We start from the raw sequence: 138929 nt of genomic DNA, 5'->3' as shown, positions 1-138929 counted from the left end.
TGTTGCTCAGGCTAGTCTTGAACTCCTGGCCTCAAGCAGTCTTCCTGCCTTGACCTCTCAAAGCAGTGGGATTATAGGTGTGAGCCACTGCTCCTGGCTGAGCACTGTTTCTTTAGGACAGAGGCTGTGTTCATTGTTGCATCTTCAGCTTTTGGAACATGGTCAAGGACAGAGAAGTTGCACAATTTGTATTTATTGAATGAATGAATGATACCTTTGGGAGAGCAGACAGTGGGTTGGAGAAATATCTTGAAAGAATTGGAAATTTTAGGTAGACCTTGAAGAAAAGGTGAAATTCAATTAGGACACAAGCAGTGATTAAAAGCATTGAGTTGGGAACAAAGTGGTAGGATGTGGGAGTTAGTGTGTAGTAAAAACAACTAAAATATAGAAAGAGATTATATATTTGATGGAAATAGGATTGACTAAAGTGAATCCAGATTGTATCTGTAAGACGTCCATGGTTGATCTTTATTTGTTTTGTTTTTGAGACAGGGTCTCACTCTGTCACCTAGGCTGGAGTACAGTGGCATGATCTCAGCTCACTACATCCTCCGCCTCCCAGTTTCAATTGATTCTCCTGCCTCAGCCTCCCATGCAGGGATTAAAGGCCTGCACCACCACACCTGGCTAATTTTTGTATTTTTAGTAGAGACGGGGTGTCACCATGTTGGCCAGGCTGGTCTTGAACTCCTGACCTCAAGTGATCCACCCACCTCGGCCTTCCAGAGTGCTGGGATTACAGGCCTGAGCCACTTTATTTTTGAGAAGGGGTCTTGTTCTGTCGCCTAGGCTGGAGTGCAGTGGTGCAATCATGGCTCGCTGCAGCCTTGACCTCCCACCTCAGTCTCCTGAGTAGCTGGGACTACAGGTGTGCACCACCACACCCGGCTAATTTTTGTATTTTTTGTAGAGATGGTGTTTAGCCATCTTACCCAAGCTGGTCTCAAACTCCTGGCCTCAAGTTATCCACCCATCTAGGCCTCCTACAGTGCTGGGATTACAGGGATGAGACACCATGCCCAGACTAATGGTTGAACTTCAGGAGAGCCATACATCTTCTCCTGATAATGCATGCAAAACTTCATGTGTGCATTTTTTTCTGAGTTGAAGTTTTGTAGTATTCATCCAATTCTCAAAGGTGTTTATAAACCAATAAAGGTTAAGAATCATTTATGTTGTGCATTTGAAAGACTAATAGAAAGGCTTAAGCTTAATGCTGTAGCAAATTAGTCTTCAAAAATTTTCTACTACAGCACTCATTAGGAACAGAAGAGAGGGAATGAGACCCTAAGATTTAGAGATGAAGTCTGAAACTTAGGACTTTGTATTTATCCTAACATCCTATGTAAATGTAACTATTATGGGACTGGTATTAATGCTTCCTTATAAAAAGATATTCCCCCTCATCAGTGATCAGGGAACCATATTTGGGACCAGTCTGTTCAACTGGCAAAAATTAAAGAGGCCATCATATTGGAAAGGAAGAGGTAAAATGATTTGTTTACAGACAATATGATGTTTTATATACAAAACCCTAGAGATTCCACCCAAAAAACCCTGTTAGAACTAAACAAAGTTGCAGGATGCAAAATCACACAAAATTTAGTTGCATTTCAATGTAAAATTTAAAAAGGAAATTTAAAAATTCCATTTACAATAACATCAAAACTAAAATACTTATGAATAAATTTAACCAAAGAGGCAAAAAACTTGTATACTGAAAACTACAAATGTTGCTGGAAGAAATTAAAGATACACAAATAAGTAGAATGATGCACTGTGTTCATAGATTGAAACACTTAATCTTAAAATGTTAATACTACTCAAAGTGATCTACAGATTCATTATGTAATCCCTGTCAAACTCCCAGTGATGTTTTTTCAGAAATAGAAAAATTCATCCTAAAATTTATATGAAAACTCAAAGTACCCCAAATAGCCAAAACAATTTTGCAAGAGAACAGAGCTGAAGGTCTCACACTTCTTGATTTCAAAATTTAACTATAAAGCTACAGTAATCAAAACACTGTAGTTGGGCGGGTGTGGTGGCTTACACCTGTAATCCCAGCACTTTGGGAGGCTGAGGTGGGCAGATCATGAGGTCAGGAGATCGAGACCATCCTGACTAATGTGGTGAAACCCCATCTCTACTGAAAATACAAAAAAAAAAAAAAAATAGCTGGGCGTGGTGGCGGGCAACTGTAGTCCCAGCTATTCGGGAGGCTGAGGCAGGAGAATGGCGTGAACCTGGGAGGCAGAGCTTGCAGTGAGCTGAGATGACACCACTGCACTCCAGCCTGGGCAACAGAGCGAGACTCCATCTCAAAAAAAACCAAAACAAAACAAACAAAAAAAACCACTGTAGTCCTGGTGTAAAGACAGACATATAAAATAAAGAACCCAGAAATAAACCCTCACATATATGATCAATTGATTTTTGACAAGGCTGTCAAGACCAGTCAATCAATGGAGAAAGGATATCCAGTTTTCCCCATTTTTACATGTGGAAATCCAGTTTTCCCAACACCATTTATTGAAAAGATAATCTAAATGATAAATCTAAATATCTAAAAAATAAATAATCTAAAAGCTATATGATCTAAAAATATCCAGTTTTTTTGGCCGCGTGCAGTGGCTCACACCTGTAATCCTAACACTTTGGGAGGCTGAGATGGGTAGATCACTTGAGGTCAGGAGTTCAAGACCAGCCTGGCCAACATGGTGAAACCCTATCTCTACTACAAATGCAAAAATTAGCTGGGTGTGGTAGCGGGCACCAGTAATCCCAGCTACTCAAGAGGCAGAGGCTCTAGAATCGCTTGAATCCAGGAGGTGGAGGTTGCAGTGAGCCAAGATCGTGCCACTGCCTCCAATCTGGGTGACAGAGCAAGACTGATTCAAAAAAAGATACCCAGTTTCCCAACACCATTTATCTTTTCAATAAATGGTGAATTTTGCACGTGGATAATCCAGTTTTCCCAAGATTTATCTTTAAGATAGCCACAGGCAAAATTAACTCAAAATGGATCAAAGACTTAAATGGAAGTGCTAAAACTCTTAGATGAAAACGGGAAAACCTTCATGACATTGGATTTGACAATGATTTATTGAATATAACACCAAAAGCAAAGGCAACAAAAATAAATTGGACTTTATCAAAGTTAAAAATTTTTATTCATCAAAGGATACAACACAGCGAAAAGGCAACTCATGGAATGGGAGAAATATTTGCAAAGCATTTATCTGGTAAGGGATTAAAATCCATTATAAAAACATTTTAAAATCCTTCAACTTACTAAAAAAAAAAAAATTCAAAAATGGGCAAAGGATTTAAACAAAGGTTTCTCCAAAGAAGATAAACAACTGGCCGATAAGCCCATGAAAAGATGGTCAACTTAACTAATTAGGGAGTTGCAAATCAAACCACTTCACACTCATTAGGATGGCAATTATAAAAACAAAACAGGGCCGGCTCAGGGGCTCACACTTGTAATCCCAGCACTTTGGGAGACCGAGGTGGGTGGATCACGAGGTCAGGAGTTCAAGACCAACCTGACTAATGTGGTGAAACCCTGTCTCTACTAAAAATACAGAAATTATCTGGGTGTGGTGGCATGTGCCTATAATCCTAGCTTCTCAGGAGGCTGAGGCAGGAGAATGGCTTGAACCCCGGAGGCTGAGGTTGCAGTTAGCCAAGATCATGCCGCCGCACTCCAGCCTGGGCAACAGACTGAGACTCTGTCTCAGAAAAACAACAACAACAACAACAACAAAAACAAGTATTAGTGAGGAAGTAAAGAAAGTCAACCCCTTGTGCATTGCTGGGGTAAATGTAAAAATGATACAGTCAGGATGGAAAATCAGTATGATTGTTCCTCAAAAAATTAAACATAAGGTCAGGCACAGTGGTTCACGCTTATAATCCCAGCATGTAGGGAGGTTGAGGCAGGTGGAGCGCGTGAGCCCAGAAGTTTTTGATCACCCTGGGCAACATGGCAAAACCCTGTCTCTATCAAAAATACAAAAATTAGCCAGGTGTAATAATATATGCCTGTAGTCCCAGCTACTCAGGAGGCTGAGGTGGGAGGATCACCTGTGCCCAGGAGGTTGAGGCTGCAGTGAGCCATGAGGATGTCACTGCACTAAATAATTGCTATAGGATCCAGCAATTCCACTTCCAGGTATCTACCCTAAAGAACGGAAAGCAGGGACTTCAACAGATATTTGTATATCTATGTTCATGGCAGCATTATTCACAGTAGCCAAAAGGTATCCCAAGTGTCCACCAATGGATGAATGGATAAAAGAATATTCTTGAAACCTTAAAAACCTGAGCTAGTTTTTCAAGTTAACTTTGGAATGCCCTTGGCCGAGAGAAGGGTTCCATTCTGGTGGCTGTGGGGTGGGGGGCAGGGGGTGGTGGTGCTTATAATTTTATTTTTGGTTTACACAGGTATCTAAAGTAGTCATATACATTGGGACAAAAAATGGGGTATCATTCTGCCTTGAGAAATTCTGACATGTGTTATAACATGGATGAACTTTGAAGATACGCTAAGTGAGATAAGCTAGCCACAAAAGAACAAATAGTGTATGATTTCTGTAACATCAGGTGTAAACTAAAAGTATCCAAGACAGATCTCAATCCATTTAGGAAGTTTATTTTGCCCGGGTTAAGGATGTGCCTGTGATACAGCCTCAAGTGGTCCCAAGGTGGTGGGGGTACAACTTGCTTTTATACATTTTAGAGAGTCATGAGACATCAATCAATACATGTAAGATGTACATTGGTTTGGTCTGGAAAGGCAGGACAACTTGAAACTGGGGCTTCCAGGTTATAGGTAGATTTAAAAATTTTCTGATCAGCAATTGGTTGAAAGAGTTATCAATAGAAAGGAGTGCCTCAGTTACAGTAAGAGGTTGTGGAGACAAAGGTTTTATCATGCAGATGAAGTCTCCAAGTGGCAGGCTTCAGAGAGAATAGACTGTAAATGTTTCGTATCAGAGTTTAAGAGTCTGTTCTATCAGTAACTCCAAAAGAGAGCAGGGTATAATTAGGCATATCCAGCTCCCCACTCCCATAATGACCTGAGCTAGTTTTTCAAGTTAACTTTGGAATGCCCTTGGCTGAGAGAAGGGTTCCATTCTGATGGCTGTGGGGGGCGGGGGGCAGGGGGCAGTGGTGCTTATAATTTTATTTTTGGTTTACACAGGTATCCAGAGTAGTCATATACATTGGGACAAAAAATAGAATGGTGGTTTCCTAGGCTGGAGGAGGGGAGAATGGAGAGTTATTTTTAGATACAGATTGATTGATTTTTTTTTTTTTTTGAGATGGCATCTCAGTGTCACCTAGGCTGGAGTGCAGTGGTGCAATCTTGGCTCACTGCAACCTCCACTTACTGGGTTCTCCCACCTCAGCTTCCCAAGTAGCTGGGACACCCAGCTAGTTTTTGTATTTTTAGTAGAGACAGGGTTTCACCATGTTGACCAGGCTGGTCATGAACTGCAGACCTCCTGTGATCTGCCCGCCTCGGCCTTCCAAACTGCTGGGATTACAGGCGTGAGCCACTGCGCCCGGCCTAGATACAGAATTTCAGTTGAGGAAGATAAGTTCTGGAAATGGATGGTGGTAATGATTGTATAGCAGTGTGCAGGTACAGAATGTCTCTGAACTATATACTTAAAAATGTTTAAAATGGTAAACCTGATATATATATATATATATGTGTGTGTGTATATATATATGTTAAAGAAATATTTAAAGTTGGCCCATATCTGGAGGATACAGATTATCACAATATCTTAATCATTGCTGGTAGGAGTGTAAATTGGTACAGCCCTTTTGGAACAATTTGGCATTATCCTGTAAAGATAAACATTTGCATGCCCTTTGACCTGCCATTTTGTTCCTAGGCATATACATAAAAGAACCTTTTTTTTTTTTGAGACAGAGTTTGCTCTGTTGTCTAGGCTTGAATAAAGTGGTGCAGTCACAGCTCATTGCCTCCTTGATCTTCTGGCCTCCAGCTATCCTCCCACTTTACCCTGCTAGTAGCTGGGACTACAGGTGCATGCCACCATGCCCAGCGAATATTTTTTGGGGGGGACGGGGGTAGAGGCAAGGTTTCACTATTGTATTAGTTCGTTTTTACGCTGCTGATAAAGACATACCCAAAACTAGAAACGAAAACAGGTTTAATTGGACTTGCAGTTCCACATGGCTGGGGAGACCTCAGAAACGCAGCAGGAGGCTGCGTTCTTTTTTTTTTTTTTTTTTTTTTTGAGACGGAGTCTCGCTTTGTTACCAGGCTGGAGTGCAGTGGCCTGATCTCGGCTCACTGCAACCTCGGCCTCCCGGGTTCAAGCAATTCTTCTGCCTCAGCCTTCTGAGGAGCTGGGACTACAGGCGCACGCCACCACGCCCAGCTAATTTTTGTATTTTTAGTAGAGACGAGGTTTCACCATGATGGCCAGGCTAGTCTCGATCTCCTTACCTTGTGGTCTGCCCACCTCAGCCTCCCAAAGTGCTGTGATTACAGGCGTGAGCCATCGCACCTGGCCAAAGGCACTTCTTACATGGCAGCGGCAAGAGAAAAATGAGGAAGAAGTAAAAGTGGAAACTCCTGATAAAACTATCAGATCTCGTGAGACTTATTCACTATCACGAGAATAGCACAGAAAAGACTGGCCCCCATGATTCAATTACTTCCCCTTAGGTCCCTCCCACAACACGGAGGAAATCTGGGAGATACAATTCAAGTTGAGATTTGAGTGGGGACACAGCCAAACCATATTAACTATCTTGCCCAAGCTGGTCTTGAACTCCTGGGCTGAAGTGATCCTCCTGCCTTAGCCTCCCAAAGTGCTGAGATTACAGGAATGAGCCACTGCGCCCAGTTCAAAAAAACTTTTTGACAAGTATCAGGTCACGCATACAAGAGTGTTCATGTGAGCACTCTTTATAATACCAAAACCTGAAAACAACCCAAATGCCCACTAACAGGCAAGGGAATAGACAAATTAATTAGAAGCTCCTGGAGGACGGGGACCACCTCTACAAAAAATAAAAAATCTGTACCTTCCCCATCTCACACAGTGTCCCAGGACCCTGCGGGGCAGTGGAGGTGCACCTATAAATAAATAAGTCTATATTTATATCCACTCCAAGTGAATGTACCATAATTATATGCCATAATGTGGATTAATCCTAGCAATATAGTATTAAGTGAAAAGCATATGTCCTTAAAGATTGCCTATAAAGTCAATAACATCTAAACACTCCTGTCCCACAAAAAAATCCACTGTTTTTGAATATATTCACATGTAACATTAAAAGGGAAAACCAGAGAATGATGATTTCAGTCGTGTTACCTTGGAATAAGGAAGAAGCTGGGTGATACAACTGAAGATCAAAGAGGTGAACATGAATGGAAATTCATTTCCTAGTTTTCATGTTGGTGGTAATGTCATGGGTATTTGTTGTATTACTTTAAATGAATGAATGAATGAATGAATGAATGAATGAGGGTCTTGAATGCAACAACAATGAGAATGTGTCATGAACCAAAAATAATGATATATCTAATTCTATGCATCTGAGCTCAAAATTTTTTTCCTTTTTACTTTCTATATCTGTTTGATATAAATAAAGGGAAAGATGGTCGGGGAGGAGAGATGTTTTAAATTACTCATCATCAAATAAAATGGATACTCTGGAAAAATGTGTCACATTTCTCCTGTGGTTTCTAGTACCCTCTGACCAACTGCCACTTTTGCCTGGGCATTTAAGCATCCCAATTTTAGGAGACTGGTGATAGTGGAAAGTCAGTGAAACATCTTAAGCTTGCATAAGAATTTTGCAAAACAAGCAGTGTTTCTTTTTTTAAAAAAAGAAAAAAATTAGTTTGGAAGCCTTATATCAGATAGATTCATTTGGGAGATCACATTCAGGGAAACCAACTATTAGGCTGTCACCATAACACAATTTTCAATGAGGAATCCCTTGACCAAGTAAGTAGTATCAGCAGAAATTAAGAAGAAAGAGCAAGTCCAAGAGCATTGGTGGTTCATAGAATTAAAGATATCGTGGTTCTTAGAATTAAACAAGATGTGCCAGTTATAAACAAACAAAATAATTAAAAGATGAAGTGAATAAGAGAATACATCAACAAGTCTAAGGTTTCTATCAGGGGCATTTCAAGATCTTATATGACCTTATACAATTCTCTTTAGAAAAAGAATACATAATTAGGAGTCAAAATTAGGTACAAAAGTAAATATTTATTTAGAAGGGGCTAATGCAAATGAGCAGCCCACTCATTTGTTTAATTTTAACAAATGTCTGAAGTTTAATGTTATTAACTTCATGGTAAATTTGTCTCTGGATTTTAACCTGATATTGTGACAAGCCTACCATAGAGTGGTTGGGAAGACCTCCTTCATTGGGAAAGGAAAATATAAAAACTTCAGTTTGACTAAACTTTTATGATCTTAGAGTCAGAAAGAGGTCTTAAAAAATGCATAAATACCTAAATAAATCCACATTCCTTTTCTCATGCATGAGTTAAGGCAGTCTTAATAGAAGCCTAAAATCTAAGGTGACCTTGCACATTACAAATACACACAGTCGTGCTTACTGGATATTCCCATGATACATTGTTGGCCAATAATCCACTTTTGCTCACTGTTTAAACTCTTACCTTTCACCTTAGTGATTTACTCTGCTGCCAAAAAGACACTGATTTTATTCACACAGAAACACAAATACCATAAGCAATACTGTTGAATGTTCAGAGCTTCAGGTCCCTGACTCTAGGCCTTTTCAGGAGCTCCATCTCAAATTGACTTACACATCTATCACAGGGCCTGTTCTATAATGGATACTCAAAAATATTTGCGAAAGAGATGAAATGCATGCTCTGTATACGAAAGCACAGGAGACCAGGCACAGTGGCTCCTGCCTGCAATCCCAGCTGTTTCGGAGGCTGAGGCAGGTGGATTACTTGAGGCCAGGAGTTTGAAACCAGCCTGGGCAACAAGATGAAACCTCGTCTCTACTAAAAATACAAAAATTAGCAGGGCATGGGGGTGGGTGACTGTAATCCCAGCTACTTGGGAAGCTGAGGAACAAGAATCGCTTGAACCTGGGAGGCGGAGGTTGCAGCGAACCAAGATCACGCCACTGCACTCCAGCCTGAGCAAGAGAGTGAGACTGTCTTGTAAGAAAGAAGGAAGGGAGGAAGGGAGGGAGGGAGGGAGGGAGGGAGGGAGGAAGGAAGGAAGGAAGGAAGGAAGGAAGGAAGGAAGGAAGGAAGGAAGGAAGGAAGGAAGGAAGGAAGGAAAAAGAATTTTTCACTTTATCCTAGTGTGGTACAGATAACGTATGCTTTCCCAGTTAGAGGGAAATGACTCTAAAAGGCTAGCCAGACTTCTTTCATTCACTTCAATATGATTCTCTCATTTTTCTGTGGTCTGTTCTCAGTGTTCTCTCTTGAACCCCATGGGAATCATTTTTTTCATGTGTTCTGAACATGGAGAAAGGTCAATTGACTAATTCAGATAAAACCTCCTGAAGTGACAATACCATAACGATCTTACCTCAATGTGAGGCCTGATCTTCAACTTTGAAAGTTTAGAAAATTCATTATATGGGTTCATATGATAGTGATCAGCCTCCAAATTTAATTGAAAGAAAGTGACTTTATCAATGGCATTTAGACTAATGCTTACCACATAGTAGGTGCTCAGTAACTGTTGGTTAAATGAATGACTAAAAGAAGAGACAATTACATGGAAGTTGGTTGGAGATAACAGATACTTTAGTATATACATAGAGGACTTTTGAAAAGCTAGAAAAATAGGTCAAACTTTGAATTGCAGATAAACACAAATCCAAACTTTATTCAGAAGACAGTAGGAATGGGGCCTTTGAAGATTTTAGAGCCAAAAGAAGTGACATGATCAAAGTGGCGCCTTAGGAAAATTAATTTGGCAGTACAATTCAGGATGGATGGCAGGTTAGCAGACTATTATTGAAGTATAGGCATATAGAAAACAAGAGCCAGAACTGGGGTGTTATTGGAAAAAAAAAAAGACAAATACAAGAAACTAGAAAAGTAATTCACGGGACTAATTTGACATGGTTTGGAGGATAGGAAAAGAAGAGAAACGATGAAAATTATTCGTATTTCTAGAGTAGCAGATGGAAGAATGGATCTGTAACAACAACAAAAAAACATGTAAGCTCAGCTTGGTCTTGTATGCTCTTTGTCAATGTTTTTATTTATCCCCTTCATTAAATCCCTGTCCAATTCCCTTTTCAGAATCTTTCCTACCTCTCTCCATCATTTACCACATTGGAGGTCATCTCATTTTTATTCAATAACCACACTTCTTTCTTCTCAGAAATGTAATTTATGGTAAATTCTCTCTCTTACCCTTGTGTTTTCATTTTGGAGAGTTTCTAGTGTTTTCACTAATAGTGTGTTACTTTTATCCAGTGTATTTTTCAGCTAAGAAATTGTAGTTTTCATTTCTAGGAGTTCAGTTTGGGTCTTTTTAATATCTTTCCTGTCTCTACTTAACCATATTTAGTCTTTCCTCTAGCTTTTTCACAATATGGAATGCAGTTATAATACTGTTTTATATTGTTTTTAACTACAATCCTTTATCCAAAAATCTCAACTAACTCCAAGTTGGATATATATCAGAAAAAATCCATATAAAGGCACATTATAATCAGATTGCTGACCACTACTAATGAAGAGAAAATTGAACAACAGTTAGAAGAAGTAAAGATTAGCCGATCATGGTGGCTCATACTGTAATCCCAGCACTTTGGGAGGCTGAGGCAGGAGAATGGCTTGAGCCCAGGAGTTCAAAACCAGCCTGGCAACATAGTGAGACCCTGTCTCTACAAAAAATTTAAAATTTTAATAATTAGCCAGGTGTGGTAGTCTTGGCTATTCAGGAGGCTGTGGCAGGAGGATCGCTTGAGCCCAAGATTTTGAGGCTGCAGTGAGCTATGATCACATCACTGCACTCCAGCCTAGGTGACAGCAAGATACAGACTCTTAAAAAATTAAAATTATAAATAAATAAATACATGTATATGCATTTGATTCAGAGCTTCAAAATATATGAAGGAAAAACTTACAGATCTGAAGGAAAAATAGATAAATCCACATTTATACCTAGATTATAAGTAGACAGAAAATCCATAAGGACATAAAAGACTTGAAAAATGTTATTAGCAAAATGGATTTTAGATCTAAATGTAAAAAAAGAAATCATATAAGCCCTAGGAAAAAAACAGGATGAATTCCTTTAGAACTGGGAGAAGGGAAAATCTTTTCTTAATTATTATTCAAAATCAGAAGAAATCATAATAAAGGCTGACAATTTTTAAAACATAAGGATTAAAGTAAAAAACATTTGCATGGGTATAGAAAGCACCATAAGCATGGCAAAATACAAATGAAAAACAAGATAATTGCAGCTTGTACCACAGACAAAAGGCTGATTTGCCTTAAAAACTGAGATGATTACACTAAAAGTATGATAGGACAATGGATAAAATTCACAAATAGTTCACAAAAAAAGATAGCAAATGTTCCTTAAATATATGAAAAGATAATTGAGCTCACTCGTAGTAAGAGAAAGTCCATTGAAAGCAACACTAAGACATTCCTTAGCTATCATTTTATCTCAACTATCAAACTGTCAGAAATCCAAAAATGTGACAGCACATTCTGTTAGCATGGCTGTGAATTATCAGCCACTCTCATACATTACCAATGGCAATGCAAAATTATACAACCCCATGCAAGAGAATTAGCATTATCTAATTAAATTATATATGCCAATCAACTTTCAGGAAACTACCTTGAGGAGACATTTCCATATATAAAAATATATTTCAAAGATGTTTCATGGTAACATAATTTGTGATAGCAATGGATTAGAAACAACCTAAATGTCCATCAGTATGGGATTATTGAATAAGCTCTAGTATTCACTAGTTAACTCAGAGCTTGAATTTAGCATCACTAAACCTGACATAATGTGCCTTCTGGTAAGATGTATTATGAAATACATAGCATTACCTATAAAGAATTCTTGTCAAGCTCATTTTCATCTGAATTTAATCAAGATTTTAGGCTTAACTCCTAGTTTTCAGGAAATATAGAGGATACAGGGATTAGATAGTGACACCAGGAAGAAGTAATTAGACAAATCCAGAATGTGGTGCTTTCCACAAGAAAATAGGTCTACTCGCATCAAAAAAAAACCAATGTTACGAAGAAAAAAAAGTGAGGATATGTTCTAGATTTTACAAGCCTGAAAAGACAAAAAAGTGCTATGAGAGAAACTTCATTAGTTCTTGTTTATATTAAGCATGTATAAGAAATATATTGGGGAAATTGAAATACAGACTGAAAGATGATTTTAGGGAATTTGTATTGTTGTTATATAGGGGTATGTCCTTATCCTTACAACAGGCATATTATAGCATTTAGGGTGAAGTTTGATGCCTGCAGTTTATTTTAAAATGACTCCAAAAAAGTGAGAAAAAGCAGATATTGCAAAAAATGCTAGTAATTATTGGATCTAGGTGATATAGGCTTGTTCATTGTATTGTTCTCTTAACTTTTCTGTTTGAACATTTTTATTAAAATATTGAAAGTTTTCACTATGATTAATCTAAGTGGAGGTTTTTTCTTCTCTATCTTGTAGGCACTTTGTGAAGCCTTTCAATCCGAGGACTTTCACCTTTCTTTACTTCTAGGATATTCTTGTCATTTCTCCAGATATTCCCTCCCCTCCATTTTTTTTTTCTGTCTTGGATTCATGTTGCATATATTGGTTTCAACATTACCATTTCCTGACTCCATATGGTTTTTCTTTTATATTTTACCTTAAAAAACTTTTTTAAAAGGTTCTTCTTAGCGTTTCCGACCTTATTTCCCAGCTCACAAGTTTGTTCTTTGGATTTACTCATTTTTCACATTACTCCTTTCATTGAGTGCTTTTCTTTCAGTTATTATATGTTTGAGTCCCAACATAATTTTCTTGTTCTTTTTTCCTTTTCCCAATATCCTCTCTTAACTCTTTAAGGATATTTAATGTTTGCTTTAAATTCTTGTTCTGTTTGGTCTGTTAATTCTCTGTTAGAATGTTTCATTTTGTTTTTCCTGTACAATGCCTGTACTCCTCAGATGTTTCGACTGGAGCATCTCCTATTATCTGCCCATCACCCCCACTTCACCTCCTATCGGGGAACTCTGCCCCTCATGGAAGCTTGCTTCTCTGCTCTGCTGTCTCCTAAGAGCTGCCTTCTTACATTCGCTTGAGGTGAGGGGAGGTGGGGAAGGATCCAGAGGAAACAATTGGAGCCAACTAGTCTGCCTGCACCTGTAATTACCTCCTCCAGGTTCTTTTCTTCTTCTTTTTTTTTTAGATGGAGTTTTGCTCTTGTTGCCCACGGTGGAGTGCAATGGCACAATCTCAGCTCACTGCAACCTCTGCCTCCCGGGTTCAAGCAATTCTCCTGCCTCAACCTCCCGAGTAGCTGGGATTACAGGCATGCGCCACCATGCCTGGCTAATTTTGTATTTTTAGTAGAGACGGGGTTTCCCCATGTTGGTCAGGCTGGGCTCAAACGCCTGACCTCAGGTGATCTGCCCACCTCGGCCTCCCAAAGTGCTGGAATTACAGGCGTGAGCCACCGTGCCCAGCCCTCCTCCTCCAGGTTCTAACACTGCCCCAATATTGCCCTGACACTAGCCTGATGCTGGTATTACTGATATTTTTCTTCCACACAGTAGAGAAAGAGTAAGCAATGATGTGCCCAGTTCAATGTAGGGGAGAAAGAAAAAGACAAACACAAGTAAGTTCTCATCTGGAATATCTATTTTCATGACACTGGCGCTCTTACTTGTTCAGACTGCCATTTCCTTCCATTCAGAAACTGGTAAGACTCTTTTTACTCCCAAAGGTTTCTTACAGTAAGCATCCTCACAGTTGGGTTGAAGGGGGAAGACATGGTAATTTTCTGTCTTGTCCCTAAAGGGTCATTTTTGCAAGATATTTTACTTTTTTTTTTTTTCCTCTCAGAGACAGAGCCTCACTCTGTTGCCCAGGCTGAAGTGCAGTGGTGCAATCATGGGCTCACTACAGCCTTGAATTCCCAATCTTAAGCTATCCTCCCACATCAGCCTCCTCAGTAGCTGGGAATACAGGCACACCCCACCACTTCTGGCTAATTTTTAAATTTTTTTGTAGAGACGAGGTCTCACTATGTTGCCCTGGCTGGTCTCGAACTCCTGGGCTCAAGCAATCCTTCTGCCTTTGCCTCCCAAAGTGCTGGGATTACACGTGTGAGCCACTGCACCTGGCAGTAATTGTTTTTAAATGCAGAATAATCTGTGCATATGCTACTAGTGTGTGTGTGTGTGTGTGTTATGCATAGACTATCTTAAGAAAACATGAGAAACCAGTAAGAGTGACTGCCTTTGGGGAGGAACAATGGAAGACACATGGGAAAGATTTACTTTTTTCCTGTATACTCTTTAGTATTATTTCTTTTATCTTGTGCACATATTACCTATTCTCTGTCTATATGTATTTTTTGATTTTACTTTACAATTTTTCTTTACCATTTCTGAAACCTAAAATAACTGGTAAATGGGAGGAGTGGGATGATGTTGGAAGATGATAAATTTAGTTTAGAGAAGTATTTAAATATGGGTTTGTTACTTGCATATATAGAAACATATAAAAGTAAGAGTTTAAAAATGTTTGTTCTAGTCTTCATTTACCTAAAGGCTTACATGTTGCCTATTTAAAATTGGCCTAAGGATTACAGAGAACTAAAAATTAGATTGGATCTAACAGTTACACTTTTTGTGTTTCTAAATGATTTTATACTTTTCATCATGTAATCTGCCTTTTCTATGAACTTTGCACCTCTGGCCATACCAGGTTTTGTTTCTGTGACTTTTCATTCCAACCACAGATGTTGCTGTTACTCTTGCATATATACCTATAAACATGCTGAAATAGCCCAAATTTTAAAAACTATATATAATTTAAGATTTCTTCCCGAAACATGGTAGACCTTGTCAGACCCACCTTTGGGTCTGACTATTTATGCCAGCAACTTCCAGGTGCTGAAGATCTTCTGGCAACAGAAGCCTCTGCCCCTTTAGGGAGGCCAATCAGCAAATGAAGAGAATTAAGGTCTCTTGGGAAAAGCCCTGAACCAATGACTGGCAGAGTTGAGTTATAAACACCCCAACATCCTTCCCAGGTGGGATAACTCAGAAATACTTATTTTCACTGACTCTCAGAGTTCCGTTTAACCACAGTGACAACTGGCTTCATAACTTGGTGGCCTTCCCTTCCCTTTTTCAGTTTCCCACATTCTTCTACTGGTATTTTCTGGAATCTCCTCCAAAATAAACTATTTACACTCAAATCCTTATCTCAAGGTCTGTTTGTGGGGAATCTGAATTAACACATAAGGGCTGAAATCAGGTGAGATATACTATCCTAGATGCTTTTAGAGCTATCAAATACCAGAAGAGAAGGAGGCTTTAGGGATTGTTTATTCTTTTTCTTTCTTTTCATTTGTTAATGATTTCATCACTTTCAACCCCGAGAAGCTAAGGAAGGGATTGTTTATTCTTATTAAGCCATATTGCTCAGTATGGGATGTTCGTAGGCCTGGCATGGTGGCTCATGCCAGTAATCCCAACACTTTGGGAGGCTGAAGCTTGAGGATCCCTTGAAGCTAAGAGTTTTGAGACCAGCCTGGGCAGCACAGGGAGCCTTCTCTCTACAAAAATAAATTAATTAATTAATTAAAATAAATAATGGGAGGTTTGTAAAGTGATTTTCTATAAACAGATGCTTATTCTTAGTGCACTTGCATTATAATAGGAGAAGTAATGTTTTGCCTATTAATTCAACAAGTATGTATGGGTGTGGGACTACTATGTAAGGTGTCCTGTTAGGCTCTAAAATGGATACAAAGATTAAGAAAGTGACCTTGCCAGGCACGGTGGCTCACACTTGTAATTCCAACACTGGGAGGCCAAGGTGGGCAGATCGCTTGAGCCCAGGAGTTCAAGACCAGCCTGAGCAACATGGCAAAACCCTGTCTCTACGAAATATACAAAAAGTAGTTGGCGTCATGGCATGTGTTTGTGGTCCCAGCTACTTGGGAGGCTGAGGCAGGAGGATCATTTGAGCCCTACAGTCAGATGTTGTAGTGAGCCAAGATCATGCCACTACACTTTAGCCTGGGTAACAGAGCCAGACCCTGTTCCCCCCATCCCTTTCACCCAAAAAAATGACCTCTTATCCTAAAGGCATTCATAGGCTAGTGCTAGGGGAAAAAATTCTGCAAGGTAGAATATTCAGAGGTGCATGCAAAATGCTGTAGGTGTTTTAAGGAAGAAAACAATTCTATGCAGCTAGAGAGAATCACAAAGAAGGTGGCATTTAAATTTTAATTTCAATAGGTGTGATGAGAAGAAGGTCCTTTTGATGAGGGAAAGCACTGGGTGTATTTAGGGAAATGGTAAGCGTAGCCTCATTACTGGGGTGTTGGTATGTACAAGGAAAAAGTGAAAAATAAACCAGAAAGGCTTGAATACCAGACTAAGGAATTTGGTCTTAATTTGCTAGGTTTTGAAGGCCATCAGAGCTTACTTTTAAAACAGGCATTAGAGCTGGGCGTGGCAGCTCACACCTGTAATCCCAGCACTTTGGGAGGCCGAAGTGGGTGGATCAGTTAAGGCCAGGAGCTTGAGACCAGCCTGGCCAACATGGTGAAAACCCATCTCTACTAAAAATACAAAAATTAGCCAGGTGTGGTGGTGCATACCTGTAATCCCAGCTACTCAGGAGGCTGAGGCACAAGAATCGCTTGAAACCGGGAGGTGGAGGTTGTAGTGAGCCAAGATTGCACCAGTGCATTCCAGCCTGGTGACAGAGCAAGACTCTGTTTCAAAAAAAAAAAAAAGAAGAAGGAGAAGGAGAAGGGAAGCATTAGAGGGCCTGGTGGAATAGAAGATAAAAGAAAATTGCAGAGACTTGTTAGAAGTTTCAAAAATAATAGAAGAAAAAGTGGATATCAGTGGAAAGCTTGAAATTCTCTGTTCTTTCCTGATTGAAAGAACTTAGACAACCCTCCTTAATTTGAATAGATATCTTCTGATATATTCTTCTGTGTCAGTATGGATTTTGGGATCTATAACTAAGTTTGCTTAAAGTAGAGCACTGAACAATAATCAAGGCAATGATTTAAGAAATAAACTGGGCACAGTGTGTATGCCTATAGTCCTGACTACTCAGGAAGCTGCTGCAGGAGGATCGCTTAAGTCCAGGAACTCGAGTCCTGCCTGAGTAACATAGCAAGACCCTATCTCTGAAAATAAATAATAATACATTTTAAAAATAAACAAATAAGATTTAAAAAACAATAACACTTCAAGGAAAGAAAAAGGACCTTAAACACTTACTTCTGGTGAGAGCTGAAATTGGGTTAAACATTTAAAAGCAATATAGCAGGATGTAGCAGAGGCTTTAAAAACATGTATACCCTTTGGGACAGGTGCAGTGGCTCACACTTGTAATCTCAGCACTTTGGGTGGCTGAGGTGGGAGGATCACTTGAGTCCAGAAGTTAGAGACCAGCTTGAGCAACATAGGGAGACCCTGTCTCCACAAATAATAAAAAATTAGCCAAGTGTGTTGGTGCACACCTGTAGTCCCAGCTAGTTACTTAGGAAGCTGAGGTAGGAGAACTGCTTGAGCCCAGGAAGTTGAGGCTTCAGTGTGCTATGATCATGCCGCAGCACTCAGCTTCAGCAACAAAGAACCTGTCTGAAACAAACATACATACCCTTTGATTCAATAAAAGAAAACAATCACGCAGATGGTCCAAGAAGCATATTTAAGGGTGTTTTTACGTTCTTACCTAATTAAAAAGGAAGAATATCTAAATTTTTTTTTAAAAAAAGCACTGGCCGTCTGGGCATGATGGCTCATGCCTGTAATCCCAGCACTTTGGGAGGCCAAGGAGGGCAGATCACAAGGTCAGGAATTCGAGACCAGCCTGACCAACATGGTGAAATCTCGTCTCTACTAAAAATACAAAAATTAGCTAGGTGTGGCTGTGCATGCCTGTAATCCCAGTTATTCAGGAGGCTGAGGCAGGAGAATTGCTTGAACCCGGGAGGCAGAGGTTGAAGTAAGTTGAGATCACATCACTGCACTTCAGCCTGGGTGACAGAGTGAGACTCTGTCTCAAAAAAAAAAAAAAAAAAAAAAAAAAGCACTGGCCAAATACAGTAAATTTACACAAGGGAATACTTTTCAGTATTAGTAATGATATAAATGCATATTAATTGCATTGAAAGTTCACCATACATTGTATCATCTTGGTTCATTGGTAAATATGTGTTAGGACAGCTTTTGCTTCTTAGTGCAATCTTGCAATTGTGGGGACTTGGTTAATGAAAGCTGGGCTTGAAAAGACCTCTTTTAAATCAAAGTAATCTACATATGAAACAATCCCTATCAAAATTCCAATGGCATTTTTTTTTGCAGAAATAAAATAATTCATATAAAATCTCAAGGAATCTCAAATAACCAAAACAATTAAAAAAAAAAAAAAAGAAAAAAAGAGCAAGGTAAAAAGATTCAAACTTCATGATTTCAAAGCATGTTCCAAAGTTACAGTAATTAAAACAGTGTGGTGCTGACATAAGGATGACAAGTAGACCAGTGAAATAAGGCAACCAAGAAATAAATCCTCCCATAGGTGGCCAAATAATCTTAAACTAAGGGTGCCAAGAACACTCAATGGGGCAAAAACTCTCTTCAATTAGTGTTGTGAAAACTGAATCTTCACATGTCAAGGAATTATGTTGGGGTTGGGTGCTATCTTTCATGCCTGTAATCCTAGTTCTTCATATGACCAAGGTAGGAGGATTGCTTGAGGCCAGGAATTCAAGACCAGCTTGAGCAACACAGGGAGACCCCATCTCTCCCAAAAAAAGAAAAAAAAAAATAGCTGGGCATGGTGGCACACACCTGTAGTCTCAGCTATTTGAAAGGCCGAAGTGGGAGGACTGCTTGAGACTGGGAGGTCAAAGTGTCAGTAAGTGGTGATTGTGCTACTGCATTCCAGCCTATGTGACAGAGTGAGACCCTGAAAAAAAAGACAGACAGACAGAAAGAGAGAGAGACAGAGAAAGAGAAGAGGATAGAAGAGAAGAGAAAAGAAGAGAAGAGAAGAGAAAAAAAGAAGAGAAGAGAAAAAGGACCTTACATTTAAGGACCTAAATATAAGACCTAAAACTAATAAACTCCTACAAGAAAATGTGGGGGGAAGATTCATGACATTGGACTTGGCAATGATTTCTAGGATATAACACCAAAAACACAGACAACAAAAGCAAAAATAGACAAATGGGACTACATCAAACTTAAAAACGTTTGTGTATCAAAGAACACAATTAACAGAGTGAAAAAGGCAACCTACAGAATGGGAGAAAAAATTTGCAAATCATATATTTGAGAAGGTGTGTTAAAGCAAACTAAATGTGGCCTGAGAAGGACTCCGTACTTCTATATTTGGGTTCTGGTAACCTAACTTAATAGGTGGACAAGATTGAAAACCTAACTTAGGAGTATGCACCTGTAACAATAGCTGAGTCTTGGCCAATCCCAGCAACCATACTTCAACCACTCATACACTGCTGAATGTTCAAACCGTATTCAAATAAGTCAAATGCTGAGCTGTAACCAATCCAGTTGTTTCTGTACTTCACTTCTGATTTCTGTATGTCACTTCCCTTTCTTTGTCTATAAATTTGTTCTGACCACGAGGTATCCCTGAAGTCTCTCTGAATCTGCTGTGATCTGGGGGCTGCCCGATTTGCAAATTGTTAATTGCTCAATTAAACTCCTTTAAGTTTTTATTTTAATAGGTGTTAATATCCAAAATATATAAAGTACTCCTATAATTCAACAACAAAAAGTGATATAACTCCATTACAGAATGAACAAAGTACTATGGAAAACAGTTTGGAGATTTCCCAAAGAACTTAGAACTACCATTTGACTCAGCAATCTCATTACTGGATATATACCCAAAGGAATAGAAATTGTTCTACCATAGACACGTGCACGTGTATGTTCATCGCAGCACTATTCACAATAGCAAAGACAGGAAATCAACCTAAGTGTCCATCAGGGGTGGACTGGATAAAGAAAATGTGGTACACATATACCATGGAATACTATGGAGCCGTAAAAAAGAATGAGATTGGTGTGGCTGGCAAGATGGCCAAATAGGAACAGCTCTGGTCTGCAACTCCCAGTGAGATCAACATAGAAGGCGGGTGATTTCTGCATTTCCAACTGAGGTACCCGGGTCATGTCATAGGGACTGTTTAGACAGTGGGCACAGTCCACGGAGGGCAAGTCGAAGCAGGGTGGGGAATCACCTTACCTTACAGGGTGGGGAAGTGCAAGGGGTCAGGGAACTCCCTCCCCTAGCCAAGGGAAGCTGTGAGGGACTGTGCCTTGAGGTGCATTCTGGCCCAGATACTACACTTACGCATGGTCGTCACAACCCACAGACCAGGATACTCCCCTGGGTGCCTATACCACCATGGCCCTGGTTTCAAGCAAAAAACTGGGCAGCCATTTGGGCAGACACTGAACTAGCTGCAGGAGCAGTTTTTTGTTTTTCCATACCTCCATAGCGCCTGGAATGCCAGTGAGACAGAACCATTCGCTTCCCTGGAAAGGGGGCTGAAGCCAGGGAACCAAGTGGTCTAGCTCAGCAGATCCCACCCCCACAGAGCGTAGCAAGCTAAGATCCACTGGCTTGAAATTCTGGCTGCCAGCATAGCAATCTGAAGTTGACCTGGGATGGTTAAGCTTGGTAGGGGGAGGGGCGTCCGCCATTACTGAGGCTTGAGTAGGCAGTTTTTCCTTCACAGTGTAAACAAAGCCACTGGGAAGTTTGAAATGTTCATCACAGCTAGCCAGACTAATAAAGAACTAATAAAGACTAATAAAGAAAAAAAGAGAGAAGACTCAAATAGACACAATGAAAAATGGTAATGGGAACATCATCACTGATCCCACAGAAATACAAACTACCATTAGAGAATACTATAAACACCTCTTCACAAATAAACTAGAAAATCTAGAAGAAATGAATAAATTCCTGGACACATGCACCCTTCCAAGACTAAACCAGGAAGAAGTTGAATCCCTGAAGAGACCAATAACAAGTTCTGAAATTGAGGCAGTAATTAATAGCCTACTAACCAAAAAAAGTCCAGGACCAGATGGATTCACAGCTGAATTCTACCAAGGTACAAAGAGGAGCTGGTACCATTCCTTCTGAAATTATTCCAAACAATAGAAAAAGAAAGACTCCTCCCTAACTCATTTTACCAGGCCAGTATCATCCTCATACCAAAACCTGGCAAAGACACAACAAAAAAAGAAAATTTCAGGCCAATATCCCTGATGAACATCGATGTGAAAATTCTCAATAAAATACTGGCAAACCAAATCCAACAGCACATCAAAAAGCTTATCCACCGTGATCAGGTCGACTTCATCCCTGGGATGCAAGGCTGGTTCAACATACTCGAATCAATAAACGTAATCTATCACATAAACAGAACCAATGACAAAAACCATACAATTATTTCAATAGATGCAGAAAAGGCCTTCGATAGAATTCAACACCCCTTTGTGTTAAAAACTCTCAATAAACGAGGTATTGATGGAACATATCTCAAAATAATAAGAGCTATTTATGACAAACCCACAACCAATATCATACTGAATGGGCAAAAGCTGGAAGCATTCCCTTTGAAAATTGGCACAAGACAAGGATGCTCTCTCTCATCACTGCCATTCAACATGGTATTGGAAGTTCTGACCAGGGTAATTAGGCAAGAGAAAGAAGTAAGGTGTATTCAAATAGGAAGAGAGGAAGTCAAATTGCCTCTGTTTGCAGATGACATGATTGTATATTTAGAAACCCCATAGTCTTAGCCCCAAATCTCCTTAAGTTGATAAGCAACTTCAGCAAAGTCTCAGGATACAAAATCAATGTGCAAGCATTCCTATACACCAATAATAGGCAAACAGCCAAATCATGAGTGAACTCCCATTCACAATTGCTACAAAGAGAATAAAATACCTAGGAATACAACTTACAAGGATGTGAAGAACCTCTTCAAGGAGAACTACAAACCGCTGCTTAAGGAAATAAGAGAGGACATAAAGAAATGTAAAAAACATTCCATGCTCATGGATAGGAAGAATCAATATCATGAAAATGGCCATACTGCCCAAAGTAATTTATAGATTCAATGCTATCCCCATCAAGCTACCATTCACTTTTTTCACAGAATTAGAAAAAGCTACTTTAAAGTTCATATGGAACCAAAAAAGAGCCCACATTGCCAAGAGAATCCTAAGCAAAAAGAACAAAGCTGGAGGCATCACACTACCTGACTTCAAACTATACTACAAGGCTACAGTAACCAAAACAGCATGGTACTGGTACCAAAACAGAGATATAGACCAATGGAACAGAACAGAGGCCTCAGAGATAACACCACACATCTACAACCATCTGATCTTTGACAAACCTGACAAAAAGAACAATGGGGAAGGTATTCCCTGTTTAATAAATGATGTTGGGAAAACTGGCTAGCCATATGCAGAAAACTGAAACTGGACCCCTTCCTTACACTTTATACAAAAATTAATTCAAGATAGATTAAAGACTTAAACGTAACACCTAAAACCATAAAAACCCTAAAAGAAAACCTAGGCAATACCATTCAGGACATAAGCATTGGTAAAGACTTCATGACTAAAACACCAAAAGCAATGGCAACAAAAACCAAAATTGACAACTGGGATCTAATTAAACTAAAGAGCTTCTGCACAGCAAAAGAAACTACCATCAGAGTCAACAGGCAACCTACAGAATGGGAGAAAATTTTTGCAATCTACCCATCTGACAAAGGGCTAATATCCAGAATCTACAAAGAACTTAAACAAATTTACGAGAAAAAGTCAAACAACCCTATGAAAAAGTGGGTGAAGGATATGAGCAGACACTTCTCAAAAGAAGACATTTATGCAGCCAACAGACACATGAAAAAATGCTCATCATCACTGGCCATCAGAGAAATGCAAATCAAAACCACAACGAGATACCATCTCATACCAGTTAGAATAGCAATCATTAAAAAGTCAGGAAACAACAGGTGCTGGAGAGGATGTGGAGAAATAGGAACACTTTTACACTGTTGGTGGGAGTGTAAACTAGTTCAACCATTGTGGAAAACAGTGTGGCGATTCCTCAAGTATCTAGAACTAGAAATACCATGTGACCCAGCCATCCCATTGCTGGGTATATACCCAAAGGATTATAAATCACGCTGCTATAAAGACACATGCACACGTATGTTTATTGCGGCACTATTCACAATAGCAAAGACTTGGAACCAACCCAAATGTCCATCAATGACAGACTGTATTAAGAAAATGTGGCACATATACCCCACAGAATACTATGCAGCCATAAAAAAGGATGAGTTTATGTCCTTTGTAGGGACATGGATGAAGTTGGAAACCATCATTCTCAGCAAACTATCACAAGGACAGAAAACCAAACACCACATGTTCTCACCCATTGGTGGGAACTGAACAATGAGAACACTTGGACACAGGAAGGGGAACATCACCCATGGGGGCCTGACGTGGGGTGCGGTGGCGGGGAGGGATAGCATTAGGAGATATACCTAATGTAAACGATGAGTTAATGGGTGCAGCACACCAACATGGCACATGTATACATATGTAAGAAACCTGCATGTTGTGCACATGTACCCTAGAACTTAAAGTATAATAAAAAAAACTATTGATAAAAATTTTAAAAAATTAAAAATAGAATGATCCAGCAATTGCACTACTGGGTATACCTTCAAAAAGATTAAGGGAGCGGTCTTGAAGAGATATTTACACACCCATATTCATAGCAGTACTATACACTATTCCTGGAAGTGGAAGCGACCCAAATGTTCATTGATGATGAATAGAGGAACAAAATGTGGTACACACACACACACACACACACACACACACAAATATTATTCAGCTTTAAAATGGAAGACAATCTTACCACATGCTACAACATGGATGAAACTTGAGGACATTATACTAAGTGAAATAAGCCAGTAACAAAACACAAATACTGTGTGATTCCACTCATATATCTAAAGTAGTCAAATTTGTAGAAACAGTAGAAGGGTGGCTACCAGGGGCTGGGAAAGGGGCAAAAAAGTGAGTTGTTGTTTAATGGGTATACAGTTTCAGAATTGCAAGGTGAGAAAGTTTTGGAGATCTGTTTTTCTGTTTTACAATAATGTAAAAAAAAATGGAGCACTACTGAATTGTAAAGTTAAAAAATGGTTACACTGGTAGATTTAATGTTTTATATATATAATATATATAATATAACATCTAATATATAACATAATATATAATATAATATATAATATAAAATATATAATATATAATAATATATATAAACATGGTGAAACCCTATCTCTACTAAAAAAGAAACAAATATATATATATAAATTTTACCATAATAAAAAAGAAAAAAATCAATTGACCATATATGTGAGGGTCTAATTCTCAGCTCTCAAAAAAAAGGCTTTGTTAAAAACAGTGTATACATGGCTGGGAACCGTGGCTCATGACTGTAATCCCAGGACTTTGGGAGGCCAAAGTAGGTGGATCACCTGAATTCAGGAGTTCGAGACCAGCCAGGCCAACATGGTGAAATCCCATCTCTACTTAAAAATTCAAAAATTAGCTGGGTGTGGTGGTGGGCGCCTGTAGTCCCAGCTACTCGGGAGGCTGATGCAGGAGAATCGCTTGAAGCCGGGAGGTAGAGGCTGCAGTGAGCCGAGATAGTGCCATTGCACTCCATCCTGGGGGAAAAGAGCGAGACTCCGTCTCAAAACAAAAACAAAAACAAAACAGTGTATACATTATACATAGAAAGACATCTAGAATACTGACAGTAACTTGTAATTTATTGCCAATATTCTGGATCTTACATAGGATGGAAGATGTTTATCAATTAAATAAATAATAAGAGGGTCCATGATGACAAGTTACAAAATAAGGGTTATGGTTAGTTCAAAATCTGTGTGATTGAAGTCCATTAAAATACTTTTAAAAAGAGGACTGGACAGAGTGGCTCACACCTGTAATTCCAGCACTTTGGGAGGGTGAGGTGGGAGAATCACTTGAGGCCAGGAGTTCAAGACCAGCCTGGGCAACACAGAAAGGCCCTGTCAAGAAAGAAAAGAAAAGAAGCATAGAAAGAAAAGAAAAGAAAGGAAGGAAATGGAAAAACATATAGGTGGTTATACACTGAAGTGTTAACTGTAGTTATCTCTAACTGGAGTCTTAAGATGATTGTATCTCTTTATTATATTTTAAATCAGATTTCCTAATTTGTCTGCAATTGTATATTATATAATGAAACAATGAAGGTCAATGTAATAAAATTTAAGATTAAAAAATACTCAACAATAACAACAGGGAAGCCTTACTCTCTTAAATAAACAAAAGACGTGCTGGCCAATTGTGCTCCTTTGTAGTGCATTACACTGATTCCATGTAGAATATAGCCAAAACATTTCTATGAACAATGGATAGATTATATTAGGTTTGACTCATTTCACCTATGCCAGGCCGCTTTTGCACAATACTTAGAGAAAATGCCAAGTTGTTCAAATATTGTTCAAAAGGAAGGAAGCAGTTCCCCCAACTACTAGGAAATAAGTATTAAGCCATTTGGCAAATCTTTTTCTTGGTTGTAAGGTGTTATTTATATAGAGAGGTATTTGAATGTACCTACTTTTTTAGGGAAAGGAGAATTTCTAACTGTTATTACTTTATTTTAAATAAAGGAGAGCTGTGGATATAACTATAATAATTTAAAATTTCCAAATTTTGAATAACCAAGCTGAAAGGTTATTTTAAAACATTGAAATTGCTCTGACACTTGTCTGTATTCTCTTGTATTCCCTAGTATTTTCCCAAGCATTATATTTCCATGTCGTTGCTTGCATCAATGGCTGTCCTTTCCAGACTGTAAGCTCAGTAAGAGTAGAGATGATATTTTTCTTACTGGCACATAGTAGGAAATTAATATTTAATGTCATAATGTATAAATGGAGCATAGCGAGACTCTGTCTCTACAAAAGCATTCTTAAGAAAATAGATGGAGGCTAGACGTGGTTAGCTCACGCCTGTAATCCCAGCATTTTGGGAGGCCACGGCAGGCGGATCACTTGAGTCCAGGAGTTTGAGATCAGCCTGGGCAACATGGCAAAACACCATCTCTACAAAAAATACAAAAATTAGCCAACCATGGTGGCATGGACCTGTAGTCCCAGCTACTTCCAGAGCTGAGGTGGGAGGATCACTTGAGCCCAGGAGGCAGAGGTTGCAGTGAACCGAGATCACACCACTGCATTCCAGTCTGGGCAATAGAGCGAGATCACATCTCTAAAAAAAAAAAAAGAGTGTATAAATGAATTAATGGATAGAGATCTCATTAAAGCTAGGAAATAAAGGGTAGGAGTTTTACATTTAAGACTTGAGGTTTAGAGTGAAATGTTTAAGTTTGCATTTGACACTAATCAGTTGCAGTAAATGAAATGCCAGTCTAAGGATACACTACTAAAAGTTCCTATCAGATGCAAGAATGTCGAGAAAAGTGGCAGATAAGCTACAATGTTATAATCATAAAAATTCAGAGCTAGGAAGGATCTTAGAACATTGAAAAGTCAAATTCTTCATTTTGTAGGTGAATAAATTGAAGGCAATACAATTTAAATAACTTATACGATCACACAGTTATTGGCAGAACTAGACCCTGAGCCAGATCTCCTGACTTGCTGGTCAAGTTCTCTTTCCTCTAGACTCAAAAAAGATTGGCTATTACTTACATCCATACAAAGAGGGTTAGCATATTCTTTGAACATGTTGGTCCAGATTGCTTCCTCAGCCACAAAGACCAACAAAAATTTGGGATTTTGAAGGGCATTTTTAACACAAAAGGAAATAAGAGCCACACCTGGAACACTGTATATAGTTTCTGTGTCCTTACCTGAGAAAAGATACACTATGGCTAGAGGAGGGCCACAGGAGGAAAAGAAACTGATCTGAGAGTTGGAAAGATCCAGAATAGAATGAAAGCGTTCTGCTGTTTCAGTCAGAGATGTTCAAAGGAAATGCAGTTGTTAGGTCTGCACCCAAATCTTCTGAAGTTATCACCTAGAAGAATATCAGACCCTTCCACAAAATAGCCCTGGATGCCATTGTCAGATGTCCTACCATGAACCCATAAGACTGATCCAGTCTTATAACTCACATGGCCTTATTTACAAATATCTTTGTCTTATCATTACAAACTCTACTTTGTTCCCAGAAGTGCCACTAAAAGAGAGGGGGTTCTTTGTAGGTTCTGGATATTAGCCCTTTGTCAGATGGGTAGATTGCAAAAATTTTCTCCCATTCTGTAGGTTGCCTGTTGACTCTGATGGTAGTTTCTTTTGCTGTGCAGAAGCTCTTTAGTTTAATTAGATCCCATTTGTCAATTTTGACTTTTGTTGCCGTTGCTTTTGGTGTTTTAGACATGAAGTCCTTGCCCATGCCTATGTCCTGAATGGTATTACCTAGGTTTTCTTCTCGGGTTTTTATGGTTTTAGGTCTAACATTTAAGTCTCTAATCCATCTTGAATTAATTTTTGTATAAGGAGTAAGGAAAGGATCCAGTTTCAGCTTTCTACTTATGGCTAGCCAATTTTCTCAGCACCATTTATTAAATAGGGAATCCTCTCCCCATTTCCTGTTTTTGTCAGGTTTGTCAAAGATCAGATGGCTGTAGATGTGCGGTATTATTTCTGAGGGCATCAAAAAGTGGGCAAAGAATATGAACAGACACTTCTCAAAAGAAGACATTCATACAGCCAACAGACACATGAAAAAATGCTCATCATCACTCGCCATCAGAGAAATGCAAATCAAAACCACAATGAGATACCATCTCACACCAGTTAGAATGGCAATCTTTAAAAAATCAGGAAACAACAGGTGCTGGAGAGGATGTGGAGAAATGGGAACACTTTTACACTGTTGGTGGGACTGTAAACTAGTTCAACCATTGTGGAAAACAGTGTGGCGATTCCTCAAGGATCTAGAACTAGAAATACCATGTGACCCAGCCATCCCTTTACTGGGTATATACCCAAAGGATTATAAGTCATGCTGCTATAAAGACACATGCACACCTATGTTTATTGAGGCACTATTCACAATAGCAAAGACTTGGAACCAACCCAAATGTCCATCAGTGACAGACTGGATTAACAAAATGTGGCACATATACACCATGGAATACTATGCAGCCATAAAAAAGGGTGAGTTCGTGTCCTTTGTGGGGACATGGATGCAGCTGGAAACCATCATTCTCAGCAAACTATCGCAAGAACAGAAAAGCAAATACCATATGTTCTCACTCATAGGTGGGAAATGAACAATGAGATCACTTGGACACAGGAAGGGGAACATCACACACCCGGTCCTATTGTTGGGAGGGGGTAGGGGGGAGGGATACCATTAGGAGATTCTATGCAAACATAACCATTCACATTCTTATGCAGGATTTTGGGGTGGGGGGAGGGATTTTGTTATGTTTTAACCTAGCATGTTAATTTTTAAGATAAAATGGAAATATTAAAAAAAGGATTAGGGTTTATCTTAAAGTGCTGTACTGTTATGATACAGTTGGGGACAAGAATAAAGTTATTGAATTAATAATTGCATTAAAAAAAAAGAGGGGGAAATGAAGTTGTTTTCACTGGTGACCATTAGTGGTGCTGCAGATGCCAACAGGATGACAGTTATCTGGAGACACTGTAGTGTTCATCATTTCATTCCAAATCTTGGATTGCTAAGATGAGACACATCTCCCCCTCAATCACAACTATCAACTAATGATGCCTTTTATTCATTTTCTCCTTTTGGCATGCATGGCAGTTTTATGCCTGTGAATATTTTCCTGTTTAAGTCTATCTTGATTTATAATAACGATAGAGGAAACTTTTTCTTATAATAGTGTCAGAGTATTCATAGGATGTTTGGTGCATGCCAAAATAAAAAAAATGAATTGTGTCCTTGTTTCACATCTTTATTATGTCCCAGCTCTTATTTGAAGTTATCAGATTTCAATCTTCAGCTTTCTTTTCCCTAGGCTTATTTCTTCTTTAATCTTCTCTTTTGTGTTTAGATTTTTATTTTCTTTTTCCAAAATTTTTTACATGCTAATATTTATTTTCACATTTATTTGCAAGTTTAAATGTTTTTACGTGATTAATATGTACACTTTTTGTTAGATAGTGAAAACTGACTCAACTCTTCTAGTAGTGAGCGGTTATTCTAAAACAACTTTGCAAATATGAGATGTTAAAAACTAAGCTAACACTAACCTGCTCATAATGATGATCTCTAAGGGCGGGTATTAAAGGGAACTTTCTCATTCAATACAAAATATTCCGGCCAGGCAGTGGCTCATGCCTGTAATCCCAGCACTTTGGGAGGCCCAGGTGGGAGGATAGCTTGAAGCCAGGAGTTCAAGACTAGGCTGTTCAACATAGTGAGACCCCCATCCCCCTCCAACACACATACAAAAATTAGATGGGCATGACAGTGCGTACCTGTAGTCCCAACTACTTGGGAGGCTGAGGCAGGAGAATTGCCTGAGCCCAGGAGTTTGAGGTTGCAGTGAGGTATGATTTTACCACCGCACTCCAGCCTAGATAATAAAGTGAGACCCTGTCTCAAAACAATTTCTGCATTATTTAGTTTTTTTAAAAAAATACAAAACATATATAACATTTTATGCTAAAAAAAATTGTGATAAATTATTAGGGGTCTGCTTTTAACTTGGACTAGTGTAACTCCATGCAATAAACTGAAAAAAAATTGTTAATATTAAACATGAGATGTTTATCAATAGAAAGCTAACATCAATAAATATGCTTCCCAATTAAATAGGTCTCTCAGGACCTCTCCCAAGACAGCAGAATACCGTTTGTCTCCTTGTAAGAGATAATTTGCTAGACTCAGTAACACTAAGTTACTATAGACTAAGTAACACTAGGTTACTATAGAGAAGCATTTCGCGTGGTGAGATCCATAGAACATTAATTTTGCTGCTTAGTACTGGACATACCAGAAAAAAAGATTTTGTGGTTTCGTAAATTTGGTAAAACATGGTCTAAACGAAGATCAATGTGCTTATTATTATTAACATTTGTTAGTCTATTTAATGCACTAATACACATTGTGACTCTGAGAAATTAAAGTGGGATTGGAGTGCAGTATGTAGGGTTTTCCAAACTCATTTGTTCCTAGTATCCTAGTATCCCTTTCCCTCCCAGGACCACTGTTCCAAGGAGCACATTTTGGGAAACATTGCTTTAGGGAGTTTAGGAAAGAGTTGTTTGCATACTGAGGGGTATGCTTACTTATTACAGAATACTCTAGTACTTATTAGAGGATACTGCATACTGAGGGGTATTCTTTATTTAAGACTTTTTTTTTTTTTTTTTTTTGGAGACAGGTTCTTGCTCTGTCACCCAGGCTGGAGTACAGTGGGCAATCTCAAAATCTCGGCCCACTGCAACCTCCGCCTCCTGGGCTCAAGTGATTCTCCTGCCTCAGCCTCCCGAGTAGCTGGGATTGCAGGCGTATGCTACCATGCCCGGCTAATTTTTGTATTTTTAGTAGAGACGGGGTTTCACCATGTTGGCCAGGCTGGTCTGGAACTTCTGACCTCAGATGATCCGCCTGCCTTGGCCTCCCAAAGTGCTAGGATTACAGGTGTAAACCACCGTGCCCGGCTGGGTATTCTTACTTATTACAGGATTTATCCATATCTAGCCATTGCACATAGTTTTTGAGCCAGATCTAAATTAATTAAACTATGGATTTTTCAAATATTAAACCTTACATTTTTTGAATAAACAAAATTTGATAGTGATGATTTATCCTTTTATGTATTGTGAGATTTGGTTTGTTAAAATTGTGTTCAGAATTTTTACATTTTGGCTGAGTGCAGTGGCTCACACCGGTAATCTTAGCACTTTGGGAGGCTGAGGTGTGAGGAATGCTTGAGTCCAGGAGTTCGAGATCAGCCTGGGCAACATAATGAGACTCTCATCTCTGAAAACTAAATAAAACAAACAAGAAGGGGCCGGGCGTGGTGGCTCACGCCCGTAATCCCATCATTTTGGAAGGCCAAGGCAGGTGGATCACCTGAAGTCAGGAGTTTAAGACCAGCCTGGCCAACATGGTGAAACCCTGTCTCTACTGAACATACAAAAATTAGATGGGCATGGTGGCAGGTGCCTGCAATCCCAGCTACTCAAGAGGCTGAGGCAGGAGAACTGTTTGAACCCAGGAGGTGGAGGTTGCAGTGAGCTGAGATGGCGCCGCTGCATTCCAGCCTGGGCGATAGAGCAAGACTCCATCTCAAAAAAATAAAAATTAAAAAATAAATAAATAAAACAAGAATTTTTACATTTTATTCTCATAGGAGAGATTGGCCTTTAATTTTCTATTCTTGTAATACGTTGTCAGGTTTTGGCATTAAAGTTATACTGGTCTCATAACTTGAGTTGTGAAATGTTTCATCTTCTCTCTGGTAGAGTCTGTATAATCTTGGCATTAACTCTCCTTTGAATGTTTGGTCAAATTCGCTGGCAAAAGAGGGGCCTGGAATTTTATTTTGTTTTATTTTATTTCATTGGAAGCTTTTCCATTTTGGAGTTCATTTCTGTAAAAGGAGTCAGACCTCATTCAGCATGAGGGGCAAAACCCCATAGTCTTGCCAGCAATAAATGGTGCACTTAGTTGGGTACAAATAGGAAAAATGCATAGCTCTGCCAGCTTCAGAATGAGGTTTTGTTCAAAGCAAGTGGTGGGGCATACCACTGTAGAGACACCAGTGGTTGCACATCAGAGATGCAGATTCTGCCATTTAAATCCGGACATGGGGGAAAACCCAACAACCACTAAAAATAGAAAACAGAATTCAGAGTTGCTGCAATATATCACCTAAAATGTTCAGTTGTTTACCAGAAATCACTAGACATGCAAAAACCACGAAAGTATGATCCATATACAGGGGGAAAAAAGCACTTAGTAAAACTGACTCTGAGTGGGCCCAGATTTTAGTTTTTACAGGCAAACACTTCAAAGCAGCTATTATAAATATGTTCAAATAATTTTTTTTTTTTTTTTTTTTTTTTTTGAGACAGGCACTCACTCTGTCACCCAGGCTGGAGTGCAGTGATGCGATCTCGGCTCACTGCAACATCTGCCTCCTGGGTTCTGGCAATTCTTGTGCTTCAGCCTCCCAAGTAGCTAGATTACAGGCACATGCCACCACGCCTGGCTGATTTTTGTATTTTTAGCAGAGACGGGGTTTCACCATATTAGCCAGGCTGGTCCTGACCTCAAGTGATCCAGCCACCTCAGCCTCCCAAAGAGCTGAGATTATAGGCATGAGCCACAGGACCTGGCTGTTCAATTAATTTTTAAAATGCTAACAATAAATCAACAAAAAGGAAATCTAAATAGGGACATAGTATTAAAAAAAGAAAAACAAAAACAAAAACGAAGGTGAGGTGTGGTGGCTCACGCCTGTAATCCTGGCACTTTGGGAGGCTGAGGCAAGCAGATCACGAGGTCAGGAGTTCGAGACCAGCCTGACCAACACGGTGAAACCCCATCTCTACCAAAAATACAAAAATTAGCCGGGCATGCTGGTGAGCGCCTGTAATCCCAGCTACTCAGGAAACTGAGGCAGGAGAATCACTTGAGCCCGGGAGGTGGAGGTTGCAGTGAGCCAAGATCGTGCCACTGCACTCCAACCTGGGTGACAGAGCAAGACTCCGTCTCAAAAAAAGAAAAAAAAGAAAAAAAAGAAAAAACACGAGGCCGGGCGCGGTGGCTCAAGCCTGTAATCCCAGCACTTTGGGAGGCCGAGACGGGCAGATCACGAGGTCAGGAGATCGAGACCATCCTGGCTAACACGGTGAAACCCCGTCTCTACTAAAAAGTACAAAAAACTAGCCGGGCGAGGTGGCGGGCACCTGTAGTCCCAGCTACTCCGGAGGCTGAGGCAGCAGAATGGCGTAAACCCGGGAGGAGGAGCTTGCGGTGAGCAGACATCCGGCCACTGCACTCCAGCCTGGGTGACAGAGCAAGACTCCGTCTCAAAAAAAAAAAAAAAAAAAAAAAAAGAAAAAACACAAACCAAATGGAAATTCTATAGTTGAAAAGTACAATAACTCACATGACAAATTCATACACTGAAGTCAACAGCAAATTTGAGTTGACAGAAGAAGGAATAACTGAATTTGAAGATAGACTAATAGAAATTATCCAATCCAAGGAGAGACCAAAAAAAAATTGAAGGAAAAATACAGCCTTGAAGACCATGGAGTCAAGCATTTCAGCTTATGTATAATAATAATATCAAAAGAAGAGACAGAAAAGAGTAGAAAAAATATCTGAAGAAATAATGGCTGAAAATTTCTCAATTTAATGAAAAACCTTAATTTACACATACAAAAAGCTTGATGAAACTTAAATAGAATAAACAAAAAAGAACCACACCTAGACATATCATAGTCAAATTTCTGAGAGCCAAAGACAAAGAGAAAAATCTCTCTCTCTCTCTCTTTTTTTTTTTTTTTTCAAGACAGAGTCTTGCTCTGTTGCCCAGGCTGGAATGCAATGGTGCAGTCTTGGCTCACTGCAACCTCCACCTCCCAGGTTCAAGTGATTTTCCTGCCTCAGCCTCCCGAGTAGCTGGGACTACAGGTGCACGCCACCATGCTGGGCTAATTTTTATATTTTTAGTAGAGACAGGGTTTTGGCATGTTGGTCAGACTGGTCTTGAACTTCTGGCCTCAGGTGATCCACCCGCCTCAGCCTCCCAAAGTGCTGGGATTACAGGTGTAAGCCACCGCACCCGGCCAAAGAGAAAAACCTCTTAAAAGCAGCAAGAGAAAAATGACTCATCACATTTAGGGAAATGATACAGTCAATAGCCAACTTCTCATTAGAAGCAATGGAGGCCCGAAAGACATAGTCAAAGTGCTGGAAAACAAAACAAAACGAAACGAAACAATCTTTCAACCAAGAATTATATATCCAACGAAACCATTTTTTTTAAAAAACGGAGAGAATATGTTGCTAGCAGACCAGTATACTGCTAATCGATCATAGATTGTGAAACTATATAAAAAAGCAAGATGGCTGGGCACCGTTCTAAACCATAGGACCGATAAGATTTTAAGGACCTTCTTTTCAGGCTGGGCAAGGTGGCTCACATCTGTAATCCCAGCACTTTGGGAGGCCAAGGCGGGTGGATGACCTGAGGTCAGGAGTTCGAGACCAGCCTGGCAAACATGGTGAAACCCTGTCTCTACTGAAAATACAAAATTAGCCGGGTGTGGTGGCACATGCCTAAATTCTAGCTACTTGGGAGGCTAAGGCGGGAGAATCGCTTGAACTTGGGAGGCGGAGGTTACAGTGAGCTGAGATCATGCCATTGCACTCCAGCCTAGGCAACAAGAGCAAAATTCTGTCTTAAAAAAAAAAAAAGCAGGCCGGGCGCGGTGGCTCAAGCCTGTAATCCCAGCACTTTGGGAGGCCAAGACGGGTGGATCACAAGGTCAGGAGATCGAGACCATCCTGGCTAACACGGTGAAACCCCATCTCTACTAAAAAATGCAAAAAACTAGCCGGGCGAGGTGGTGGGCGCCTATAGTCCCAGCTACTTGGGAGGCTGAGACCGGAGCATGGCGTGAACCTGGGAGGCGGAGCTTGCAGTGAGCTGAGATCCGGCCACTGCGCTCCAGCCTGGGCCGCGACAGAGCGAGACTCCGTCTCAAAAAAAAAAAAAAAAGCAAGATTCAATTATATACTGTCCACCAAAAGACATACTTTAGAGTTGTAGGCATAAATAGGTTAAAATTAAAAGACAGAAAATAATATACTATGTACACAGTAATCATAAGAAACCTGGAGTGGCTATTTTAATATCAGACAAAACTGGCTTTAGGACATATTAGAGACAAATAAGGACATTTCATTGTTAGAGACAAATAGAGACATTTCATAATAAAAAAGGATCAATATATATAAATAACAATTATAAATATATATGTACCTAACAAGCCCCAAAATACATGAAGCAAAAAACCTGACATGATTGAAAAGAAAAATAGACAATGCACTTCACCCTCAGCATCTGGTGGCCAGGAGACGTGCCTCAAAGACCTTCACTTACAAGGAACAACATAATTGACCAAAAGCCCAGCTAGTGTACTCTGAGATCAACTGCTTCATTTGCTTGCTGGCCATGCTTCCCCTAGGCTACTATCAGCCAATCACTGCATGTAGCTGGAATGCTAAGGCAGCCTCATTCCCAGGAGATATGGGGCTCTTCGGATTATCAAGAACTTTGACTCGAGGACAACAGCTTTGCTGAAACTTTCTGATTCTGCATAGTAGTCTAGGATGCTTCTACCCAACCTTGCTTCTCTCTCTCCTTCATTCAGATTTAAGCTTGTATTGTAGTTTGATGACTTCTCCAGTTCCTTCTCTAATTTTTCTCATAATCACCTCCCCTAATAAAATCTTTGTATACTTAATGCTATCTTGGTGTCTGCTTCTTAAAACGTCCAGACTAACACAAATGGTTCCAGGAGTGAGCTAAGAAAACAGGCAGTAAGATGGGGAGTTGGCTCACTTAGGACTAGCTCACCTACTGCCTAGCAAATAAAAAGGATGCTGTTGTGGTTGTGAAGTGGGGCATGGCACAAGGTTGAGGCTCAGAGGCTAAAGATTTCACTAGTGGTAATGTGGGAAAATGCATCTCTAGAGGGGAATGCTGATGGAAGAGAATGCTGTAGCAGGAGCAATATCTCAGGCCTTTCAAAAATATGGAGAAACAATGCTTCCAAGTACAGTGGAGTTGGGAGTTGGCTGGTTGCTGCTAAGTTGTAGTGATACAACTACATGAGGATAATGAGAGACTGAGGACACTTAATAATCAGCCGACATGGTGGCTCACCCTGTAATCCCAGCATGTTGGGAGGCTGAAGCAGGCAGACCACTTGAGATCAGGAGTTTGAGACCAGCCTGGCCAACATGGTGAAACTCTGTCTCTACTGAAAACACACACACAAAAATTAGCCTGGCATCATGGCACGTGCCTGTAATCCCAGCTACTCAGGAGGCTGAGGCAGGAGAATCGCTTGAATCCAGGAGGTGGAGAATGCAGTAAGCCAAGATCGTGCCATTGCACTCCAGCCTGGGAGACACAGGGAGACTCCATCTCAAACAAACAAACAAACAACCAATCAGTTAACGATTAAGTGTGAGATTCAGAACTGGTGTGGTAGCTTACAAAGAGGCCCTTATCTCTTCCAGTAGAAGGGCAGGCACATTTGAGCAGCAGGCTGAAGACTTAATATGTAGAGTCCTAGAGCGCCATAGTTTTTGCATTGCTCAGTCAAAGCAGTAGTGAAGATCAGGGCTTGGTGATAAAAACCTGAGATCCTAAGATGTGGGTGAGAAGGCTTTGAAGAGTCTGGCCTCTGCAACCACTGTGCCCCTGGACCCTCTGGGTTTACAGAGGTACCTTATCTTTCTTAAAAAGAGCTAGCACTTTGGCTGTGCTGGAAATCGGTGCCCTCCTCTGATGCTGCCCTTACCCCCACCTCCTCTCCTGCCTACCAAGCTGACAACTGGGGCTGTGCTGGGCCTGATAAGGGAGAAAAGAGACTACGTACTTAAAAAAATGGCAAGGGCTGGGCACGGTGACTCAAGCCTGTAATCCCAGCACTTTAGGAGGTCGAGGCGGGCAGATCACGAGGTCAGGAGATCAAGACCATCCTGGCTAACACAGTGAAACCCTGTCTCTGCTAAAAATACAAAAAATTAGCCAGGCGTGGTGGCATGCGTCTGTAGTCCCAGCTACTCAGGAGGCTGAGGCAGGAGAATCACTTGAACCCGGGAGACGGAGGTTGCAGTGAGCCAAGACTGCACCACTGTACTCCAGCCTGGGAGACAGAGGGAGACTCCATCTTAAAAAAAAAAAAAAAGGCGAGACTTAGCAGGAGTCAGGGGATTATTCCGGGGATTAGCATTTGAGGATGTTTAATCAAGGATGTCAGAATGGAAGACTGGATAAGCAAGAATTCACTGATGTGGGGGTACTTTCTCAGGACAAGAGATTTAATAGTCTACCAGGAGCTCCGGGAGATGGAGCAAAGTTGCTGCAAGGATTTAAGAAGCCTGGAAAAAACGATGGCCAAATCTCAGGGAAATGGAAATACTTGCCTCGCCCTGCCAAACCACAGAAGAAGGTGGGCATGCCGAAATTGATATGTAAGGCAAGAAGACCAGCCAGATAATTATGTTCCATTGGAAGGCCTGAAGGACACACTGCTAAAGCCATCAGGAATAGGTTGGAAGAGAGGTACCATTGATCCTAAGAAATTTGGTGGTGGCTCTCCTCTGCAGGCCAGGGCTGATCTAAGAGAAGAGGTCAGTGTTGGGTTTATTAACATCCATTGAAATGATGGGCCTCAAAGTAGTAGAAGTATGTGTCTTAAGGAATGGAATGGCAAAATAAGGTTTTTTGTTGTTGATGATGATGATAATTTCATGAAATCAGGTAACTTGTTACACATTCTGAAAGTTGAATTAAAAATGAAATCCGGAGAGAAAAATAGGAATAATCTTTAGAGGAGTTGTTCAACTTTTGACTAGAGCTGATTAAGTTATTTATTATTATTTTGAAATAAGGAATTATTTTATTCTATTGTATTCTTATTATAATTTAATGTCATATTGATTTTATATTTTCTTGTATTCTACTTTATAAACTTCCAGTTTAGGGCTAGGAAAAATGCTGCTGAATGATGTCCTAGAGCTTTTATTTAGATGTTAATCAAGATGACTATGTTCTCTTGGCTAACATTGGTTAATAGCTTAACATTTAAAATGCTATATCCCTTTAAAAATTTTTTATCCCTTTAACCTCTTTTCTATCTTAAGATACAAAATATATATGTGTATATTTACATATATAGATACACGCCTATATACATATTTACATGTATACAAAATATGTATGTATGCATATGTGTGTATATATATATAGCACTTTGGGAGGGAATATATATATATATCTCTCTACACACACACACACACACACACACACACACACGCACACAGTACATAGGCCAGGCATGGTGGCTCACACCTGTGATCCCAGAGCTTTGGGCGGATCACGTGAGGCCAGGAGTTCAAAACCAGCCTGGGCAACATAGTGAAACCCTGTCTGTACAAAAAATAAAAAAATTACTGAACATGGTGGTGCATGCCTGTAGTCCTAGCTACTCGGGAGTCTGAGGCAGGAGGATTGCTTGGGGCCAGGAGTTTGAGGTTACAGTGAGCTATGATCATACCACCGCACTTCAGTCTGGGTGACAGAGTGGCCAAAATGAAGTTCAATCCCTTTGTGACTTCCTACCGAAGCAAAAATCGCAAAAGGCATTTCAGTGCACCTTCCCACATTCACAGGAAGATTATGTCTTCCCCTCTTTCCAAAGAGCTGAGACAGAAGTACAACGTGTGATTCATGCCCATCCGAAAGGATGATGAAGTTCAGGTTGCATGAGGACACTATAAAGGTCAGCAAATTGGTAAAGTAGTCCAGGTTTACAGGAAGAAATACGTCATCTACACTGAATGGGTGCAGTGGGAAAAGGCTAATGGCACAACTGTCCACATAGACATGCACCCCAGAAAGGTTATCACTAGGCTAAAACTCGGCAAAGACCGCGAAAAGATCCTTGAAAGGAAAGCCAAATCTCCCCAAGTAGGAAAGGAAAAGGGCAAATACCAGGAAGAAACAACTGATAAGATGCAGGAATGAAGTAATCTTATATACAAGTTTTGATTAAAACTTGAAACAGACAAAGAAAAGATATAGGCTGGGTACAGTGGCTAACATCTGTAATCTCAGCACTCTGGCAGGCTGAGGTGGACAGATTGCTAGAGTCTAGGGGTTTGAGGTCGGCCTGGGCAACACGGCAAAACCCTGTCTCTATAAAAAATACAAAAATCAGCCCTGAGTGGTGGCACGCAAATGTAGTCCCAGCCACTTGTGACACTGAGGTGGGAGGATCGCTTGATCCCAGGAGGCAGAGGTTGCAGTGAGCTGACATTGTACTGCTGCACCCCTGCCTGGGTGACATAGCAAGACCCTGTCTCAAAAAAAAAAAAAAAAAAAAAAAGGCCGGGCGTGGTGGCTCCAGCCTGTAATCCCAGCACTTTGGGAGGCCGAGACGGGTGGATCACGAGGTCAGGAGATCGAGACCATCCTGGCTAATATGGCGAAACCCCGTCTCTACTAAAAATACAAAAAACTAGCCGGGTGAGGTGGCGGGCGCCTGTAATCCCAGCTACTCGGGAGGCTGAGGCAGGAGAATGGTGTAAACCCGGGAGGCGGAGCTTGCAGTGAGCTGAGATCCGGCCACTGCACTCCAGCCTGGGCGACAAAGCGAGACCCCGTCTCAAAAAAAAGAAAAAAAAAAAAAATGTGTGTGTGTATATATGTAATATAGATATATACATATAAAATGTAGATACATATAAATATATATGTAATGTAGATATATACATAGATGTAGATACAGATACACACATAATTTTTAAATCTTATTTCTCTAGTTCTGACGACCTAACCAGCTGAAGACCTTGCAAACTCTCTCAGGAGAGGTATACAGGGATCAAACCAGTCTCTTCCACCACCCTGAAAGGAGAACTTGCTTAACTGACTCTCTTTGGTTCAAGGCCTTTCCAGTTACACCAGGGTTTCTTAATCAAGGATCTTTGGAGTTCTTCATGAATGGGTTTCTTGAGATCTCTGAACCCTTTTGAGTTATCCTCAACATTCTATTTGTGTGTGCATACACAGTGTTTTCCTGGGGAGTCTGTTGCTTTTGTTTGCTTCTCAGTGTCTCTGACTAAAAATATTTCTGAAACACTAGCATTCATCACTTGAAGCCTTAGGCCTCCTTGCCACCAGGAACAGCTATAATTTCATTCTGAAGGAAAAGCGAACTAATCTTCTCTCCTAATCACCTGGGGAGAGTTCGCTTCAAGACACCAAAGTAACTTTTAGTAACATACCATGAACACTGAGCAAAAACTAATCCACCTGATCTCCTTTGGCTTCCAACATCACTTGGCACCTCAGCGCATCATCTTGAGGAAAGTCAAACCTGCCATTCTTGGCCACCAGTTCAAATATAAGCCACTAAACTAAATGTAACTACTTCTCTGACATTGACGCCATCAGCAGTACCATCCTCTGCTTCTCCTCTTCACAATCACTGGAGCTCTGTGACTAGGGTGAGGCAATGTAGGTATGAAGGAGCTGCTCCTTTCCCACCCTGCACTTGTACTTGCTCAACCCAAGAGTCGGTGCTTCCTCACTTTTTGCACTCTAGGCACATCCCTTGTCTCACCCTAATCCCAGCTCTGTGTCACCAACTATAATGCATCCATTATGTTCTGATGGAAAGAGCATCAGCCACAGGAGTAGGGAAGAGGTACTAGTAGATTATCTGCAGAGACAGTAACCTAAGAACTAATTAGGGAAAATGAAGGAAGTCATTGCAGAAAAGTGGGATAGCAATGATTTAGTCTGGTGACAGGAAAAGAAGTAAAGGATCAGATATGGGTCTAGGTGAACAGGATGAAGCCAAACAGCTTAGAACATGGTGAATAAAACATGGATTCTGGGGCCTGCTCTTATCAGGTGCTGGTAACTGGCTGGGCAAGACAACAGAACTCTTGACTTTATCTCAGCCTATTTTCAAAGAATCACATTATAAAGTGTTCTGGTATGGGGAAGGGAGAGAAAAATCAGAAAATCTCTATAGAACTAAAATCTGTATGTTAATTTTTTCAATTCTGTGAAGGCTTTTTCTTATGAGATTTCTGAAGCTGGGCCAACTAAAATTTAAGGGCCCTTGAATGACTGTTATCTTTGCTGAGAGAGGGTGTATGTTAAATTCCACCAAATTAATAACCTACATTTGCGTAATGTCTTACAGGTTACTACGTTCTCTGACGCTGTCTTTTTAAATCTCAGTCATTTCTCTTTGCTTTTTGCCCATTTCTGTTCCCATTTCCTAAAACTCTTTCTTCTAGCCTGGTTGACACTGATTATTTTTTTAAAAACAGCTTTATTAAGATATAATTCACATACCATGCAATTCACCAATTTAAATTGTACAGTTCAATGGTTTTTACTCTATTCAAAGTTGTACAACCATCACGACAATTTTAAAACATTTCCTTCACCCCAAAAGAAATCTTGGACCCATTAGCAGTCTCTCTCCATTTCCCCCACTAACCTCCCTAGCCATAGGCAGCCACAAATCTACATTGGAGGGGGCCCATTCTGGACATTAATTTTTAATTGTTATTCGGAAGTGCCCCTGTAATCTCAGTACTTTGGGAGGCCAAGGCAGGAGGATCACTTGAGACCAGGAGTTCGGGACCAGCGTGGGCAACATGGCAAAACTCCGTCTCTACAAAAAATACAAAAATTAGCCAGGCACGGTGGTGCGCATCTGTAGTCCCAGCTCCTTGGGAGGCTGATGTGGGAGGATCACTTGGGCCTGGGGAGGTCAAGGCTGCAAGTGAGCTATGATCATGCCACTGCATTCCAGTCTGGGTAACAGAGTGAGACCCTGTTTCAAAAAGGAATTTAAAAAAAAGTGCCCTTGGGGAATTAAGAAGTCTTATTTTTGGAATTCCTGACCCCTAAATGGTGGACATGTGTGATAAATCAGAGAGCTGTGACAGAAATAGCCGGGGAAGGGGAAATAGTATTTATTTAACAACTACTATGTACTAATGTATATCATTACTTTCACAGTCATCCTATGAGCGAGGTATCATTCAGCAGTTGAAGGAGCTGAGGTTTATAGAAATTATGTAACCTGGCCTGGTGTGGTGGCTCATGCCTATAATCCCAGCACTTTGGGAAGCTGAGGCGGGCAGATAGCTTGAGCTCAGGAGTTCAAGACCAGCCAGGGCAACATGGTGAAACCCCATCTCTACCAAAAGTACAAAAATCAGCCAGGCGTGGCGGCTGGTGCCTGTCGTCCCAGCTACTTTGGGGGCTGAGGCAGGAGGACTGCTTGAGCCCAGGAGGTGGAGGTTGTAGTGAGCCAAAATAGCACCACTGCACTATAGCCTGGGCAACAGAGTAAGACTCTGTCTCAAAAAAAAAAAAAAAAAAGAAAAAGAAAAAGAAAAAGAAAAAATAATTATGTAACCCGTCAAAGGTTATAAAGTTAGTAACAAAGCAAGATTATAAATCTTTTTTTTCTGACTAAAACTTATTCATCTTCTTTGCACCAGAACAGTGGTTCTCGAACTTTGGTGGGCATGAGAATCACCTGGAAGGCTTATAAAACACAGAATGTGGAGCTCCACACACAGAGTTTCTGATTTACTAATTCTGGGGTGGTGCTTAAGCGTTTGCATTCCCAGATGCTGCTGCTGCTGGTCTGACACTGCACTCTGTTGTGCTGCCTAACATTACCTGGGAATGAATTGATGAAGGTCACAGAGCTGGATGTGACTGATTAAGGTCAGAGAGCTTTAACATCATCCAGCCGTCTTTTCATAACAGTGTTTATGATCTGACAAAGCAATTGCTGATGGATAAAAGGTGGAAAGTAATTAGAAAGGTAATACAGAGAACGAAAATGCTTCGGATACATGATGAGGTATGATAGCATCTATTTTTCTGGCTGGGGAATGAGATAAAAACACAGAGAATTGATCATGGTGCATGAAGCACCTAGAGTTAGAACACTTCAGTTGGGTGCAAAATGTAACGTTCCTTGTCTAGTTGAGAACCCACGGCTACTTAAGGGGAGAAAGCAGGCAGACAAAGGACTGCCAACAGCAATGTCTCTTATTGTTCTTTGGCTACAGCTGCACTTGCATATACTCATGCTGACTTCATCCCCAAATGTTAACTAGGCCAGAACTTGATCAGACTGAAATCTGTACAAGAAAAAAAAAAAAAATCATCACAGATAACAAGAAAATGTATTTCCTTGGATCTGTTCTAACTCTGAATTTTGTCAAAAAAAATCGATTTTTTTTAAGTAGGAGGGGAAGGAGGACAGCTCAAAATCACTTAATTCAGAATCTGCAGTGTAATTGTTATGGTAGGCTCAGATGTGATTTGAACCTTCCTAGCTATGGGATTTGGTGACCAAGCTCCCAAGAGAGGATGACACAGCACAGGGAATAGCACAGGCGGCCTGCCTTGCTTCGTAGGGGGCAGAGACGTGAAAGTCCTTGCTGAGGTCACTGGAGCTGAGAGTACTCGTCATAATTTAAATGGACATGGGTAATTTCCTCATATGTAGGCAAGCCAGCCCTAGGGATAGGAAAGAGAAAGAAAAACAGGGAGTACAGAGTACAGATGGCTGCCCTCTGCTAATTAGGCCTTACCTTTATATAGAATGCTTTTGATTTTTTCAGACACTTTCATGTATATTAACTCATGCACAGAGGTCAAATATTATAATTATTAAACAAAGTGCAGAGAAGTATGGAGAATTAACTCAGTTAATGAATTAGCTCAACTAGGTAATAGGTGTATCTAATACTAGGATTAGACGGGGACAGTCACTCTGGAATGCCAGGAAAATGAAACATTCAGAAATAAGTGTAGTATCCACATTAATGCTATCAAGGGAACAAGCCTTTCCTTCCAAAGTGACAGAAATGAAGTTTACTTGTTGGTGTCTTCTTACTTCATATTCATTCATTTGTTCATTCATTTACCATGTATTAAATGCTTCCCACTTGCTTGTCATTCTGCTCAGTGGGCCTGGGAGATGCAGAAATGAGACATTATCTTTTTCCATTTATTGAGGCCCTACAAGGTGCCAGAAACTGTTCTAGGTGTTAGGGCTATAGTTATACACACACACACACACACACACACACACACACACACACACACACACATATAAATGTATAAGCCAGTGTGGAGTTAAGTCAATTAAAATTAACAAAGCAAAAGGAAATAAATCCTATAATAAAAATGCCTTGATGAATAGAGGGATGGGTAGATGACCAGTTATGTTTTAAAGCAAGTATATATATGGTACGATGTTTATAATGATAGAGTCTAGGTGGTGGGTATATTGGCGTTTGCTGTAAAATCTTTCAACTGGGCTTGAAAATTTTTATGATAAAATATTATGGAAGAAACACTACAGAAATGACAAGGAAGGTGCAGATTTGAGAAAAGTTTATGAAAGACATGACATTCTTTTATTTTTTTAAGAGACAATCGATAGAGGAGTACAATGGCATGATCACAACTGCAACCTCGAATTCCTGGGCTCAAGTGATCCTCCTGCCTCAATATCTGGTGTAGCTGGGACTACAGGTGTGCACCTGTGTTTGAAGAAAAAAGGTCCATGCCCAGCTAATTTTTATACTTTTTGTGGAGGTGGGGGTCTCATTATGTTGCCCAGGCTGGTCTCGAACTCCTAGTCTCAAATGATCCTCACTCTTCTGCCTCCCAAAATGTTGGGATTACAGGCATGAGCCACCCCACTGGCCTTTGGCATTCCTTTATCCTCCTCTTCTTCTCCTTAACTACCTAATATCCCCAAGCTAACCCTCAGTTGTAAGTTCAACTTCCAAATTCCAATGGGTTATAAAGAGTTCTACAAAAGTCCATGACGGCTAATAAATCTATCTAGTAGAGAAAAGACCTTTTGGAGAAGAGGCTAACTCTAGGATCACCTAAAACTCACCCACTCCATAGCTATTTGGTAAGGCACACCTTTAGAAACTTCACCTAAATGCCTGCTTCTGGGTACCAGGTAGTGGCCACTCTCCCTATCTTTGTTTCCTGTCTGAGCTGCTACACAGTTTGATGTTAGATGGTGACATAAAATACAGTTATCCCTAGATATATGAGGAGGGACTGGTCCCAGGACAGTCTACATGTAACCAAATCCACACATAAAGTCCTACAGTCAGCCCTGGGGAACCTGCACAAATACTGTATTTTCCATATGCCTTTGGTTAAAAAAAAAAAAGCTGCATAAAAGTGAACCTCCCAGTTTGAACCTGTGTTGTTCGCCAACTGTAATTTAAAGGTGAAAAAAAGTTTGTGTTTTCTGGTATCCTTTTTTGTTTGTTTGTTTTTTGACACAGGCTCTGGCTCTGCTGACCAGGCTGGAGTGCAGTGGGGCAATCATGGCTCACTGCAGCCTCGATTTCCCTGGCTTGAGAGAAAATTATTTTTTTCAAAATAATTTTCAATTTAAGGTAATTTACTAAGTTTCAAAAGATAATGCTATTGACGTAAATTCTGTTTTAGATTGTAGGCCCCATCAGCTCATTGATACCAATCCCAAGTTCAGAGGAGAAGGGACTGGAAGTTACTAGGCTAGTCCTGCCTCTCTCACGTATGTCCCAGGAGAACTTCTCTTTCCAGTTTCAGCCCTTTCGAGACCTTTTTTCTTCAAACGCTAATATAGGGCCGAGACTGTACCAGCACTGTCCTGAGAACTTTACATATACGAATTCATTTAATTCTCACAAAAATCCTGGGATGTAAGTGCCATTATTATTCCCATTTAACAGATGAGAGCACTGAAGCACAGAGAGGTTAAGTAACTTGCTCAGGGACCTGGATGTGAATGCAGAAATCTGGCTCCAGAGGTGGAGTCTGAAACTGCCTTTCTAAGTGACTGATTGCCAATCTCTGGAAAATCAGTTCAATTGAAGGTATTAATGGATCAAAATGTCAGTATGTTTTCAGATACCCTAACTCCATAGGAAGCTCAGTGTATGGGATTTGAGATACTGTAGTTTAGAAGGGAATTGCTTTTCCAAGGGAGGGCACCCTTCAGATAAGCCCCTCAAACTGCCCTTCTGTAGAGTCGCACGAGGACAGGCCTGCTAAAAAGGATGGCGCTGGGGGGTTTCCAAGACAGGAAATATCTAAAGCCAGAGGCTGACATATTATCTTGGCGAACGGGAGAAGGGAAAAAGAACCCTCATTTTTTGGAAACACAAGTTTTTAGTCTGGATAATGGGCAAATGACATTAACTCTTTGTTCTACCCTAATCTTCCAAGCTTGCTCAAATTTTGCTTCTCAAACCTGGGCCATTCCTTCTTATTCAATTTGCCTATTAATTCCTTCAAGCTTTTTATCCCTTCTGAAATAGGTGGTAGCATACCAAATTGAAACACAGAACAGCCTGTTTCTTTCCCCCAGGGTCCGCTAGGGCGCGTCGGAGAAAGGGTTAACCGGGCGGGTGGGAGGGAGGGTCGGGCTCACACCTTTCGCAGAGACCTCGGGCGGCGGCGGGGCCCGGGAGGGGCGGAGGCTGGGGCCAGACGCCTCGCCGCCTCCGCCTCGGCGAATAGCAGCGCGCTGCCCGCCCGGATTGGAGCAGCAGCATCACGCTGACCTCTGCCTGGGATGTAAACCGGCCCGGCCGCTGCGGGCAAAGGAAGGCTCTTGGCTCCTCCGGGAAACCCAGCCCTATCACCCGGCTCTGAGCGGCTCGCAGGCGAGCGGCAGCAGCCTCGGCCCAGGCAGCGCCCAGCGGCGGCTGCGGGAAGCGGAGGGAGGCCGACGCGGGCGCGGGCGGGGAGCGTGCGTCCGTTCGCACAGGCAGCGGGAGGAGGGGCGGCGCGAACCATGGCCGGGGACAGCGAGCAGACCCTGCAGAACCACCAGCAGCCCAACGGCGGCGAGCCCTTTCTTATCGGCGTCAGCGGGGGAACGGCCAGCGGCAAGGTACGGCGGGGCCCCAAGCCGCGCTCCCCTCCCGGCTCGGGTCCCGGCGGCGCATGTGGCCGGCGGCCGCGGGCCATGTCAGTTGCTGCAGCCACCGCGTGGCCCGCGCGCCTCCGCTCCCGGCCGCGCTCCAGCGCCGAGTGCGCCCCGCGCGGCCTGGGGGCGCTGCGGCGGGGGCGGGCGAAGACTCGGGCCATGGAGGTTCTGGGGGTACGCGGCTACGATCGCAGGGCTGGAGTGCTCCCCTCGCTTTTCTCCCCCTGCGTTAATAACTCGTGGCCGGGGTCCTATGGGGGAAGGGCAGGGAAGCGGATGCTTATTGTTTTGTAAGTCCAGCGTTGGGGGGAGAGGGCTTTCCGCAGGACCCCTACGAACCCCCAATGGCCCCCCACCCCCCCACCCCAGCCCCGGTCTGGCACAGACGTGCTCGCCCAGCGGCGCAGCCCGGTGCTGAGGGCGGAGCGAGCCGGGAAGCGCGGCCAGGAGGGCGAGGGTGGCGGGAACGCGCGAGGCGGCATCCCGGGGAAGGGGAGCCCCGTTTGGGGCTGCACTCAAGGGCTGGGGATTACAGGGGTTTCCGGGTAAAAGCCTGAGAGCCAAATAGGTGCCGTGACATTAATGAAACGGTAATAGTAGGGGCTTCTGTTTTTTAAGGTTATGAGAGGAAACGTGGTCGACTTCAATGAGAAAGTTGTACTGGCTCCATGCTCTTCGGTGTCCGGGACGTACGCGTCTTGGATCCACGGAAGGGGGTCATCGTATGGGCGTCTGACCCTCTTAGGAGCCTGTTTCCTTTGTTTTATCAGCAAGGCAAGAAGAGACGAGGCAAATGACTTCCTAGCTTTACCCGGGGCTTTTTCTGCAGGTGGAGAAGGGTGGAGTCCTCCCAGATGCTTCTTTCTTTGCTCCCCTAATAGCCTTTAAGATGTGGCTACTTGTTTTTCCCACCGTTTAACACCCTCCAACTTCATTTGGAGCGCGGGTTCCTCAGGGGAGCCTGAGAGCTGGGTGCTGGTGTGCGGGTTTGGAGAGGCGGGATGATGCTTCTCCGGGCTGGGGAGAGCAGAGCAGGAAGGCTGGTTGGCGCCATGAGGAAAGAGCCACGAGGGTTTCGCTCCCGAACCGACTCGTCCGTAGCCCCTCCTCCATTTTGGTTTTACGTTTTTCCCTCCAGGTCTGGACGACTTTAGCGCAAGGAGCCCAGCTAGACACGGCGGCTGGCACTGTGGAACTTCTTTATTGATGAAGTTAATCTCGTCCCTAGCTCCCAGGGTTAGGAATCGGCCTGCTTTAGGTCCTGAAGTTTCTGTTCTGTGTGCTCCCTGGTTGAAGGCTTTTAAAAAAAACTTGTAATTTTTGAATGTGTTCTTTACTATGACTTATACTAGTAATTCAAAGCAAAACCAGAATACTAGCCCTTTCAGGAAGCTTTACCTGTTCTTTTAGAATTATTCTTGCCCTTCTGGCATACCTCTGTTGGATTGAGAGCTTTTATGTGTGTGTGTGTGTGTGTGTGTGTGTGTGTGTGTGTGTTCGTGGCTGTTTTCCCAGCCCTCCTAGCACAGTGCCTGCCTGGCATGTAGTGGGGTCCAGATTTTAAGCTGAAGTCCAGTCCTCCTAAGGTGGGGAGGAGACTTAAACTTGCATATGGGCTTTTAGAAACAAAATGACCTTGGTAATCGTCTAAATAATTTAGTTACCACCAGGGTGAAAACTGCCACCCTAGAAGATGAATAACTCTGTTCTTGTTCTTGTGTATTTCTCAGTCGTCACCTGTTCTAACTTGATAATCAGTACAAGCTTTTGGTGTTACTTGGGTAAAGTGTGGAATGGGAATAGTGGTGAGCCAATATGGGAGTAGCTAATTCTCTGCCTCCTAAGGTGCTGGGGTTACGGGTATGAGGCACTACCCGGGCTGGCTTTTTAATCTTTATTTTTTGTAGAGACTAGGTCACCATGTTGCCCAAGCTTGTTTGTACATTTTTGACATACAATTGATTGATAGTTTGTCATCCTTTAAGATTGTTGATATTTTTGTTATTAAAAAAATCCAAGACTGGGCCTGGTGGCTCACACCTGTAATCCCAGCATTTTGGGAGGCGGAGGCAGGATTGCTTGAGCCCAGGAGTTTGAGACCAGCCTGGGCAACACAGTGAGACCCCGTCTGTATAAAATGAAAATTGTGGTGGGTTGAGAAAGTTATTTTGACCTATGTTAAAAACCAGATTCTCAGCTTGGGCAACATAGTGAGACTTGTTCTCTACAAAAAATAAAAAAATTATCCAGGTGCGGTATTGCATGTCTAGAGGCTGAGGTGGGAGGAATGGTTGAGCATGGGAGGTCGAGGCTGCAGTGAGCTGTGATTGTACCACTGCACTCCAGCTTGGGTGACAGAGCAAGACCTGTCTCAAACAAAAACCAAAAAAGATTATGGCTGGGTACAGTGGCTCACACTTCTAGTCCCAGCACTTTGGGAGGCCAAGACAGGAGGATGACTTCCGAACCAGCCTGGGCAACAGAGAGAGACCCTGTCTCTACAAAAAAAAAAAAAAAAAAAAAAAATTAGCCATGTATGGTGGTTTGTTCCACCAGCTACTCAGGAGGCTGAGGCAGGAGGATGGCTTGAGCCTAGGACTTGGAGGCTGCAGTGAGCTTTAGTGCCACTGTACTCCAGACTGGGCAATGTAGCAAGACCCCATCTCAAAACCAAACCAAATCAGATTCTCGTATTTCCCCCTAAAGGACAGGTGTAGTGACAACACTAAAAGGGGGAAAAAAACCCAGGCTAAACTTCTTTGCCTGCATACATACCCGTGACTTTTAGGTATCGTTTTGTTTCCTTTGTATTGCCTGTTCCTTGTTCCTGTGACCTCTTCATTGGACAACTGAAATAGCCTCTGAATCTGTTCCATTACACTGTCATCAGAATGGTCTTCCTTAGGAATAGCTCTGGTTGTGCCATTTTCCTTTTCGGAAATCTTGGGTAACCCCCCATTGCTCAGTACAGGTCAAATACATCAGTACAGTACAAATCCCTTTGGCCCCTGAACGTGGTCCCAGGCTATTTATTGTTTTTATTTTTATTTATTTTTTTATTGAGATGGAGTCTCACTCTGTCACTCAGGCTGGAGTGCAGTGGTGCCATCTTGGCTTACTGCATCGTCCACCTCCCGGGTTCAAGCAATTCTCCCGCCTCAGCCTCCTGAGTAGCTGGGATTATAGGCCTGTGCCACCAGGCCTGGCTAGTTTTTTTGTATTTTTAGTAGAGGTGGGGGGGTTTCACCATTTTGGCCAGGCTGGTCTCGAACTCCTGACCTCAGGTGATCTGCCTGCTTCAGCCTCCCAAAGTGTTGGGATTACATACATGAACCACCATGCCTGACCTTATTTTTCTGTGCAGCCAAATGCACACAGACCATCTTACTGAACTGCCTTCACTTAACATTTTGCTCAGTTGTCGTCTTTTTGGAATGGCCTTTAGGCTTTTTAAGGCTCAACTCTGTTAATACTTCCTCGAGGGAGCTTTGTTACCTATTTCCTTAATGAGAATTATTTTTTTTTCTTCTGCTTCCATAGACTTACCATATCTTTCTTGGCTTATGCTTATTTGTTGACTGCTTCTTCCATTAGAGTATGTGTTCTGTGAGAGAATACTTTTTCTTAACCTGTTTAAGTGCTTGGGATTGAGGGGAAATAAGGATTTTAAGGAACCATGAGAGAAGGTCTCTGTCCTTAGCAGTTTACTGTTTCTAAATTTCTTCCACTGTTTTTATCACCAAGTTACTTTATCATTAAAGCATTTGATTATCTGTTCCCTTTGAAGTCAGGTACCAGTCTTCCCTACTGGTAGATGACAATGGAAGATGAGGTTAGGGGAACTTTTGACTTAGTGATAGGACTGGGATTGGGATCTAGGGTTTTATTTTTTATTTTTTATTTATTTTTGGGACAGAGCCTTGCTCTGTCACCCAGGCTGGAGTGCAGGGGTGCGATCTTGGCTCACTGCAACCCCCACGATTCTCCTGCCTCAGCCTCCCGAGTAGCTGGGATTACAGGTGCCCACCACAATGTCTGGTTAATTTTTGTACTTTTAGTAGAGACGGGGTTTCACCATGTTGGCCAGGCTGATCTCGGTCTCCTGACCTCATGATCTGCCTCGGCCTCCCAAAGTGCTGAGATTACAGGTGTGAGCCTCTGCACCCGGCCAGTTTTTTTTTTCTTCTTAAAATCTGTATCTGTTTTGAACTTTCTCCACAAGCAGTGGCCTCTTCGTGTGAGTACTTTTAGGGAGGTTGGCCTGTGTGTGACCAATATAGGACGCGAGAGGAGATGCTGTCCCCTGTGAGGTGTGGACTGCCACCTCAGTGCAGCTTGGCCATGAGTCAGCATCTGCTTTTGAAGCGCTTCAGAATGTGCTCTGGACCCGTGTCGGCTCCCACTGCCCTGTTCTGGAACCTCGGTCGCCATCCCCATCCAGCCAGATCACATATTCCACACCCTCCTATCAGGTGTTCCCGGGACTGTGGGGCTGGTTTGTTCCTTCTGCTGTTTTTCTCAGAGCTGGCATTGTGTGTTTTCCATCACCTCAAACTGCTGCCATGGCGGGGAAGGCCTGGTGTGATCTGGCCCTTGGGACCTCCTTCCCTTTCCCCCTCTAGCTAGTACAGCCACACCCACTCTTGGCATGGCAGGCTTTCCCCCAGCCAAGGATGTCCACACTTGCTGTCTGCTCTGCCTGAAACTCCTGCTTTTTCACCGAGCCATGCTTAGCAGGATATCTGGTAGAATGAAGAAACCCTGGGTCCTGCTGCCTCCAGTAGTTCCTCTCCTGCTGCCTTTCCTCAGGCTGTATTTCTTCTTTGTTCCTTGAGTGTCTTTGAAGTATGGTTTCTGATGCTCACTCTGTCTGTGGTCACCTACCAGTTCACTATATAGCATTTGCTTTCATGTCATTTCTTTGTCAAATCTTGCTTTTATGAGGTTCTGTGGTGGAGACATATTGTCTTTGGGAATTTCGCTGCTGAAGACCTGACCTTTTTTGCTAGTGGTGCTGTTGGAACTACTTACGGTCTCTAAATCTTAGACTTGTATTTCAGTATTTTAAAATCAATAAAAAAGGGTTGAGGGTATGCTTTTACATGCGAGTGTGTATGCATATGTCTGTATGCTTTGATGTCCATTAAACCATTTCAGTCATTAAGCTGATTTGTCATGAAAGCATTTGATCTTTTCATCATATATATAAAATATATAAGCATAACCCATATATAATTATGACATACAAAGTAGGAATAAAAAAAGAAAAAGAAAACATTTAGAAACATAATTTCTTTAATAGTATAAAATCTTTTGATTGTTACTAAAATATTATTTGTGACTGAAGATTGAAAGATGTTTTGTTTTTAAAAATCTTGTTTAATACTTGGTGATTCTTGGATGACCTTGGTGGTGGTAGTTTTGGTGATCATTCAAGACTGAAGGTTTTGTTCTAAGTTTAGTCTTCTGAATTTTTATTTAATGATTGTCATATTTGAAAAAGTTACCCCTAAAAAGATCCAAGTAGAGGAAAGTAATTTTATAGTACTTACTAAATCATGATATTCCCATCCTCCAATTATGCTATGACTTTTCTTTAAAACGAGCTAGAAAATGTTCATCTTGTAGTCCCAGCTGCTTGGGAGGCTCAAGTGGGAGGATTGCCTAAGCCCTAGGAGGTTGAGACTGGAGTGAGTCTTAATCCCACCATTGCAATCCAACCTGGGCGACAGAGCGAGACCCTATCTCAGAAAAAACAAAAAAAGTTCCATTAGTACACAATTTAATATGGTAACCTGAAAAATACAAAGAACCATATAAAACCCTCCAGCATTAGACTTTGAGGCCTCATAAGCGGTAATTTGATTAGATGAGGGGGCAATGGTTCTAAATGTATGCTTGAGAATTTTGAACAATGAGAGAAGGTGACAGCTCTGAAAACAGTTTGCTTTGCCAACTTGCTATTAGCAATACTCTTTCCATAAGATGGGTTTTTTTTCTTTCTTTTTTTTTTTTTAAAGCAGTTGTTTTTACTTGGTTTCTCCCTGTGAAACTATAGGAAAGGTGTCAGTATTTCTGTGAAAGCCCACACTTGACCTTCAGTACCCTATGGGACAGGGGACCAGCAAGCAGTACTTTTTATTCCTGTGATATGTAGTGTTTGGCAAGAATTTTGCCTGGCACATACATGGCAGAAACATAAAAATTTTGTGTGGGTTGTAGAGTTGTGCTTCTTTATTTCCTTATTCAGGCCATAAGTATGCTATTTGGTCTGACATTTTTACCTTTTTTTTGGCTGACTAGCAGGGAGCAAGGGCTATTTTGTCATCTCAGCTAGCATGCTGTGCTTTCCCTTGCCTGTCTTGTAGAAGTCCAAAGTTCCGTGTCTCTGGGATTGCTTTTCCTTGGGAGTGGAGATGAGTACTGTCTTTGCCCTTCGCAGGCTTCTAGTCTCCTAGGCTGTCTAGATAAAGCTTGTGGTAGAATGGGCTGACAACAGTGCTGATTTTGGACTATGGTCTAAAAGACATTTTTGCATTCATAACCACTAAGAGAATTTTGGAGAATTCATCCCGTTTTGCACATATAATACATATATTTTTATATGTTATAAAATATAATATATTTTGTATGTTATAAAATGTTTTTATATTATAAAATATATATATTTAAAATTAGTTATTATTATTATTGTTTTAGAGACTGTGTCTCACTATGTCACCCAGGTTGGCATGAACTCCTGGCCTCAAGCAGTCCTCCTGTCTTGGCCTCCCAAAGTGCTGGGACTACAGGCATGAGCCACTGTACTGGGCCCCATCACATATTTTTGACATCAGTTTTTTTCATTGTAAGTAAAGAGTTGAAAAGGAAGTAATTTCTGATATATTGTAAATATACACTTAAAAACAACAATTGTTTCATTTTTTAAAATTATCCGATGAGTTCTAACTACTGTAATAATTTGACCTATTGTCATACATTTTAAAACCTGTAGATGAACAAGCTCTTATTTAAATGAGTCAGAAATGTTCACTTTTCTTTTTTCCTCAATCATTTCAGTTCTGTTTCCCCTGCAAAATATTAATTCAATTTCATTTGTTTTATGCTTGAAAATATTTTATTGGTCACTCTATCACATGTGACAAAAGTATACATTAAAATTTTATTTCCTGTTCTCATGAATCTAAGTATTTATTTCTTTTAGATTGCATTACTACTGTACTTATTAGTACAAAATTCATCAAAACAAATGGATACTGCCGGGCGTGGTGGCTCATGCCTGTAATCCCAGCACTTTTGAGAGGCCGAGGCAGGCGGATTACCTAAGGTCAGGAATTTAAGATCAGCCCGGCCAACATGGGGAAACCCCATCTCTACTAAAAATACAAAAATTAGCTGAGCGTGGTGGCGGGTGCCTGTAATCCCAGCTACTTGGGAGGCTGAGGCAAGAGAATCGCTTGAACCTAGGAGGCAGAGGTTGCAGTAAGCCAAGATTGCGTCACGGCACTCCAGCCCGGGTGACAAGAGCAAGACTCTGTCTTAAAAAAAAAAAAAAAAAAAAAACCAATTGGATATCTTACACATTTTTTTTTTGAAGAAAACATCTTGATGAGATAGAGCCTTCCACCCCAAATTATTTGATGATTCTGTGGATAATTACTATTTAATACTAGAATAAGATTTTTCATTTGTATAGCTCTAAGCTTTAAGGAACCTTGTTGACATAAATAAGTAGATGGGAATGGAAAGAATATTGTTATATCAAGGTCAATCAGACTTAGTTTTTACTTTTGAAATTATATGTCAAAATACAGTGGATTTTTATGAATCAACTAGCTTGCCATTCATCTCCTCTAATTTTGTAGAAAGCAGGAAAACTGGAAACCTCTAGACCTGTGAAAGGAATTGTTATTCCATCATTAAGTCATTCATCTTCCAGTATCAGCTTGAGTATTTTAGATCACCCTTTTGCATGGATTCAGAATGGAGGGGTGATGGGCCTTTATTTTGTAAAATGAGAGAAGCCGGATTGTGAAAGGGTGTCCCTGCTTTCACTTGGCTCGGGAAGTTTTCACGTACCCTAGTTTGAAGACAACTGATTTAGGTAGCTTGGTGTCTTAGTCTGTTTTGTGCTGCTGTAGCAGAATACCTGATAATGAACAGAAATGTATTTCTCTCAGTTCTGGAGGCTAAGGAGTCCAAGATTGAGGGTCTGACACCTGGCCTTTTTGCTGTGTCATGGTCATCCCATCCTGGAAGGCAGGAGGGCAAGGGGCAGGGGTGGGGAGGAGAGAAAGTGCGTGTCCTCACGCACAGGAGGTTCAAACGAGGTTCCTTTTGTAAGGAACCCGCCCCTGTCATAACGAATCTGCTCACATGATAAGGGCATTAATCCAGTTCATGAGGGTGGTGCCTCCAAGATCCAAACACCTTCCATCAGGCCCCACTTCCTAACACTGCCACATTGAGCATCAAGTTTTCAACACATGAACTTTGGAGGACACTTTCAAACCACAGCACTTGTGTTCCAGCCCACTGTTGCCACTTACTTATTAAGTATCTGTATATTCATCTACAGAAGAGGGTCCTTACAGCCCTTACATTTTCACAGTTCTGTAACTAGCCTTGAGTATCCTATGATTGTTACCACTAGCCACATAAAGTACTTCTTGAATCTGAACCTGTGTAAGTGGTAGACATTTGTAAGCTTTCTTTGGTGGGATTCTGAAAGACTGACATCCTCTGCCATTTGCTAACATTCCTCTCAACTGGATACCAGTTAGATTTCCTGAAGGTCCTGGTACCCTGTATGCTTACTGTCACTTGCAGACCTTTGCAGGTGTTGCTGTTTGCTGTTTTTGGGTCCTCCGCTTCTATGTTGCTAAAGCATCCTAAACAGACCTCAGTTACAGAAATTTTTTTCCCTGCCCTGTGTGGTCCTTGCTTGTTTAGTCTATCTTTAGGCTGAGCTCTCAGGATCAGGGACTTTGTTTTACCTCATTATTGCCTGAAGCTAACACATGTCCAAAAACAGGAAGGATGAGGAGGTTCTCAAATGTTTGTTGAATAACCAAATATTAAGTATTTTTTTTTCCAAACTCCGTGTATCATAGGAATTTCAACATGTCCAGTATTGAACTCCTCATCTCACCCCTTAAACATGCTCAATCTTTAACCTTCACCATCTCAGTTGATGACAGCTTCATCTTTCTAGTTGCTCAGGCCTAAAACCTCAGGGTTATCCTTGACTACTCTTTCTTTCTTCTGTAGTCTCAGACTGTCTAGAGAGAACTTAAAACGAATGGCTGGTAAAAGTGCTGACTTTGGACTGTAGTCTTCAAACATGTTTGCATTCATAATTGCTAAGTCACTTGGATCCAGTCCATTAAGAAATCCTGTTGGCCCTGCCTTCACAACGTATCTGCAGTCTGAGCACTTTTCTACTCCTTTGCTTCTACCCTGGTCCAGGTCATCATTCATCATCTGTCGGTTGCATCATTGCAGTTGTCTCCTGACCCATCTCCCTCTTCCTTCTTTGTATACATGTTGTATTCTCATAACAGCCAGAGTGATCCTGTTAAAATGAAAGTTGAATAATTCCCTGCTCTGATACAACCCTGCAGTGGCTTCCCATTTTACTCCTAGTAAATTAAGTCTACAACAAGATGGGGAGGGCTCTACAAATGGGTCCTTTGCACTGGCTGTTCATTCTGCCAGGGCATCTCTTGATACCAGTGTCATTAACCACCTTCCCTCCTTCAAGTGTTGCTCACGTGTCTCCTTCTCATGATCACTATTTAAAATTGTAAACATTACACACTCAAATATCTGTTGAATAGTTGAAGAATGAGTTACTTTGCTCAGTTACCGCTTCTAATACTAGTTTTAACATTAAACCTGTTGCTGGGGGATGTGGATAGTTGTCCCTTTGCTGTTCACATTTGTATTTCCTTCTGGGGTACCATCACCTGGATAAGATTGCTGGCACGTTGTCAGTCACTGAACTTGGTCTTGTAAGTGTGCATGCTAGATGGCTTAGATGCCTGTTTAATGGTGTATTAAAAAAAAATCAGGCTGGGTGCGGTGGCTCATCCATGTAATCGCAGCACTTTGGGAGGCTGGGATGGGTAGATCATCTGAGGTCAGGAGTTCCAGACCAGCCTGACCAATGTGGTAAAATCCCATCTCTACTAAAAATACAAAAATCAGCTGGGCATGGTGGCAGGTGCCTGTAATCTCAGCTCCTTAGGAGGCTGAGGCAGGAGAATCACTTGAACCAGGGAGGCAGAAGTTGCAGTGAGATCATGCCACTGCACTCCAGCCTGGGTGACAGAGCGAGACTTCGTCTCAAATAAATAAATAAATAAATAAATAAAATCAGAGAGTGACTTTAACTTAAACTTTTAACCTTAAATTCTTATTGTCATGCTCTTAAAGAACTGTCACCTATTTTGTTTAACTTAATACTTTTAATTGAGGTAAGATATGCTTTTTTTATTAGTCGGTGGCTACATTTTTCTCTACCTCCTTTTGTAGAGAAAGAAAACGTTTGAGAGCAGAAGGAATAGAATATTGAGTGATACACAGTGTTTGAAAGAGAGGTAGTGAATACTCTTCAGGAAGGAAATGCAAGCTGAGGGAGCCCTCCTTGTCTGACTACAGAGGGAGGACACAAGCTGAAGTGGGCATGAGATTGGCCATTTGGTTTCTGGAGGAAGGGGTCAGGAGACATCCGTTGTTAAGGTGGAAAAACTTGTGTTTTGGATGTGTCTTCTGGGGAAGAACTCAGTCCTAGCCTGCCATGAGGCTCTGCTTGCCAAGTCTTGGTGGAGTATAAGGTGTTTTTTTGGTGTGATAGAATTGAAGCTTTATAATGTCTCCACTTCGGGTTAGGATTGAGAATCCCTGGTTTGTTCAGAAAATGCTTCCTTGAGGTAAGCCCAGGAAGCTTGATGGAGTGGAGAACATGCGTGGGTTTTGGAGTCAGCCAGGCTTGTGTTAACATTCCTGCTTGGCCACTTCTTTTTTTTTTTTTTTTTTTTTTTGAGACGAAGTCTCGCTGTGTCGCCCAGGCTGGAGTGCAGTGGCGCGATCTCAGCTCACTGCAAGCTCCGCCTCCTGGGTTCACGCCATTCTTCTGCCTCAGCCTCCAAGTAGCTGGGACTACAGGTGCCCGCCACCACGCCCGGCTAGTTTTTTTTTTTTTTGTATTTTTAGTAGAGACGGGGTTTCACCATGTTAGCCAGGATGGTCTCGATCTCCTGACCTCGTGATCCACCCGCCTCGGCCTCCCAAAGTGCTGGGATTACAGGCTTGAGCCACCGCGCCCGGCCTCTGCTTGGCCATTTCTAATCTGTTTCTTCTGAACCTATTCCTACATCTGTGAAAAGGAGATGATGTCTGGTTTGGAGAGGTGTTGGGGTTAAACGATAAGATGTATGTAGAGGTATATGCTTTTGCAGCGGGCCAGTCACTTGCCAGTACCGTGATTCATGTTCTGTGCAGACGTACTGTCAGAACAGGCTCATTGGCCAACCTTCCCTCCCTACCCCCACCCCAGACGGAGTCCTGCTGTGTTGCCCAGCCTGGAGTGTGGCGTGATCTCAGCCCACTGCAGCCTCTGCCGGGTTCAAGCAGTTCTCCTGCCTCAGCCTCCCAAGTAGCTGGGATTACAGGTGCCCGCCACCACACCCAGCTAATTTTTGTATTTTTGGTAGAGATGGGGTTTCACCATGTTGGCCAGGCTGGTCTCGAACTCCAGACCTCAGGTGATCTACCCACCTCAGCCTCCCAAAGTGCTGGGATTGCAGGCGTGAGCCGCCGCGCCTGGCCCTTATTGCTTCTTTAATCCAGGTCACAAATTGCAGTTTTTGAAGCATCCACCCCTTCCTGCTCCTGAAAGAAAAGGTCCATGTCTTTGTTCATTCAGCCATTCATTTAGTAAATATGTGTTGATTACTTACAGTGTGTCAGACACTTGTGAGGTGCTGGGAACACAGCAGTGCATTAGAGAAAGGCCCTGACCTCAGGGAGCTTGTATGTTTAGATCTGACTCATCTGTGTTAATCCAGTGACCAGTGTCATGGTAGATGTTTAAGCGTCTGCCAAACTGCATTAAGTAATACTCCCTTTACTGGTTTCCTGTAGCAGTCATTCTCTTGTGTCATGGTTGGCTGTTTACACCTGACTTCCAGATTCCAGGATCCTGGAGTGTCAGTTATTCGTCTTGTGTCCCCAGTCTGGTGCACAGGAGGGCTTCAGTGTGATTGTTGAAAGTGTGCTAAATGCCAAGTAAATGCTACAGCGATTAAGTGCTGTCACAGGTCGAGAGGAGTCAGAAAGTGTTAATGACTGTGCTAAAGCTTTTCTTGCTAAAGTCACCAGTAATCACCTAGTCTGTAAATCCCGTTCAAGCTGTAGATTCTTTACCTTGACTTTCTGTAACACTTGACAGTGCCCTTGTCCTCCGGGAAACTTTTCTTGGTTTCACTGCTCTTGGCTGGTTGGCTTTCTTCACTCTCACCATTTTTCTCAGTCATCCCTGGGCCCTTTTTTGCCTATGGCTGTGTCATGCCTCAGAATCCCCTTCTTGGTTCACTGGTTTTTCCCCCTCCCTATTCTGTATTCTCCATTTGTCAGTGATTTGAAGATTGGCTGTTTCCTGCCTTGAGTCCTTTCCTGGGTTTCTTTCTCATTTATTCAGCTGTCACTGGGCATTTCCACATCGTGTTCTTAACCAGCGTTTATCCAGAATGGGACTCCTGACAATACCCTGCCTCCTCCTGTTCCCAGCCACAGACCTGCTGCTCTACCTGTATTTTCTCTCCACACAGATGCAGAAGACAGAGACCTTACAGTCATCTCTGTCACTCCTGCACTTCCACATTCTCCCACATCCATCCCGTCTCCTGGTGCAGGCAGTCTTCCTTTCTGAATTTCTCTTGAAATAATTTCTCCTCCCAATCCGCATCCATATTTCTTGCCTGAATGACTCTCCACTGACTGATTTCCCAGCTGCCAATCTGGACCACCTCCAAAACGTTCTCTACATTGCTGCTGGAGTGATCTTTTAAAAATGCAACTCCAATGCTGCCTGTCCTTCCTGTACATCCTTCAGTAGCTCTTCTTTGCCTTCAGTCTTGCCGTCATCCTTTTCTTCCAGCTAAGCCACAGGAGGCTTAGTCCCTCTAGCCTTGCTTCCTGTCACTCCCTTCTTGCCATATCGGTCCTCCCCCACCCTGAGTTGTCAGCACTTCCAGTTCCCAGCTCTTGAGAGCTCACCTCCAGACTACTGCACGTGTTGATGCTGCTGCTTCTGATGTGCCTCTTTTGTGTGGTCACTTTTACTCATCCTTCAAACACCTCTTCACCTGTCACTTCCCCTAGGAAGTGTTCTGTCAGTTCACTGCAGTCTGAATTGAGGTTTGCATCCTGTGTTTTTCTTTCTCTAACACCCCGTGCTGCTCTCTTCTCAGTAGACTGAGTTTAGGGTCACTGTCTTTATCTCTGTCCATTGTGCCTAGAATATTGTAGCTGCTCAAACGTACTTGAGTGAATGTATTCAAGTCTTTTTTTTTGAAACCATGATTGTGAGATTGGTTTACCTGGGAGTTCATCTGGGTCTTTTTTGTTTCTCATTCTCATATCAGAATTTAAGATTTGAAAACTTAATTTCGCGTGTATAGTTTTGGGAAAAAAGTCATCTTTAAATGAATGCTACATTTATAGCAAAAATTAGGGACATGATTGAGTTTCAAGAAGTCGTTAGCTACAGATTTTTTGAGGGATGGTACAGGCTTTTAACTTACTAGAAAGGACAACTTTTGATTGGGCTTGGTGACTCAACGCCTGTAATCCCAGCACTTTGGGAGGTCAAGGTGGGAGGATCACTTGAGGCCAGGAGTTGGAGACCAGCCTGGCAGCAGAGTAGAACCCCCATCTCTACAAAAATAACTGATTAGCCAGGTGTGGTGGCATGCACCTATAGTACGAGCTACTGAGGAGGCTGAGATAGGAGGATCTGTGGAGCCCAGGAGTTTGAGGGTGACAGATGGAGAGACCCTATCTAAAAAAGAGGAGAACAACCTTTATCATGTTTTGCCACTTTTTATTCTTAATCAGAAGTAACATATGTTCTTGTAAAGTGTTGATTTAATACTAATGGAGTGCCTACTGCAACTCTTGATTCCACTGCCTTATTTTTTTCTTATATCACTGATATCATTTGAAATAATTTTGCATGTGTTTATTGTTTATCTTTTTTCAGTGTATTTCTTTTGGTAACAGCTAATACTTCCTGAGCACTAACTATATACTAAGTGCTATTCTAAGTGTTTTATTTGTATTAATGCCTTTATTTCCTCTCACAGCCCCTTCAGGTAAGGTACTCTAATTATCCCCAATTTCAACACAGGAAGACTGCAGCCCCAAGGCATTAAGTACCCACTGTGCCACAGCAGAGTGCCAGGTGGGGCTGGCATTTAAACTCCTGGCTTCGGAGTCCAAAAAACCTACTCTGCTCCATTGAATCTCAATGCAAGCCTGAAAGGGCACATATGCCTTCTCCTGCAGTGCCTGCACCTAGAATGGCTCCCTCCTCATAGTTGACATTCAGTGTGGATGAACACGAGGTATTCCAAGTAAGAAGTAAAAATAAAATCCTTCAGCACCTGTGGTACTGTGATATAATAAGAAATATGTATTTGGTCTCATTCCTGGCACAAAGCTCCTAAAACCCTTGTGGATAGGGGCATTAGGAGAACCTCTTGTTAATGTGTTCCTGACAGTCCCCAAAACCTTTGTAATTTCCTGGGTGATAACAGCTCCTAAATCCCTTAGAATTTCCCAGGTGATAGGAGCATCTTTTATTCTAACAAGATAACTGTGGTGGGCTCCTGAATAGCCAGGATGGTGGCTGGTTGCCAGGGGAACCAGCTATGTGGTTACGGTGTTAGAACTTTCAGCTCCATGCCCCTGACCTCTGGGGAGGTGAGAGGGAGAGGGGGCCTAAAGGTCGAGCTGATGACTAACGGCAGCATTGTGATCAATGATGCGTATATAATGAAGTTTTCAGAAAACCCCAAAAGGACAGTTTTTGAATGAGCATCCAGATAGCAGAACAGGTGGGAGTTCCTGGAGGGTGACTGCCTCGAGAGGGTGTGGAAGCTTTGCGCCCTTCCCACATGCCTCACCCTTTGCGTCTTTTTAATCTGGCTGTTCCTCTGTTTCCTTTGTAATCTTTATAATAAATTATAAATTGTTCCCTTTATAATAAATGGGTAAACATAAGTAAGTGTTTCTTTTCTTTTTTTTTTTTTTTTGAGACGGAGTCTCGCTCTGTCGCCCAGGCTGGAGTGCAGTGGCCGGATCTCAGCTCACTGCAAGCTCCGACTCCCGGGTCCACGCCATTCTCCTGCCTCAGCCTCCCGAGTAGCTGGGACTACAGGCGCCCGCCATCTTGCCCAGCTATTTTTTTGTATATTTTAGTAGAGACGGGGTTTCGCCGGGTTAGCCAGGATGGTCTCGATCTCCTGACCTCGTGATCCACCTGTCTCGGCCTCCCAAAGTGCTGGGATTACAGGCTTGAGCCACCGCGCCCGGCCAATAAGTGTTTCTTGAGCTCAGTGAGCCACGCTAGCAAATTAATCGAGCCTAAGGGAGGGGTCATGAGAACCCTGATTTAAAAGCCTCTGTCAGAAGCACAGGTCACAACCTGGGACCTGCCATTGGCATCTGAAGTACAGGGCAGTCTTGGGGACTGAGCCCTCAGCCTGTGGGATCTGGCGCTCTGTCTAGGTAGATCATGTCAGAATTGAATTACAGGACACCCAGCTGGTGTCTGCTGGTGAATTGATGGGTTGCTGGTGGGGAGAAATCCTCACACATTCTGGTGACCAGAGGTGGAATATTCTGTGCACAGTAGAGGGTAGGAAAGGCACTTTGGTTTTTTTTCTGTATCTTCTTGGCCCACTCGTCCTCAGAGGTTAGTTGCTATAATTTGTTTTCCTCATAAAGCTTTTCCTTTTCAGTGACAAATATATATTTATGCACAGATGAAGTACTTATAAAATGAATGTTACCTCTCTTGGGAAACAGACTTTTTTTCTTCACAACTCTTTGGAGAGCATGTCCTTTGAGATGTGACATTATTTTAGCTGTGTAACAATTAACTGGATCTGAGTTGTTTTACATCAGCTAAATATCAGTCTCCTTGCGATCTGGGAAATATTTAAGTCTCATCAGCAGTATTTTGGGGAAGGGGGTGCTCCTGCAGATGGCAGCTGCTGTTTTCTGTTTGTTTGTTCATTGATTGACTGGTTGGGACAGGGTCTCGCTCTGTTGCCCAGGATGGAGTACAGTGGCATGATCACTGCTCACTGCAGCTTCAACTTGCTGGACCCAAACGATCCTCCTGCCTCAGCCTCCTGAGTAGCTGGTACTATAGGAGTGTGCCACCATGCCCAGCTAATTTTAAAATTCTTTTTAGAGATGGAGTGTCACTTTTTTGCCCAGGCTGATCTTGAACTCTACACTCCAGTGATCCTCCCGCCTTGGCCTCTGAAAGTGTTGGGGTTTACAAGTGTGAGCCACTGCGCCCAGCATTCTATGCGTTCTCACTGGATGTCATGCCCTGCAAAGAAAGTTGACCAGGTGCAGTGGCTCATGCTTGTAATTCCAGTGCTTTGGGAGGCCGAGGTGGGATGATCACACTTGAGCCCAGGAGTTCCAGACCAGCTTGAGCAACACAGTGAGACCTTGTCTCTACAGAAAATTTAAAAAGAAAGTAAAAAAATTAGCTGAGTGTGGCACCTGTAGCCTAGCTAGCCACTCTAGAGACTGAGGTGGGGGGATCACTTGAGCCCAGTAGTTTGAGGTTAGAGTGAGCTATGATTGTGCCACTGTGCTCCAACATTGGCAGTAGGGTGAGACTTTGTCTGTAAAGAAACACAACAATTTAAAATTTATTTGATGTCCCTAGATTCCTACAGGTATTGAATTCTTATGGGTATGGGATTTTGACTGTGGTCTTTTCCTAGTTTCTGTAACTGTGCTGATAAGGAAAAGAGACTGCCTTTTATTTATTTATTTATTATTATTATTATTTTTTAAAAACAAAACAAAACATCTGAAAATTGGTCAAGTCTTATCTTTCCTTCTGTTTCCCTCTGGTGGTAGCAGACAGTTTACCTGTAGGGCAAGAGTTTCTAGATTAGCCTGGGATCCGTGGATAGGCTTCAGAAGGGCTATCTATCTTATGAAACTACACATAGAATTTTGTTAAGTGTGCATTTCACATTTCACTGGGGAGAGTGTTTCATGCCAGATCCCAGGTTGAGGATAAACACGAATCCTTTTTGATATAGGTGTATTCTTTGTCGAGTTGGCAACAAGGATCCTGGAAGCTGACACTATTTAGGGATTAGAACGTGTTTTTCCTTTTTATTCCTAGTCCCAGAAAATTATACCAGTGGGAATAAAATGAGAGAGGGCAGTTTGGACTGTTCCTCAGTGAAGAACAGGGGTTCGCACTCATCAGGTGGATGTATGGGCTCAGCCTGTATACAGGGGCACCTGCTCAGATTAAATCTCATGTTGTCGTGTGACAGCAATGTCATGACTGCCTTTGTCCCCTTGTGAGCTTTGTATCGTGTAGAGTGGAGATAGCTCACACCCTTATTTAACTGGCCATTTTTATTTTCAGATGCTGCTGCTGTGAAGTGTATATGTGCTTGTATATTGTTAAAAATTTAACATACAAGTTATTACTTTGGTAAGAGTAAAAAAAAAAGTATACGGTATAAAAAGACAAATCACACTAAGTGCTGCCACTTCCTAGTGAAATGATCTTGGGCAAAGTTACTTGCTGTGTGTCAGTTTTCCTCATCAATAAAATGGGTACCAAAGTAGTGCCCATATTGTGAGGATTGTAAAGATTACATACAATAACAAATAATATGGAAAAGGCAATTGAAATGTTTTCTGGTATATGGAAAACAGGCAATAATTATCTCTTTTGATAGTGATGGTATTGATAACAATAATGACACCTAGAAAGGCCTGTAACCAAAAATCAGTAGTCCTTCCTTCTTTACCCCATCCCATGTTTTAGAAACAACCACTTTTAAATCCTCTAGCTATTTCTTTTATCTCCAAATTTGAAAAAATTACATTTTCTTAATTTGCATCACCCCCTCAACCTCGACTATGTTAAGCCTCTTTATTGACTTTCTCTTTTAGAAGATCAGATCAGGTTTTTAGTTTTTTCTAGAGATAGAATCTCACTGTGTTGCCCAGGCTGGAGGGCGGTGGCTATTCACAGACATCATCATAGTGCATCCTTGAACTCCTGGCCTCAAGCACTCCTCCTGCCTCATCCTTCAGAGTAGATAGGGCTACAGGCATATGCCACCATTCCCAGCTTGAAGATTAGGGTCTTTTTGTTTGTTTGTTTTTTGAGACTGAGTCTTGCTCTGTCCACCCAGGCTGGAGTGCAGTGGCGTACTCTTGGCTCACTATCTCTACCTCCTGGGTTCAGGGTTTCACCATGTTGGCCAGGCTGGTCTCGGACTCCTAACCTCAAGTGATCTGCCCACCCTGGCCTCCCAAAGTGCTAGGATTTACAGCCTTGAGCCATTGCACCTGGCCGAAGATTAGGTTTTAAGTGACACCTCCTGCTTCCCTATACTTTTCTTCATCTTCTGATGCAATTATATCAAGTTTTGGTTAAACTGACATTTAGTGTTAACATAATGATCATATGAACATTTAACTGCTAATCTGAGTTGAAAAAGTGGGGGGAAATATTGTTTGTTGATTTTACTTATGAGTGAAGTTAAAGGTTGTCGTGTGGTTGTAGCTTATTTAGGTTTATTTTATGACTTGCTCATTTTTCTCCTCCGAAACTCAATTTTACGTTATTGGTTTGTACAAGCAGTCTGGACTCTTAGAAAGTATTGGTGGAGGTTGAACTTCTTGAAGAAACATTGAGCTTTTGCTGGGCGTGGTGGCTCACGCCTGTAATCCCAGCACTTTGGGAGGCCAGTGCAAGCGGACTGCTTGAGACCAGGAGTTTGAGACCAGCCTGGCCAACATGGTGAAAACCCATCTCTACTAAAAATACAGAAATGAGCCGGGTATGTTGACATGTATCTGTAGTCCCAGCTACTTGGGAGGCTGAGGCAGGAGAATCGCTTGAATCCGCTGAGGCGGTGGTTGTAGTGAGCTGAGATCGTGCCACTGCACTCCGGCCTGGATGACAGAGCAAGACTCTTGTCTCAAAAAACACACACACACACACACACACACACACCCCCAAAAAACCCCCTGAGCTTTACATCCGTAGATGAAGAGTTTGGAGTAGAAATAGATGACCTGTTATCTGTGTCGGCTTTTGATACTATCTGCCTTTCATGTCTTTATTCTTAGGTTGTCATCTTAGCTAAAGCTTTCTACCCATAGAAATAAGCCCACCATATTTCAGAAAACATGGTGGGTCATAGGAAAGCACTCAGATGGTACAACCTAGTTGGATTTGGTACAAAATGAGCCAGATGTGGGAAAAGGCAAATTAACATGATTATGAAAAGTAAGAATGATGGAGCTGGGTGCGATGGCTCAGGCCTGTAATCCTAGTTTGGGAGGCTGAGGTGAGAGGGTTGCTTGAGGCCTGGGGTTTGAGATCAGCTTGGGCAACAAAGTGAAACCCCATTTTTTAAAAAAGATAGTAGGGAAGAGCAGAGTTGGAAGAGCAGAGTTTTCTTGAAAGTGCACTCAACAAAAGGATTAGGCTGATCTAATAGTTGGCATGTCAGTATTGATACAGTTTTCCTTGGTACAGTCTACCCAGAGTGGGGGAAGGGGCAGAGCATAAGGATAGAGGGGAGTTGTGGTTTTGTGGATGTCAGGTGTTTACCAACAAACCAGATGGAGGTGGTCAGGTGGTGTAGAGCTTCTGCTCTGAGAACCTGACCGAGAAGCAAAACATTGTCTCTATGTAGTGCTTGGCACAACCGTGGGCTCTGATCTGGGAACGAGTGGACTCGGGACCAAAGCAGATTTCTCTGTGGGGCTATAGTTAATGAAACTGTCCTGAAACCAGCCTGGTCTAGGGTATTCTGGCCTCTAAGATTGAGAGGGATGGTGGGCAGGGCAGTGGGCCAGAGGTGAAGTGAGATGAGGAAGGCCAAGCCCTTTTCTCCTGAGGAAGCCAGTGCTAGGGCACCAATTATAGTTTTTACACAATGCCAGCTTCCAGCCTGCATAGAGAAACATGAAATTTCTGCTTAAAACGGAGTTCCTTTTTCCATTTTTGGCTCTAAACTTTTTGTGTTGGGAGTTAGGAACCAATTTTGGAGAGTGATTGTAGTGAGGGAATCTGGAAAACCTGTGAAAATGGAAAAGCTCGTTTTAGACAGGAAAAATCTGTCTCTTGGAATGAGTAGCAGAGGGTTTTCTTGCTCAAGGTAGTTTTCCTTTCTGTTCTTGGTGTGGTGCCTGACTCCACATTTTTCACCCAGCTCTTAAACAGGTTTTGCTGAGTAGCTGCAGGCAAGTCATCTTCTCTGTAAATTAGATGTAGTTAATAACACCTGTTACTCAGAGAGTGACTGGATTAACAGGTAAGAGTTTGGACTGGAGTGACCCAGAAATGGTATGAAATAGTGAGAAGAACCTGAGATCACTAGATGTCCCAGAGAAGACACCTTCCTTAGATCTCAGTTGAGGAGACTGAACTAAACAGCCTTTGTTCATTTAAAAAAATTTTTTAATTTTTATTTATTTTGAGATAGAATTTTGCTCTTGTTACCCAGGCTGGAGTGCGTGTTGCGATCTTGGCTCACCACAACCTCCACCTCCTGGGTTCAAGCGATTCTCCTGCCTCAGCCTCCTGAGAAGCTGGGATTACAGGCATGCGCCACCACACCTGGCTAATTTTGTATTTTAAGTAGAGATGGGGTTTCTCCATGTTGGTCAGGCTGGTCTTGAACTCCCGATCTCAGGTGATCCATCTGCCTCAGCCTCTCAAAGTCCTGGGATTTTAGGCGTGAGCCACTGCACCTGGCCTTATTTTTTAATTTTTAAATTTTTCTTAGAGACAAGGTCTTGCTCTGTTGCTCAGGGTGGAGTGCAGTGGCGTGATCACAGCTCTCTGCAGCCTTGAACTCCTGGGCTGAAACCATTCTCCTGCCTCAACCTCCCAAGTAGCTGGGCCTGCAGTTGCACATGCCACCACATGTGACTAATTTAAAAAATTTTTTTTTTTTTTTTTTTTTTTTTGAGACGGAGTCTGGCTCTGTCAGCCAGGCTGGAGTGCAGTGGTGCGATCTCGGCTCCCTGCAAGCTCTACCTCCTGGGTTCACGCCATTCTCCTGCCTCAGCCTCCCAAGTCACTGGGACTACAGGTGCCTGCCACCACGCCTGGCTGATTTTTTTTTTTTTTTTTTTTTTTTGTATTTTGGTAGAGACGGGGTTTCACTGTGTTAGCCAGGATGGTCTCGATCTCCTGACCTCGTGATCCGCCCGCCTCGGCCTCCCAAAGTGCTGGGATTACAGGCGTAAGCCACCGCGACCGGCCTTTAAATTTTTTTTTTTGTAGAGATTGGGTCTCGCTATGTTGCTTGGACTTCTGGGCTCAAGCAATCCTCCCGCTTTGCCCTCCCAGTGCTGGGATTACAGGCGTGAGCCATTGCACCCAGCCTAATCAGCCTGTGAAGTCCCTTCCAGGTCACACAGGGTGAATCTCGGGAAGGCAGGCTGGAGATTCTGCTCCTCCTGTTATCTCTGTCTCATCTTTAGAGCTGGTCCAGTGCACCTGGGTGTCTCTGAGATCATGCGCCCCCAGGGGCAGCAGTAGTGAGAAAGACGGTTGTGAAAGGCGCATTGTCATGGTAGTTTTTCTTTCTGTGGTTTATCCTTATTTCCTGGCTTCGCCCACAAACACAGATTCTCAGCCTCTTTCTTGCCTTTGTCTTATTTTCTTTTGAACATTTATTTGGAAGCCCTCATTTTGTGCCCATGTTTTTTTTTTCCTGGATCTGGATGTGGTTCATAGGAGTGACCTCAGCCCAACATGAGTACCTTGTGTCGATAGTCTGGCTAATTTAACATTCTGAAAGACCTCCTTATAGCCTAGTAAGAATCAAAGTCAAGCTGGTAAAGCTACTGTTGCTACTCTGTGCATGCTGCTCCCCCGCCCCTGCAATATTTATTAAAATGTGACCCTCTCAGAGCCCAAGGCTTGAAGCTGCTTGTGGATTTTTTTTCTTCTACAAAAAAAAAAAACAGGATACATGTGCAGAATGTGCAGGTTTGTTATATAGGTATACATGTGCCATGGTGGTTTGCTGCACCTATTGACTCGTCGTCTAAGTTCCCTCCCCTCCCACCCCCGACAGGCTCTGGTGTGTGTTCCCCTCCCTGTGTCCATGGGTTCTCATTGTTTAACTTACACTTACGAGTGAGAACACGCGGTATTTGGATTTCTGTTCCTGTGTTAGTTTACTGAGGATGATGGCTTCCAGCTTCACCCATGTCCCTGCAAAGGACATTATCTCATTCCTTTTTATGGCTGCATAGTATTTCATGGTGTATATGTAACACGTTTTCTTTATCCAGTCTATCATTGATGGGCATCTGGGTTGGTTCCAAGTCTTTGCTATTGTAAATAGTGCTGCACTACACGTATGTGTACATGTGTCTATAGTAGAATGATTTATATTCCTTTGGGTATATGCACTGTAATGGGATTGCTGGGTCAAATGGTATTTCTGGTTCAAGATCCTTGAAGAATCACCATACTGTCTTCCACAACGGTTGAACTAATTACAACAAAAGCCAAAATTGATAAATGGGATCTAATTAAAAAACTAAAGAGCTTCTGCACAGCAAAAGAAACTATCATCAGAATGAACAGGCAGCCTACAGAATGGGAGAAAATTTTTGCAATCCACCCATCTGACAAAGGTCTAACGTAGAATTTATAAGGAACTTAAACAAATTGACAAGAAGAAAGCAACCCCATCAAAAAGTGGAGAAAGGATATGAACAGACACTTCTTGAAAGAAGACATTTATGTGGCCAACAAACATGAGAAAAAGCTCAACATCACTGATCATCAGAGAAATGCAAATCAAAACCACAGTGAGATACCACCTCACACCAGTCAGAATGGCGATTATTAAAAAGTCAGCAGACAGTGGATGCTGGCGAGACTGCGGAGAAGTGGGAATGCTTTTACACTGTTGGTAGGAATGTAAATTAGTGCTTATGGTTTTTAAAAGGCTTCCAGAGCAGGGGACCCATATATTTAGTCCCATAGAACACATGTCTTAACCTACCTCTTAGCATTTCATCTATCCTTCCTTATATAAGTTATTTCTCCTGGAGTTGGGACAGGAGGTGGCTTGTTATTTGGGTAGAAAGGAGAAAGAATGGGTGGGTATGTGGACAAACGGCGTGGGGAAATAGATGGCATGGGAAGTGTTGCCACAGCTCTCCGGAAACTACTTGGGTATTATGATTAATGGATAGTCAAACATCTCTCATATTAAAGAGTGGTCTTCCCTTAAAGGTTATTGTTCCCAAGGTTATCCTTCTCTTGGTGCCATGGCTCTGGTTTCTTTTCTTCTAGGTTGCCCCTTTGATTACTTGTCATGTGAATATCAAGGCCTGATCCTTCTTCTGTGTGAGTTCCAAGGGGCCGCCTTCCCGTGGAGTTTTGCAGAATCATATGTGTCATAGAGAACAGGTTTTAATATTGGGCTGCTGTTAGGCTTTAGGGCTAGTGCTGAGAGGCCCCAGAAAGAGCCGAACCTACTGATGAGGCCTCTCCCAAATCTAATCAGAGATGGGGAAAATTTGGGTGCTGGGAAGAGCAGATCATCTCAGTGATTTTAATGCCCACCTTTATTTGCAAAGTGAAAGGATAAATATATTTCCCTATTGCATTTCCTGCCCTTCACTTGTCAGGCATATTTGATATATTTTTTTGTTTTCATTTTAAAAAATGCCATAAAAACCATGTCAAATATGCCAACTATTTATTTTTTAAAAAGTAGGCCAAGTATTATATCTTTCTGCTAAATCTAATGGCTTCTCTCTTACCTACCCCCTCTCCAAACAGGTGTTTGCAGAAAGGCTTTTTTTTTTTTCCCAGAAAGGATCTTTACCCAGAAAGGAATTTTAAACCTCAGAGTTGTTCTGCTTCACATCAGTGCTTTCCTCACTGAATGTCATCCTTAGCCAGAATGTATTTCATAGAGTGTTCGTCCTCTTTACACCTTCCATCCTTTGATGCCTTCTGACCCATGAAAATGATGAAAAGTATTTGTTTCGGGCCCCTAGTATTACCAGGTTTAGGCACTATTGCTATCCTGCATCTTTTTCATTCTTATCTCTGTGCTGTAATTCTATCTCCCTTCTTGAGTATTTCACAACTGGAGACAAGTGAGTTTCTTCCCTAGAACTCTTAACTTACCCTATATAAAGATCTGGGTAGACACTCAAGGGCTTTTGGAATGTCCACTCATGGGAGCAGCTGTATTTTGTTACTAGAATATAAAGACCTCATCTTTCAAAATTTCTTTCTTAACAGTTTTAGATTCTTGGATGCTGAACGTTCACCAGTTCTTTCAACTAGATCTGTGTAGTCAGAATTCCATGCTCTTTGGGAAGTCTGAGAAAGGTTAGGTGCCTTTCCTACCTCCTCTCATTTTGGGGTTCAGATTGTGAGTCAGAATGCCCATTGAGACTTTCTGAGAGCATAGGAAGCACTGGAGCAGTAGGCTCTGGAGTGGCTTCACCAGGCACCTCAGAGCACAGTAGCAGGCTGAGAATGTCTGTGTGACCCCACACAAAAAGACTGTCTGGGAGTTGGAAACCGCTCCTCCCCGTGTGTTGCTTCCTGCTGCTGGACGTGTGTCGCCACAGTAGGAGGGGGGATGGAGAACAAATTATGTCTGCTCCTTGGATATTAGTTAACCTCATTCAGATGATTCTCAGGTGTCCCATGGGGAAGTAAACTGATTTCCCGGGTTTTGCTGTAGGACCTGGTTAGTCACATACTGCAGAGAACCAACATGTAGCATAAGGCGCCATTGCCAGCCTGACCAGTGTAGTAGGAAACTGGGTCCCACTTCCGCAGCCCCCAGCCCTGTCTTCTAGAGTTAGACTGTGCATTGCTAACTAGGCTTCCTTTTTTAAAAATAAATAAATAAATATGTCTTTGGATCTCTTTAGATTAGAAAAAATCTGTATTTGACTTTCCTATGTTTGTCCTGATTTCATTCAGTCCTTCACTCCGAAGCAGCTCCCCCACCCTCCCCACTTAGCTCCTATCTTACTTCACCATATCTTTTCTAGTCCTTAAATACTACCTTCCATGCCTTGTTCTGGTCCTCGAAATCTTTCCTTTATTCTCCTGTTTTTCCTACCAATCCCCAACTCGAACAGAACCCTACTGTAGGAGAACATAACTGAGAAGAATTTAACTGGATTTGAATAATTAAATGAATTCCCGTATGAAGGTATAATAAATAATTTTCTAAGATACTTTGTACACATGACACTGAAAAGAGAGGGACGGATTCTATAAAGTAGCTCACTGGGGGAAAATTACCATTGCTACATTTTCAGCCTTAAATTGTAAGGAGTGCAGATGGTTAGCCAGCCTGTGTTTCTCCCACCCACCTTCGTTTTAAACTGCCCTACCCTAGAGAGATGGATGCTTATAAAGTAAATGAAAAAGACTTTACCTTTAGAATGACATAGATTGTGATTGACAGGTCCAGGTAGCTCTTAGTATGTGAAGGGGAATAACAATGTGTTAGGCTTTCTTAATTCATTCCATAAACACCTATTCCTAGTTCTTGTCTGAATCTCCATTTATTTTGCAGCAAAGATGTCCCCAAATAAGGTGCTTATATATAGCAACAGATTCTACTTCCTCACATCTTGTTTCAGGACAGCTCACTCAGTTTTTTTAACACATTTCAGTGGGCCCAGAATCCATCGTGGCAGGAAGTAAAACTGTTTTTACATGTATATTCGGTCACTTTCCAGTTTTTTCATTTTTTTTTTTTTCTTGCAAGCTCTTCCTGTCCGGGCTGAGACCCATATAATATCTCAGCCAGCTGAGTTGGACATTCCCGGGTTTCTGTTGGTTTCTGAACATGTGCAGAGCAGAAGAGTATGTGCTACTTGAATCTTGCTGTGCGTGAGCTGCTGGAAGTTGCTGTGTCTGACTGGTGTGTAGAAGCTGGGGCTACTGTGATAGGGAACATGAATGTTCGAGGAGTACAGGTGGATGTGGGGTGGGGACGAGAGCTTGTGCATCGTTACAGAGCCAGCCTGGCCCTGTGTGAACCCTTGGGAAAAGTTGCAGAGTAGAGAAATCAAAATACACTGAATCTGTTCTCTGCTTGGCCTTTTTACACCCTGGTGCAAATTGACTAACCTGTGGTTTTTGATAATCTCTGTCCAGTGGTTGGGAATCTGTCCTGTCTATAGCATCTGAGTGTTGTGAGAATAAAATGTGAAAATAAGTGTGAAAATATTTATAAACCATAAAGAACTCCCCCATGATAAAGTGATGTGTGTCTTCCAGTGTAGAAGGTTTTATCTTTTCTTTATCTGTATATATAAAAAACATTTATTACATATTATAAGATACATATGTCTGCACTTAGATGATAAAACTAAGGCCCAGAAATGAAAGTATCTTCCCAAGCTCACACAGCTAATCAGTGGCATAGTCAGTGCTTGAATATTCTCTTTGAATTCTGATATCTAGTAAGCTCATTGGGGGCCCATTGAAGCAGTAGCCAAATTACGGTACTAAGTACTATCTGATACATTAATTTATTCAGCAAACATTAAGTGCCTGTTGTATGTATCTCCAGTTCCTGGTATTTTGGGTGTTAGGTGAATTTTGTTTGTCATTAAAATTTCCTCCCCCGATCTCCACCTCACAAGTAACTTGTAATGAGTTTCAGAGGCATTTTTTTTTTTTTTTAAAATCATCATCCCTCTTTTTAACCACATTGCCCTTGGTTCTTACACTACCCTTGGTTCTTAGTCTAAAAATTTAGTTGACATTCCTGTGTGTTTTTATCTTGCAGTTGGTTGGAGGGTTGTTTATTAGGAACAGAGATTTTGAATGATTTCTGTAAGTGAACCAGGAGTTGTGATACATGATTATATTAAATTGCTGATGGTTAGTTTTTCAGGAGGTGATTTAATTGTTAACCTTCCTAAGTCTTCAGTCTTAGGCTTATCCAGTGGGAGCTGGAAAGCTTTAATAGGTAAGTTTATTGGAACACACTGCCAGAGTCAAATGTCACTCTTGGCAGCTGCAGATGTCAACTGGGACAAGTATTCAGAGCCTGAGAATTAAGGATATATGTTAAATATGGCCCTCATAGGCGGCCCCAGGTTTTTGTTTTTTGGTGGTTTTTTTGCTTTTGTAAACATGTTGATACAGATGAGGCTCAGAAGACAAGCATACATGTGTCTTGCCTTCATTCTCTGCAGAGAGAATGTTTTTAGGGGTTGGGAAAGTATTTCAACTCCAAGAGAGGACTCATAGTTACTAGAATCTTCACATCTGCTTTCTCAAGTGATCTTGAGTCAACCACAGTCTAGTGGGGTAGATGGTATTATTCACTCCTCCTTTGTTACCTATTAACATGGCAAAACTAAGACTCAGAGAGGAAGTGCCTTCCCCCAGCACATGCAGCTAGTCAGTGGCACATCCAGTACTTGAACCCTTTTCTCTCTGAATCATGCTTTGTACTAAGCTGATCAGGGTCCACTGTAGCAGTAGGTGACTTACAGTAAGTACTAAGTACCATCTGATACATTAATTTATTCAGCCAACATTGAATGTCTGTTGTATCTCTAGTACTTGGCATTGCAAAGATGAGTAAGGCAGTAGACAGATAACTGACATAAGCCATGACAGTGCAATTGCATAAGTGGCATGATACGGAGTGCAGAGTACTGTGGGGATACCCATGAGGGAGCCACAATTGCCTAGGGTGGGGAGTTGGAGGAGGCAGATGACAGGAGGTAATGACTGAGCTGGAGTTGGAGGGATGAGCAGGAGTTAGGCAGATTGCAAAGGGGTGTGCAGGCATGCGCAGGGTGGCATTTGCAGACAGAATCGGAGGGCTTGGAACAGCAGTGTGCGCTCACACCCAGTACGTAGCAGGAGCGAGAGGCAGGAACAGCAGTTTGAGGCCAGCTTGACAGCCCTGTGTGTGAAGCGAAGCATTTGAATGATGTCCCATTAGCACTGTATACCACATGTCCTTCCCCTGCAGCTCTGGCTGACGTCTGTCATTCCACCCTACTCCTGCTGGCCTTACTTTCTCCCTTTTACCTCTCTTAACGTTTGCTTTAGGCTGTCAGTGTTTACTGCACCCCGTAAAAGGTTAGATCCTCCCAGCAGGACAGATCTGACTACTAGGAGAGACTGTGTCTGCTGGGGGGATTGAGAGAATTGGTACAGAAGGAGTTTTGTGGATTATGACATCTAGAATTAGCACTCTGGGAAAGAGGGAGTAAGCATGGTAGTAGGATTGGAGAAAGGTGTTTTTCCTTTCAGACCATTACAAAAACTCATGAGTTCAGGATATATCAGATGTGTGAATAAGGCGGATGTTTGAAGACCCCATTAGCATGTAGTGAGTTTATAGCCATTGTGCAAGATGCTCCTTAGAGACTGATAGTTCATGCACTTTTATCCCGAGGTGTGAGGTCCTAGACCTCTGTCATAGTGAAGAGAGTAGAGGCTCAGAGAGGTTAAATAACCTGCCTGAAGTTGCTCAGCCAGTAAGATATGGAACCAAGGATTCACATGTGGGGCGGCCAACCTCTTCCTCCATACCCCGTGCCTCCTGTGTGTGTAGGTGGGTCTGTCAGTACCACCCTGGGTGTTCTGCAGAATGGCTGTGGTTCCCAGTCCACCCCATTGGGAGCCTTGCCTACAATACTCGATTTGCTGACAGGTGAACAAACAAGCAGCCAGCTGCTCTGATAGGCCTGGGAACTTGTCCCTGGAGAGAATGCCCAAGTCCAGGAAGGTTATGCCAGGTCATGAAGCAGAAATGTCTGGACATGTCACACAGTCTGCTGAGCCAGCAGTGCCTACTTCATAGCCCTTTCTGTAGGACCCCTGTGTTGACTCCCTGCCTGGTACTTATCCCTTAGCCCAGGAGAGGCCCCGTGGGAGGAGGGAGAGTTGCAGCGACTTCTGGACTCCTGGACTCTGGGAACTTCCCCTTCCCAGTCTCTGAGAAGATGTTCACAGTGACCTGGCCAGGGTCATTGCAAGAAAGAAGATGGAATGCTGATGGGGCAAGGGTGACAGGGAAGCCAGGCATTCCAACTGTGTTCAAAGCAGTGACAATTACTGTGGGAGCGGGTCCTGTTTTATATATTCATCATTCTGAGGCCTTCAGGGACTGTTTTGTTAGCTACGTGACTGTTGAAAGGACTGCATAAACCAGGAATCAAATTCTGTAGATTGGCATCTGCTGGATAAATAATCTGCTGGGATTGCTACAACATGTTTAATAACCGTGTTTTGAAGAATGAAAAAGATAAGACAGTTCACTGAGTTGCAACGTTTATGACACAGGGAATGGAGGACTCTAATTAAATCTACATAAAAAGGCCATGTTTTCCAAGTGTACTTTGAACTTCTTGGGGCAGGTGTTCTGAGTGGGTGCATCATCTCATTTTTCCCGGCAGAGGAGGCTGCTGGCAACCTGGGAATGGAGGTTAACAACGTTTGTTACCCCTGAAGTTTCTGGATGTCTAGAGGAGGACCCCCTGCCCCCGCCCCAGTCCAGAGCTGTTGTCTCCTTCCTGTGTTGGAGACTTGCTGCCGGTCCTCCGCTGATGTCTGAGTTGGTTAACCTTAACTGAACCCCTTAACTTTCCTTGTTATATGTATTCCAGCTGTCAATGAAGTGACATTCTGCCCTCTGGACCCAGATCCCTGAACCTTCCTCTGCATTTCAGACCTAAATAGCACCCTGTCAGAAAGATCAGTGGGGCCGGGCACCGTGGCTCACGTCTGTAATCCTGGCACTTTGGGAGGCCAAGGCGGGTGGATCAGTTGAGCCCAGGAATTTGAGAACATCCTAGGCAACATGGTAAAACTCATATCTGTACAAAAAAACCACAAAAAATTAGCAGGGTGTGGTGGTGCATGCCTGTGGTCCTAGCTACTGGGCAGGGAGGAGTGGGGAGAAGCTGAGGTAGAAGAGAATCACTTGAGCCCAGGAGTTGAAGGCTGAAGTAAGTCGTGAGTAAGACGTGTCTCAAAAAAGATCAATGGGTTGGAAGTGAAAGTCTCTTCCCAAACTCAACTCTGGGGAAGAAGCTCTTGCCTTCTCTGGCCCTCCCCTGCCCACCTTGTCCGCCCTGCCTTGCCCATCACAGCAGGCCTCCCGTTCCACTGCAGTACCCCTCCCCACTAGTCTCCGTGTGCAGGACCAGTCTTTACTCTTCTTTGGGTTGCTGTTTGCGTCAGGGCTCACAGCTTTGAAGGAGGCTCAAGCAAGCGTCCTATTTTGCTATAGTCCAGACCGCTGGACGTTGATAAGTCCCCGCCTTAACTCCGTGTACACAGTTGCACTGCGGGGCTGATTCAAGATGCTCAGCCTGTGTCCCACTGCTTGTTTTCAGGTTGTGTTGGTCACACCTGCCGGCTGCCTTTCAGGATCACCTTCTTAGTTCTTTGTATCCACCTTTGTCCCTGCTCTCCACAGCCTTGTCTTGAAGGCCACATGCCACACCTTTGAAGCTGCCCTCTTCCTGTTAAAGCCTTCCTTGCTTTTCCAGTTGCTTTTCTACTGTTGACAAAAGTAGAGGGGATTATGACCTAGGGTTATAATTCATCTCCCTGCAGTTGTGCATGATGTTTGTGTGGAGTGAATTCTTTTTTTTTTTGAGACAGGGTCCCACTTTTTCAGACAGGAGTGCAGTGGTGCAATCGCAGCTCACTGCAGCTTTGACCTCCCAGGCTCAGGTGATTCTCCCACCTCAGCCTCCCAAGTAGCTGGGACTACGGGTGCACACCACCGCACCTGGCTATTTTTTTTGTATTTTTAGTAGAGACAGGGTTTCGACATGTTGGTCAGGCTGGTCTGGAACTCCTGAGCTCAAGTGATTCATACATCTCAGCCTCCCGAAGTTCTGGGATTACAGGTGTGAGCCACAGCGCCCCGCCCCAGAGTGAATTCTTAACCTTATCTCACATCTGTTTGCTATTCTTGACTCTCTTGTTTCTGTTATAATCTTTAGAGCTGTGGTGGTCAACTCCAAGAGAGTAGGGACCAAGTCTACATGATTTGTGATACTTTATTGGGAGGAAGTGTAATACTTGAAACTGCTTTGTTGAGAAAAAGAAAAGAAAGCATCTGTCCAGTCCGCTATAATAAAATAGCTTGGACTGGGTAATTTATAAACAACAGGAATTTATAGCTCACAATTCTGGAGTCTATGAAGCCCAAGTTCAAGGCACCAGTAGATTCAGTGTCTGGTGGGGGCCCATTCTCTGCTTCATAGTTAGTGCCTTTTATGGTCCTCACATGGTGGAAAGGGCAAAAGGGCTCCCCCAAGTCTCTTTTAAAAGGGCGCTAATTCCATTCATGAGGGTCCAGCCTTCATGACCTAATCACCCCCCAGAGGTCCCACCTCTTAATGCTATTGTTTTGTGGATTAAGTTTCAACACGGGCATTTTAGGGGGACACAGGCATGCCAACCTTAGCAGCAACTTGTCATATAGTTTGTATCCTAAAAACAGTAAAACTCAATACCTCTGGTTTCTTGAGTGTTTATTACACGCCTACTAAGATAGACATTCCCTACCTGGCCATTTTACAGATGAAGGAACTCAGGTTAAAGGAGGGTAACAACCTTGCCCAAGGTCAGACAGCACATCTGGATTCAGACACCAGCTTGTGTGACTCAGGCTTATTTTTCTCTTCACCATGCCAACCCTGCCTCTAGCAAAATACATGCCGATTTCATGATACCACTTTTAATTTCAGCAAATTATGTTATCATTTACAGTTCACTGATAATTAGCTGGAAGGTCCTTGGAAGGTAGAAGGGGTTCTGATCATCATTTTTTATTCTTTCATGACTTCCACTTGAAGGTCCTTGCTTACTGAAATGAAAGCCATAAGTCCTCTCATCACCCTTGGTAGAAGGGTGCTAAATCATCCTTGCTAAATACTTGATTGAAGCTGTTAGTCATCTGGTTTGGCTCTCATCAATCTCTTTGTTCATATGCACAGTCTCTTAATCTCCGTTTTCCCTTTCTTTAGAGTAGGGTAGTCTCAGATGATAAACTTTTTTTTGAGACAGAGTCTCGCTCTGTCGCCGGGGCTGGAGTGCAGTGGCCGGATCTCAGCTCACTGCAAGCTCCGCCTCCCGGGTTCACGCCATTCTCCTGCCTCAGCCTCCCGAGTAGCTGGGACTACAGGCGCCCGCCACCTCGCCCGGCTAGTTTTTTTTGTAGTTTTAGTAGAGACGGGGTTTCACCGTGTTAGCCAGGATGGTCTCGATCTTCTGACCTCGTGATCCGCCCGTCTCGGCCTCCCAAAGTGCTGGGATTACAGGCTTGAGCCACTGCGCCCGGCCTAAAGCTAATTTCTTTACCCCAGTCCTGGAGTGTCTGTTCATGCTGCATTCTAAACAAGTGAAGAGCAAAGTTACTCTTGCTAAGGCAGCCAGGGTCAGAACAGTGCTGCTTCCAGATCAGAAAACATCCATAGGGTGTAGTCTAGCCCACTCTTGATGCAGGCACAAGGCAGAGACGAATGGAGATGACCTCATCTGCCTGGAGCCTCAGGGTTAGCAGTGTTTCACAGCCCGTCTGAAGTGCCAGCACTTGGGAAAACTTCAGAGAGAGATGTTTGGGAAGTATTTCAAGCACTGCTTTGTGTCCTTAAGGAACAGTGAGTGAATGGCCCGCTGCAGGCTGAGTCTGATGTCAGTTTTTGACTTCCGTATCGTAGCACATCAGGTGGCAGCTGGCTGCAGCCCAGCCTCCACTGACTTTAGGGCCAGCCAAGTGGGTTCTAGTTTCAGCCCACAGGTCTTATGTCGTTGCGGAGGGACCTTTACAAGACACTTAAACCCTTAGTTTCCTCTTGTAAATGAGAACTTTAAAAAGTGCCTGACACAGAGAGAGAGGCCATCAACAAATGCTGGATACCTTCCCTTTCACTTCCCTTTTTATGGTTTTTGAAGTTTGGAAAAGAAGCTTGTTAGATTTGTGTATAGAAATAAAGAATAAATAATAGGACTTCCCTAGGTAGAAAAGAAAAACTATTTTTTTAGGGATTTTGTTAGGCATTTGCCTACTTAGAGATCATTCTGATGGTCTGGTTCTCAGCTGTCCCCAGCCAGATGGGGAACATCGGAAACATATTATGTGCGAGCCAGTGGGTCCAGAGAAAAGAGATAGACAGCTATTGTGATGTCCATCAGAGGACACCGTCTTCCCCAGTGCCCCAGGTACCAGGTGTACTAAAGATCTACTTTGCAGATTGACCCTGATAAGGATTTATGCACTTGAGGGCTCATCTCTGGAGACACACGGAAAATTAGCAAGGCAGAGGTTTGGAGTAAAGGTCTGCACAGAGTGAGCAGGTTGTATATTGGAGAACAAGCCATGTTGGCCATTTGTTGTGAATGGTGTGAGGAAAAATGCTTCAGAAATATAGGCTTTGCTGGATCTGCAAGCACCAGCATTTTTGGTGTTCTTTTTTACTTCAGTTTTAGATTAGAAGCAGTATTGTTTCCTGATTTTGTTAAGCAGATCTTCAATATTTCATCAGCAGTATGGGTTAAGTTGGCATTAGAAACTATGCTGGGAACCACCCGTTTTGTCGGGGAAAATGTGTTCCCAGTGTTGCACAGTGAGTGAACTTTTTGATGGCAGTGTGTTTGTAAGTTGGGGACTGCCTGTAGGGCATTTTGTAAAGAAGAGAACATTCTTTTCAAACCAAGGGCTTCTGAGAGATAAAGGGAGTTGTCATTGGAACCAGATGCTAAAAAAGCTTGCTTGAAATTAGTTTTGATTTTACCTTAGTACAGTTGAGCCAAAATAACCTCCAGCAGGGTGTTCTTGCAATACAAAATATTAGCAGTAGACTCATGGAGGTCATCTAGTGGTTCCTGATTGCGAGTTTACGGACTGATTTGGTTTGTGATGAAAATTACATTCTCTGAAATTTATATAGAAAGCATGTATTATATATCACTTATATAATGTATTTGTTAAATATGGCAATCACCTTATGTGTTTTACAAAAAGTCATGTAGTTTTTTAATAGTTCCTGCCTTATTGTTTTTTTCCTTTTTTTTTTTTTTTTTTTTAAGACGGAGTTTTGCTCTGCAATCTCGGCTCACTGTAACGTCCACCTCCTGGGTTCAAGCTATTCTCCTGCCTCAGCTTTCCAAGTAGCTGGGATTACAGGCGCCTGCCACCATACCTGGCTAATTTTTGTATTTTTAGTAGAGACAGGCTTTTGCCATGTTGGTCAGACTGGTCTCGAACTCTTGACCTCAGGTGATCCACCTGCCTTGGCCTCCCAAAGTGCTAGGATTGCAGGCATGAGCCAACATGCCCGGCCAGGTCCTGCCTTATTTTTCAATATCGAGGTACATAATTCCACATATCAGCGTCCTAGATCTGCCACCTCTTGTGCATTCTTTGGCTTTTGTGATGGTCACACCCAGGGTGCCAAGTGAGAATAGATTTTGTAAAAATGACATTTCAGAAACAAACGTTTCATTATTTTTTATAGGTGTCAGTATATTGTGTATGGGGTTTAGGATTTCACCTCATTATGCTTCAGCCTGATTATTGGGTATATAAAAAGTAATTAGAATAGAATAGTATAAAGAAGAAAAAACTTTCATGACCCAAACCTAACCATTAACTAACAGTTAACACTGTTACAATTCTTTCTAAACTTTTAAAAATATATGTATGGAACCTATATGTATAAGTAAGGTTTTAGGCAAAAAGGTTTTGGATAAAATTGAGATTTTAGTTTTATTTAGTTTTTATTTTTTAGAGACACAGTCTTACTCTTTCACTCAGGCTAGAGTTCATTGGCATGATCATAGCTCACTGCAGCCCCGAACTCCTGGACTTAAGTGATCCTCCCACCTCAGCCTCCTGAGTGTCCAGGACTACAGAGGTGAGCCACCATGCCTGGCTAATTTTTATTTTTTCTACTTTTTGTAGAGATGAGGGTCTCACTGTGTTGTCCAGGTTGGTCTTGAACTCCTGACCTCAATTGATCCTCCCATCCTAGCTCCCAGAGTATTGGAATTACAGATGTTAGCCACTGTGCCTGGCCAAAATTGAGATTTTATACACACACACACACACACACACACACACACACACACACACACACTTTTGATAATGTATCCTGAACATCTTCTATATTACCAAATATTATTCTCAAACATGTCCTTTGGTAGCTGTACACATCACATCATATGTGTAGTGTACTAAAACTTACAGCCCCATTATTGGTGACCATGTAGTTTGTTAATCCACTTTTGTGCAACGACGGGCATCTTCCTAAGTTAATTTTTTGTTCTTTAATTATCTCCTTAGGATAAATTCCTAGAAGTGGAATTCATTGGTTAAAAGACTAGACGTTTTTTATACTCCTGCCAAACTGGTGTGCAGAATTCTTGGTGCTTGCTGTTGGCAGCACTGTGAGTAGTTTCCCAGATGCAGTGTGTTGCAGGGGTGACAGTACTGAAAGGCCCCCCACCCCCTGCAAAGCATGGCAAGTGCAACAGCAAGATCTGCGATGGCAAACATCAGGAAGACAGTCATTCCCATCATCTTTTGACATTGCTTTTTTCCCCCATTTTTTTGGGAGGACAATTGGTGTTCTTTGTCAATTCAGCCATATTTATTTCTTTTTTTTTAAAATGTACCAAGATAGACTTCCTATATTATATTGCCTTTTTAAACGCCTTTCCCGCACAAAAAAGAGAGCTACCGACAGACTGTCCATTCCGTTTCAGTAGGACGCTCTTCAAACAAGGCCATCACCATGAGGATACAGTAAAGGAGGTCTGAAATGAGCATGCCCCTGATCACCAGCCAAGCACTCTGATGACAGAGCTTGGAAGCCAGGGTCTGGGGTAAGCTACCTGGGATAACCACAGTCGTTAACGACAGATTATGGAAGAACACTCGCACAATGAGACTTTGCTTTCATCAACAGTGACAGAACTCAGACCAGTTCTTTTGATTCTAAAAAAGTGTGAGATCAAGCCCAATGCTTACCACCTGCTAAGCAGAAAGATCTGATCCCCTTTCCCAAACCAGTTATTTGATGTGAGGCTGGAAATGGAAGAAGGGCGTCTAAAACTGAATGGTGGGCTAGGTAGTATGGGGAATAGGGAGAGGAAGAAAGGGAAGAGCAGGGAGCAAAGGTACTTTCAGGGAGCAGTATTTTAAGTCTTCCTGCAAGAGGAAGTTAACTGGGAGACTGGAGTATAGGCTGTGCTCTTAGCATATACCAGGAAGTAAACATCTCTTAGGAGGCTGGCTTGAAGTTGTGAATTAGTAATGCAAGCTATTGATTTTTTAAAAAGTATTTGTTAAGAGTGAATTGATTTCTATAACTGTGAAAATGGCTGTAGGACAAGGTCTCCCCTGCCCAGTTGTGGTTTCAGGTACTACTTTTCACCACTTTGAACCTGGAGGACATCTTGGTTTTAGAGACTACCTGAAAAATGTGACTTAGGTTCATTGTACTTTTATTGAGGGCTTGGCGCTGGAATAAGTGTACACAGATTGCTAACATAAGATCCCCGCCCTTGATATATTCAGTTTAGTGGCAGTGAGAGGAATAATATAAATAGATAATTTTATTGTTCTGGCAAAATATACATAAAATTTATTTTCAAGTTTAGAGTTCTGTGGTAAGCTCATGTTATGCAACCGTCACCACCATTTATTTCCAAAGCTGTTTCGTCTTCTCTAACTTAAACTCTGTATCTGTTAAACAATAATTCCTCCTCATCCCCAGGCCCTGACAACCACCACTCTACTTTCTGACTCAGAATTGGACTATTCTAGATACTTTAGTTAAGTGGAATTGAGAGGTGACAACATGCTAGCAGCACTTGCTCTCGGCGCCTCCTCAGCCTCGATGTCTACTCTGGCGGAGCTTGAGGAGCCCTTCCACCCACCACGACACTGTGGGAGCCCCTCTCTGGGCTGGCGGAGGCCAGAGCCGGCTCCCTCTACTTGCTGGGAGGTGTGGAGGGAGAGGGGCGGGTGGGAATCAGGGCTGTGCGTGGCGCTTGTGGGCCGGCCAGCGTGAGTTTCGGGTGGGCGTGGGCTCGGTGGGCCCGGCACTCGGAGCAGCCACATTGAGGGGCTTAGCACCCGGGCCAGCAGCTGCGGAGGGTGCAGCGGTTCCCCCAGCAGTGCCGACCCGCCAGCGCTGCACTCGAATTCTCACCGGGCCGCAGCTGCCTCCCCGTGGGGCAGGGCTTGGGACCTCAGCCCACCTTGCCTGAGCCTCCCCAGAGTGCTGCCCCCTGCTCCCTGGCGCTTGGTCCCATCAACCGCCCAAGGGCTGAGGAGTTCAGGCGCAGGGCAGGGGACTGACTGGCAGCTGCACCTGCAGCCCCGGACTGGGATCCACTAGGTGAAGCCAGCTGGGCTCCTGAGTCTAGTAGGGACTTGGAGAACCTTTATGTCTAGCCCAGGGATTGTAAATACACCAATCAGCACCTTGTGTCTAGCTCAAGGTTTGTAAATATACCAATCAGTATTCTGTATCTAGCTAACCTAGTGGGGACTTGGAGAACTTTTCTGTCTAGCACTCTGTGTCTTGCTGAAAGATTATAAACACACCAATCAGCACTCTGTGTCTAGCTCAGGGATTGTAAACGCACCAATCAGCACTCTGTCAAAATGGGCCAATCAGCTCTCTGTGAAATAGACCAATCAGCTCTCTGTAAAATGGACCAATCAGCAGGATGTGGGTGGGGCCAGATAAGGGAATAAACGCAGCCTGCCAGAGCCAGCTAGCAACAACTCTCTAGGGTCCCCTTTTTTTCTTTGGGTCTTTGCAATGAATCTAGCTGCTGCTTGCTCTTTGGGTCTGCCGTGCCTTTGTGAGCTGTAACACGCATAGCAAAGGTCTGCAGCTTCACTCCTGAGGCCAGCAAGACTACCAACCCACGGGGAGAAATGAACAACTCTGGAAGGGAGGAACGGTTCCGCAACAACTCTGGACGTGCTGCCTTCAGAGCTGTAATACTCACCGTGAAGGTCTGCAGCTTCACGCCTGAAGCCAGCGAGACCACGAACCCACCAGAAGGAAGAAACTCCAAACACTTCCGAACATCAGAAGGGACAAACTCTGGACACACCATCTTTAAGAACTGTAACACTCACTGTGAGGGTCAGCGGCTTCATTCTTGAAGTCAGTGAGACCAAGAACCCAACAGTTCGGAACACAGAATCACACACCATTTGCCTTTTTGTGATTGGCTAATTTTACTTAACGTAATTCCTCAAGACTCATCATACTGTATTGTATGTCAGAATTGTCTTTTTGAGGCTACATATCATTGTATTATATATCAATTTATTCAATGGACACTGGATTATTTTCACCTTTTGACTATTGTGAGTAATGCTCTTATGAACATGAGTGTATACAAATACATACCTCGGAGGTATTGTGGGTTCGGTTGCAGACCACGGCAATAAAGTGAATATGGTTAAGTGTCACACAATTTTGTTTTGTTTCTTTTCCAGTGCACATAGAAGTTATGTTTACACTATACTATAGTCAGTTGAGTATGCAGTAGCATTATGTGTAAAAAGATTGCAGAGACCTTAATTTTAAAATGCTTTATTGCTAATGGTCATCTGAGCCTTCAGCAAGTTGTAATCTTTTTGCTGGTGGAGTGTCTTGCCTTGATATTGGTGCCTGCTGACTGATTATGGTGGTTGCTGAAGGCTAGGGTGGCTGTTGCAATTTCTTAAAGTCAACAATGAAGTTTGCCATGTTGATTGACTCTTCCGTTCATGAAATATTTCTCTGTTTTGTGTGATGCTGTTTGATGGCATTTTGCCCATGGTCAAACTTCTTTCAAAGTGGGAGTCAATTTTACCATTCAACCGAGCAATCAAAAAATAAAAAATAAAAAAAATTAACATCAGTTCTCTTAAACCCTGCAACTGCTCTATCAACTAAGCTTATGGAATATTCTAAATCTTTTGTTAGCATTTCAGCAATGCCCACAGCGTCTTCAGCGTTAGCTTCCATCTCAAGAAACTACTTTCATAAGAAGAAACTTGTTTATCATAAGAAGAAACTCCTTATTTGTTCACATTTTATTATGAGATTGCAACAATTCAGTCACATCTTCAGGTTCCACTTCTAATTCTAGTTCTTTTGCTATTTCCACTACATCTGCAGTGACTTACTACACTGAAGTCTTGAACCCCTCAACATCATCCATGAAGCTTGGAATCTACTTCTTCCAAACTGCTGTTAATGTTGATATTTTCACCTCCTCCCATGAATCACAAATGTTGTTAATGGCATCTAGAATGGTGTATCCTTTCTAGAAGGTTTTCAGTTTACTTTGCCCAGATCCGCCAGAATCATCACTTTGGCAGCAATAGCCTTACAAAATGTATTTCTTAATAACTTGAAAGTCAGAATCACTCTTTGATCCATGGGCTGCAGAAGGGATGTTGTGTAGGCAGGCATGAGAATAACATTCATCTCCTTGTACATTTCCATCAGAGCTCTTGGGTGACTAGGTGCATTGCTGATGAGCAGTAATATTTTGAAAGGAATCTTTTTTTCTGAGCGATAGGTTTCAACAGTGGGATTCAAATATTCAGTAAATCATGCTGTAATGAGATAAGCTGTCATACTGGCTTTGTTGTTCCATTTACAGGGAGCACAGGCAGAGTAGATAGAGCATACAAGGGCCTTAGGATGTTTGGAATGGTAAATGAGCATTGCCTTCAATTTAAAGTCACCAGCTGTATTAGCCTCTAACAAGAGAGCCATCCTGTTCTTTGAAGCTTGGAAGTCAGGCATTGACTTCTCTAGTTGTGAAAGTCCTAGATAGCATCATATTTTAATAGAAGGCTGTTTCTTCTACATTGAAAAACTCTTTAGTGTAGCTACCTTCATCAGTTATTTTAGCTAGATCTTCTGGATAACTTGCTATAGCTTCTACATCAGCATTTGCTGCTTCATCTAGCACAATATGTTAGGGATACGGTTTCTTAACTTAAGTCTCATAATCCAGCCTCTGTTAGCTTCAAACTTTTCTTGTGTGACTTCCTCCTCTGTCTCAGCCTTCACAGAATTGAAGAGAGTTAGGGCCTTGCTCTGGATTAGGCTTTGGTTCAAGGGAATGTTGTGGCTGGTTTGATCTTCTATCCAGACCAAACTTTCTCTGTATCAGTAATAAGGCTGTTTTGCTTTCTTATCATTCATGTGTTCACCGGAGTGGTACTTTTAATTGCCTTCATGAACTTTTTCTTTGCATTCATATCTTGGCTGACTCCTTGGCATAAGAGGCCTAGCTTTTGACCTATCTTGGCTTTCATCATGCCTTCCTCACTTCTCACTAAGCTTAATTATTTCTAGCCATTGATTTACAGTTAGAGATATGTGAGTCTTACTTGAACACTTAGAGGCCATCGTAGGGTATTAATTGGCCTAACTTCAATATTGTTGTGTTGCAGGAAATCATAGGGAGGCCGGAGAGGAGGGAGATAGACAGTGGAATGCTTCAGTCAGTGGAACAGTCAGAACATATACATTAATGGATCCAATTTGCCATTTTACATGGGCGTGATTAGTGGCACCCCAAAACAATTTCTGTGGGGAAAACAAAGATCAGACTGTTACTGTGTCTATATAGAAAGAAGTAGACATAAGAGACTCCATTTTGTTCTATATTTGAGATGCTGTTAATCTGTAACCCAACCCCCAACTTTGTCCTTTCAAGACACATGTGCCGTGGTGACTCAAGGTTTAACAGATTTGGGCTGTGCAGGGTATGCTTTGTTAAACAAGTGCCTGAAGGCAGCCTGCTGGTTAAAAAGTCATCACCATTCTCTTATCTCAAGTACACTGCGGAAGGTCGCAGGGACCTCTGCCTGGGAAAGCTAGGTATTGTCCAAGGTTTCTCCCCATGTGATAGTCTGAAATATGGCCTCGTGGGAAGGGAAAGACCTAATCGTCCCCCAGCCTGACACCTGTAAAGGGTCTGTGCTGAGGAGGACTAGTATAAGAGGAAAGAAGGCCTCTTGGTAGTTGAGATAGAGAAAAGCATCTGTCTCCTGCCCGTCCCTGGGCAATGGAACATCTCGGTGTAAAACCCAATTGTATGTTCTATTTACTGAGAAAGGAGAAAACCACGTTAGGGTTAGGGCTGAAGGTGGGACGTGCTAGCGGCAATGCGGCTGTTCATGCACTAAAACGGTTTATGGAGATGTTTGCATATGCATATCAAGGCACAGCACTTTTCCTTAAATTTATTCATGTCACAGAGATCTTTATTCATATGTCTTATTGCTGACCTTCTCCCTACTCTGATCCTATTATCCTGCCACTTCCTCTTTTCCAAGATGGTAAAGATCAATAAATACTGAGGGAACTCAGAGACCAGCGTCCTCTGTATGCTGAGCGCTGGTCCCCTGGGCCCACTTTTTCTTTCTCTTTGTCTCTGTGTCTCATTTCTTTTCTCAAGTCTCTCGTTCCACCTAGCGAGAAACGCCCACAGGTGTGGAGGGGCAAGCCACCCCTTCAGTTACAATAGTAATAGCAAAGATCACTGATCACAGATCACCATAACATATATTATAATAATGAAAATGTGTGAGATACTGTGAAAATTACCAACATGTAACACGGAGATACAAAGTGAGCACATGCTGTTTGAAAAATAGTATTAACAAGACGTGCTCCACACAGGGTTGCCACAAACCTTCAATTTGTTTAAAAAAAAAAAAAGTATCTGTGAAGCACAGTGAAATGAAGTATGCCTGTATCTACTTGAGTTTCTACTTTCAGTTCTTTTGGGTACATCCCCACAGCTGGTATTGCTGGGTCATATGGTAATTCTATAGTTTTTTAAGGAGTTCCTATACTGTTTTCTACAGTGGCCGTACCAGTTTACATTCTTGCCAGCAGTACACAAGAATTCCTTTTCTTTGCATGCTTGCTAACACTTGTTGTTTCCAGTCTCTTGCTTTAAAAAAAAAAAAAAAATTAATTGCTATCCTAATGGGTATGAAAGAGAATCTCATCATGGGCCTTATTTTTTTTTTTTTTAAGAGATAGGGTCTTGCTCTGTCACTCAGGCTGGAGTGCGGTGTCGTGATCATAGTTCACTGCAGGCCCACGTTTCAGCCTTCCAAAGTGCTGGGATTATAGGCGTGAGCCACCACCAGCTAATTTTTAAAAACTTTTTTGTAGAGGTCTTGCAGTATTGCCCAGGCTATTCTTGAACTCTCAGCCTTAAGCAATCCTCCTGCCTTGGCCTCCTAAAGCACAGGAATTATATTAATAGGTTGAGCCACTGTGCCTGGCAAAAGATGAAGTCCATCTTACCTATTTTTTTCTTCTGTTGCCTGTGCTTTCAGTATTACATGTAAGAAATCATTGCCAAATCCAATGTCATGATGCTTTATTTCTGTATTTTCTCTTAAGACTTATAGTTTTAGCCCTTAAAACAGGTATTTGATCTGTTTTGAGGTGGTGTTTTTGTTTTTTGTTTTATGTATGGTGTAAAGTAAGGAAAGTTCTAACTTCTTTTTTTTTTTTTGGCATGTGAATGTCCAGTTTTCCCAGTACCATTTGCTGGACGATAATTTTAATATGTGAATGAAGATACTTCTGCTCACAGGAGATTTTGAGCCTAAGTATCTGGCTACAGGGTTTTGCTTTAATATGTAGGAGGAAGAGATTCAAGCCTCTCGCTCTATTACAGGCAGACAGCACACTACAGGGAGCTTCCCTGAGGGAACTTTCTGTGTACTGTTTCCTAGAAATCTGTAGGAACCATTTCAAGTGACATGGAAGGAGGTTATTAAGGTAGGACTAGAAACATGTATTTATCGTGCTGCTTAATATCCAGTCTTCAGTTATATATGTGTTATTATTTTACAGAAGGCTTCATTGGACAAAAATTCCTTGTTAGTCTTTTTTTTTTTTTTTTTTTTTTTAGAAGGAGTTTCACTCTCTTGCCCCAGCTGGGGTACAGTGGCGCGATCTCGGCTCACTGCAACCTCTGCCTTCCAGGTTCAAGCCATTCTCCTGCCTCAGCCTCCCAAGTAGCTGGGATTACAGGCATACACCACCATGCTTGGCTAATTTTTGTATTTTTAGTAGAGTCGGAGTTTCACCATGTTGACCAGGCTGGGTGTGACCTCCTGACCTCAAGCGATCCGCCAGCCTTGGCCCTCCCAAAGTGCTGGGATTACAGGCGTGAGCCACCTCGCCTGGCCGGTTAGTCTTTAGTATGGTGTTCTTTTTGTGTAGGGGGAGTGAATTTTGTGTGTGTGTGCGTGTGCGTTGCTTATTGTAGCTATTTCTCATGGTATGGAAAAAAACAGGATTTCATACTCTTAACAGGATACCCTGCACGAGGTGGGAAAATACACCTTGTGTTTTAAAGAAAAATAGTTTAACAAATGGCTTTCATCTGTGATGTACTCCAGACTTGCTGCCGCTTCATGCTCTTCCAATTGTGCCACAGGCCTGATCCCTTAGCATGTGTGCAGCTGTGGGCTAGAGGGTTGAAAGCGGTCCTGTTTCTCTTTCCTGGTGAACTCCACAGGGACACAGCTGCAGGTCTTTTTGTAACGCTCTGTATATGCGCAGGAAGTCCCTTACAACCCACTCTGTTAGATCTCATTTCCTTTTCGGTTATTTGCCCTCTGTGCTCTCCGGGTGTCAGCCTGGCCTGCCTTTTCAGGGTTCAAGGAGTTGCTGGATTGGTGCCCTCTTGTGGTCTGCCTTTGATGTGTTTGGGATTTGGGGAGCTGAAGGCAAAGAAACCATAAGTGAGCCACCGAGGAGTAAGGAAGACATGACATTGAGAAGATAACATAGGGAAGTTAAAAAAAAAAGTCTTTGGGTGAGGAAATTGTTTCTGAATATAACATGATAAAATCAGTTTAGGTTAATCAGTTTAACTGTATCAATAAGAAATGTCTTTGCAAAACACTACATAAAAAGACAGCTAACTAGAAATAATTTGTGATACAAATGAGAAATGGCCAGTTTTCTTAATATATAAAGAGCTTTTATAAATCAATAGGAAATAAAAGACCAACAACTCAACAGACAAGTGCAGATAGGATATCAACAAACCAATTCCAGAAGAACAGAAGCCTTTTAGGCATATACATAATCTTTTTTTTCTCTCTTTTTGCCAGCTGCTCTAGCCAGTTTACTTATTTTTTATTTTTATTTCTTTGAGACAGGGTCTTGCTCTTGTCACAAAGGCTGGAGTATAGTGGTGCAATCTCAGCGTACTGCAAACTCCACCTCCTAGGTTCAAGCGATTCTCCTGCTTCAGCCTCCAAAGTAGCTGGGATCATAGGTGTGTGCCACTACGCCCAGCTAATTTTTGTATTTTTAGTAGAGACGGGGTTTTGCCATGTTGGCCAAACTGGTCTTGAATTCCTGACCTCAAGTGATCTGCCCGCCTTGGCCTCTCGAAGTGCTGGGATTACAGGTGTGAGCCACCGTGCCTGGCCATCTTTTAGGCATATAAAAGATGTTTACCCTCACTTAAAATAGGAAGGCAAATTAAACAGACCAAAGGTTAGATATCGTTAAGAGTAAGGGGGAAGTAGTACAGTATATATAAATCGATGGTGGGGGCTAGCTGGGCATATGTATGGAAATTTAAAAAAAATGCAGATTCTTTGCCCTAGCAAATCCACTACTGGAAATCTATTCTACAAATATGTATGTATGTCCATACATTAAGTTCATTTTAGAAAAAGTTGAGACATAATTTATGTCTGTCAATGGAGGACTAGCTACAGTTCCTTCATATAATGGAATACGTTGAAGCCCTTGAAAAGGAAGCAGTCTTAAAAGTATCGACAGGAAAATCTTTGAGATACATAAGTGAATGAAGGTGCAGACAGCATGTATTAGTGTCTGTGTTTGAAAAAATTCATTCACACGTGGTTTTATATGTAGGGACTGTCTCTGAAGGGATGTACGTGAAACTGAAAACAGTAGCTGCCAGAGAAGTGATCAGCAATCTGGCTGGGAGATAGAGTAGGAAGGAGACAGGCTTTGTGCCTTATACTATTTTGTACCTTGTGAATTTTGCATCATGTTGGAGATGCAGAAACCAACCTCCTTGAAAAGGGCAGTCGAGAGAAGTAGAGTAAGATATTTATTCAGCGCAATGTTAATTATAAAAAGTAAAGTAAGTAGAAAGACCAGAGTAGGAACTACCAAAAAACAAACCAACAAACACAGAAAAGAAAACAAAAAACCCCCCCAGAATTTCATGTCTGGTTTTAGGTTGCCAAGATTTAATAATGAAGAAGGGACAGATTATAGAATTCTGAGATAGAGAATAGAGAGATAAAAATGAAATGTAGTTATCTTAAAAGAAGTTAGTATACTATTGACTGAATATACTTCACCCCTTACTAGAGGAATATCTTTCCCACACAGAGAGGGAAGAAACTGATGGCCACCATCTTGGAGACAAGCTACCATGCATGCATATAAAACATGGAAAATTGCTTGCCGGAATGGTAGCTACATTTATTTCTAGCAGTAGGACTTAGCCAATCATTTCTTTCTTTTGCTTGTACTTTTTAGAAAGCAATTATTATGTTCATTTTTTAATAATGAGAAAAAGTGAAGCTTTCCATTTCTGTGTAATTCTTTGTATTTTCCTGACCTTCTCTTTTTTCACTTCCTGCAGTGTGAAAACCCTTTCTCCCATTGGGCTGTCTTGGTTCATCATCAGTAAAACTTCCGTATTCTCAACCCTTACTTTTGAGTGTCCTTTACCTTTTCTGTCAAAAACTTACTCTTTCCTGATTTCCCTGTTTTCCCTGCCAGGCCTCGGAGAAGTTTCTCCCACATGCTGCTTGTATTTGGGCCTTAGTGGCTAGAGGTGGGAGGTGGTGCTTCCTTCTTACTTCCTGTTTCTTTCAGACCATTCTCCCTCCCTTCCTCCCACCTAAAACCCCAGCTTTGGATGTCACATTACCAGAGCCACTCACTACTCCTGAGCTATTTCTCTGTGATTTTATCTCCTACCTTACTGTCTTTTTCTTTCCAATATCATTCCTTCCTTTAGTTCTTGGCAATTTCAGTGTAAACATAGGTAATCGACTTTAGCCATTATCTCTCTGTACCTTAGACCTTATCATTACCAGTAACTGCAGTCCTCCATAACCTTAATTTAATGCATCCCATCCTCTGAGGACAACCTTCTATTTTATGAATTTACTTCTCTACTACTTTTATTTTAAAAACAAAAGAGACAGCGGTAGATGGAAACTTGATTCTGCCTTCATAAGCACTGATTCTCTGTGCTCCACAATAACCTGGGCCATTTCCTGGGCCACCCAGCCTGCTTCTTGAGGGAATGCTTTGTGATTTGATTGTTTATAGATATTATGCTGGACCCCTTCCAGTAGGGATGACACCATGTTTGAGAGACTGAAGAAAAGACCTGGAAATACCGAACGAGACATAGGGTTTATTTGGGGGACTCACATACAGAGCTGTCCAGTGACGATGGGCTTGGCAGGAAGCGTGCTGCTACCTTTTGTAAAAAACATGTAGATTATATAGCATTTTCGTTTAGCATCCTCCACCTGGCAGCCTCCCAAAACAAAGGGTCTTCATCCCCTGCATTAAAAGGGATAGGCCAGGGGTTTGGATGTCTTTAATAGATAAAGAATGAATCTCCAGGTTGACCACTCTTGGATTTCTCAGCCTGGAACTCCAAACCAACACTCTTCTCATTCTTAGGATATGCTTCAGTTATGGCTATCAGGTGCCTCTGCCATACAACAGAAAGATGTTTTTGTTTTGTTTTTTTAAGTAAGAATTCCTTTTCTTCCATCTATACGTTGTTAAAATGGAAGATTTTTTTGTTTTTCTTTTTTTACCAAGGACATGAAAGGCCTTGCAGTTGCTTGGGCATTCTAGGAGAGGGTGCCGTCCTTTGCCCTGGTGTTTTCTTAGGTGGCCGTGGCAGGAACACCAACTCTAAGGAAATGGGTGCTTTTTCTTTCTTTCCTGGAACATAATGTATAACCACTAGTGTGTTGTTTTAATTGTGTAGTGTGGTTTAATAGTATGATAATGTAGTTTTGTGCTGTTTTATAGATGTGAAGAAAATAAAACTAATGGGAATGAATCAGTGATGAAGTTTTCAACTGAGTTACCAAAAAAAAAAAAAGCTTCTTAATGGAATTTCCTGGAAAGATTTGTCTAAATGAAAATTTGGTGGATCTTAAAGAAGATAATAATTTTTATTGAACATATAGTTTGTGCTAGCCACTATCTTAGGCATGTAGCTTATTAACACTTACGGCCCATTTGTGGAGTGGATATGGTTACCTGCAGTTTAAAACAAGGATGCCAGTGTTCTAAGAGGTTGAGTTGCCCGAGATATCACTAGTGTGGTAGGGTCAAGAATCAAGCCAGGTCCTGTGTGCCCTGCTCAGCCTGACTGTAAAGGACTATGTAGGGAAACTCTCTGAAACCACGTTTTTCCTCTACTCTCACACCACAACAGTTAACACAGAAGACTTCTGTGACCAATTGTGGTGAGAGAGGGGGGATTTCCTCCCACAGCTAGGCACAGACACCAGTTGAGTGTCCTCCAATTTACTTGCTACACTATTTACCTGGAGAGTGTCAAATCCCACAGGTTGGACCCTCAAGTCTCTAAGACTGCCCGTGCCCCCTGTAGACATGCAAACCTGAGCTTCTGGAACTTCTGACTTCAGGTTGAGATTCCCATAACCCGCTCTTTGGGTTTGATTAATTTGCTGGAGTGGCTCACAGAACTCAGGGAAACACGTATGTTTACTGGTTTATTATAAAGGATATTTTGCAAAGGACACAGATGAAGAGACGCATAGGGCAAGGCCTGGGGAAAGAGGTGTGGAGTTTCCAGCCCCTCCCTGGTGTGCCACCCTCCAGGAACCTCCAGGTGTTCAGCTCTCCGGAAACTCCCTGCACCCAGCCCTCTTGGATTTTTTGAAAGCGTTCCTTCCTACAATGCTCAGCCCTCTCAGGGGAGGGTTTGAGACCCACAATCTGAAAGGTGCGGAAAGATTAGATTCCTGCCTCGTGCCAGGTGAAAGGAAGGCAGGAAAGAGATTCTGTTTCCTGAGGCCTAACACACCCAACAGTACCACAAAAGACTGTAACAAGGGCTGTGGGAGTTATGAACCAGGAACCGTGGTTGAAAACCATTATGAATCATAACACCACAAGGACCTATATTTTGCTTTTTAGAACATTGTAGTAGGTGGGTAGTTTTCATCTGTCTTGCTTCTTGAAATCCATCTTGCCCAGAAGTTTATTGGGCATCTCTATGGAAACACAACACCTCTCTTAAATGGCAATTTCACACATCTGCAGCCTAATAATTGCTACTCATTTTGAAGACCCTGAAGCACACCACTGGATCTGGAAGTGACTTCTTAGTCACCAAGGAAACAGTAGATTAAGTCCTGTGCTCAGTATAGTTTTACTTCTCAGTTGAGTATTTAGTAAGTATGATAAATTATTAACCAGGATATTTGATGAGGTAGACGCGCCTATATTCCAGATAGCAGCAGTTTACCATTAGAGCAAACAGAAAACACCAGGAAAAATTCTGCAGGACAAGTTTGTAAAATGGAATGATACATCTTTATGACATACATCCTCTGCAAGGAGATAAAAACACTGTATGTACAGGAGTGTACATAAATAAAATTTGAAGAAAGTACTCACATCCTCTGTGATTTTAAAAAAAGAAATTGAATACACCCATTAAAAAAGTGACAGGTGTATTAGTTTTCTATGGCTATAGTAACAAGTTACTACAATCTCGATGACTTAAAATGACAGAAATTCATTCTTTTACAGTGCTGGAGGCTGTAAGACTGAAATTTAGGTGTGGACAGCATTGACCTCTTCTGGAAGATCTGAAGGAGACACATGCCTCCATCCTGTCTCCCAGCTTCTGCTGCTATTCCTTGCATCACCCCAGTCTCTACTTTCACCTTTACATGGCTTTCTCTTGTGTCTCTGTGTCTTCACCTTTTCTGTTTCTTAGAAGGACATGTGTCATTGGGTTTAGGGCCCACCCTGATTCAGGATGATCTCATCGCACGATCTTTAACTTAATTACATGTGCAAAGACCTTTTTTCCAAATAAGGTCACATTTTGAGGTTGGGGGAGTTAGAATATGGTTGTATATTTTGGGGGCAACAATGTAACCCACTTATAGCTTGTCCACTGGCCCCCCAAAATTTGTACTGTGTGCAGAATACGTTCACCTCATCGCAATTAATTATTAACACTGCTTTGTGAGGAAAAGTTAAGAATTTTGAAAAGTGAGAGGCTAAATTTCTGGGGTAAATGAAAAGACAAATGGCAGAAGATGGATGGTTGCTAATCTTTTTTTTTAGATAAGCATTTTGTTTTGAGATAGTTGTAGGTTCACAAACACTTGTAAGAAATAATACAGAGAGATCCCATGTTATAAAAGACACCAGGATGTTGACATTGACACAGTGAAGATACAGAACATTTCCATCACTACTGCTGTTTTGCTGTTTGTTACCTGCCCTGGATTTCCTGCCCCTCCGCCGTTCCCTGTCCCTAACCCTGGTCCACCACGAATCTGTTCCACAATTTTATATAAATATAACCATACTGTGTGTAACCTTTTGGAATTGCCCTTTTTTACTCAGCACAATTCTCTGGAGATTCCTGCAGGTTGTTGTATATCAGCAGTTGTTCCTTTTTATTGCTGAGTAATAGTCCATTGTATGGATATACCATAGTTTAACTGTTGGCCTAATGAAGGCCATCTGGGTGGTTTCTAATTTTCGGCTCTAACAAAGCTTATGTGAACATTTGTGTATATATTTTTGTGTGACTGTGTTTTCATCTCTGTGGGATGAGTACAATTGCTGGATCATATGGTAGTTTAGTTGCATGTTTGTTATTTTTTTAATATACTTTTTTAAAGAGCAGTTTTAGGTTCCTAGCAAAATTGAGTAAAAGATAGAGATTTCTCTGATTCCCCTTGGCCCGACACATGCACAACCTCCTCCATTATCAACACACCCCCGATCAGAGAAGTACATTGGTCCTAGTCATGAACCTACATTGTCACATCCTTATCAACAAGTTCATAGTTGACATTAGGGTTCACTCTTGGTGTTGTACATTCAGTAGGTTTGACAAATGTATAATAACATGTTATCCACCATTATAGCATCATACAGAATAGTTTCACTGCCCTAAAAAAATCCTCTGTGCTCTGCCTATTCATCCCTGCCTTTCCCCTATCCCCTGGCAACCACTGATCTCATTGTTGTCCTTATAGTTTTACCTTTTTTAGAATGTCATATACTGTAGTTGAAATCATACAGTATGTGACCTTTTCAGATTAGCTTCTTTCACTTAGCAATATGCATTTAAGGTTTCTCAATGTCTTTTCATGGCTTGCCAGCTCATTTCTTTTTTTTCTTTTTTTTTTTTGAGACAGAGTCTCGCTCTGTCACCCGGGCTGGAGTGCAATGGCGTGATCTCGGCTCACTGCAGCCTCCACCTCCCGGGTTCAACTGATTCTCCTGCCTCAGCCTCCTGAGTAGCTGGGACTACAGGCATGTGCCATTATGCCCAGCTAATTTTTGTATTTTTAGTTGAGACAGGGTTTCACCATGTTGGCCAGGGTGGTCTCGATCTCCTAACCTCATGATCCGCATGCCTCGGCCTCCCAAAATACTGGGATTACAGGTGTGAGCCACTGCGCCCGCTGCCAGGTCATTTCTTTTTGGCACTGAATCACGTTCCATTGTCTAGCTGTACCACAGTTTACTCATTTACCTACTTTAGTACATCTTGGTTGCTTGCTTCCAAGTTTTGGCAATTATGAATAAAGCTTCTTAAATACCATGTGCAGGTTTTTGTGTGAACATACATTTTAAACTCCTTTGGGTAAATACCAAGGAACATGGGTGCTGGATTGTATGGTAAGACTGTTTAGTTTTATGGGAAACTGCCAAATTGTCTTCCAAAGTGGCTATACCATTTTGCAGTCCTACCAGCAATGAGTGAGAGTTCCTGTTGCTCCACATCCTTGTCAGCACTTGATGTTGTCAGTGTTCTACATTTTGGCCATTTTAATAGGTATGTAGTGGTACCTTGTTTTAATTTGCATTTCCCTGGTGACAATAGATGTGGAACATCTCTTCATATGCTTATATGTCATCTATATGTCTTCTTTGGTGAAGTGTCTGTTAAGGTCTTTAGACCATTTTTTGTCAGGTTTGTTTCTTACTGTTGAATTTTAACAGTTTTGTGTTTTTATTTTTTGGTATATTTTGGATAACAACCTCTTTCAGGCATGCCTTTTGCAAATTATTCTCCCAGACTATAGCTTGTTGTCATTCTCTTGGCAGGGTCTTTTGCAGAGCAGACCGCCATGCCTGGCTTGAGGTTCATTTTTTTGGTCAATGGATATCCATTCAGTTGCTTCAGCACCATTTCTTAAAAAGGCTGTCCTTCCTCTACTGAGTTGCATTTGCATCTTTGTCATATCAGTTATTCATATTTGTGTGGGTCTGAAATAAGAGTTTGGCCCATATCTACTGATTGTTGTGTCAGTTTCACAAATTAATAAAAGAAAATCATTATATTCAGAGGATGTTTGCTTTTTATTATTTATTATTATTATTTTGTCAGTAGTAGATTAGCCCTGAAAATTTATGATGACTTTCAGTGTGATGAACTTACTCCTCCTTATACAGTAACACGGTCTGTGTGGCTTTGGGAGTTCTTTTCTCTTTTTTGATTTCTTGGAGTTTTGGGGCCACGGAGATGGTGGTGATGAATGACGAATTCAGCAAAACTTAGAAAGGAACTGTCGAGGGAACTGAGAGAGCCAATAGAGGACTTGAACCCCTTTCTTCAAATGCTATGAGGAATAAATAATAAGATTAGTTTTCAAAGATGTGAAAGAGACTCTCAAAAAGGAAGGGAAGTGGGTGCTTGGCATTGCTTTCTCTTTCCTTCCCCTGTTGCTCTGTATTTGGGCATTAGATGTGGGTGCTGGAGGAGAAATTAAGAAGAAATTTTTAAAAATCTTAATAACTAGACAGTTTGATTTCTGATTTTCCAGTTTGGATAAGCATTACTGCATGGAGGAGTTAACTAAAATATACTTTGTACAACAAAGCACTGTTGTGCTGTTACATCCACATTAAATGTTTACTCATGTGTGGCCTGCAATTTGGAAAGATTGAGCAGAGGATCCAACTGGCACATTGTGCTCTCTTGATCTATTCAGTTTTTTAAAGACGGAGGAAAGTCAGCTTTCGTTTTGTGTCCATACCCAAGGACTTCAGTTCTTTCTTTCAGTCCATAATTTCTGTAATAAGCGTATTATCTTTGCTCAGTAGACCAGTCCCTAGCAAGTGGGTGGGTTTTGGCGTGTCACCCAGGATAAGGGGCCCAGTTTGTTGTTTTTCACTATCCCAATTTGCCTCTTAATGCTCAAGTAAAAGGGGAAAGAAATAGACCCAGCCTCACTTGCACCCACAAGTCAGTAATAATTAATCTTCCAGCAGGTCTTCTCTTTGTTTCTGCCTCTTGGAGAGGGCATCATAAGCGGCAGTTCACCAAAGTTAGCAACAAGCCTGGATCCATTCAGGTTTTTTTGGTGCGTGCATGCGCGCGCGTGTGGGTGTGTGTGTGTGTGTGTGTGTTTGTGAGTGAGAGAGATGCCTTTTGTGTTTGTCCTGTGGGGACAAGTACAAAGTAGGATCCATAGATTCCATATTCAGCTTTAGCATAAATACTGAAATTAATTACTATTCTTTATGGAATAATTTTAATTCAATTGCGAGTGATACATCGCCCCTTGAATCTCAAGCATAGCCCTAGTTTGTCTTTGCTTGGTGGTAGCTGTTAACCAGGCTCTGGGTGAGCGTAGAACTTGGTCTCACGTGAGCTGTGTAGACACCTCTTTGCTTTTTTGTTTAAGATGATGTAGCAGGCTAGGCGTGCTCCCAGCACTATGGGAGGCCGAGGCGTGTGTATCACTTTGGGTCAGGAGTTTGAGACCAGCCTGGCTAACATGTTGAAACCCCATCTCTACTAAAAATGCAAAAAATTTGCTGGATGTAATGGCGCACACCTATAGTCCCAGCTACTCGTTAAGCTGAGGCAGACGAATTGTTTGAACTTGGGAGGCGGAGGTTGCAGTGAGCTGAGATCACGCCACTATACTCCAGCCTGGGTGACAGAGTGAGACTCCGTCTCAATAAAATTTAAAAAAAAAAAAAAAGATTATGTAGAAGAACCGTAGTTCTCATTTTTGGCCAATTTGCCTTCCAGATTTTCTCCGTCATGTTTACCTATACCTTTTACGTGGTTATAGTCAAGAGTATTTGTACTATATTCTCCATTATCCCCTGTCCTCATATTTATTTATTTACTCAGGGTTTTATTTTTTCCCCCTATCTTGATCGATTTCACTGTAAGTTTGTTACTTGGCAAGAGGGTAGACATGTTGAGTCTTACTCTACTGCTTTTTAAAATGGGTTTACCAGTTCACAGCACAACAGCCGGCATGAGTGTACCAGTTTTGATGTGGTAAAGTTTTAAACAGTTGGTCTGCTCATTTCTGCTCCTAAAAGCACCTACATGGGCTCATCTGTTTCCCAGAGGATTAATCCCAACCTCCTTAAGCATGGACTTAGACACCATTTTCAACCAAAGGATGAGTTGTAGGGGATCAGAAGTGACCTACCTTTCTCTTTTCTTGATGAAATATTTATCAGAAAAATCAACTTCTAAGGAAGTCCAACAAACATGTGCTTTGCAAAGCCCCTCAGGGAGTAAATTACAGAGCCTTGCTGAGAATGTTTTGCTCCTGGTGGTTCCAGTGTATTCAGTTTACACATGTTGGCACTACACCCCTGCTTGTAGGGTTATTGTGGCTCTTTTCTCATCAGAAGATTTCCATCCCCTTCTGATGAGGTGGCAAGACAAGCCAAAGCAGTTGTGTGGTGGCGAAGAGCACGCGTCCTGAAGCCAGCCCACCTGACTTTGAAGACAGGCTCAACTGTTTTTCAGACATTTGACTTTGGTCTGAGTCACTTAATCTGCTTCTCTGACTCAGTTTCTTCTTATGTAAATAGGGATAATAAGAATACCCACTTCATAGAGTTGATTTGAGGATTAAGTATAACCAAGTATATATGAAGCCCTTAGAATAGTTCCTGGCATATAGCATGTTTTGTGTGTTAGCTATTATTATCATCACTCAGTTAATTTTGAACCACTTAATTTCCAAGTGCTGGTGAGTCTAAAGAGCAGACTCACCATTATGTAATTACATACATGTAATTACATAAACCCAGAAGTGAATTTTTCAAATATCTTTTCTAGTAATAGAGCTTAATGAGATTGGCACTTTAGGGAAAAGTCCTAGGAACCTGTTTATGTTGGTGACTGTTGATCAACCAGAAGATTTCTCAGACGCAGTCTAACATCTGTGTCTTTCTAGGCTGGACTACCTTTGCTGCACCAGCAGGTGGATCAGGAATTAAAACTGGGAGCTTCTGTTGTGGGGAATCTTTCATCATCTACTGTTAATAGCCTTTTGGGTTTCCCTCTCCTGGGTGCTACTTTTCTCTATGGAGAGCTTGGTCTGTGGCACAAACAGGTGTTGAAAGGGGGAAGATACACCTCTGGGTAAATATCTGGAGGTCAGCAGGTGACAGAGTGCCCAGTGGTCTGGGGACACTGGTTCAGGCGAATGTTCATCACCCTACCCTTTAAAACTCACATGGAAATGGCTTGGCTGATAAGTTACTTGTGGTTCCTGGGATAATTAAGGCAGCCTGATAGACCAGGACAAAGGATTTCCTTAGCTTTCCAGAGAACGTTTCTACCAAGAGCCATGTACTAAGGAATGCTGGTTATGTGGGTGTTGACATCAGTATTAGTATCACTTCTGTTGAAAGTGACAGAAAACTTCTAAAACAGGGTGTAAAGATAGTGTACCTCATTATTTCAGAATGTTTGTGCTGCTGTAACAAAATACCTGATACTGTGTAATTCATGAAGAACAGAAATTTATTTCTCACAATTCCAGAGGCTGGGAAGTCCAACATCAAGGTAGTGGCAGGGTTGGTGTCTGGTGAGGGCCGCTCTCTGCTTCCAAGGATGCACTTGGTTGCTGAATCCTCTGGAGGGGACTAATGCAGCGTCCTCACGTGGCAGAAGAGCAGAGGAGAATGAATCCACTCCCTCAAGCCCTTTCATAAGGGGCCTCATCACCTCCTAAGGGCCCACCTTCTAGTACAATCACATCAGCAGTTAAGTTTCAGCATTTCAGCATGTGAATTTTGGGGGGACACATTTAGACCTTAGCACTCACTGCTTTTTTTTTTTTTTTTTTTTTTTTTTTGAGATGGAGTCTCACTCTGTCACCAGGCTGGAGTGCAGTGGTGTGATCTCAGCTCACTGTAACCTCTGCCTCCCGGGTTCAAGCGATCCTCCTGCCTCGGCCTCCCAAGTAATTGGGACTATAGGCACATGCCACCACGCCCAGCTAATTTTTTGTATTTTTAGTAGAGGTGGGGTTTCACCATGTTGGCCAGGGTAGTCTCGATCTCTTGACCTTGTGATCCACCTGTCCCGGCCTCTCAAAGCGCTGGGATTAGAGGTGTGAAGCACTCACTCTTAATGGCTCTCAGCTCTAATTGTCTGAATCTTGGGCTTTTATTAAGCTGCTCTCCAGTCCTTAGTTAGCATGATAGCAATGCTGCAAGGTGGCTGCTTGAGCTTCAGCTATCAAGTCTTCATTTGAGTCAACAGGAAAGAATGTCAAAAAAGGCAACAGTTGCATAGTCGTGAGGAACTGCAAAGGAGGCTGAAAATGCATTTTGTGTGCCCAGCTAAAATTCAAGGACCGATAGCTTGAGCCCAGGAGTTTGAGGTTGCAGTGAGCTAAGATCGTACAACTTCAAAAAAGACTTCTGATAAATTTGGACATTTCTATTTAACAGATATTTGAAGGACACACCCCCACCCCTCACCCCAGGTGCCTGAGAAGAAAAACTTAATCACACTCTTGGTCCTTATGCTCCAAAAGCTCTTCGGTTATTTGATTGACCCATGGCTGCTTTTTGATACTGGAGAGCCTTATTAGTAGTTTAGTGAGTTTCTAATTTAGATCCTGTATATGATGGGGTGGGTGGGTGGGTGGTGGTGATTATATTGTAGCTAGGAGCTCCTAGTCAGCAATGCATGGGTTCTAGGGCCATCCGTGACTTCAAGAATAGATGGCCTAGGGCAGCCCACTTGGGTCCCCTTGCACGCTGTGGAAGCTTTGTTCTTTTGCTTTTCACAATAAATCTGCCAGGGTGGGAGGGGGGGTGGGGAGGGGGGAAGAATAGATGGCCTTGCAGATATTCCAGGGAAGCATTTGAGTGACACCTCTCTATTGTGCCACTTAACCAGTTGAATTGGAAGTTGAGCCAGCAGGTTTGAACCTTGTTCTTAGTTTTAAACCAGGGCAAATTACTGGTGCTTTGGTTTTCTAATGCTTGTAAATTAGAGCTTCTGAGCCTTGTGGGGAGCAACCCCTACCCACAGAGGAGTGATGTAATGTCTGGGGGCCGCGATGGTTTCTTCCTTTGAAATGGATACCATATAAGCTCGTGGTGATACTTACTTAATGATAGTGACAGGGAAAGCTACTGCCAAGGGTAATTGATGTGACCCACACATAGTCCCAGAGCCAAGGAGATAGATGGGGTCTTCCTGCCTGAGGAAGCCAAGCTTCTGGCCTTCGGGCATTCTTCTCTGCTGTGATGTTTCCCGTCCTGGAAAGCAGGGAGGAAATGATTAATCAGTGTGCCTCACCTGGAGCTGATTGGCTGTAGTTGCTAAGTTTTCCTCTGAGCAGCCCTCCCTGTGATTCTGAAGCAGCTCATCGAGAGTGTTACAACAGACATCTTGATGGGATTCAAAAATATTGGGCAGCATGGTTATCTGGTCTTCTTCTGTAAGGATGACTGTGAGATGTGCTTAGCCCACTCCTATAGGGACACACCCAGTCTGACGCCCTCCCGAGGACTGCGCTGCTCTGAGCTGTCCAGCCTTGGGCTATGTCAGGTTCTGAGCACTGAACTGTAGTGGAGGGTATATGACAAAGAGGTGTCAGAGCTGATTGCCCTGCTTGTTTTCTTTTACTCATCCAGTGGTCTTGGAACTGGACAAGAGGATTTTATGGATTAGATCCTGGAAGACACACACTAGAACTAGCGTAGTAAGATTGTGTCTAGGCTGTCAGAGCCACCTCCGGAGTGAGAACGAGTTTAGAGAACTATCCTTTCTGTAGCAATACAGGAACCTATGCTGGCTCAACAGCTGCCCTTTTGGAAACTGCCAGCTGAAGGGGCCTGTTGATAAGCTGTTGACTGCTACTGGGGCTTCCCAAATGGGAAGTCTCTGCTAAAGGAGTTCGTTGTTCAGCATGTCTAGTGGACCCTGGCTCCTAACAGCTGGATTCTTTTGAACATAATAAACATTTCTAGAACAGGTTTTCTTGGTGGGCTTTTAGCTTCCTTTTAATAGACACATCACTTGCCTGCCTTTAGTTCTAGAAGTTCAACATAAATGTTGACTTTAATGATGCAGTGGGACAAAACAGTATTATATTTCTCATTAGTTCCCTCCCTGCCTCCCTTCCTCTGTCATTGTTTTCCAGAGTTAGAGTACGTTTATGGAGAACATTGGGGTGGATGCCAAAGCGGCTTATGTTCTGAAATCGTGAAAAGAATTGTGCAGTTGGAGTTAGACCTGTGGTCTGAGACTCAGCTTTGGGACTGAGCAAATCATTTCATGGGATCAATTTTCTAAACTTCAATTTCCTTATTAGGAAAAAAGACAAAGTAATATTTTGTTGTAATAGAATTAAATGAGATAATGTCTTCAGAATGCCATATAAGTAAAGAAATTGTGAATCACCTGCACTGATTTCTTCCATAGGTTTTTTTTTTTCCTTTCTGAAAATACCTTGTATTGACCTTCGCCTAACTTTGTATTTGGACAACAGCCCACAGCCCTAGCAGACCTTTAACCCTCCTGACTCCAGTTTCAGTAATGTGTTAGAAGTGGCAGGGACAGAATATATTCTGGATTCATTACACTAAATATAGAGATATATACAAAACGAGGCTGAACTCACACTCCAGTGGGCGGTGTCAGTTTGCCTGTGAGACAGCGCCATGCAACTGCAGCCACCAAGTGTCTAGGCACTGGAGACGGACTGCTGGAGTGGGAACCCTGGCTCCATTCAACCTGTCTTTGCCTCCATGTTTGCCATCTGTGGTGTGAGTGTGATAATAATTCCCATCACATAAGCTTGTGGTATGCAAATGAGATCATTTTGAAGTACTGAGCCCAGTACCCAGCATATAGAAAGAAATGGGGCTTTTATTATAGTAATACTAATTTTTAATTGTGGTAAAATACACATAACATAAAATTTACCATCGTAACCATCTTTACGTGTACATCTCGGTGGTATTGAGTAATTCACATTATTGGATGGCCAAATTCCAGAACCCTTTTATCGTATAAAACAGAATAAAGCAAACTATATCCATTCAACAACTCTTCATTTTCCCCTCCCCTCGGCCCCTGGCAACCGCCATTTAACTTTCTGTTTCTATGAATTTGACTACTTTACATAGTGGAATTGTATGGTATTTGTCTTTTTGTGACTGTTAATATAATGATTAAGTCTTAGCCCACTGTAACAGTTGTACCCTTTCATGTTTTAGATTTCTGTAGGCTCAGGATTGCCTGCCTTCTCAAACCCTTGTTATTGGTGGATTATTTCTCTTTCTTTTTTTTTTTCTCTCTTATTTTTTAGAGATAGTCTTGCTTTGTTGCCCAGGCTGAAGTGCAGTGGCATGATCATAGCTCACTGCAGCCTTGATCTCCTGGGCTCAAGCAGTCCTCCTGCTTTAGCCTGCCACACGTAGCTGGGACCACAGGCACAAACATCATGCCTAGATAATTTTTGAATTTTTGTAGAGGTGGGGTCTCACAGTGTTGCCCACCCTGGGCTTGAACTCCTGGGCTCAAGTGATCCTCCTGCCCTAGCCTCTCAAATCACTGGGATTATAGGTGCACGCCACTATGCCCAGCTGAATTATTCTTAAGGAACAAGATGACACTTCAGAGCTCAATTTCATCCTTTTGAAGAGAGGGGCAGGATTAGGCAAAAGGAGAACACAGAAATGATAGTGAAAGAGATACAGAAGTGAGCATTAAGTAAGCAAAAGAGCATTTATTCAGGGCAGAGTAGAGTCTCTTTGTGGGATTCCTTCTTCCCTCTCTGCCTTCTTCCCTACCAGGTAAAAATTCAAACCTACACAATAATAGAGAGGATGATATAACCAAACCCTAGGGACCTGTCAGCCAGATTCAACAGTTATCCAGATTTTTTGGGGGCCCATTTGTAACATGGCCCAGGTGGAAGAAAATGCCTTAAAAATCTAGATTAACCTAGGGCAGGTGTTTCTTTGCTTATTTGTGCAATTTTATTTATGTCCTTCCTGATAAAGGGCTGCTTCTGCCTTGGGACTTCTTACTATCTAAGGTTGAGGTAAAGAGCCAGGACTCTATGAAACCAAGTTACTTTAACTTGGTTTCCTCATCCATGCAGGAGAGCACATGTGGCTTCTAAGGGTGGTCATAATGGAGTGTTTGGCGCAGGGCCTGCTGCCTAGTAAGTAATCATTTACACTGTCAGCAATGGTGGTGTGTTTGTAGAAGGGAAGGGTCACCAGCCAGGTCCTTGAAAACACGGGACTGAGATGTGCAGCTGGGGGTCAACACAGTTATACTGTATCATTGATCAAGGATTGGGATGAGCGCTGATTTTCTAGGATTGCACCTACTGTATGTTCATTATCCCATTTTACTGGCCATTGTACAGGTTCTGTCCTCAATTGTGCTGGGTTAAGGGAAACAGTTGTTTATCTGCAAAATTAGGTAGTGTAACTTTTTAATATGCTTTTTTGATGGTGATGGGATTGCTATTTACATTAAAAGCATTGTATGGGTTTTAAGTATAAATAAAAATACCACAATTTGAATAACTAGATAATATATATTTGGCTTCATGGATCACTTTGTTGTTTTTGTTCTTTGGAATTCTAGGAGGAATTCTATCTACTGATAAAGGCTGTAGACTTTACCCTCGTACAACCTTAGGACGTAAGAAACGTCCTAAGATAGATGCCAGGGAGGGAAAGGAAATTGAGGGCCTACAGATGTTTAAAGACTTATAGTTTATAATTGCATAGAGCCTTTGATTCTCCACCCCCCCCCCCGCCCCCGCCCCCCGTCCCCATCCATCTGTAGTACCCAGAGAGCCTTTGGTTTTGTTGTAATATTTTTACTTTTGAATCTAGTTTATCATATGAATTTGTTTTCTGTGACATTTTGGGGCATGGGAGGATCTGCGTTCCCAAAGTCCAGAGTAGTTTTCAATGTTTTTCTGCGTCAATATGCAAAAGTATCATGAAAGCAAAATAAATTGAAAATAATTGAGTCAAAATATTATTGTTCCTCCAAAGATCCTTACTTAGTCGTGTGTCACAACTTGTATAACAGGACGTATTTTGCAAACCTGTTTAGTTTGCACTGACTTGTGCAACAGGAATGGCCAGTTTTCCTTATGCCCAGGGCAGTCAAACACAACTTTATAAGAATTGTAACTTTAAAAGATTTCATGTTTTTGTGTGTGTGTGTGTGTGTTGTTGTTGTTAAAATCAGTTGGTGAAGTAAATTCAATAGTAAAACTTCTAAGATTGAGTCATTAAACCTCTAAATATGCTGGTTTTCTTTTTCTGTTCTATTTTGTTCTGTTCTTTCTTTCTTTCTTTCTTTTTTTTTGGATGCAGTCTCACTCTGTTGCCCAGGCTGGAGTACATGGCACGATCTCAGCTGACTGCAACTTCCGTGTGTTGGGTTCAGGCGATTTTCCTGGCTCAGCCTCCCGAGTAGCTGGGACTACAGGCATGTGCCACCATGCCCGGCTAATTTTTGTATTTTTAGTAGAGGCAGGGTTTGACCATGTTGGCCAGGCTAGTCTCAAACTCCTGACTTCAGGTGATCCACCCACCTTGGCCTCTTAAACTGTGGGATTATAGGCATGAGCCACCATGCCTAGCCTAAATATGCTGTTTTTCATCTCTATTATCCAGTCAACCAGTTTCTTTCCTCCTTTTTTGGAGACGGGGTCTCACTGTGTTGCCCAGGCTGGTTTCAAATTCCTGACCTCAAGCAATCCACCCCCCTCAGCCTCCCAAAGTTCTGGGATTACAGGCATGAGCCACCGTGCCTGGCAGGTCAACCAGTTTAATTAGAAGACTTGGGTTATGTCTTCTACAGCTTATGTAATATAGACGTTTTTATTTTTAAATTAACCTTTGTATGAAATGAAAAAAGAAATCAGTTATTTGATAAATACAATCCTTCACTGCCTCATTCTGTTGAATGTACTTGTTTCATAATTTTCCTTTTATGAAGAGCATATGTTATCGAAGGGAAAAAAGGGGCAGATACATATATTACTATGTTTTTTCTTTTTTTTTTTAATTTTAGGATACATGTATTACTAACAACACACACAAAGCATGTAAGTTTGAGTTCATTTGGAATTGTGTTCTCCACTCTTGGTTGGGATACCCCTAAGTTGTTTTAGATGTTGGTGGTGTTTGTGTTCTTTGTCACCCTGTCTGTGGTGGCACACATTTGTGAAAAGGCCACCTGGTTTACTGTAGGCGTGGAAAAGTCCATGGCTGTGGACTGGAGCAAAAGTAACCAACAGAAGTAGGATTAACGCTGTGAGCATAGCCTCCTGCTAACTAGCTGAGCTTTCTGGCCGTGGTTTTTGGTTCCATTGATATAAAGAGATGTGCAGGGGCTGAGTGGCGTTCCACGCGTGTGCAGTCACCTTGTGATTCCAAGACGCTGTGGCCCCTCAGCACATCCTCACCGTGCCCTCATTCTACTTTCTGCTGCTGCTGCCTTTTTTGTCTGTCTATACCAGGGCGCAAGCAGGCAGGATCAGTTAGCCCTACCTTTATCAGTGGCTTTCGGAAAGGATCATCTGGAGGAGGAGGTGGTGTGTGCTACCCTCCTTCCCCCACCATCACTGCAGGTACCTGAGAGTAGTAAGTTGTGTTAAGGAAAGGGAGGAAGGGACTTTGGGGATCCTAAGACTTCTCTGTCACAGGCATGTCAGGTGGACTCTTCTCTGTTAGCCTTTTCTTTCTTTCTTTTTTAATTTCACTTTTAAGTTCAGGGGTTTGTTATATAGGTAAACTTGTGTCATGGGGGTTTGTTGTACAGATTATTTCATCACCCAGGTATTAAGCCTAGTACCCATTAGTTATTTTTTCTGATCCTCTGCCTCCTCCCACCCGCCACCTCCAGCAGGCCCCAGTGTGTATTGTTCCCCTCCCCGTGTCCATGTATTCTCATCATTTAGCTCTCACTTATAAGTGAGAACATGTGGTATTTGGTTTTCTCTTCCTGCGTTAGTTTGCTGAGGATAGTGTTCTCTAGCTCCATCCACGTTCCCGCATAATACATGATCTTGTTCTTTTTATGGCTGCATCCCTTAGCCCTTTAACTCATCATACGTGACAGCTGCCTTTGAATTCTTCCTTCCAGAGCCCCTTCTTGTAAGGTGTGCATCAGCTTAGTTACTCCGGGGACTTCCTCTGTACCACACATGCCCTTTCTCTTATTCCTGGGTGCTCTCTTCTCTCCTCACAGTCTTCCGTGTGTGCTAAGATCGTGCAGCTCCTGGGGCAGAATGAGGTGGACTATCGCCAGAAGCAGGTGGTCATCCTGAGCCAGGATAGCTTCTACCGTGTTCTCACCTCGGAACAGAAGGCCAAAGCCCTGAAGGGCCAGTTCAACTTTGACCACCCGGGTGAGTCGGGGTGTTAAAGGGGGTATGCATGTGTATTGGTGTAGGGGGGAATATTTTTATTGTGCTCATGAGGAAGTTGCTTAACCTCTCAGCATCTTGTTTCTATCTAGAACGTAGGGACTTGATAAACTACCTTGCAGTGTTATTGTGGGGCTTATGTGAAAGAAGGAATTTTCAGATGCTTCATGTAGTGCTTGGCTCGTTAAATACTGATTGAATCTGTATCTGAACAAAGGTGATTTTGTATGAGCCTGGGACTCAAGATGGGCCAGACGTGGGGTCGAACATACAGAGCTGGTCCTTCTGCTGCCTCTGTTGTGAGGCAGCCCTCGTCAGACCCTCCTCCCCATGTGGACATGTGTGTTCAACCCACTGTGTGGCAGAGAGGGAGGTGGAGGGACAGGGTGGCTGCCAGAATGGTTTTTGCCCTGCAGCCCTAGATCAGCACACTGCTCCTTTAGCTGGCTTGCATTTCTTAAAATTGTTAGAAGCAAACCGTGGCATGGGGCCTATTGTGCGCACTCCCCCAGTCACGGGTGTGCTTTCCAGGTTAGTTTAGCATGTGCCAATCCTAGGATGATAACAGCTAAACTTGGAGAGGGGAAAGACCTGTCGGAAGTCAGGGATGGAATGTCAAAGGAGAGAAAAAAGAAATCTGTTTGTCAGAATTCATGTATACATCCTATTTTGAGATACAGGGAGCTTCCATTCTGCTTTGGGTAAAAATCCAGCTTTTTAGGGAGCAGTATGATTACCTTTAAAGTATGATGTGCCCATATACATGTTTATGAGGATGTCCTGTGTATGATTATAGGAGATACTATTTTAAAATTAAGAAACATTTTAACAATTTGATATTTTTCAGATGCCTTTGACAATGAACTCATTCTCAAAACACTCAAAGAAATCACTGAAGGGAAAACAGTCCAGATCCCCGTGTATGACTTCGTCTCCCATTCCCGGTAAGTGAGCTGTTCTGGGCCAGGGATGACACCCGCTGCTCCCCAGAGCATCCCTGGTCTGCACTGAGACCTCCTTCCTTACCTCCTGCACTTCAGACCTCTGTCCTACCCCTGCCTAATGCCATTCCAGCCGGTCAATGGAGTGAGTGGTGGCAGCAGTGTGTGCTGTGGGATTGCAGAGGTTGGGGAGTTCATCTGTTCGCTTCCTGGAACAGTCCTGTTGTCACGATTCCTTAACTCCGAAGGATGGGATCGTGATTTGAGCTTGAGGGACCGCATGTGCATTCTGATCCACATTCCAGTGCTGTTGTTCCTGGAACAAGATGTAAGGGGAGGGGTAGAGGAAGGGCAGGAAGAAGAACAAAGAAAACTGTTCTTTCTGCTGTCCTGGTTTACTTGGGATTGGACAATGTGGAGAGGCACGAGGTCACCAGACTGTGATCTCAGAATTAACCAAGCCCTCCAGAAAGCTGCTCAGTGGAATCAAAGCAGTCCTTTCCAGTGAAGCCTCAATTTTAGTGCTCCTGATTAGGAATAGAGGAGCGGCCACACTTCCACCTCATCCTTCTTCCCTCTGAGTGGTGGGAATGGGCTCCTAGAGGATTGCACTCCTGCTGGCCAAACCCCAAGCTCCTTCAGAGCTGCACAGAGCGTCTCAGACCTCAATGGAGAATACACACATCTTCCCGTGAGTCTGAACTAGAGAGCGTAGTGAAGATTTGGTTGCAGGAGGAAGATGAGAAAGAGAGAGAGAATGAGCATGCATGTGTGTGCATTGAGGTGTAGAGGGGGCTGTTTTAGTGCTTACCTCCATGCCTCACCAGAATCTTCTGAAACACTTCCTTCTATGGGCCAGGTTCTTCTGTGTAGGAGAGAGAAGAGTAAAAGATCAGGATACCATCCTCACGCTTCCCGTGTCAGTCTGTTTTCCTAACCCAACCACTGCAGATCATGGAGGAATGAATGAAGGCATTTAGTATAGGATTTGGAGCTTACATGAACACTGGGGCTGGAAGACTGAAGACCTGGAAGTTTGTAGCCAGAGAATCAGACAAAATAGTCCCCACTGACTCTAGCCTGAGGCACTGGAGCAGAAGCTGGGTTTCATGGAAAAGTCCAAGAAACCCCCACGTCTGGGTTTGCAGCCTCAATCTAGGAGCTTGTGGACTGTTTGCAAAGTTTCCCTGTCTCATTATTACCATCTCCTGAATATCGTGGATTTTGCTTCACTCTCACCCTCTAAGTCTCTTGTTGGCGCAGTAACCCGGAAGCCTGTGGGGAAAGGGATTCTGAGAATTGTAGTTCTCCCTTAGGGGGAAGTGGTGGTGGTGTCAAGAGACATTCCAGCCCACCACTTCCCAGGTGAAGACTTAAAATGCAGCATGATGGCTAAGGCAAGGGCCTGCAGAAGAATGTAAAGGAGGGAGGAAGAGCAGGGGATTCAGAGCAGGTTGTATGGAGGAAGTGATATTTAAGCTTTAGATAGGAAAGGATAAGAAGTTGTTTGGGAAAAGGATTTCCAAGGTGCTGGCATTTCAGAGCTGGGCACAGATCGGTTTGGTCAGGGCCCAGCAGAGGAGAGGTTTGGAGGAATGGGAGTGGGTGTGTGGGAAGGCAGGCAGGCCTCAGGTCATGAAAGGCCATAGGCGGCAGGGCCAGGAGCACAAACGTTTTGTCAGTAGGGAGCTACAGACGGCTCTCCTGTGGTAGTGGAAAGGTCACTGTGGTGGCAGGAGGAGAGAGTATCTGCAATGCCATTTGTGAAGACGCCTTTGGAACAGCCCCAGTGAGAGACTAATAAGGGCCTGAAAGAAGGCAGTGGAACTGAGCGTGGTTGACAGAAGCCAGGGCCTGACCAGTGCAGTCTAGGAATGGAGGAGAGAAGTTGAAGACCTCGTGCAGCATGAGTTCCATCAAATTCATATGCCAACAAGAGAAAATCCTGGTAGAATTCCCAGTGCAGACATATTTCACGTTTCCTCCTGATTTATCTCATACCTTATACTTTAAAACCTTGTTCTTTAGTGGCTTAAAGCTCATGTCTTAGAAACTTTCACTGATCACGCTAGACCCATAGCCACCCCCTTCCCACCTCCCTGCAAATCTTAAGGGCCACTTAATTGGACATCGAGCCATTCAGGGTTACCTGATTCCATCCCACCCATGGACGTTTGGTACAAATAAAAATTTCTTGGGCTAAAATGAAGAAGATGCTTACTTGTTGCCATTACACCTCTGAGCGTCCTTTTCCCCATAAGCCAAATGAGATGGTTAGACTGGGTTATCTCAAATGATCTAATCGGCTAGTTTCTTTTTGGGACTTCCCATCCAGACCCTAAATTCCTAAATGGTATATTAAGCCAGGTATGACTCCTTGCACATTCTGGTCTAGTAGTTGCTCAATAAATTTGTTGTTGTTTTTTAAAAACTCTGAGCTGTTGTGACAGTTTTTAGACCTGCATGTGGACTCGGGAAATGATTAATTCTAACTTTCTTAAGGCACCAGCAACAAGTTAGGCAGTTCATTTTCTCCTTCTGAAGGAAACCCACTTTTCCTTTTTAGTATTTATCAATTAGGCATCCTAAAATGCTGTTAATATCTAGTGTCAGTACAGATTGAACATCCCTAATCTAAAAATCCAAAATGTGAAATGCTCCAAAATCTGAAACTTTCTGAGTGCCCATGTGATGTTCAAAGGAAATGCTCGTTGGAGCATTTCAGAGTTTGGATTTTCATATTAGGGATGCTCATTGTAGATCCTTTCTCCCCCTGCCATATTAGGGATGCTGTAAATATAATGCAAATATTCCAAAATCTGGAAAAAATTCAAAATTCAAAACTCCTAAACACATAAGCATTTCATATAAGGGATACTCAACCTGTATATGTAAACTTAGCACAGCCATTGTGTTCTCTGTTAGTGTGTTCAAGTGGAATCTCGCACGTACATTCACTTTATTTTTAGACAGAGTGCTCCCATCCTCTCCTTGGTGTAGGGCAGTTGCCTAGAGAGTGGCTCACTATTTACCCATTGGTCCTGTTTTCTGAACTCTTCTAGATTGCCTTCTTATCCACAATGGGCACACCATTTTCTGGCGGCTGACATTCCTCTAGACTGGTGCTTCTTCACCATGGCCACATGTTAGAAATATCTTGGGAGCTTCTAAATAGCATTGAAGTTCTAGCTCCACTTCAGACTTGTGAAATCAGAGCTCCTGGGGGTAGGATCCAGGTAGGGATATTTTTATAAGCTTCCCAGATGGTTCTGATATGCATCTCAGATACACCACAATTCTAGGGCATTTCCTAATCCTAGTCCTTTTCTCCCGTCTTCCCTGCGCTGTTCTGCCACTTGCTAGCTACCCCAACAGTGCCTGCCTTAAAACTCATACCCAAGCCCGGTGTCCAAGCTAAGAAGGCATCAGGGAGTGTTTATGGGAAGGAGTTCCAACGGCACCCTCTTGAGCTGGCCGTTGATAACTGACCTCCTTATGCTTGCCCAGATGGAACTACTGTTTTAAGAGACTTTGTTTTATTTGGTTTGCCAGTGTGCTTGTCAGGGTGATGGGAAAACTTGCAATGATGATTATTACTCTATTTTCAGTGAATTTTGAGCAAGAGGCAGTTGGTGACATGTAAGGTGGGCATAGGACAGAATCAAAAGACAAAATACAGTGAAAGCTGCAGCAAGGCAGAGCTGAGCACAAGCAGGGCCATCTGTGAAAGCCCATCACCTAACCGTTTAGCAATGTTTCACCCTTCTTGCTTTTTGAAAAGTCGTGTTGGCTGGGCTTGGTAGCTCATGCCTGTAATCGTAGCACTTTGGGAGGCTGAGGTGGGTGAGTTGCATGAGTCCAGGAGTTAGAGACCAGCCTGGGCAACATGGTGAAACCCCATTTCTACTAAAAATACAAAAATTAGCCTGACATGGTGGTGTGCATCTGTACTCCTAGACACTTAGGGGGCTGAGGTGGGAGGATCGCCTGAGCCTGGGAAGTTGAGGCTGCAGTGAGTCCAAGATTGCGCCACTCTCACTCCAGCCTCCTGGGTGACAAAGTGAGACCCTGTCTCCAAAAACAAAAGAAGAGAAAGAAAAGTCATGTTTACAATTAGTGCCTGCCCTAGGCTTCCCAGCCATGTGGGTTAGGTGGATGAAGTTGTGCATATTTCTGCTTTATTGATAAGGAAGAGCAGCTCTAAGGAGCTCAGGAGTGACCTGTGGCCGCTGTATTGGCTTGGGGTAGAGCCAGACCAGACATCGGGATTCTGTATTTCCTCACAAATGCTTTCTCGTCTGTATCCTCTTTCCCAAAACTTTTCTTTATTTTCCCTCCTTCCCTTCCCCTTCTGTCCTTTCCTCCCTCCTTTTCAGCTGCCTCAGGACTGGCGGGGAGGGGGTGGGGTTGTTGAGAGAAAACTGTAAGTTTCTGTTTTTAAAGTTCAGAGTGTTAGGTTCCATAAATGCCAGGCATGAGAGCATTCTGGAGACGCCTTCAGAGAAAAAAAGAAATCACATCTGTTTTTGTCTGCCTTTATTCTTCATTCAACAGCAGGTTTTTTTGATTCCAAGGAGAAGGATGTCTGCCCTGTATTTCTGTTTCATGGTGAAAGCTCAGAAGAAGTGGTCAAAGGAGACCTTTGTCCCAGCCGTGATCACCCTTGGCTCTTTGGTGGTGGTGTAAGGCTGTATTAGCCGAGTCTTTAGCTCCTGCTTGAAGTCTGTGGGGGCAAGGAACTCAGAACCCAGCCCAGCCAGATGTTCTGGCCCTTGTTCTCTGTCCCTTGCTAGCCCCTGCCTGGCTTGGCCCATTATCTGCTCTGTGCTTTACAGGAAGGAGGAGACAGTTACTGTCTATCCCGCAGACGTGGTGCTCTTTGAAGGGATCCTGGCCTTCTACTCCCAGGAGGTACGAGACCTGTTCCAGATGAAGCTTTTTGTGGATACAGATGCGGACACCCGGCTCTCCCGCAGAGGTGCGTTCTAAAAGCCCCAGGTGGCCCTGTTGGTGGCCACCTCGAGGGCAGAGGACCTGGGAGCCTATGACAGGACCCCACTCCCCCTGAGTCTGAAGCCCATGCCTTCCCTGAGGCAGCTGTGTGTCGCATGGTCTAGCGGCTGCGTCAATCCAGCCCCAGGATATCCTGCTGCCCAGACACTTGGTGACATTTGAGAAGGGATTAGTCACTTACTGTTTGGGATAACGAAAGACTTGTGAGGTCAGAGACTAAATAAGACATTGATGTCTGGTTTTGCTGGGAAAAGTTTGATTAAATGCTTAGTTCCTCGCAATTTGTTCACAAGACATCAAAATGAAGATGCTCTGATTTGGGGAACTAACTGTAGGACCCCTGAGGACAGGATCCCCTGTGCCTAAAGCGCTAGGCAGCTCATCCTGTTAGCCTGCTTCTCTAGCCCTTTATTTTCCAGCAGGCTTTATGGAGGCATTACCACTCTTTCCAGTCAGCTCAGGAGGGAAGTCAGCCGTGCCCTCTGCAGGCCGTGCTGAGGGTGGGCCTGCCCGTGCTAAGTCCGCCATGCCTGTGTGCTCAAGGTACAGCAGTGCCCCTTGGTAGAGGAGCCCAGCCTGTGAACTGAGCTCTGTAGGGTATTAAGCACAGGATTTGCTTCCACCAGGAGAGACTGGGAGACTTCATGGAGGACGAGGGGTTGGGACTTGGATGTGGTATAGCAGGGTGGCGATATAGGCAACCCATGAAGGTGCACAGCACAGATGTACAGACAGTGGCATCTTCTGAGAATGGCAGGAACCTGGAATGTTCAGAGCGTTGTACGAAGAGACACGAGAAAGCAGGTTGGGGTCTGGTTTTAGAGACTGAGATCTCTAGTCTGGTTCTCGGTGGGCAAGGGAAAGCTACTCTGAAGTTCTGAGGAAGGCAAGTGAAGTGGCCACTGTTCTGTGTTGGACACTGGTGCTGACAGAGGAAGTGTAAGTGAAACCTGTAGCTGGAGCAGCTCTTTGGAGACTGCTCTGCTGATCTAGACATGAGGCAGGGGTGTGGTCCTTAGGTGGGTGGGAGAGGGAGCAGAGTTGAGATGAGAAGAGTATTAGCAGAGTTAGAGTTGACTAGGACCCAGCAAGGGCAGTGGGTGGGGGTGACTGAATAGAGGAATGAAAGGTGAGAAGGTTTGAGTCTCCGTTGTGTGGAAGAGGCAGGGAGACACAGGAAATGACGAGGTTAGCTCCTAGTCACAGGACACATTACTGACAGTTTCAGATTTTATAAGCTCTATCCCAGAGACCTCTGACTTCAAAGTCTGGGTACTTTTCTCTTTTCGGTTCATGAAACAGATCTGTAGTTTATCCCATTTAGCACTGTAATTGTAAGGACTATTAATGAGACCAGTATAACCTACAGAAACAAGTCCTGAGCTTGGCCCTTCTAAGTAGTAATAGATATGCATGCTGTTAAGTCAGTCAGAGCTACATGCTGCTCCCACGTGGGGTGGGGACAGTTAGTTTTGTGTGATGGAAAAAAGAATGGAATGGGAGGGGCCTTTTAGTTCTAGCAGAGCTCCTTCCAGCTAGCTTTGTGACTAGGCTGTTGCGCCACCCCGGCTTGGGTTTCTTTATGGATAATGCAGGGGAGACAGGCCTGCTTTTAGTGTCACGACTTTGGCTGGGTAAGAGTTGCATAGATAATTGAACCCTGAGCCTGACAGCCCCTCATGCTTCTACCCCAGGGCCTGGCTTGTCACCTTAATCCACAAACTCAGGCCCTACTCTGGTTGATCTGCTCAGTGTCCATGTCAGCTTGTCAAATTAGAGAGGTAGCGTGATACACCGGGACAGATAAATTTTGGAGTCAGGTGAGCTGGGCTAAGATCCTGGTTTTACCACTTACTAGATGTGTGACCTTGGGCAGATTGTGTTTTAACTTCTTTGTATCTCATTTTCTTATTAGAATGTGGTCTTATGGTTGGTACTTCTGCTGTAGTTGTGAAGATGACAGGCAATGCAGGTAAAATGCCTGGTGGTGCATAAGTCGATAAATATCTATGTGGCAGATCAGAAATCTGCTTCTGCCGAAGGGGTTGGTGCTGTTCATTTTCTGAATTTTCTGACAAGACTGGTTAGGTCCTTCAAGGGGATCTGCTCGGGTAATGTCCTCAGGAGCTGGTGATGTCCAGGCTGATGCCATCACTAGTCCAGCAGTGGTACTCAGTGTCAGGGATGCAGTGCTGCCGAGGGAGGCCTCACAGCAGGGAGTGCAAGAGCCAGCACAGGAGATTGGAACCGAGTTTTGAGCAGCAGCAATGACGCTGGAAATAAAGTGCATCCTAGTGTCTAATTCAAACAGATCATCATGGTGTGGGTTCAACAGAACATTTTCCCTTCCTTTCTTGCACGGGATTCTTGTGTGAAATGGGAGCAGTTCCTACGGTGGTGCTGGCCCTCTCCAGGGGTTTTTTAGGGCCAGCTCTGCCTCTTCGCCTTCTCTGAACAGGCTGCCTGGGCAGGGCTCTGCTTTCTCATTTCAGATCTGCTGACTTCACATGTCACCTACTGCCGAGTCACTTTCCTGATGGACTCATGGGACTTTTCTGCATGCTCTTTCTACAAATTCATTCTCTCTCCACGTAGGACAAAAAATATGCTTGGCATGTGCTTTGTGGAGTGCGGGGGTGCTGGGGTAGGGAGGCTGGTTAGTCAGAAGCAGCTGTTGAGTGAGCTTGGACATTCCTGGAGACTTGAGTTAGCTCCATGATTTTACCCGTCTGTCACACCCTCCTGGGCATGTGACCTCCACATTCTGAGTTGACCCTCATGTGGAGAAATCTGTATTTGAGTAAAGCAGCTCTAGAGACTACCTCCTTCCTGATGGAAACCCTTGACATTCTAGGGATTGGTTTCTAGCCTCGTTTGCCTTCATCCTCTCAGCCCTTAATACAGGGACAGGGATGAAGCGGGGCAGGGAGATTTAGGACGGCTGACCCCTCGTCTTCATTATGCGTCATTCTCTGGTTCACATAGAATTAGGGCTGCACCGGGCCTAGGGGGATTCAGCCTGTTCATTTACTGTAGAGTAGCACATTTCCTCATCAGATTTTTAAAGTGATTGACTTCACCATTGAGGAATTGTCTTTATTTTGGGTCCTTCTAAGTTTTGTTCTTGGTTTTTGGCTAACCAGAAAGCACATCTGGGTTTGGAAGGGCTGACATGGAAGCCCAGCAGGGAATGTGGGCAGACTTGTAGCTTCCTGCCCTGTACCCTGTCCTCCGAAAGGGCCTGTCCTGGCCCAGCAAATGTGCTGGGGTCAGAGCAGTGATGGAGGAGCTGGTTTTTGAGCCCCTGGGGTTTCCAGTTTGTGCCAAGACCTTGTTTTGACTCAGTCCTTGGCGCGGCCCTGTTTCCTGACTCTGCCTGGGGAGCAGGGCCTTTCAGTGCAGGGAGGTGGCTGGCCCTCTGTTGTTCTTGGCTCAGGGAGGCCCAGTCTGCCTGAGGTGATCCTTCTATTGGAGGTTCTTGGGGAGCAGAGGTGGGCAAGGCCTTTTGATGTTGCGTGTTCCCAGTGTCTGGGCGACATTCTGACCCATTCCCCATTTGCTTTTCCAGCATAGAAGCCGTAGTGAGACTCTTTCTTGTCTTCCTTCTTCTCCCTCCTCATGCTTGTTATCCCATGTGCTTGTGGCCTGCTCTCCCTTACTGTGTGGCACCCCGCCCTTCCAGCTGCCCTGCAGGACTCCTTTTTCCCTTTGCTCACCCTGCTCAGCTGGGTCTGACCTGCTTACCTGAGTTCGAGGTTCCCGCCCTCCATGGCGTTGAGCAGCTCTGTCAGGGAGGCACCACCCTCCCAGCATGCCCTCAGTTTCTGTTGTGGTCGTAATAATCATAGAACACATGCGTATTGAACATGTGCTAAGGCGCCAGCTATGGGTGCTGAAGAATTTTATGCACATCTCTGTATTCCTGAATAGTAATATTTATATTTGTTTATTAAATTAATATTTATGAGGAAGGTACCATTATTGTTCCTGTTTTATAGTTAGGGAACTTAAGATTCACAGAGGTTAAAGTCACTTGTCCAAGGTCACAGAGGTAGGAGTTATTGGGGTCAGGATTCAGGTCCAGGGCAGTTTTCTCCCCCAGAGCCCACAGAGGTAGAACAAAAAGCAGCTTTTGGGCTGTAGAAGCTTCACTGTGATTTACCTCCTCTTCCTACTTTCTGCACGACCAGCTTCCTCTCACCAATGACAAAACAACTGAAGCCACCAGGTCTATAGAAGGAAGGGGGCTGAAGGTCCAGGCTGAGGGCAGTAGGAGGACTACGTGACAGGGTGTGGACGTGCACTGTGTGTGCGTGCGTGTGTGTGCACGTGTGTTTGTGTGCACGTGTGTGTGCGTGCGTGTGCTGGGAGAAGGACAAAGCTTCTTCCAGTGCTAAAGCCTTCGGCAATTGTCTGAAAAGCATGTGTTGCGAAACAATGCCAGCATCAGGCGTTTGCAGAGCTTTAAGTAAAAGCTGCCCAAGCACGGGTGTGTTTGTTTTTTCCTAGCTGTGATACCTTTTTGATCTGATTTCCTTTTTTCTTTGGGCTTTATCTGGAGACGTGTGAAGAATTGGAGGCCGCGCTGGCTGTGTGTTTTGGCAGTGCTACTTTGGTTAGCCACGTGTGCCAGAGCTCTGGGGACTTCTGGGGGGTGAGCCACGTGGCAGCTCCTCAGGGCTCCTTCTTGGCGAGTCTCCCAGCAGATTTGCCAGAGCAGCAGGTCGGCAGCGGGAGCCCAGGTCCAGCATTGCAGGGGTGGGGAAAACCATTTCCTGGCTGGAGAAGGCTGCTGCCGGGCTGGGTGGGCAAGTCCTGACACATTAGCGACCAACCAACTGTTTTATTACCAGGTCTCCCATGGAGAAAACACTTCGTAAATCGAGGAGCTGTTATAAAAGTCAAATGGCAGCATCATTAGTGCCCGGCTTTCTGGAAATGTGGATTTCCTGGCAATTTTCTAGCCTTCTCATCTTATAGACTTCCTGTCAGCCTGGATCATAGCCATGACAGCCTCCCCGTTCCCTGCCCTCTCTGTGCATGCATCTGTGCATGTGTGTATAAAGACAGAACTATTTAGACACATGGCTTCCAGAAGTTCCGTCACAGATATACCCCATGTTCGTTTACAGTGAGTTTGACCCCACACTTGAGTCTGTTCACTGAGAAATGGTTGGGAAAGAGCTGAAGAGCCACTACAAATGATTGTAGATGGATGCGGTAACTTTTTGGGGTGAAAGATTCAGCAGCTCAGATGATAAGATTAAATTAAGATAACATTTACAAATGACATCTGCAAAGGGAGGCAGTTTTAATTAAGAGAATCTCCTTCCAAACTCCCCACTCATGGGGAAACTAAGGCTCATGTGCAGCGGCAGAACCAGGGTGATCAGTCTTCTTTCTATTTATTGACAGAAGACTCTATTTAATAAAGAGTGTATGGGCTGCCTGTAATTGCAGCACTTTGGGAGGCCGAGGCAGAAGGATCACTTGAGCCCGAGAATTCAAGACTAGCCTGGGCAACAAAGCAAGATGCTGTGTCTACAGAAAAAAAAAAAAAGGCTCACACTTGTAATTCCCAGCACTTTGGGAGGCTGAGGCAGGCGGATCATGAGGTCAGGAGATCGAGATCATCCTGGCTAACACAGTGAAACCCTGTCTCTACTAAAAATGTAAAAAATCAGCCAGGTATGCTGGCAGGTGCCTGTAGTCCCAGCTACTCAGGAGGCTGAGGCAGAAGAATTGCTTGAACCTGGGAGGCAGAGTGCGTGAGCCGAGATTGTGCCACTGCACTCCAGCCTGGGCGACAGAGCGATGAGACTCTGTCTCAAAAACAAACAACAACAACAAAAAACCATTAGTCCATTAGGTGGTGTGTGCCTGTAGTCCCAGCTACTTGGGAGGTTGAGGTGGGAGGATCGCTTGCTAGAGCCCAGGAGGCTGAGGCTGTAGTGAGCTATGACTGCGCTACTGCACTCCAGCCTGTGTGACAGAGCGAGACACCTTGTCTTAAAAGAAAAAACATTTTTAAAGAAAAAAAAAAAAGAATGGTAAAAGCCCCTGGATAAAACTGACCAGGGGGAAGAAGGTAGAAGACAGATGATGGTGAGTTTGTTGTCGGTTTGGGCTTCATCAGCGCCAGCCCACCATTCTTTAGACCATGGTTTTCTTATCTTTCACTGAGTGATTTTTTTTTTTTTTTTTTTTTTTTTTTTTTTTTGTGGCAAACCTCTGTGTTTGAGGTAGGTGGAAATGGTTAACCATGGCGCTGGGTCCTCTGCCTGGCCTGGGCACCATGCTGCAGAGGGAGCATGGGTGGGAGCTGGGAGCAGTGAGCTGAGCAGCGGGTCGCTGGACTTCTGAACACAGGTAAGTGCATGCAAGGAGGCAGCGTGCAACCCAGCCCTCCGTGGGCCCAGATTGCTTCCTGTTAGCAGTGAGCTCTCCAGGGCTGCCCTGCTTTTTTTTTTTTAAAGAAATTCACACTGAAATTTTGTTTGGATCAAATGTTGCTTAAAACAAGAAGGCTGTTGGCCTCCATGGACAACCTTTTGTTTCAAAGAGCATTGTTATCATTGACACGTTTGACCATTGTAAGATGTCAGAATGTAACTTGTCTTTTTCGAAGCCGCTGCTGATCTGCTCTTGGTCAAGCCTCTCAGGATTCCAGCTTGAGAATCATCTAGAGTAATTGTGGAGCCTGTGGGAGCTAGCTCGGTCCACCCCATGAAGGGCGGGTGTGCGCTGGCTTCTACACCATTTTTTGATTCTTATTTTCCCTTCTCTTACAGTGTTAAGGCTTCTACACCATTTTTTGATTCTTATTTTCCCTTCTCTTACAGTATTAAGGGACATCAGCGAGAGAGGCAGGGATCTTGAACAGATTTTATCTCAGTACATTACATTCGTCAAGCCTGCCTTTGAGGAATTCTGCTTGCCAGTGAGTTGTGTTCTTGGTTTGTTTTTGTTGCATGTAGAATTTAAAATGTGATGATACAAATGAAGGTATGCAAGTTGGTGGAGCTCCCCTGCCTGAATCTCACTCCTCTCTCTGAGTGATCCTCTGTCCCGAAGTCCTAAGAGAGGGCAGCCCTTGGCCCTTGTGTCCTCTGTGTTCTCCAGGAGCCCTGTCCTGCTGTTCTTTCTTTGGGTGGCCCTGTAGGGTCCTGCCAGTCCTTAGGCAGGTCATTTAATTCCCAGCTAGTTCTAGACTTCTTGCTTGGTGGGATCATGGTGTGAGACTCTTTACTGAGGGTGTATCATATCCAAGGAGAGTCCTCAGCCATTTGGATCTCTGAAGGGCCTGCAGTGGGTGAAGTATGGATGCACTGGGTCCTGTGCCCCGAGGTGTTCCCCTCTGAGCCTCTCCCGCCGTCAGTGGTGAGCCCTGCTTTGAGCTTGTCTTTAGCTCCCATTTGGGGACTGTCATGCCTTACTGGAATAAGCTTCCTTCCCTTCACCCTTGCAGACGCACCAGTCCTTCCTGTGGCAGCTGGGAATTCTCTAGTGAGGTGGCTTTCAGAGAAGGAAGAACGGAGGGAGTTGGCCCTCAGCCCAGGAAAGACAGGAGGGGCATGTTGAGGGAAGGCTACCAGAGACAAGAGGTGTGGTGTGGTGGGGCTGCAGAAGGAGAAGTATTTAACTCAGGAGAATCCTACTGAGTCACTGAGTCTTCTCCAGCTTGGCCAAACCATGGTCTGGCTCCTTAATTATTTATAGTTAAGCTCTAAGACGAGGAGGAAGGGTAGGAAGAGGTTGGGACTTAACCTGGTCTTGGTTGAGATACACTGGGAAGGCCGGAATCTCTGAAGACAATGAGAATAGATTTAGAGTAAGACTGGGTATTGGAATTTCCCTATTTATTCTAATAATAAACTTCATTCTTTTTCTTCTGGGAAAATAGGATCCTCAAACTCTTTGTTTCTTCAAGGATGTTAGTAGCTTCTACAATAACCCATACTTGACTTTGGTTTTAGATGTGGGACAGGTGGACTTTTTGAGCCAACTAAGGTTGATGCCCTATCCATTATCCTGGAGACTACTGGGTTACAAGAGTAGGTTACTGGGAAGAGACCAGAGGGGGCTAAGGAGCGATGAACTTCTTTCCGCCCATTTATCTATCTGAGGACCCCTCCTGTTATTTTTGACTTAATAAGAACACAAGATGAATTTATTATTGGAAATCAGTTATAGTTAACTGTCAGTTTTCTGCTGTTTAACTTAGTTGTAACAAAGCTAAAATTTCTGCATAGACATTTTCCGAGTTATTTCTGTTTGCTCCCACTGTCCAGTCACTGTTTGCTCAGGGAAGATCAGCTCATTCCCGTGTAAGCCAGGAACTTGGACCTGATCAATGTCTGCTCAGTTTGACTTGGGTTTGGGGCTGACACCATTGCCTTTCAGCAATCCTAGGATGGAAGCTGCACAGAGTAAGAAGCCCACACGCTTGAGGTGTGGTTTATGTGGTCTCATGCTAGACTTAGTTTATATACCAGGATGCAGTTATTTGTAGAATCGTCTACAAGATCTCAGTAAATTTGGAGCAACAAAAAAGAAATATGCCTCTTGGTGGCCTTTCTTTTTTAAAAAATTTGGGTAATAACAGAATCTATGAACTGGTCATCAGTGAAGAATACTTTTTCTGGTTTTACCCTGTGGTAGGAGTGAACATTGTCATGCGTAAAAGTCTGAGGTGAACCAGTCCCCTGGAAAGTTTGGATTTTTCTAGTTCATATTTGTCCTAGTGGAATAGAGGCAATTAAGTGTTTAGCTTCAAAGACCATGTTCTCTGCGTAGGTCGTAAGCTGAAACAGTGTTAAGCGTTAGAAATGAGAACTTGGTTGGGAGCAGTGGCTCACGCCTGTAATCCTGAGACTTTAGGAGGCCCAGGTGGGTGGATGGCTTGAGCCCAGGAGTTTGAGACCAGCCTGGGCAACATGGTAATACCCCCCTCTATAAAAAATAACAAAAAGTAGCTGGGTGTGGTGACGGGTGCCTGTAGTCCCAGCTACTCAGAGGCTGAGGTGGGACGATCTACCCAACTCAGGAGGTCAAGACTGCAGTGAACTGTGATGATGCCACTGCACTCCAGCCTGGGTGACAGAGTGAGACACTGTCTTAAAAAATTAAAAAAAGAGTGAGAGAGAACTTGAATAAAAGCTAAATTCTTGTAATGTAGATAAAGTGGATAAAAATCCATGGTAGATAATTATAAATTGAATTATGAATTGGTTTTGGATTAACCACTCAGTCTAGACCATTTTTCCCTCACTGATACATAAAAGTTTTCAGTCCTTTGTTCTCATTTTCCTCATTCCCTGCTTATCTTCTTTCATTCACAATTCAGCTAAACAAGGCACTTCCTTAGGTTTCCCCAAATTTCTATTAATAGATGCATTCACTGTGAAGTTGTAAACAATATTATATTTGAAGCCTTAAAAGCTGCCCCTCTCGGCTCGCTAGTATAAAGGCTGCCCTTTCCCCATGTTCCCTTGGAGAGGGGCTTGCGCCAGTTGTCTCTGAACTGTGTTAATGCATTTTAACTGTCTTTCTCCACAGACAAAGAAGTATGCTGATGTGATCATCCCTAGAGGTGCAGACAATCTAGGTGAGTCCCGGTGGAGTGTCATCCTGGAGTATAACGTCTGCCCTTTGTCAGTCATAATTTGGGGCAGGACGTGGTGACCATACAGGGCTCTGCAGACCTGGCTGCCCTGCTTGTCTGTGATTGTGAGCCAGCAAAACCTTTCTACCTACATGTCTGGCCTCGGGAACAGATCGCTGGGTGTAGGCACCCTCGTGTTATGGGGACAGACATGCACTTGTGCTTCTCTGGCAGAAATAGAGGGCTGTAGATTACCTTTTATTATCACTTCCCAATGATGGCATTTGGATACTTTGCTTCTGAGGCCACCTTTTAGCAAAAGTAGATTCCCTCGATCGAATTTAGAGTGACCTGCCATCACGGTAGCTCTTTCTAAAGGGAGCTCATTGCTACCGTTATTGTACTTATTTTTCATTTTATTTTATTTTACTTTAGAGACAAGGTCTTGCTCTGTCACCCAGACTGAAGTGCAGTAGCACAGTCACAGCTCATTTGCAACCTCCAGCTCCTGAGCTCAAGTGATTCTCCTGCCACAGCCTCCCAGTAGCTGGGACTACAGGCATGCACCACCATGCTCTGCTAATTTAAAAAAAATGTTTTTGTAGAGACAGTTTCATTATGTTGCCTAAGCTGGTCTAAAACTCCTACCTCAAGCGACTGTCCCACCTCAGCCTCCCAAAGTGTTAGGATTACAGGCATGAGCCATAGCACCTGGCCCCATTGTTTTATTTTTTTGGCTTGTCTAGGAAGTATGAATGTCTCTGGACTAGGCGTAGTGTGGCAGAGTTGATCTGTAAGATGGGACCTGGTTTCTTCATTCTCTTTAGAATTTAATTTTCCCTTCTTTTAAAAAGATTATTTATTGAGCTGTTTGGAGTAAGTTATAGCAGTAAATATTTAACCCTGTATTTTTTAAGAACAAAGGCATTCTTTTTCATCACCACAATGCAGTCATTAAATCCAAGACACTTACCATTGATATGACCTCTTTTAACCTGGAGATGTTCCCTATCTTTTGTTTTTTTTTAAAGACATTTTTTAAGCATACAGGCCCATTGTTTGGTAAAATGGTCCTCAATTTGAGTGTGTCTTTTGCTTTCTTATGATTGGATTCATGAGCTTATGTAATCTGAAGGAATTATACCCGGAGAGATACGGCGTGGTCCTCTTTATCACATCAGAGAGCATTGTGTATTCCATTTTTGGTGATGTTAGATTGACCTCTTGGTTGAGGTATATAATTTATTTCTAATGCTAAGAAAAGATAGCTCTCTCCGTTATGTGGTTTGGAGGGACAGAGGGCCTTCCATGGGGATGCTCTGTCTTAGGATGGAAAACTGGAAGGTTTCCTGGTGGAAAGGTCTCATAGCTAATTGATGTGGCAGAACCATGGCTGGTTAGCACGTCTGCAGAATTTGGCCCAAGTGCTTCATCCAGTGGTGATTGATCATCTCCTGATAAGATACCCATTCATTAAGGGCTTACTCTGTGCTAAGCATTGTCTGTCTTAGCCCTCCTGCAAAGGAGAGGGATCATATTAGCCCAGGCAGAGCCACTGGGAAGTTGGGTGACTTGCCTGCAAGTGGCAGAGCCACTTCCCTGGAAGTCTTTCAGCTGTGGTTCCTGCGTGCCCTTTCCCCAGACAGACTCCCTTACTCACCCCTGCACCCGTGCCTGCACCCGTAACGCTCTGCTGGTCTCTGCCCCACAGTGGCCATCAACCTCATCGTGCAGCACATCCAGGACATCCTGAATGGAGGGCCCTCCAAACGGCAGACCAATGGCTGTCTCAACGGCTACACCCCTTCACGCAAGAGGCAGGCATCGGAGTCCAGCAGCAGGCCGCATTGACCCGTCTCCATCGGACCCCAGCCCCTATCTCCAAGAGACAGAGGAGGGGTCAGGAGGCATTGCTCATCTGTACATACTGTTTCCTATGACATTACTGTATTTAAGAAAACACCATGGAGATGAAATGCCTTTGATTTTTTTTTTTTTTTTCTTTTTGTACTTTGGAACGACAAAATGAAACGGAACTTGACCCTGAGCTTAAATAACAAAACTGTGCCAACTACTACTGGTGATGCCTAATTATGAATCCAACGTGTAACCAGTTATAAATACATATATATATAAAAGGATCTATTTTTGTGTAAATGTACAAATACTGTAAAGCTGTTTGCCATAAGTATTTTGCAGGAGGGTCTGTACTTGAGTCTTTTAGGACTGGAGCTGGAATTTCACCAAGGGGAAATTGTTGTGTCCCAGGGCGGGGAGGCTCGGGCGTCTGTGAGAGACGGGGAGGGTGGCTAAGGTCCCATTGCTCTTGAGTGCCCCGTGGAACTCGATGGGAATGGAGTTGGAAAACCTTGATTGCCTCCTCTGTCACATACCACTCTTGGAGCTGGAACTTAGTGATATGTCAATGAGAGATACTCTTGTCTTTTTTCTTTTCTTTTCTTTTTTTTTTTTTTTTTGAGTTGAAATTAGGTAAAACCTCAACTCAAAAATCAAACTCAGGGAAGAGGCCCACTGAGGAGAACAAGTCTTCTGCACTTCCTTCCTGCCCTGCTCCCACCCTCTCGCCTCTGGCTGCTTGGATAGCTTGGTGACTCCTTCCTCACCCTCCTGCTTCTCCGTCTCTCCAAGAAGCCAGAGCTGCCGCTTTCCTTCCCTGGAAGAGATTTTATGGGATCGCTTCCTGATAGAAGATGGGAAGGAGAGGGCAGAACTGTGCCTGCTGTCATATCTGAAGAATCACTGGTTCTTTCTGCTTCCCAGGGACGTAACTGATCTGACTCCTTGGGCTTTTTCCTGTATTGTGGAATATAGAGTGCCCCATTGCAGGCTGGGCGTGGGTGAGGGCTTCGGTAACTTGACACCGGCAGCAGCGCCTCACGAGCTGGCAGGGGAGCTACGTAGTTTCTGTTTCCTGGAGGTTTGCAGTGAGGTGAGGAGAGTAACTTCGGTCAGGGATTCTCGCTAGCAGCATCATGGCCAGGATGATTTACTTACTTGCAATACCACCTAGTGGATATGGCAGCTGCAGAGCATAAAAGGGGTTCAGAAAAGCAGTTTTTAAAAAGTATTTAAAAAGAGAGTATTTAAATCAGAGGTACCTAGGTTGGAGTCTGAGGTTGAAATATTTGGGGTGGAGATTTCTAGCTTTCCTGAGAGCCGCTGCTTGATGGCAGTGTTTTCTCTGGAAGTACAGATTCCTGACATTCTGCGTGGAGGGGAGCCCAAGTGAGCCTAAAGGAGGTCTGATTATAGAGTCCCGAGCCTCAGTTTCTGACCACAGAAGAGCCAGAGATTTTCATTTCATTGTGACCACCCTAGTGCTTGGTGGACTGTGCCCTTAGCTATCCCACTGTGGCTGCCATTGCCAGAAACATTTTGGAGAACCTTCTCTTTACATTGCTCTCAGAGCCTGTGCGAGCCATTCAGGTAAATTGGTCTCCATTACTACCTGGTCACACCAAATTTTCCCCTCAGACTCAGCACCATCCAGTCTGATTCCCCCTTTCTGGGTTCAGTTTGACTCTAAATCTGTTTTGCTATTGTAGAAGAGTCAAACCTAGTCCCCAACAGAGCTTGCCACCCGGAGACTTTCAGGAGACCACGCAGGCTCTGAAAGGAGCTCCCAGTCACAGCAGCCGCCTACTTGGAGCAAAGGAAGGCTCCCAAGATGCCTCCTTTGAAAGCCAGAGCTCAACAGGATGGCTGAGTTCTGGAGTGTGTGTTCAGGATCAATCATTATTATCCTTGTAGTCATGGCTTGATCTGTTCTGAGATGAAGCAGGGAATGCAGGCCTGGGTTAGCATCCTGAGGACACAGGGCCCCTGGCCTTGACGGCCCTGGGCCATGCTCAGGTGAAGCCCACCCCTGTCTGGGAGAGCCTTGGCCTTTCAATGGGCAGCATGCTCAACTTTACTTGAAGCTCCCAGGTGCCAAACCATTTAGTGCCTTGGCTGTTTATCCTACTGCCTTGGAAGATGGACTCGTCTCATCTCTGAGCCTTTACCTAGCTGCTTCCTCATTTACCTGTGGTGTTGGGACCAAGCCTCCAGTATCTCTGAGTAGGCCACTCCTAGCTTGGAAACAGCTATAAGGGCTGCCCTGCCCCTTGTCAAATGATCACCAATTCTTGGTGGCTTGGATGGGGACACAGAACAGTGTCTGCTGGGGTCTGCGACACCATGTCTGGAACAAGGAAGGGATAGAAGGCTCTACCCCTCTGTGGCAGCCCAGCATTTAGCCAGCTCTGTATCTGAACTTGAGCTTTCTAGGAACAAACAATGGTCTTAGGTTTTTAAGAGCCTCTGGGTCTCTGATTCCATGGAGAGTTAGGCGTAGAATTATTAGACCAGAAACCATCACATTGGCCATCGAGGTACTCTTTGCCGTTCAGGGTGGAGGCACAGATGAGCAGAGTGGGGTGATGTGGGTTGTATGTGCATGCAAGTCCTCTGGCTCCAGAGCCATCCAGTGGTGCTCGGTTCTCTCTTCCTGCCCAGGTATTGTGTGTGGACCAAGTGTTTAGGAAACAAGCCCAGAAGCATTATGTCACAGGAAGGCCTGGCCTCACACTCCTTCACACTAATGAGCCGTCTACTGACCCAAGTTTCTTATTCTCGGGCAGCCTGGGACCACCGTGAGCAGAGAGATGGGAGTCTATGTAAGAAGGATGCAAGTGTCCTTTGATTTGGAGCGGACAGAGCAGGTCCTTGCAAAGGCAGTGGGTTAAACAACGGGATGTCTGTGCAACAGGCCAGGGGAGGAGGGCAGAGACAGGGTCTCCAGTTCACCTTGCCGCAGAACTAGACTAATCATCCCTGCTGGTCTTGGCCACTTGGCAATCATGGGGAAGTTGAATCCCCGCCTTACTTGGGCTTGGAGCTGGATACTTGTGGGCACGCCCAGGGTAGGTTGGCAGCATTTCATTAGGCTGCTGGGTCGGGCCGGAGGCTTGTGTACACCTCAGAGCAGTCGGGCAGCAGGAGGGCCGGAAGCCTGGTTGGTTTGTATATGATCTCTCTTGCTGCTCTTGTGTACTTTCCTTGATTTAGCAACCTTGACCTGCACTGGCCCCCATGGCTGTTGGAGGGAAGTAGCCTCTTGCAGGGAAATACTTTCCTCTGCCCTGGAATCTCCTATGTGCCTGTTAAAGATTCCAGGGCCAAGAACTGGGCAGGCTGAGGAGCAGCTAGGTAGGTGGGTTATGGGGTTCAGGACTGCTTCTGGAAGGGACCGCCTGTACTTCTGTACCACCGTTGCCCTTTACACTTTGCTCAGGGTGGGGTGGGGGAAGCATTCAAACAAAACAAAACAAGGAAGGGAACTGTCTGGCAAAGGCATAAGTGGATGCATCCAGAGCTCAGTCCCCTTTCATCTTTTGTCTCTGGACGTTCTGCTGCCCTCCTCATACTGGGGACTGGCATTCCAGGTCAGCTTGGCTGTGGTCTTAGAGGCAGGGAGTGCCTACCCAGTCCTGCCTCAGGAGCAGGGTGAGTAGCTACATACAGACTTAGGCTTTTTTCCCCCCTTTTAAGATGCTTGCTCCTCTCCCTTTTCTTTTTACCTTTATTGTTAGTGGTTACAAAGTGACCACATATTATGTACTTTGCTGTAAATAAAGACAAACAAAAAGGATCCGGCTCTCGCCTTCTGTGTGATGCTTGGCCCAGAGCAGCGACCGAATCCTGGCTGTGAAGCCCGAGTGGCTCCAGAAGAGCCATGCTGTGCCTATGCAGTGTAGATGTCACTGGGCCTGCTGTCGTGAAGCCTCATGATCCTGGGGTGTATGTGGGGCAGACCCCAGGCCTCACCTGGGCTCAGATACCGGTTCAGGTAGTGGACTTGCAGTTCTTGTCAAGTGGGAAGCCCGGGCCAGGGTTTCTGGGAGCCTTTGGTTCTTAGGACATTCTGGCGCTGTGTTCTCCCGATGCTATCCAGTTTACCTGGCCTCTCCCCCATTGCCTTCCTTAGGCTGGTGACCCAGCCCCTTCCTTGCTCAAACAAACCCATTTAAAGTAAACTTTTTTGAGGGAGGTGGGTGGAAGATGAGGAAAGTTTACATTATAACAACACAAAACAGTTGCATGTTGCCCACACGCTGTGAATGGATGTATATGTATGTTCATCCCTGTTTTTCAAAGACCTAGGCCGCCCACCAAAAATAGAAAAATGATTGGCTTTTGTCAGGGTGTGGTGACTCATGCCTGTAATCCCAGCACTTTGAGAGGCTGGGGCAGGAGGACTGCTTGAGGCCAGGAGTTCAAGACCAGCCTGGGCAAGAGGGTGAAACCCCATCTCTACTAAAAAAAATTAGCTAGGTGTGGTGGTGCATGCCTGTAATCCTAGCTACTCGGGAGGCTGAAGCACGAGGATCACTTGAACTCAGGAGGCAGAAATTGCAGTAAGCCGAGATCGCACCACTGCACACACACCAATGCAACAGAGCAAGACTGTCTCAAAAAAAAAAAAAAAAAAGGAAAAAAAATGGCTTTTATGCTCTTTGTGGCGCCCTATCCCCTATCAACTTGCCACCTTTCGTAGCTTCTCATTCATCTCTTCCACCACTGCCTGCCAGGCACCCAATGACTGTCATTGATGGGCAGAGCCATTTTCTTTCTAGCCACTAGTTCCACTCTGACAGGTGCCACCCCATCTGTCCTCAGAAGGTGGCTATTTTAAGCAACACTCAGGTGCCCCTGCAAGAGCTAGCGTAAGCATTGTCAACTTCTGGCAGGTGAAGACGTCGTGAGTCACAGTAAGTGGCTTGCCTGGTGTCACACAGGCAGTGGTCATGCAAGCCGGTGCTGAGCTGTGGTTCAGTTTCCCTCTGCACTGCTCTCAATCTCGCCTGTCCCAAGCCGACCACCTCTGAACTTTGATGCTTTGCTTGGGATGCCACTTGGTTCTCACTGTGTGTTTCTGCACCTTTGTTGTAGTTGGAGGGGACCGTGGTGCAGGCCAGTAATGCCCCGGAGTCGACTTTTTATTTTTGTCTCCCTACCCTTGTGTCACAGCATCCTCTGAGCCATCCTTCAGCTCCATAGCTAGGAGGAGATGCCTCTTTGACTAGTGCTGCTTTAATCAGACCCTTAATTGGGGCAGATTAAAAGAAACCTGTTAGGACCTGCTGAAAGATTTTAAATAAGGGGTGGAGATGGAGACTTGAGATGTGGGAAAGTGCTTTGAGAGGATGGAACCAGAGATGGAGTTCTGTTATTTGGTGCTGGGGGGGATGTTTAGATTTCTATTTTAAAGCAGACCGTAATCAGATCACTTTCTAAACCCAGAATGAAGTAAAGCTACTTGCTAGATTTTGGATTTTGTGTGGGTGTGTGTGTTTGCATGTATATATATACACACACACATACATATGCTTATAATTTGTTCATGAACTAAAATAACAAAATACCAAGTAAAAAATTTGAGTTAGGACTAAACCCAAGATATATATTCTCAGTTAAATGAATGGAGGTGAGGGGCAGGAGAATATGAAGTTGTGCCTTATACACACTCCCTTTTCATACAGTCATATCCATGCTTAGCATTGCCTTTTCTTACTGAGGATGTGTTTGGACTAGATCCAATGGTGCCTATGACATGGTGCCTAGAATGAAAATGGTGCAGGGTTTAACGCAGTGTTCACTGAATTCTGACTGTTCTGGTCCAGGGAAGGCCACCATGGCCTCTGCCTAAATTGCTCACATGTGATGGTGGAATTCTGTGCTGAAAAGCCCAGGAGTTTTTCACCCAAGATAATTGTAGTTGTGGATGTTCTCAAGATTTCTCTTTATAATGGCATATACTTTCTCTTCTGTTTCTGAAATTTCCAGCTTGCATTGTAATGTTCACATTCAACGTATCCAGCTCTCGTTACACTTTCATTTTATCCTTAAAACAGTCCTGTGAAATATATAAGGAATGTGGTCATGCTCCAGTTTTACTGAGAAGGCAATGATTTAAACCCAAAGCAACTGCTGGGAAGTAGGACACGCTGTATAGTCAGGTTGTCTGGTGTGTGCTGCCATCTAATGGTGGGATTCAGATTGCAACAGGAAGGTTGTTTTGGGTTGCTGAACTTGGCATATGCTTGGCTACCATGGTTTGTAAGAGAGTTGTTGGAGTGTCCCTAGAAGTGTTATTTTTTTTTTTTCCTGGAAATTTTTTTTTTTTTTTTTTAAGAGATGGGGCAGGTCTATGCTGTTCCCCAGGTGGGTCTTGAACTTCTGGGTTCAAGGGATGGATCCTCCTGCCTCAGCCTCCCGAGTAGCTGGGACTATAGGCATGCACCACGGCACCTGGCTTTTGGAAAATCTTAAAGTCTTCACTAGGGGAGATGGAAGCTGACCCTCTTAATTCTCTATTGCTACCATCTGTTGCAGTGGTGCCGCAAGATGGCCATCGTAATCAGTGGGTGAGCTTGTTTAAAAACTTGAGTGGGATCCATTCCTGAGAATTCTAGGGAGGGAATCTTTTTTTTAGACAGGCTCTCACTCTTGCCCAGGCTGGAGTGCAGTGGCATGGTCATGGCTCATTGCAACCTCAGATTCCTGGTCTCAAGTGGTCCTCCCACCTCAACCTCCTGAGTAGCTGTGACTGCAGGTGTGCACCACCATGCCCCACTATTTTTTTATTTTTGTAGAGATGGGGTTTTGCCATGTTGGGGAGGGAATCTTTTATAACAAACTGGACAGATGAATCGGATGGACAGGCAGGGTTGGAAACCAGGGGCCTTGTGTATTTAACCATATAGACCATTAAAATCTGTGGTGTTTGTTGCGTTGGGGATCCCATTTCTCCCAGAAATGTCCTATGTGTTGCTTAAGGACCTCCCCTGCCTGCATGGAGACTGGAAAGAGGGTTTCGAGGCTGCCCCTAAGCCCATTCAAAGTCAGCACCGTTCTCTAAGGTTGTCAGACCCCAGGAGGCTCTGGGCTGGAATTTTCCTGGGAATGTTCCTTAGGACATCTGCTAGAGCTGGGGTGCTTTTAGAAGTTAGCGAGCCCAGTGGTCTTCAAACATGTTTTGGCTGTGGATCCCTTCAGGAAGTCTTACCTGAAGTTTCAATGTGGAAATCAGAGGAAAGCAAAGCTGTGTGGTTGAAACTGGCAAGGGGGGTCTGGAGCCTCCCCTTAGCCTCTCCCTTGAGCTTGGAAACCATTTAAACCCAGGCTTCTCATTTCACAGATGATGAAATAGACCCAGAAACAAAGTGACTGGGTCAAGATCCCATCGTTGGGCTGTAGGTCTGCAGTGGATTGGATTAGGACAGAGTTGGCTTGGGAAGGAATACCTAAACTAGACTTCTCAGCAGCCACTGCTAGAGCCCTGCCCCTAGGCTGAACTCAGCTGTTGCAAAAAAACGTTTTAGTAAAACCAAAGCAGGATATTTTGATCAGACATCAAATGGGCTTTAGAGCTTAGCCTACCCCTGGAGCTCTGTGCCTCGCAGGCTGAGACGCACCCATTTCTGGGCCTTTTGCCATCCCGATGGCCACTTTGGGGTGAGGCCGTGATATGGAAGTTGGGTTCGAGGATGGCGTAAGGAAGGATATCTATTGCACATATTATTTAGTAATTTTAAAGGGATCCTACAATTTAATGGTGTGTGTTTCACCATTTCTTCAAAATAGTGAAAGTCAAAAAGTCCTGGCATCAAAACGAAAGGGTCTGATATTGTGTTCTCTGATTCTTCAGCTAAAGGGGCTGCCTAGGGGGTCAGACAAGCTGAGGGACACTTGGCATCTTTAGCAGGACAGTCTGCATCGTACCTGGAACCCCTTTAGGCCCAGTGTCTGCCTCTACTCAGCATGTTCCAGTACCCTGGCTGATGAAAATACCCCATCTTTGTCAGTTGGGGTTTATATACATACATTTTGTGGGGGAGCACCATGAACCCCTCTAGCAGGCTACAGAAGGACCCCTTCTCTGAATGTTTTTACATATATGAAATAACACCCCACAAATATCAAAGGAAATAAATTGCAATGCGGTTACCAAAACATAAAGACAAATCTGGGATGTAGTAAGATATGTGTTGCTTTATTAACACATCAAATAACAAGATCCAGCAGCAGGTCTAATATCTACCAAAATTGTGTGGTAGTGATGCACCTGAGTGATATTTTGCAATTCTGTAACAATAATATGTTATGAAAGTAACTGATTTCTGTGGTTGACAAACAAATACAGTCAATATTTCTATGATGCCTACAATTGCCTTCATAATGGAAGGGCATGCTAAATTTCAGTTAGAGACTAGAGAAAAGATAGATGTCATTTTTCAAGTTCATGGATTACCTGAATTCTGCTCAGTGCTTTATCCTCAGATTATGAACCCCTGTCCAGATCCAAATCATCCTGGTCACCTGGAGACTAAGGCAGACCGAAGGTTTTCCTCTTTACCCGGCGTGTGGAATGAGCTAAGCCTCAGTCAGTGGTGCTAGGCTTCTTGTGAGATAATTGTACTGGCTCTGGCCTGTAGAAATGAAATGAGCATTCCACATTTAAAACGTTCTTGGAATCACATTTAAAAGAGTAAAAAACAGGACTGGGTGCAGTGGCTCATGCCTGTAATCAGTGCTTTGGGAGGCCAAGGTGGGAGGATGGTTTGAGGCCAGGTCTTTGAGACCAGCTTGGGCAACATAGTAAGACTCCTGGCATCGTGGTGTGCACCTGTAGTCCTACTTGGGTGGCTCATGTGGGACGATCAATTGAGCCCAAGAGTTTGAGACTGAGGGAGCTATGATCACACCACTGCACTCCTGCCTGGGTGACAGAGTGAGACCCTGTCACACACACAAAAAAACAAAACAAAAAACCCAAAACAGGTGAAATTTATTTTTGCATTATATTTTATTTATATAAACTATCCAAAATACTATTTTAATATGTAATTACTGTAAAATTATTCGTGAGATTTTTACATGCTTTTTTTGGTACGGAGTCTTTGGTGTGTCTATTTTGCATTCACGGCACATCTCAATCTGGACTAACCACATATCAAGGGGCTCAATGGCCACATGGCTAGTGACCATGCCATTGGGCAGCACTGGTCAATATAGTTAGAATGATACCATGTCAGGGCTGGGCAAGGCTGCAGTTGAATCCTATTTTTTTTACCTAAGGGGAAATTGGGGTTCAGAGAAAGAAGGTGATTTGTCCAAGGCCATGGTTAGCTGGAGAGCAAGGCTTTGGTTAGGCCCTGGTCTAGTGGATGTTCTACCATCACGCTGCCTTTTGGTAAAGGTTATGTTTTTCTAGCCCTGAGTCTGATGGAAGGCCTGAGTCTTTCAGGAGAAGCCCAGGCTTTGGGGATTCCGCCTCTGAAAGCCCAGTGATGAAAGATGCCACAAAGACAGCTAACCAGAGCTAATGAGAGGAAACCCTGGAACATGAACGGCTTCAGGGGATATAGTAATGGGAGATGGGGTCACCTCACAGCAGGAAGAGTAAATGCTGGTTAAGGAATGGGTGAAGAGAAAGTGAATCTTTCTCAGAGAAATCCAGGGTGGAGAGAAGTAAACAGTAAGTTGTCAAAAAGAAATATGATAAACTGGCAAAATATTTGCAATGATATTGAATAGATGGGAACACATTAAAGTCCATGTATTCCACAGAGGTCAAGAGGAGATGATTGGAATGAATGGAAGGTGGAAATGACTGTTAATCAAAGGAAAAGAGGAGGAAATAGCAGAATGCTCTGGTTCTTACCTAAAAACAGATAAGGGAAGATGCCAGGGAATTGTCCTTTTCCTTGCACCTCCATCATCTACCCCGAGACGCCACCCTGACAGCTCGCTTGTCCATGGCACTGTGGGTGTGTATGGCGAGTGGCCTCTTCTGCACTGGCGGCTCCTCGAGAGCCCGGAGCATGTCTGGCTCCTCTTAGTGTCCCCAACACGTGGGATGGCAGGTTCCTGCTGCAGAGGAGGTGCTTGGCAAGCATTTGAAAGACAAATGGGAATAAAGGAGTGAGTGACTGAGGGAGAGCTGTTCTGCAGCCGGGACAGGCGCAGAGTCGGGGCCCTCGCTCTGCTTTCAATGCCCCACTCTTCCCTGGGGACATTTGTAGATTGCTCGCTTCTGTCAGTCCTCTTCGTCTGAGAAATGAGAGCGTCACCTCTGCCCTCCTCAATGTAGTGGTTTAGAAGACCATGTGAAATAATCGGTATAACATGCATTGGAGGCAAAAAAAAAAAAAAAAAAACAATAACACAAACATGTACTGTGTTACTCATTTTCAGTGCAAAGTGCAACTGGGCCAAAGTGGTATTAAGAATTGATCGAGTTCAGCCTCGACCAATGTATTTGTAAGGAAAATAAGATGTCCACACACAAAGCCAGAAAGCAGATTAGAGCAGATGAGAACAGCAAAGTGGATTCAGAGAATCAAAGCCTTCGGGCAATGTCTGCGAGCTAGCAGGAAGCATGAAGACAATGTTCACTCAAGGCGTCAGCTTGTCATAAGACCTAAGCGCCCCAGTGTCAGAGAAGTAGCCCCACCATACTGAGCATCACTGAGGGTGGCTCTTTCAGTGAGGATTAGGTTCAATGGCACATAATAGAAAAACAAAAGAACCAAAACAACTGGCTTAGGCAAGGTAGAAGTTGACTTTACTCACAGAAGTCTAGGGTTTGGAAGTCCGGAGCTAATACGGCAGTTTCATCATATCGTAAGGGACTCAGGCTCCCGTTCCTATCATCAGCGCTTGGTTGATGTTTTTAAAGTCACTTTTTGGTCTGAAAAGGCTGCTGGAGTCACAGTCAGCAACTCTTCATTCTATACAGAAGGAGGAAGAGATGAGGGGCATGCCTTATTCCTGTTAAGGAAGACTTTCCAGAAACACCGC

General features: G+C 43.2%; 1 protein-coding gene and 1 pseudogene across 1 annotated transcript; both read left to right on the top strand.

The window, feature by feature from the left end:
- The first annotated feature begins 38704 nt into the window (after nucleotides 1-38704).
- LOC119619665 (large ribosomal subunit protein uL24-like) lies at nucleotides 38705-39202 on the top strand (annotated as a pseudogene).
- Nucleotides 39203-46684: 7482 nt separating this feature from the next.
- UCK2 (uridine-cytidine kinase 2) lies at nucleotides 46685-131715 on the top strand. Its single transcript, XM_007989692.3, has 7 exons — nucleotides 46685-47121; nucleotides 110327-110486; nucleotides 111352-111448; nucleotides 116281-116423; nucleotides 123301-123398; nucleotides 126017-126065; nucleotides 127774-131715. Exons 1-7 carry the CDS (start codon nucleotides 47023-47025, stop codon nucleotides 127911-127913), a joined length of 786 nt encoding a protein of 261 aa, XP_007987883.1. The 5' UTR covers nucleotides 46685-47022; the 3' UTR covers nucleotides 127914-131715.
- Nucleotides 131716-138929: the final 7214 nt, after the last annotated feature.

Source organism: Chlorocebus sabaeus, chromosome 25 (genome assembly GCF_047675955.1).
Source record: "Chlorocebus sabaeus isolate Y175 chromosome 25, mChlSab1.0.hap1, whole genome shotgun sequence".
NCBI lineage: Eukaryota > Metazoa > Chordata > Mammalia > Primates > Cercopithecidae > Chlorocebus > Chlorocebus sabaeus.
This window is presented reverse-complemented; position numbering and strand designations above follow the sequence as displayed.

Bases quoted from the DNA above. Each gene is read 5' to 3' on its own strand.
- UCK2 (XM_007989692.3), top strand. From the start codon at position 47,023: ATGGCCGGGGACAGCGAGCAGACCCTGCAGAACCACCAGCAGCCCAAC. The intron at 47,122-110,326 runs GTACGGCGGGGC...CTCTCCTCACAG, and splicing joins GGGGAACGGCCAGCGGCAAG to TCTTCCGTGTGTGCTAAGAT. The intron at 116,424-123,300 runs GTGCGTTCTAAA...CTTCTCTTACAG, and splicing joins CACCCGGCTCTCCCGCAGAG to TATTAAGGGACATCAGCGAG.